The sequence below is a fragment of the Schistocerca americana genome, chromosome 5 (genome assembly GCF_021461395.2).
Source record: "Schistocerca americana isolate TAMUIC-IGC-003095 chromosome 5, iqSchAmer2.1, whole genome shotgun sequence".
Taxonomy (NCBI): Eukaryota; Metazoa; Arthropoda; class Insecta; order Orthoptera; family Acrididae; genus Schistocerca; species Schistocerca americana.
Window position 1 is genome coordinate 282,053,506 of NC_060123.1, and position 144,179 is coordinate 282,197,684.

The 144,179-nt window shown below is 38.5% G+C and overlaps 1 protein-coding gene across 1 annotated transcript; it reads left to right on the top strand.

Moving 5' to 3' along the window:
- The first annotated feature begins 23,099 nt into the window (after positions 1–23,099).
- LOC124615672 lies at positions 23,100–92,998 on the top strand. The gene is made up of 20 exons (XM_047143699.1): positions 23,100–23,233; positions 23,705–23,893; positions 29,662–29,906; positions 35,104–35,209; positions 40,061–40,227; positions 46,156–46,336; positions 49,112–49,444; positions 61,302–61,984; positions 72,659–72,860; positions 74,928–75,009; positions 80,212–80,369; positions 85,388–85,597; positions 85,738–86,026; positions 86,564–86,721; positions 89,076–89,472; positions 89,584–90,440; positions 90,536–90,825; positions 90,923–91,233; positions 91,876–92,118; positions 92,643–92,998. Exons 1-20 carry the CDS (start codon positions 23,231–23,233, stop codon positions 92,660–92,662), a joined length of 5,124 nt encoding a protein of 1,707 aa, XP_046999655.1. The 5' UTR covers positions 23,100–23,230; the 3' UTR covers positions 92,663–92,998.
- The last annotated feature ends 51,181 nt before the right edge of the window (positions 92,999–144,179 follow it).

The following is a 144,179-nucleotide window of genomic DNA, read 5'->3' on the forward strand; positions in this document are numbered from 1 at the left end:
AGTATGAGAGGGTGGAGATCTCTTCTGAACAGCACGTTGCAAGGGGTCCCAGATATGCTCCATAATGTTCATGTCTGGGGAGTTTGGTGGCCAGTGGAAGTATTTAAACTCAGAAGAGTGTTCCTGGAGCCACTCCATAGCAATTCTGGATGTATGGGATGTCTCACTATCCTGCTGGAGTTGCCCAAGTCTGTCAGAATGTGCAATTGACATGAATTGATGCAGGTAATCACATAGGATGCTTATGTACGTGTCATCTGTCAGGGTCATATCTTGACATATCAAGGGTCCCATAGCACTCCAATTGCACACGTTGTAACAATCTTTTAAATGTTACTACTTAACTTGTGTTGGCCTGTGGTTCATCGATGTTGTGGATGCTGTGAATAATGAGAACATCATGAAAATTTCAAGCTTGACAAATTATTTACTGACATCAGCTGATCGACAGAACTGACGTAAGTGCGAAACAACTGACAAAACTGAGTTACTTTACAACCTCACTGTGTTGCTTTAAATACCATTTTAACAATTGCTACCATTGTTTATTTATTACAAAACATAACTTACAATTAAAAACTATTTCATCTAAAGTAACTGCTGTTACTTTTGTACAGGTTATAAAATATAATGTCAAATAACTTGATATTTTTTATCATCATCTTGGTTTCATGTGTGAGAATTAATGTACAGTCTGATTTCAACAATTATTTTGATTTTACTTTAATTTCGTAATTAGTGACTGTATGGATTTTATTGCTAAGGCTTGTTCGAAGTATACACATCATGCTTCACCAGATTACATAAATTAAATACACACATGATTTTCTCAAATACCAGAATTTTGTAAATTTGAGTGGTGCAACTAACAAGAAGTAAATATCTGCATAATTTACAAGCAACATTAATTACAATGGATTATGTAAAAATGAATAACGAATGAAATTACATCACTGGATAATGATTGTTATTTTCATTTGAATTGTTATGAGGTTTCTGTGTTAGCAAATTTACAAATTGCAATTGTGGTAATTAGAGGTGTTAGTTATTTATGCTAACATTTCCACAGCCTCTTAATATTTGTTGCTAAACATTTATTACTTCAGTTTCATGATATAAGATTTAATTTGGCATATATACATATTTTTTGTTAATGACAACAATCTATTAACAATCATGAGAATGTACATCATTCCAGAATATTCTGTATGTATTTACAAAGAAGAATACATTTTTTGGGCAAACTGAACTGAATGACACCTATAAAAATACACATAAAAGACCTTAGGAAGGGCTGAATCATACGATAAATACACGAATGCATATAAAAAGGTTGTATCAGACAGTTCATAACAATTTTGGGGAGGCTGTTTCATTATAATGTCCCACACCATTACAGAACCCCCACCAGCTTCAACAGTCCCTTGCGACATGGATTGATGAGGTTGTCTCCGTACCCATACACTTCCACCCGCCTGATACAATTTGAAACAAGACTCCGCCGACCAGGCATCTTGTGTCCAGTCATCAACAGTCCAATGTCAGTGCTGACAGACCAAGGAAAGGCATAAAGCTTTGTGTCATGCAGTCATCAAGGGTACATGAGTGGCCTTTGGCTCTGAAAGCCCATATCAGTGATGTTTGATTGATGGTTCACGGGGTGACGTGTTGATTTCCCAGCATTGAAATATGCAGCAATCTGTGGAAGGATTGCACTTCTGTCATGAATGATTCTCTTCAGTCGTTGTTGGTCCCATTCTTGCAGGATCTTGTCCTGGTTGCAGTGATGTTGGTGATTTGATATTTTACCAGATTCCTGATATTCATGATACACTCATGAAGTGGTCGTATGGGAAAATTCTCACTTTATCGCTACCTTGGAGATGTTGGGTCCCATTGTTCATGCACCAACTGTAACACCACAGTCAAACTCACTTAAATCATGATAATCTGCCACTGTAGCAGCAGTAAGCAATCTAACAACTGCACTGTCTTGTATAGGCGCTGCCGACCTCATCACTTTATTATGCCTCTTTAAGTACCTCTGTATTTGAAAATGCTTGCCTATACCAGTTACTTTGGCACTTCATTGTATGTTGCCACATATAAACTGTATGTGACTAATTAGATGTGCATCACTGTCAAAAACAGATTCACCACTAATCTTTGAATTTTTCAACCAGCTGTGTGTGTCACCTCTACCAAGTATTCAAGGACTACTAGTATTATCTGACAAAAGCACACAGGCTAGTTGCATGGCAGCTGACTCACCTGTCATAAACAGATGCCATGTCCAGAACAACTGATGAAATGTCTTCCACTGTAGTTGCTGCCTTTGGCAGGTCAAAATTCGGGGCACTGCCACCTTTGGCAAGTCAAATGTTGGGACATTTCAAACAAAAGGTAGCACTTAGTATATGAAATGTGCAATTCTTACTAACTGTCATCAGTTCTTATTCTCACACCAAAACTAAACTACAAAAACCCCACTCGAAATTTAACATATTTAAAACTTAACAGTATTTACCTTATACATTGTTGAAAAGCAATGGGCTGGGGCTGGAGCTTATAGATTCATAATTGTCATCACTACACTCACTTCCACTGCTATTCGCCATTCCACTTAATCTACTCAGCATTTTGGACTTTGGAAAACCCTCTAATAACCATAATACTGTTCTGATAATTTTTTGCTCTTACAGAACAGTGACAATATAAATGTCAGTAGTCCTTCAGTCAGTCACTCCATAAATACAACTAACTCTTCAACATTATTATGAAAATGGAGCAGCAAACAGTTGACTTTTAAACTCATTGTTTTGTTACTCTCTTGTGTATTTTACACATATTTTGTTTGGCTTCCAAGAGAAAGATCATAAACTGAAGAATATGAAATTCAAAAGTATGCTGTATGATACCAAAAAAAGGAAAGTAGGAACTTGAAGGTGTCCTGTCATACTTGTGTGGGGACGTGGGTCAATTATAGAAAAGTAGGGACAATCCCTACAATACTGGGACACGGGAACCCTGTTTCCTGCTTGGCTCCTTGCTTTTGGCTACATGGTTGGCAACTTTGTACAAAAGACTTTGTAGAAATTGTAGCTTGTTTAGATAAAATATTTTTCATAGCATTTCTTTCAACTTGTGGGAAAAATATTCCCATGATTCGTTTATCTATCATGATTCGACTACAAATTTCATTTAATTTTACTAGGAAGATTTTTCTGTAGCTGTAACTTTGAAACAAGTGGCACACAGTGGACTTTTTCATTTCCAGCAGTAGTACACATAAAATTGAATTTCAAGTAACTGTAATTCCTGCATTTTTTTTTCTATTTATGTCTTTACAACTGCAGCATACACTTGAAATGTCATGATTTATAACTGCAGCATACTCTTGAAATGTCATGATTTATACTTACACTGAAAAAATTGTCCATACTGACAGAGAAACAAATTTCATAGAAGGCAAACAACAATTGAAAAGACCTGCAGCTGATAAAACTAGCCTTCAACCTGATTGTTGCTGAATCGAAAGAAACAAGTTACTTAGAACGATTCAACTGCCATAGCCCACATGCTTTACTTTGCTTGGACACCAAATAAACCAAATCATTATTTTGAAGAATCTATCATGATGCCCCTCCTGTAAGGCTGCAATGCCCCAGGGAGCCACGACGCACAGTTTGAAAATCCCTGTTCTATCTGATAAGTGGTTTTCTCTCCTAATAGTATTTAATATCTGTGAGTATTTTCTTTTCCACTGTAGACTAAGAGCTTAATTTTACTACAGTGTGTGGTACACACAAAAAAATCTTATTAACTTTATGTTTATTCCCATCACAGGTCATGTTGTTCAACTCAGCCAGTGGTGCACATTTAGTAAATGAAGAGATTCTGCCTAACTTAATTGTTGCTTGTCCTGTGGATGAGAATGGTGAACAAGACTGCAGTATATGTTCTCAAATCAGACTTGACCGTGGAGACTCAGGGAGACACTACAGTGTTTATGCTCAAAATGTACACAAGGTGGAGGCAAGGAAACTTGTGACTCAGACGTATATGGAAGAGAAAGACTATACAATACTTCTCAAGTCACAGAATAATATGTATATTGCATTTGTACTTCCTGTTCATAATGGCACTGATGCTGATTCACTTATTCAATGCAGACAGGATGCACCAGTTGATACTGAGGCAGTGAGACAACTAGAAGCATTTCTGTGGGCACTACAAAAAGTTAATGGTAATTTGAAAAAGACTTTAGGCGGAAATATTGAAATAGGAGCCATTTTATTGGATACCTGCAGTTCACGGGTGAGAATGATGACATTAGCTGCAGGATTAGAAACTTTTTCAAATAAGATCACTGGTCAACATAGTCATAAAGTAATAGCAGCCATCAATGGATTAAGATCACCTGATGGAAAAGTGTTGGATGAAATTTTATCTTCACTTAATATAACATCCATATCCGTCAGTCAGTCATCTACTTTCAAAACTGTGGACACAAACAGAGGAGCTTTCATACTACAGGTAAGAAATAAATTTTATGGTGGTGGAAATTGTTTTGCCACAGCTGCTTTCTATTAAACTATTACTTTTTTTTGTTTGAAAAATATGTCATCTTTATACCAATGTTGAACAGAAGTAAAATTTTATTAATTGTTTATAGTGTGCTCCATACAAGTAGAACATCAAAAGTATTAAAACAAACAACTTGAAGTGATGTGGAATAAAATTACATTTGAATAATGTGCAAGCAACTACTCTGAAAAAAGGATATTGTTCTTCCTCTTATAGTACTTGGCTACTGTTTTACAAATTACTTCATACTAAACATTTACACAACTTCACTGATTTCAGAGAAAACTATCACCTGTCAATATACTGAAAAAACTAATAAACTGCTTGATATGAACATAGAAGTCAACTGAAATTTAGATCTCAAAGCCTGAATATTCTGATAAATTGTAGGAGTAGCTAATAAGTATTATTTTACTTTGTTTTTTAATATCCAGGGATTTCAAATTTCTCATCTATGTTACGTACTCCACAAGCCACCATCTGGTGCATGTTTGTGACGTTTGCCTGCTTTATTATCTCATTGCTATAATATTGGGCCCTTATATAATAATAGGCACTGAAAGTACACATTGTTCAATGGTTAATTTATGGAAATTGCAATTGAAACATACTTCATTCCATTAAGTTAATACATCAAAAAATTCATTCCTTTTAACAGCTTCTTCCACTACAAGGGTTAGGCGGAATTATTTGTTTAAATGATGAAATTAACAGCTATCGTTATGCAAACAGTACTTTTGGTAAAACTATTAATTTCTTTGGAATTAATTAAGGGCTGTCTTTGCTAACATGTTTTCAAATAGAGCCAGATAGATCCTTTAAGAATACTGTTAGTTGTTCCTCCAATGTTTATAATTAGTACAGAATTTATAATTGTTTATAAATCAACAATAGAATTTAAGTTACAAAACAATTACTGATTTCACCCTATAACAAAAGGAGTAGTCAAAGTAAATTAGAAAATCAATTACATACCAAAAACTAAGCACAGAATTAGATGTTGTGTTATATTTTTTAAAACTGAGGGCCAACCTTCCTCTTTTATGAAAATGCAAATTATACTCATGTGTGTTAATGGTAATTAGTTAAAAGTGAAAAAACCAATTTAAGGAGGCAGGTGGCAAAACAAGAGGGGAAATAAAAATATCCCAGCTTGCTTCATCACATCATCGCCACATTGGACTAGATAGAAATTGCAAATAGCTAAGTGGGCAATTAAGTGACTGCAAGTGATACCAGAAATTGGTTTTAACAATCTACATAAAAATATTATGTAAGAAATCTTATCAAAAACTATGGTACATATGTTTTTCAAATTCCAGTGTATATGAACTGGCCATATGAAAATTCCCATGCAAAATATTTACATATGGTATATTGTACAATGTCACAAAATATCCACAAGTTACACTTTCAATTAGAATTAACCATTGTCATCAAAAGTGATGTACTTTTTGGGTAAACACAGATTACATTCTAAGATTCATATCACTTTATGTCAGTCCTGTCTTGCTTAAAAAACAGATCCTCATGCGTTGCAAAAAAGTTAAACTACACTGGGCATTGCAGTTCACTTTTTAGACCGAAAATTTCACTTGCTCAATGTTAAGTAATTTTCACAAGCATTTTCACTTTTAGTGAGCTTTTACACACTTTCTCACCAAGTTGTCCATGCCTTCAACAGGTCCGAGTGGCAGTCAGTAAGGGAATGCACTGCTTTCAGTTCCCTTTGGAGGTGGTTCTCCTCCACCACAGTACATGAAAAAATAGACAAAATGCCTTACTTTAGTACACTTCCTTTTATTTCTAACTTAAGTATAAGGAAAAAATGTTTCACACGAAAAGTGATAGTCATTACTTCATAAATAAATACAGTACATAGTTCTCATAATCTCATAATAATTAGCACTAAAATTGGCTATAGTACAAAAAGTGGGGACTAGCAAATATTTAAAATCAAGTGCAAATTAGACTACAAAACATTACTGTAAGTCATAACTGTCTGAAACTGATTGATTTTGAAAGATTTGGGTCTCTTTCCCATTTGCAAAATAGTGAAAACTCAAGATATGCAGTAGCATAGATTTATCAATCATTACTTTAAGAAAAAAGAATAGAGTCATCATCACATAACTTAATTACTACTCAACTCAAAATTAAGGGGATGGAAATTGTACCAAATCATAGCCCCACTTCTCTACTCAAGTATGAGCACTATTCTCATTCAACCAGAAAATTAAATCCTCAGAAAATGCTACCAAATAGTTGATCTTTCAGAATATTCACATCAGCCTAGCACCACAGTTATCAGTTAATCAGCAAAATTATTTTTCATTATTCCAGTATCACCACTTTAAGCTCATAATTTCTCAGAACACAAACAGAAGTTTTCAGATAACCTATAAATCTGAAAATGCAGCATTATATGACTTGTACCTCACTAAAATATTACTCTTTCTGTTAAGCTCTCGTTCCCAGCTGCAGTGCCATGAATTGCACAATATGCATAGTAGACAATGGTGCCTAGTTCACAAGTAGATCATCGTTTGTTTGTATACAGTTATCTTTTGCATTAATCATGTCTGTCAGCTCCATTATTTTACTTACCTTTCCTACCTCGTTAGCTAGTGGAGTGCATTCTCAAAAAATATCTATACTATAGAGACAGGCTCCCTAACCATTAAGGTCCTAACATTATTCATTATTTTATTATTTCATTATTACTTCATTAACTGGTAAATAAACATCTGATCTGCTTCTCCAATGCAAAATTGATACTGAAAAACACTCCACAGTAACAGATCTGTATGCTAAGGAAAACTTAACTCTCATTACTAATCAGACAAAATTATTACTTAGAAAAAATATTATTTCACTGTATTCTATCAAATTTCTAGAGATTGTAGCCTGAGGAGCGATATGAATACAAATCTTGCTTACTCTTTCCACTCACATTACTCCAAGCAACTATGTTTAAAGTTGTAATTCCTTAATGCTAGAAAAGGCTGTACCATGACACACTTCTATGGGTAGATAGTTATCTCCATATACTGACTGCACTGAACACAAACACTTCTATTATACCACAATTAATATTAATACCTAGTATTCATCATGGCTTTTTACTCCATATTGCCTCTGCTGCTGCGCCAGATTATACTAATTTCACACATGAGCTGATTACTTCACATGTTAATTATCCTCCACATATGCTGACACCTTTCATTTTCTGTTTACCATACCTCTTTGACAAAAATTCCTTAACCGTGGTACCAGTTTACTTTCTTCCATCCTCTTATGATTCCATTACTTATAACTAACACAACATAATATACACATACTGACAGATAACACTAGAGAAACATTTTCTACAATATTTCTATACTAAGGTATCCTGCTGCACAAAATCACATGAAAGTAGAAGACAGAATAGTTATGATTCACTTATAAACTACAGATAGGATAGAAGAAGAGTTTGACCATCTCAAGAAACCCGAAAAATGAGACAGACAGATGGGGTAAGCATTATCACCACATAATGAATCCAACACAGAATGTTGAACCCCCTACTTGCTATTTGCACGAGAAATTAGTTCCAAATATTACATCAATGCTGAGATTGTGAATCACCAAGAAATTGCACTCCAACAGCTGTCCCATCAATTCCACAGTTAATAGTTACTCCTGTTTCACACTCTTTGATAGCTTACCAGTAGCACCAATAATTTTTATTCCAGAAATGTGCATCAGTACTATACTCTCTGTTCTTAAGGGATTCAAAAAATGCTGTGAAATGCAATTCAAATCACTACCACTGACCAGTAAACACTTAACATGTATCCCTTGTACACTTGTTGTTGTTATAGGATGCCACACTTCCTTTTTACTAACCATGTGATCTCCTTCATACAACAAATCCTCATTAATCCTTTCCCTGGAAAAACTATCATCCTGCTTACCAAACTAATTATCAGACACACTGTTACTTTCTCTATGCTTTAGATTTTGTACCTCTTCCACCTTTTTCTTTATTTCAGTCAATTTTGAATCTACATTTTTATTTACTTTTACCAGTTTTTCCTCTACCATTACTGCACATCTGGTTTCTACTTCTGTTTCTAAGTCATTTTTTAATCTGATTGATTTGGTTCTCAAGTTTAACCCTGTTTTCAGCACAAAATTTCCTGGGTGCTTTGGCTTAATCTTTACACTGTTTTTACGAAGCCTTTGCTCTCCTACTATAGTCATCACGAAACTTCTTTCTCTCTTTTACACATTTACTACTCATTAATGTTAATTTCTCGTTAGCATTCTGTACTTCTTTCTTTATCTTTTCATCACAATCTTTCCCTATTGCCTCAACCTTCTTATTTCATTCTGAAAGACTAGAACTAACTACCTTAATTTCCTTTGTAATTTCTTTCTTCAGTTCATCTTTTAAGCTAGTCATGTCAGTTTTAATACTACTAATATGTACTTTCATACTACCAATGTCTTCTATCATACACATACTGCTCATAATTTGCCTTAACATCACATCCACTTTTCCATCTGTCATGAACTTTTGCCCTTGCTGACTTTCTCTACTAGATTCATCTTCCTTAACCTTAATAATCTCATCCATTTCAGTACTGTTTTGATCCATTTCGCTCACATCACCATATAATATATATGGCGCTTTCATTATTCGATCTACAATAGGAGTTTCATCCCCATCATTCAAAGTTACATTCATCTCTGATTTATAACTGCTATCATCTACAGAACCAACCCCCATTAAATCTTTCTGCTCATTTAAAAACTTAATCTCCACATCTTCGTTATCAATTTTCACATCACTTCCCTGTTGTCCATTCTTGTCCATCACCCTGTCATGTTCATCAAGGCCATTCATTATGTATCACTTAATATAAAACAAATTTTTCAATGACATTACCTTATTCTTATTCACTCTTCTCCTGCTGCTCTGCTGCTGCAGTTGTCATCTCGATTTATCATCTGCACGGCTGCTGCAAGTTGTAATTCTCTCAGCAAGGCACCTTGTTTATCCCGGTCAGCTGTGTCCACCTGTGTGCTGATCGGCTGCTCCTATACTCAGTGGCTGCTTCCATACAGTCCTCACCCAGGGCACCACATGTGACATTGGCCTGCTTTATTATCTCATTGCTAGTCCTCGGTGTCAATGTACTGCGTTACTATAATGGCTGAAAAGTAGGGGAGTGGAAGTTTGACACTGACTGTGTAAATGATGTAGCCAAAAGTTGCACGGATGCAAATCATAGTTCTTTACTTTCACTGTTCACAACACCCCCCCCCCCCCCCCAAAAAAAAAAAAAAAAAAAAAAAAAAAAAAAAAAAAAAAAAAAAAAAAAAAAAAAAAAAAAACCCCTCGCCCATGGACTGGCTGTCTCGGGACCAAAATTTGGGCACTTATATAATAATAGGCACTGAAATTACACATTGTTCAATGTTTAATTTATGGAAAGTGCAATTGAAACATACTTCATTCCATTAGGTCAAGACATCAAAAAATTCGTTCCTTTTAATGGCTTCTCGCACTACAAGGGTTAGGCTGAATTATTTGTTTAAATGATGAAATTAACAGCTATTGTTATGCAAACAGTACTTTTGGCAAAGCTGTCAATTACTTTGGAATTAATCACCCTATAACAAAAGGAATAGTCAAAGTAAATTACATACCACCCCCCCCCCCCCCCCCCCCATGAACCATGGACCTTGCCGTTGGTGGGGAGGCTTGCGTGCCTCAATGATACAGATAGCTGTACCGTAGATGCAACCACAACGGAGGGGTATCTGTTGAGAGGCCAGACAAACGTGTGGTTCCTGAAGAGGGGCAGCAGCCTTTTCAGTAGTTGCAAGGGCACCAGTCTGGATGATTGACTGATCTGGCTTTGTAACACTAACCAAAACGGCCTTGCTGTGCTGGTATTGCGAACGGCTGAAAGCAAGGGGAAACTACAGCCGTAATTTTTCCCAAGGGCATGCAGCTTTTCTGTATAGTTAAATGATGATGGCGTCCTCTTGGGTAAAATATTCCGGAGGTAAAATTGTCCCCCATTCGTATCTCTGGGCGGGGACTACTCAAGAGGACGTCGTTATCAGGAGAAAGAAAACTGGCATTCCGCGGATCGGAGCGTGGAATGGCAGATCCCTTAATCGGGCAGGTAGGTTAGAAAATTTAAAAAGAGAAATGGATAGGTTAAAGTTAGATATAGTGGGAATTAGTGAAGTTTGGTGGCAGGAGGAACAAGACTTCTGGTCAGGTGACTACAGGGTTATAAACACAAAATCAAATAGGGTAATGCAGGAGTAAGTTTAATAATGAATAGGAAAATAGGAATGCGGTTAAGCTACTACAAACAGCACAGTGAATGCATTATTGTGGCCAAGATAGATATGAAGCCCATGCCCACTACAGTAGTACAAGTTTATATGCCAACTAGCTCTGCAGATGACGAAGAAATTGAAGAAATGTATGATGAAATAAAAGAAATTATTCAGATAGTGAAGGGTGACAAAAATTTAATAGTCATGGGTGACTGGAATTCGGTAGTAGGAAAAGGGAGAGAAGGAAACATAGTAAGTGAATATGGATTGGGGCTAAGAAATGAAAGAGGGAGCCGCCTGGTAGAATTTTGCACAGAGCACAACTTAATCATAGTTAACACTTGGTTCAAGAATCATAAAAGAAGGCTGTATACATGGAAGAAGCCTGGAGATACTAGGTTTCAGATAGATTATCTAATGGTAAGACAGAGATTTAGGAACCAGGTTTTAAATTGTAAGACATTTCCAGGGGCAGATGTGGACTCTGACCACAATCTATTGGTTATGATCTGTAGATTAAAGCTTTCGACAATGTTGACTGGAATACTCTCTTTCAAATTCTAAAGATGGCAGGGGTAAAATACAGGGAGCGAAAGGCTATTTACAATTTGTACAGAAACCAGATGGCAGTTATAAGAGTCGAGGGGCATGAAAGGGAAGCAGTGGTTGGGAAGGGAGTGAGACAGGGTTGTAGCCTATCCCCGATGTTATTCAATCTGTATATTGAGGAAGCAGTGAAGGAAACAAGAGAAAAATTTGGAGTAGGTATTAAAATCCATGGAGAAGAAATAAAAACTTTGAGGTTCGCCGATGACATTGTAATTGTATCAGAGACAGCAAAGGACTTGGAAGAGCAGTTGAACGGAATGGGTAGTGTATTGAAAGGAGGATATAAGATGAACAGCAACAAAAGCAAAACGAGGATAATGGAATGTAGTTGAATTAAGTCCGGTGGTGCTGAAGGTATTAGATTAGGAAATGAGACACTTAAAGTAGTAAAGGAGCTTTGCTATTTGGGGAGCAAAATAACTGTTGATGGTCGAAGTAGAGAGGATATAAAATGTAGACTGGCAATGGCAAGGAAAGTGTTTCTGAAGAAGAGAAATTTGTTAACATTGAGTATAGATTTAAGTGTCAGGAAGTCATTTCTGAAAGTATTTGTATCGAGTGTAGTATGGAAGTGAAACATGGACGATAAATAGTTTGGACAAGAAGAGAATAGAAGCTTTTGAAATGTGGTGCTACAGAAGAATGCTGAAGATTAGGTGGGTAGATCACATAACTAATCAGGAAGTATTGAATAGGATTGGGGAGAAGAGAAGTTTGTGGCACAACTTGACTAGAAGAAGGGATTGGTCGGTAGGACATGTTCTGAGGCATCAAGGAATCACCAATTTAGTATTGGAGGGCAGCGTGGAGGGTAAAAATCGTAGAGGGAGACCAAGAGATGAATACACTAAGCAGATTCAGAAGGATGTAGGTTGCGGTAGGTACTGGGAGATGAAGAGGCTTGTACAGGATAGAGTAGCATGGAGAGCTGCATCAAACCAGTCTCAGGACTGAAGACCACAACAACAACAACAACAACACCAAAAACCCAGCACAAAATTAGATGTTGTGTTATATTCTTTTAAACTGAGGGCCAACCTTTCTCTTTTATGAAAATGCATATTATACTCATGTATGTTAATGGTAATTAGTTAAAAGTGTAAAACGAATTTAAGGAGGTAGATGGCAAACCTGAGGGGAAGTAAAAATATCCCAGCTTGCTTCATCACATGTTGAAAAGTACCTTTTACTACTGCCAGTCATTCCCTTTCCTGTTACCCTCATAACAGAGTGATGAAAAAACAACTGTCTATATGCCTCTGTGTGATCCTAGATTTCTCTTATTTTGGTTTTGCAGTGTATCTAAGAGATGTACATTTGTGGCTATAAGTCATCCTGCAGTCAGTTACAAACAGCAGTCCTCTAAACTTCATCAGTAAGTTTTCGCAGAAAGACCAGGGATTCCTATTTGAGTTCACAGAGCATTTCGGAAATACACATTAATCAGACCCACCAGTAACAAATATAGCAACCTACCTTTGAATTGTTTCGATATCCTCCTCTAATCCAACCTGTTGGGGATCCCAAGCACAAATAGAGTATTCATGAATAGGTTGTACAAGTCTTCTATACATGGTCTACATTATGGATGAGCTACATTGCCCTACAATTCTCCCAATGAATCATACTTGACTGTTCACCTTCTCTACAATCAATTTTATGTACTATTTCCATTTCACATCACCTTGCAATGATGTACTTAGATATTTAATCAATGTGACTGTGCCAAGCAGCACACCACTTATACTATAACTCATCTACATTTAGCTTCCATTTTCTACATTTAGAGCAAGCTCCCATTCACCACACCAAATAGAAATTCTGACTAAATCATCCTGTATTCTCCTATAGTAACTCAAAGTTGACTCTATCCCAGACACTACAGCTTCACCAGCAAATAGTCGCCGATTGCTGCTCACCATATCTGTTAGACTGATTATATATACAGACAGCACCAATGGTCCCATAACACTTCTGTGATTACTTAAAAAAGTATTTGAGCCACTCACATATCTGGGAACACATTCTGTATGCTTGGACCTCATCAACAGTCTGCTGTGGGGCACTGTGTAAAACATTTTCTGGGAATCTAGGAGTATGGATTCTGCGTGGTGTCCTTCAGTCATGGTTTACAGGATATCAAGAATCAAGAATTTTATTCACCATAGATCATTTTACAATGATATTGGCTTTGTCATACAGGATGTACTAGTACAGACAGAATAATAAAAGAAACAAGTGTCAGTACATTACAGAATACATATCAACCTTGGCCCTGCAGCCAGGCGACTAGCGCGAGTTATGGTGTTCTCGTAAAGATAAGTCATTTTAGATTATAAAACATATAGATTAGTACTGATTACGTGGTAAATAAGTGTATTAGTGTGCTGTTTAAGTGTACCATTAAAGGTTTCATTTTTCTTTACGTAATAAAGCAGAAAACGCAAAAAGACCATACAGTCGTATTTTCTGTTTACGTTCTGCTGCAGCAAATCTATAGAATTTCGTTTAGTTGTTCCTTGCTCTCTCCAGCAATTTAACTTAGCGTACCTCTTCATTATTTAACTAGCATTTCCGGAAAGTAGCGTAAAGTTTAAGTTGTTGTTTCAGGAACTTTGCACGTTTGTTTTTGTTTACACACAGTTGCGTATAGGCCAAATTTGTGTAACCATATTTTCGTGTTTATCTGTAATTTAACTGACTTATTCTTAATAAACTATTACGTTTATCATGAGTGAAAAGTGCTTGACTTGCCGTAGAATTGTTAGGTCGGGGCTTTGGTGTGATGGGTGCTGTAGTTTTTTCCATGTGGGTAACTGTAGTGGCGTGGGAATAGGGGAAGTAAATGAGACTCATCAGTGGTTTTGTAGGATTTGTAGTAGAGATAGGAAGATACTAGAACAGGAGGGGAAAATTGCCACCCTTCAGGCTGAGTTAGACAAGGCCAGGGGAGATCTTGACAGGTTAAGGAGGGAGAAAGATAAAGAGAGGTGGGAAGTGGCAACAGGCAACAGGAGGAACAGGCCTACAGGCCTAGAACTTTGTCTGACAGCTTTATGGTGAATGTGGAAAATAAATTTGACCTGTTGCTTCAGTTAGAAGCTGGTGGGCCTCAAGCAGTTGCAGGTGTAGACAGGGCACAACAAACTTTCAGCAGCAGATTGAAAAGTAAGAATGTAGGGAAATCAGTAAAGAGAAAGAAAGTGTTGTTGTTAGGTAGTTCCCATGGAAGAGGTGTTGGCCAACTTTTGCAGGATGAACTAGGAACAGAATACCAGGTCACCAATTTTTTTAAACCTAGTGCTGGTCTGGAGCAGGTGACAGAGGATTTAGGATCACTTTGCAAAGATTTCACTAAGGAAGACACTGTGGTTATAGTGGGTGGGGCAGGTAACAGTATTGACAGAGATCCTGGGTACAGTATAGAGTGTGACCTGGCGAAGATTGCATCAGCATCGAAGCATATTAGTGTTGAGTTTGTATCTGTTCTTGGGCGCCATGACTGACCTCATTTGAACTCTTCTGTCAAGAGAGTTAATTTGGAGCTGGAACAGCTGCTCATGTCGGGTGCGGGGTCACACATTGGTATGGTTCATGTTGATTCTCTCAGTAGGTGGGATTATACTAGGCATGGCCTTCACCTCAACAGGAAGGGGAAGGGTAAATTGGCTGGGGAAATAGCAGGAAAGTTAAAGGGGGGAGGCACTGCCATGAGTGGTAAAATACCAGTGGTTATAGGATTCAGAAAAGACCCTTTTTTAGGGTAGGGAGGACAGAAAGAAAGCAAATTTTAAGAGAGGTTAGAACTGAGACAAACCTTCAGTTTGAGAAGGAAATCAAAAAACATGACTACAGCTTATTACATCAGCATAAACAGCTATTGGTTAAGAATTTTCAACTGTTAGCAGATATTTTAACTCCACCCAATTTTAACTCAGTCAATGTGAAATTTCAGCTATCTTTATTGCATCAAAATATTCGAGGACTGAGAAATAAAATTAATGAATTAACTATTTGCATAGATGAATTAGAGTCTTCAAACCCAGCTGACATAATCTGCCTCTCTGAACATCATGTGACCACTGGTATAGAACTTTTAAGTGTTACAGGGTTTTGTAGATCAGAAATGGAGAAAGGAGGAGTTGCCACATTCATCAGGAACTGTCATAAATTTAAGAACATAGACATTCATAAATTTTGCCTAGAACAGCATATGGAAGCATGTGCAACAGAATTAGAATTTCACAAAAAATCCTTCATAATATTAAGTGTATATCAAGCACCTGCAGGTAACTTTAATCTGTTTGTAAACCACCTTGAAGCTGTACTGGCCCATTTAACAACCAAAAACAAAGAAGTAGTGGTTGCTGGTGATTTCAATGTAGATTTCCTTAAAGACTCTCCCAATAAGAGCTTATTTGAGTTAGTAACACTATCATTCAACTTAATTCCCACTGTAAAGTTCCCCACTAGGATAGCCACTTGCTCACAAACAGCCATTGATAATATCTTTATAGAAAAGTCCAATGAACAAAATTATATTACAAAACCAATAGTCAATGGCCTCTCAGACCATGACATGCAGTTCCTTCTGTTAAATGTTAATACTGAACAGGATATAAAATCTGTTAAATCTGAGCTCAAGAGGGTAATTAGTAAGCCAAAAATTGATTATTTTAGGACACTCCTCAGAGACATTCACTGGACTGATGTTTACAGTGCTCATGGTATGAATGAAAACTATAACATTTTAGCTAATAAAGTGCTTACCTTGTTCGAACACTGCTTTCCCCCAAAACTTACCAAGGTTAGAGGAAAATCTACAAAGAAGCCATGGATTACTCGAGGAATAAGGGTATCTTGTAAAACAAAAAGAAAACTGTATCTGTCAATCCGAAACATTTCCAATGTTGATGCTATAGCACATTATAAGAAATACTGCAAAATATTAAAGACTGTAATACGGATGTCAAAGCAAATATATTACAAGGAAAAGATAGTCATATCAGATAACAAAATAAAGACAATACGGGATATAGTGAAGGAGGAGACCAGTAGAACCAGACATGAAGAGGAACAAATAGCATTAAGAGCAAATGATACATTGGTGACAGATGTGTGTAGTGTCGCAGAACTTTTTAACAAACATTTTATGACTGTTACTGAAAAGATGGGGTTGTCAGGTTCGGTAGATGCTGCTATGGATTACCTTATACCAGACATTTCAAGTAACTTCCATAATATGAATTTGACCCTCACTACCCCAACAGAAATAATGTCCATCATAAAATCTTTAAAATCAAAAACATCTAGTGGGTATGATGAAATATCAACAAAGTTAATTAAAGAATGTGATTCTGAGCTAAGTAACATATTAAGCTATCTGTGTAACCAGTCGTTTATCAGTGGAATATTTCCTGAATGGCTGAAATATGCTGAAGTTAAACCACTGTTTAAGAAGGGAGATAAAGAAATAGCATCAAATTTCCATCCAATTTCACTGTTGCCAGCATTCTCAAAAATTTTCGAAAAAGTAATGTACAGTCATCTTTATAACCATCTTATCTCAAATAACATACTGTCAAAGTCACAGTTTGGATTTCTAAAAGGTTCTGATATTGAAAAGGCTATCTACACTTACAGTGAAAATGTGCTTAATTCATTAGACAAAAAATTGCAGGCAACTGGTATATTTTGTGATCTGTCAAAGGCATTTGACTGTGTAAATCACAATATCCTTTTAAGTAAACTAGAATATTATAGTGTAACAGGAAATGCTGCAAAATGGTTCAAATCTTATATCTCTGGCAGGAAACAAAGGGTGTTATTAGGAAAGAGACATGTATCAAGCTATCAGGCATCATCCAACTGGGAACTAATTACAAGTGGGGTCCCACAAGGTTCCATTTTGGGGCCCTTACTTTTTCTTGTGTATATCAATGACCTTTCATAAGTAACATTGCCAGATGCCAAGTTTGTTTTGTTTGCCGGTGATACAAACATTACAATAAATAGCAAATCAAGTATAGTCTTAGAAAGATCAGCCAATAAAATATTTGTGGACATTAATCACTGGTTCCTAGCCAATTCTTTGTCACTAAACGTTGAAAAAACACACTACATGCAGTTCAGAACTTGTAACGAGTGTCCCAAGAGTATATGTCTAACATACGATGACAAGAAGATAGAAGAAGTGGACAGTGTTAAATTCTTGGGATTACAGCTTGATAATAAATTCAACTGGGAGGAGCACACCACAGAACTGCTGAAGTGTCTAACAAATCTCTGTTTGCAATGCGAATTTTGTCAGACATAGGGGATATAAAAATGAAAAAGCTGGCATACTATGCTTACTTTCATTCCATAATGTCATATGGGATTATTTTTTGGGGTAATTCATCAAGCCAAGCTAAAGTTTTCTGGGCACAAAAATGTGCAGTAAGAGTTATATGTGGTGTGAACTCAAGAACATCCTGCAGAAGCCTGTTTAGGGAACTAGGGACACTAACTGCTGCTTCCCAATATACGAGGGACGTTCAGAAAGTAACCTCCGGTTGATTTAAAAAAATACACCAAGTTAAATAAAAATATTTTAATATATACATCTTACAACTACATCTTTGCACTATTTTTCTACATAGTCTCCATAGCGATTGAGGCACTTATCGTATCTCTTCACAAGCTTTGAAATTCCTTCTGCATAAAAATCACCCGCTTGTGCCTGGAGCCAGCCTGTGACCGCATCTTTGAGCTCTTCGTCGTCATCAAACCGCTGTGACCCGAGCCATTTCTTGAAATCCATGAACAGGTGATAATCACTTGGCGCCAGGTCTGGGCTGTAAGGTGGATGGTTGATAACGTCCCACTTGAAGGACTCAAGAAGGTCCATTGTTCTGCGAGCAGAGTGAGGACGGGCATTATCGTGCAAAAAAATGATACCGGAAGTCAGCATACCACGGCATTTGTTCTGTATAGCCCATCGTAACTTTTTTATTGTTTCACAGTACACGTCTTGATTAATGGTCATACCACGTTCCATGAATTCAACCAACAACACCCCTTTGGCATCCCAAAACACCGTTGCCATCAGTTTTCTGGCAGAAAAATCTTGCGAGGCTTTTCTTGGTTTGGTAGGCGAATTTGAATGTGCCCACATCTTTGATTGTTCTTTTCTCTCAGGGTTCACGTACTTAATCCAGGTTTCGTCACCGGTCACGATTCTGTTTAACAATGGTTCTCCTTCGTCCTCATAACGTGACAGAAAGTCTAATGCAGAGGCCATTCTTTGAGTTTTGTGGTGGTCGGTAAGAATTTTGGGCACCCATCGTGCACAGAACTTATGGTAACCCAATCTTGCTGTCACTATCTCGTACAAGAGAGTCTTAGAAATCTGTGGAAAACCAGTAGACAACTCCGACATTGAGAAACGTCGATTTTCACGAACTTTTGCATCAACTGTCTGAACGAGTTCGTCAGTCACCAATGATGGTCTACCACTCCTCTCTTCATCATGAACGTTTTCTCGTCCACTTTTAAATAAACGTACCCATTCACGGACAACTCCTTCACTCATAACTCTTGGTCCGTACACGGCACAAAGCTCATGATGAATAGCTGCTGCAGAATATCCTTTGGCTGTAAAAAACCTTATGACAGCACGCACTTCACATTTGGCGGGGTTTTCTATTGCAGTACACATTTCAAACTGCCACAAAAACTAAACTAGCGCAGGTACGACGTTCACTCGACCACGGCTTGATGCCGACTGACCTGTTGAGTGCGTGAACGCACAGATGGCGTCGCTACTCCCCCCACAACCCGCACTGTGACCAATCGGAGGTTACTTTCTGAACCGCCCTCGTATTTATTCCTTAATGAAATTTGTCATTAAAAATATATCACTTTTTCAAACCAACAGCTCAATTCACGGAAGCAATACTAGAAATAAGAATAATTTTCAAAAGGATTTAAAGTCACTTAGTCTTGTACAAAAAGGTGTGCATTATTCAGGAACACACATTTTCAATAACTTGCCAGCAGCCATAAAAAGCTTAACAACCAATGAAATTCAGTTTAAGAGAAGCCTAAAGGATTTATTGGTGGCCAACTCCTTCTACTCCATTGATGAATTTCTTAGTAAAACCAATTGATTTGTATATAAGTACAACATAACTTCTGCACAATTTCAGTGCAGTAATGTGTTCATTGAAAATTTGTGTGTGTGTGTGTGTGTGTGTGTGTGTGTAAGTATAATCTAACTTCTGCACCATTTCAGTGCGGTAATGTGTTCATTGTAAATAAGTATTACAGTAGTTGTATTACATGTTTATTACCTTATAAATAAATAAAAAACTTTTTTATTTTAAATTCAGTGCATTAGTATTTGTAAAATGACTCTTAGTGTTCATTAAAAAATGACGATCATTCCACTTGGGACCTGTGGAATGGTACATTAGCTTATTTGGTTTAGTTGTAAATATTTGTCATGTATTGTTGTTTTTCTGACATGTTCCACATCCTGGAGGACCTCCTCACTACGGATCAATTGGAATGAAAGTAAATTTAATCTAATATAATATAATCTTGGCAGTGTACCAAATTTCACCAGGATAGCTTCTAGAAGTTAATGCAATAAGCTATACTATAATCTAATATAATATACTATTGTATTGGTTATTGTATACTCTATGTAGTTACACACAATTAACCACAGCACACAATAATATGTTTAACTACAGACAACTTTTAAATGCTAATATCCTCCTCAGGCATCTCAAAGAATTCTTTAATGTCATAGAATGAATGATCTGACAGCTAGCTGTACCACTTAATTTAAAAAAAATATATCCATAGACTGAACATGAATTGGCAGTTTATTGAACATTTTGAGTTGGTTAACTTTGTGGGAATTTCCTGTTCTGTGGCATGGTATGTCTGAATTGCCCTTAACTCTGGCGTTGTGTTCATGTATTTCCCCTCTGGCAATAAATTCTGTAATATTGTTTTGTTATAGAGTACAGACACATAGATGTATAAATTTATAATTGTGAATATTCTTAGTCTCAAAAAAAGAGGACGACAGTTCTCCCTATGACCTCTTTTTCATATTATGTGTAAGACTTTTTTTTGTAATTTCAAGATGTTCTTGATGTGAGGGGAGTGCCCCCATATAATCAGACCACATGAAATATGTGACTGGAATAGCTCAAAGTATGTCACCCTAAGGTACTCTAAGCACACTACCCCCCTTAGTTTCAAGATAAGGTATGCCACCCGAGATATTTTTTCACATACATGATTGACATGTTCCTCTCAATAGAGTTTAGAGTCAATGTGAATACCTAAGAGCTTTACCAACTTATTGCTTACTTCATTTGATGTTCCAATTTAAAGTTGTTGGGCTTTATCAAGGTTGCATAGGAGCTTATTGGCTGCAGACCAGTCCAGGGCCTTATCAGTTGTTTCTTTTGTTAGTTTATTCAGATCTGAAATATTCTGATGTGAGGTAAGTAGTGTTGTATCGTCAGCATAACACACGACGGGGTGGGCTATATTTTTAGGTAAATCATTAAATAGCTACAATGAAGATGAAGGGTCCAAGGATAGACCCTTGTGGTACATCTGTGCCGATTTCCATTACGCAAGAGTTTATATTTCTGACTGAAACGAATTGTTTTCAGTTACTTAAATAAGAATTTATCACAGCTAAAGTGCTCCCTCTCACCCTATAAAATTCTAGTTTCCCCAGTAGTATGTCAACAGGAATGCAATTGAAAGCTTTGCTTGGGTCACATAATACCAGTGATACCATGTTATTGTTTTCAAAACTGTTTAAGGTTTGGTCAGTGATTTCCAAGATGGCCCCTGTTGTGTTTTTCCCTTTACAAAAACCAAACTGATTGCTACATAGGATATTGTGTTTTTCAAAGAAGCTGCTTATTTGTGCGTGTATCAGTGCCTCAAATATCTTTGAGAATATTGGAACAATGGAGACTGGTCTGTAGTTTCGGGGAAGATGTTTGTCCTCTTTTTTAAAAACTGGGTCAACTTTTGATACCATAAGTACACCTGGAAAAACTCCAAATTCTACACATTTATTAAAAATGAGGGAAGGGTAAACTGACTTTTGCACAAGTGACACTTTCTAAATCCATGCTGATGTATAGACAGAAGCATCTCTGTTTAAAGGAAATTCAGTATATTTGAGTGTAGAATGTGCTCAAGAATTTCTAACTTCTATCTGCTGGTAACCTGTTAAAGACCTATGTACTGGAATATAAAACTCCACCTTGGTTCCTTGACAAGACTGTTAGACTATATGGAGAGTAATTTTACTTCTAGCATTGTTGTTGTGAATTCCAGAGTTCATCCTAAATCCACTTTTGTTGTTGACCATAAATAGCTTTAGGGAGTAAATGTACTGGCATATGAATGTAAGAATTTCAAACTTCCTGAGATTCTTCTGCATGATATTCAGTTACCAACTTTACACAATATTCTTACCACATTTTTCTGTAGAATGAATACTTTTCTGATGTTAGCTGTACTGCCCCAGAAGATTATTCATACTTGCCACATTACTAGTGAAGGGCAGTAGTGACCATTTTTCCTTTAAAAATAATTATTTATTGAAGTTGCATACTCGCATAAATTGTTCCACTGGCTAAATCATTTTCAACATATCAGTCATTTTCAATAGCCTGTGAGTAATTCTTGGCCTGAGGTTATGTCAAACATGTCAAGAGTGACCTTTTGTCTGAGGCTCTTACCAGTGGACTGACTAACATGAGTGTATTGGTGTGAGACCCATACAAATTGAGACTCTCAACATATTTTGATACAGCCTTAGGTCAGGAATTCTAATTGGGCTATTGAAAATTACTGACAAGTTGAAGACAGTGTAGTCATAAAATATTTTATACAAATATTTGACTTCAATACATCTTATTGATCGGAAACTGTACCATGTGATATTTTGAGCAAACATGTGCAAATTGTGACAGCAATTCTAGCCATGCAATGAGATTTCTAAGTGCAAAGATGTAGAAATGAGGTATTTGGGCAATTTACCCACACTTTCATTATCTAAGTAATTTTAATAGTTTTGAATTTCATAAAATTAGTGTATGTAGGGTTAAGGATTTATGCTCCTTGCTGTTTTTGGGCACTATATCAGTGTAATTACATCATTAGAAAATATCACAATTTTTTGTGTCTTCAATAGTTCTAGATAAATCATTTATGAAAATCATGAACAGGAGCAGGTAGGATACCATATTTAATGTTTCCCAACTCTCTGTTTAATTTTATCTCTATAGGATGTGTGAGTCTATCTACATAAGAGAAATTCCTTTATTGCCATAGCATTTGAGTTTCTCCAACAGAACTATATGATCTACATAACCAAAGATTATGAAGGAACAGTTTGTTAGTGGCACAAATGTATGAGTTTCTTGCCAAAGTTTCTGATTGCTGATGTGTCAAAAATAAATGATGAAACATGAATGGTATAAATAAACATTGGCAGTCTGGCCTCAGTGGCCAGAGACAGTGGTCATGATTGTATGAGTTGTGCTGGTGAGAACATGTGTTTGTTACTTACTTTAGAAGAAGTCCATTTAGCTGAAAGCTCAGTTGTAGAACTGTCTTTTCGTTATGCCTGTCTGAAACTCAGTGTTTCCTCTACATGGTGAGTAGCAAGCAGTCCATCCTTTCCATAATATTGTCATCACCATTTTTGTGTGCATGACAGAAAAATGCCTAAGTCTAAACATATTGTAGATGAACTGGATTGAAACAAGTGTAGTTTGTTTGACAGTTACTGTTTAGAGAAGACAGAAATATCTACTACTTTCTGTTTCCACATGAAGCTTTCTTTTATGAATGTTCCAGCTGTTAAAAGTGTATGATAAATGAGAGTTATTCTCAACTCCATACAGTGGCAGCTCTTTAGCATGTACAGTTATTCACCAAATAACCAACCATGTGTTTATATTGACTTGAAAACAATGGCATCTGAAACTGGATAGTAGAGTAAAACTTTTAAATTGTTTATTTTGAGCTTTAAATTGTTTTCCTCCTTTCACAGATGTACAAATAATTATAGTTACTCATTTTTTAGTATCTTCTCTTGTACTTCGTCAGTTCTTTATATTTGTAGGTTGCTCCTGAATTAACAGCACTAACAACAGCAGTTATGAAAATGCTTGAACATTTTGGATGGACATATATAAGTGTTGTGTATTCTGCAGCAAAAGAAGAGTATGAATTTATGTTTCAACACCTTCAGAAAACTGCAGCTCAGTCTGGAGTGTGTTTTGCTCTTGAAGAAGGCTTAAAAACTACAGAGGTATGTCTCAACTACTGTGTAAGGTGCATCTCACCTATTCTATTTAAGCAATTCCCTACTTCATATACAGCTTCAATTATTGCTTTCAGCGCAGGCATCTACTTAATGCTGATTGATTTGCCAAACATCTTGTCATTATCAGGTGAACAGATTAAGTCTGGATGTAGCTGTGTTCTGAATCTTTGCTGCCAAGTAGTTAATGTATCCAGCTATTGTAGCATATTGTAAAACTGTAACAGTATTATGAAAGTGTGGCTTCAGCTGCCAGAATTGCAGTCACGTGTGTGTATGAGTTGCATTTGCATCACTGTGTGTGTGTGTGTGTGTGTGTGTGTGTGTGTGTGTGTGTGTGTGTGTGTGTGTGTATGTGTGTGGTCTATTTTTGACAAAGGCCTTGTTCGCCAAAAGCTTATTTTGTGGCAGTCTTTTTGTTGTGCCTATCTATGACTCAGCATCTCCACTAATGGTGAGTTGCAACTATCGTTTTCCTAATATTGTTACATTCCATCCTGGATTTTCTGTCCAAATGGTTCAAATGGCTCTCAGCACTATGGGAATTAACTTCTGAGGTCATCAGTCCCCTAGAACTTAGAACTACTTAAACCTAACTAACCTAAGGACAGCACACACATCCATGCCCAAGGCAGGATTCGAACCTGCAACCGTAGCGGTCGCGCGGTTCCAGACTGTAGCGTCTAGAACCGCTCGGCCACCCTGGCCGGCGATTTTCTGTTATTTGATAATGTAAGACTGTCAGCTTCTGCATTTAAAATGATAAATAATACAGTGAAACAAAAAATCGAAATTTCGGAAGATGTTATTTCCATTGTAGCTATTAATATGAAAAGTGAAGCTATATGAAGTGAAATACAAGCCATTAATTCATCAGGCTACTGAAAAGTATAAGAGATATAGGAAAAAACACAATTTTCTTTCATCTGGTTACAGTTTTACAATAGTGTCTTCTGTTTTTAGTTTGCATGTTCTTCTATCTTATCTGAGATTTGTTCTTTGTGACCTGTGGTCTCTAGACTTCACTTTTTCTTTTCTTCTCACATGCTGTTCTGATTCCTTTCTTCTGATTGCCACCTCTCAGTGTTTTGGCCAATGTTTTCTCCCACAATATCCTTGTCCTTCACAATCAGAGTGTCACTCATTACCGTAGATTTTCTATCTTCACAATACTTTTCATATTTACACGCAACCATTATTTGCTCTGATCAACATGCATTTTTCTTTATTTTGAATAGTATTGGAAATTGCTCAGCTGCACATACAAACTGGAATCAGTATTTAGTGTCACTTCTTACAGTGCTGTATCCTACACTGTTCTAACAAATGCATAATTCTTTTTGTGATAAATCCCACATCATCCTTTTTGAACTACTCTTGTAGTTAAAAAGTAATTATTAACTGTACTTTCACACTATTATCTAATTGCTGTTTGTGCTATGAACACTTTTTCTTCTGTCCCTGGCTCAATTCTCTCAGGAAGTTTTCAGCATATGAGACAGTTTCAGCTCAATGTACTAAGGTCCTCAGAACTGACTGTTTCTGTGCTGGGTGATGGAAGCTGGTGGCATGCAGATACCGATCCGTGTGGTTGGGCTTGCAGTAAGTACTATGACGTAGAGACCCATTGGGTTTACGGTGGACAAGCACGTCCAAGAATGGCAGGCAACCCTCCTTCTCTACTTCCATTGTGAAGTTGATGTGGTCGTGGATGCTGTTCAGGTGTTCCAGGAACTCGTCTAACTTTTCTTGTCCATGTGGCGAAATGATGAAGGTATCGTCGACGTAGCGATAAAAACAGCTCAGCTTTGCAGGAGCCATGTGCAAGGTGATGTCTTCATTGAAACTCTGTGAGCAAGACTGTTATTCACAACCTTCTCTGCTAATCATTGGAATGAACCAAATAGGACCTGAGAGCACAGGCAACAGGAACTGTTTGTTCTAGCATGTGCCACAATCTATAGTGGTTGCCAAAATAGCCTCTTCAAAATGTTGAATGAGGCCCCAAGGTATACGCACTGAGTGCACCTGATGTTCCTTCTCAGCCCTAGATACCATTTCCATTAGGGACACCATATTTCACTGTATGTTCAAACCACTGATGATAATAGACATTTGCATTTATCGCCTTTTGACACAGGACACAGCAGATTTCCCAACCGGCCAAGTTAGTATCATTGGCTGAGTTTTAGTTTCAGTAGAAGGTAGCACCTCAGACTTGTCAGTAAAGGGGTTGGATGTAACATCTTGAGCTCCCTGGTCCCTGTCTCCCTTGTACATCCTTAATGCACCATTGACATGGCATTCACAGTCAAGTGGACAAGTATTGATGGATCCTTTATTTCCTGCAGAATAGTACCTTTGATATCACTGGTACATAACACTCAGAGCCTTCATAACACATCCATTGGTGACAGCTTGTAATTGCTTGACAGTGGTTAGAGCAATTTCCAGCTGCTTACAAATAGTAACCAACTCATCCCCTGCCAAAGAACACCAGACACAGAGGGTTGCATTATGCTTGATGTAGTATTTCACTGAACAGTAAACAAAAAACTTATGCCTGATACAATATGTTACAGTACAGTAAACAAATAGCTTTAAACTAAACTTGCTGATTCTCTTTTAATCTAAGTGTCTCATATGCTACAATTACATCACCAATAGCCTTTTAGAACTAAAGGGATTTACAGCCAAAATGGGATATCTGTTATGACAACAGAAAACTTGGTAATAGTTTTACTGTTTCTCTGAAATGTCTTTCAGGTTGTAGTCACTAACAAATTTCACAACAGTGTTAATTTATGATAATGCAAACAATATGTCCTTTTGTTTACAGAGAAAACTAATGTGACATGATTTTACTTATTTACTGTAACTGCAAATCACAAACGCTGATTTACTATGAAACAGATCATGCAAAATGCTTGTATCTTATGAAAATCTTTGCAAACATCTGAAAATTCTGAAAAATATACCTTTTTTTGCTCTGTAAACCTCTTAACTGGGATTGTGTGTATATTCTTCACTGAAATTGCTTATTTCATTGTGCCCTGCAGACCACTTGACCTTTGATAACATAGATATAGCCACATAGATATAGCCACAGGGGATGGAAAACTGGTTAGTAATTGGTAAAATGATGCTGCAGTTGGTAAATTAGAACACAGTATAGAAATTGAATAAATATGAAGGAAACGATTTTATTATGATCTATTCCTACCAGGAATGATACTATCATCCACCAAGTTTTGCTTGTAGATTACTACAGTTAATATTCTCCAGTCTATTTAATGAATCTAATGTGAAAATAATGATTTTATGTAGAAAGAAATAATCACCCCAACAACACATATTTATTTAGTTAGCACCTCATTATTCTTTCAGCTGTGTTGTGTGCTGATTGTGATATTGGGCAGGTCCATTGTTTGGATTAGATTTGAGATATACTACATAAAAGCATCATCCATCAAACATAAATCCTAGCTCATTCTGCTTAAAATCACATGTGTAAATGTGAAATGTACGTAAAGGCATATTTTCAAAAGTTACCCATAAAAAATAATTACTAAAATGAGTATGTAGCAGCTGGAGACAGTTCACTGCCAGTAACTTAAACAGTGTCAGTATGCTCACATAAAATGTCTACTTAATAGTGTCAACAGTAATACAAAAAGGATAGATGGATACTCACCATATACAGGAGACATTGAGTCACAGACAAACACAACAGAAAGACTGCTAAGTATTTTAGTTTTTGGCCAAAAAGGCTTCTTCTGAAGTAGAACACACACACATCCACATGAGTACAACCAACATACACATGATGACACTCAGTTTGGTGTGTGTGTGTGTGTGTGTGTGTGTGTTCTACTTTAGAAGAAGGCCTTTTGTTCAAAAGCTAAAATATATAGTAGCCTTTTTGCTGTGCCTGTCTGTAACTCAGTGTCTCCTTTTTGTGGCTCCTTTATAAAGTGAGTAACAATCTATACTTTTCATAATATTGTTGTTATTTCATCCTGGGCTTTCCATTGTTTTTTTAGTTTTACTTAATAATGTAGAAAGAGACATTATTTATGAAGAAAACTTGCTGAGCAGACTTAATGATTTATTAACTACTTTTTTCACAAGAGCTTGAAAGAGGGACATGACTAACCTAAAATTTAGGTTGCAATTACTTGAAAGGGACCAGACTGATGTTAGCAAAATTATTTTGTGATAAACTTTCTGCTGACTACTTATACTGTATGTCAATTATTAACATTTAAAATAATTACAGTAATGGAAAATTCAGCATGATATGATGAAATGTAAATATTTATATGGGGATGTATCATTATTCAGCAAACAGAGAATTCAGTGAGCAGCAGACAGGCACGTTTACAAGGATTATCTTTTGAATGATATAATTCTTCAGATAACTGACAACTCTCTCTTCAGTATTTCCATGCTATAGCCTGAGTAAGGCCACAGTGGCAGGAAATTGTGTGTGTGTGTGTGTGTGTGTGTGTGTGTGTGTGTGTGATGAGAGAGAGAGAGAGGAGGGGGGGGGGGGGGGGGGGGAGCAGCAGAGGGGGAAGAATAGTGGGCTGTAAGTGTGTTAGATCTCTCTGAGAGATTCAACTCATAACTATCTATTAGATAGGAAACACTTCCAAATATTCTAAAAAATTGTATTTATTTGATCACAGACCACCTTTTGGTTTCTTAGCCCATCATCACACAGAATGTGATGTTGGCCTAAGAGGCAGAAAGCTGGTCCATGGTGAAATAAATATAATTTTGCAGAATTTTGTTCATGTTATAATTACATTGTTGTATGTGGTAATCTGCTGTTTCCTGTATTCTTTGATAAGTTAACAACATCCCAGATATTGCTTCCTGTTGCAGTTCCTTTACATTTTTCTCTAATTCCGTTGTGTGCCTCTACGCTCATCCTTTTGCCTGTTTGTTTGTGTTTCCATCCCGAAGGACTCACTAATCTTTCATTGCCATCTACTTTCATTAGACCAACAGTTGTGTTCCAACTTCATTAATAATCGTTCATCTTCTGCCAGTGGACTGTTTCAGTCTACTTTCTGTTGGTGTCATTTATTTTTTCACTGCATGCCTAACCTGACATCTTTTTCCTTCTATACCTGATTTTGTACACAAACCTCTATTTTAACAGTGTAAGACAGGGACTCATTTACGTACAGCAAAAATATAAGTGCTTCCAAAGTTGAACCCTGTGGAATATCAGTTGAAATTTGTCTCAGTCAAACGATACATGATGAAAGCTGTGTGTACTATCTGACATAATCATTTGCTTTCTGTTAACTGAATAGGAAGTAAACCACTTACTCATTGTACCTTGAAGGCCATGAACCTTAAGTTTATCTAAAAGACTGTTGTGATTTGCAGTGTCAAATGCCTTAAACAGATCAAAAAATTCCCAGTAGGTATTACCATAGCATGGAAACTAATCCTTGGATCTGAAGACTACTCAAATCCTTATACGTACAGTGCCTGCTATGTGTTATAGCAATTGGTAAGGAAGTTTAAAAATATCCTCAATAGCCAGCAGTTTAATTTACATATAGTTACATTTATCAACAAGTACATTTTGTCAACATGACACTTGTGCGAGACAATTATTTATATTATGATATTATATTAGTTCATTATCATAATACTGAAATTTACCTGCAGTGCTCCAAATTAAAAATTGAACATTCAAAAAACAACATTTCATATATTTTATTATTATTTCACAGAACATGACTGAAGTGTCCAACTTGGTGAGGCTCCTTGTGGAATCACGTGCATCTGGTGCCAGAGGTGTCCTACTGCTCCTCTCTCCAAATGACCTGCAATTATTAATGCAAAGTGTTGGACAAGCCCTGGGACATGGAACACTTAGACGAGAAGACCTTTTTTGGCTTGTTGTTAATGTTGACGGAGAAGCACAACACATTCTAGAACAATACAGAAATTTTCTTAGTGGAGTCCTGACATTTGGGTAGATTCCTTTCCATATTCTTTAAATTATTTTATTTAGTAAATTTTATACACTACTATAGTATTACGTAATAAGCATATGAAGGAATATGTACTATGACCTTTTTTTTCTACCTACCTGTTAATTTAATGACATCAGTAATGGAGCCCTTTAAATTTAATGCAACTACGTGCCTGCTAAACATGAGAAGGCATGAATCATTTCATTTTTTCTGATAATATCTGGTAAAAAAAAGAAAAGAATGTTTTGCACTACAATTCCTGTCACAACAAAATTTGATGAGATTATCAGCCAACATTATGTGCACAGATTCTTTCCACATGTAACTCATATGTATGATAATAATGGTTTATATATAAAAACAAAGATGAGGTGACTTACCGAACAAAAGCGCTGGCAGGTCGATAGACACACAAACAAACACAAACACACACACAAAATTCAAGCTTTCGCAACAAACTGTTGCCTCATCAGGAAAGAGGGAAGGAGAGGGGAAGACGAAAGGAAGTGGGTTTTAAGGGAGAGGGTAAGGAGTCATTCCAATCCCGGGAGCGGAAAGACTTACCTTAGGGGGAAAAAAGGACAGGTATACACTCGCACACACGCACATATCCATCCACACATACAGACACAAGCAGACATATTTAAAGACAAAGAGTTTGGGCAGAGATGTCAGTCGAGGCAGAAGTGTAGAGGCAAAGAAGTTGTTGAAAGACAGGTGAGGTATGAGTGGCGGCAACTTGAAATTAGCGGAGATTGAGGCCTGGCGGATGACGAGAAGAGAGGATATACTGAAGGGCAAGTTCCCATCTCCGGAGTTCGGATAGGTTGGTGTTGGTGGGAAGTATCCAGATAACCCGGACGGTGTAACACTGTGCCAAGATGTGCTGGCTGTGCACCAAGGCATGTTTAGCCACAGGGTGATCCTCATTACCAACAAACACTGTCTGCCTGTGTCCATTCATGCGAATGGACAGTTTGTTGCTGGTCATTCCCACATAGAATGCATCACAGTGTAGGCAGGTCAGTTGGTAAATCACGTGGGTGCTTTCACACGTGGCTCTGCCTCTGATCGTGTACACCTTCCGGGTTACAGGACTGGAGTAGGTGGTGGTGGGAGGGTGCATGGGACAGGTTTTGCATCGGGGGCGGTTACAAGGATAGGAGCCAGAGGGTAGGGAAGGTGGTTTGGGGATTTCATAGGGATGAACTAACAGGTTACGAAGGTTAGGTGGACGGCGGAAAGACACTCTTGGCGGAGTGGGGAGGATTTCATGAAGGATGGATCTCATTTCAGGGCAGGATTTGAGGAAGTCGTATCCCTGCTGGAGAGCCACATTCAGAGTCTGGTCCAGTCCCGGAAAGTATCCTGTCACAAGTGGGGCACTTTTGTGGTTCTTCTGTGGGGGATTCTGGGTTTGAGGGGACGAGGAAGTGGCTCTGGTTATTTGCTTCTGTACCAGGTCGGGAGGGTAGTTGCGGGATGCGAAAGCTGTTTTCAGGTTGTTGGTGTAATGATTCAGGGATTCCGGACTGGAGCAGATTCGTTTGCCACGAAGACCTAGGCTGTAGGGAAGGGACCGTTTGATGTGGAATGGGTGGCAGCTGTCATAATGGAGGTACTGTTGCTTGTTGGTGGGTTTGATGTGGACGGACGTGTGAAGTTGGCCATTGGACAGGTGGAGGTCAACGTCAAGGAAAGTGGCATGGGATTTGGAGTAGGACCAGGTGAAACTGATGGAACCAAAGGAGTTGAGGTTGGAGAGGAAGTTCTGGAGTTCTTCTTCACTGTGAGTCCAGATCATGAAGATGTCATCAATAAATCTGTACCAAACTTTGGGTTGGCAGACTTGGGTAACCAAGAAGGCTTCCTCTAAGCGACCCATGAATAGGTTGGCGTACGAGGGGGCCATCCTGGTGCCCATGGCTGTTCCCTTTAATTGTTGGTATGTCTGGCCCTCAAAAGTGAAGAAGTTGTGGGTCAGGATGAAGCTGGCTAAGGTGATGAGGAAAGAGGTTTTAGGTAGGGTGGCAGGTGATCGGCGTGAAAGGAAATGCTCCATCGCAGCGAGGCCCTGGACGTGCGGAATATTTGTGTATAAGGACGTGGCATCAATGGTTACAAGGATGGTTTCCGGGGGTAACAGATTGGGTAAGGATTCCAGGCGTTCAAGGAAGTGGTTGGTGTCCTTGATGAAGGATGGGAGACTGCATGTAATGGGTTGAAGGTGTTGATCTACGTAGGCAGAGATGCGTTCTGTGGGGGCTTGGTAACCAGCTACAATGGGGCGGCCGGGATGATTGGGTTTGTGGATTTTAGGAAGAAGGTAGAAGGTAGGGGTGCGGGGTGTCGGTGGGGTCAGGAGGTTGATGGAGTCAGGTGAAAGGTTTTGCAGGGGGCCTAAGGTTCTGAGGATTCCTTGAAGCTCCGCCTGGACATCGGGAATGGGGTTACCTTGGCAAACTTTGTATGTGGTGTTGTCTGAAAGCTGACGCAGTCCCTCAGCCACATACTCCCGACGATCAAGTACCACGGTCGTGGAACCCTTGTCCGCCAGAAGAATGACGATGGATCGGTCAGCCTTCAGATCACGGATAGCCTGGGCTTCAGCAGTGGTGATGTTGGGTGTAGGATTAAGGTTTTTTAAGAAGGATTGAGATGCAAGGCTGGAAGTCAGAAATTCCTGGAAGGTTTGGAGAGGGTGATTTTGAGGAAGAGGAGGTGGGTCCCGCTGTGACGGAGGACGGAACTGTTCCAGGCAGGATTCAATTTGGATGGTGTCTTGAGGAGTCGGATCATTAGGAGTAGGATTAGGATCATTTTTCTTCGTGGCAAAGTGATACTTCCAGCAGAGAGTACGGGTGTAGGACAGTAAATCTTTGACGAGGGCTGTTTGGTTGAATCTGGGAGTGGGGCTGTAGGTGAGGCCTTTGGATAGGACAGAGGTTTCGGATTGGGAGAGAGGTTTGGAGGAAAGGTTAACTACTGAATTAGGGTGTTGTGGTTCCCCCGGAAACCATCCTTGTAACCATTGATGCCACGTCCTTATACACAAATATTCCGCACGTCCAGGGCCTCGCTGCGATGGAGCATTTCCTTTCACGCCGATCACCTGCCACCCTACCTAAAACCTCTTTCCTCATCACCTTAGCCAGCTTCATCCTGACCCACAACTTCTTCACTTTTGAGGGCCAGACATACCAACAATTAAAGGGAACAGCCATGGGCACCAGGATGGCCCCCTCGTACGCCAACCTATTCATGGGTCGCTTAGAGGAAGCCTTCTTGGTTACCCAAGTCTGCCAACCCAAAGTTTGGTACAGATTTATTGATGACATCTTCATGATCTGGACTCACAGTGAAGAAGAACTCCAGAACTTCCTCTCCAACCTCAACTCCTTTGGTTCCATCAGTTTCACCTGGTCCTACTCCAAATCCCATGCCACTTTCCTTGACGTTGACCTCCACCTGTCCAATGGCCAACTTCACACGTCCGTCCACATCAAACCCACCAACAAGCAACAGTACCTCCATTATGACAGCTGCCACCCATTCCACATCAAACGGTCCCTTCCCTACAGCCTAGGTCTTCGTGGCAAACGAATCTGCTCCAGTCCGGAATCCCTGAATCATTACACCAACAACCTGAAAACAGCTTTCGCATCCCGCAACTACCCTCCCAACCTGGTACAGAAGCAAATAACCAGAGCCACTTCCTCGTCCCCTCAAACCCAGAATCCCCCACAGAAGAACCACAAAAGTGCCCCACTTGTGACAGGATACTTTCCGGGACTGGACCAGACTCTGAATGTGGCTCTCCAGCAGGGATACGACTTCCTCAAATCCTGCCCTGAAATGAGATCCATCCTTCATGAAATCCTCCCCACTCCGCCAAGAGTGTCTTTCCGCCGTCCACCTAACCTTCGTAACCTGTTAGTTCATCCCTATGAAATCCCCAAACCACCTTCCCTACCCTCTGGCTCCTATCCTTGTAACCGCCCCCGATGCAAAACCTGTCCCATGCACCCTCCCACCACCACCTACTCCAGTCCTGTAACCCGGAAGGTGTACACGATCAGAGGCAGAGCCACGTGTGAAAGCACCCACGTGATTTACCAACTGACCTGCCTACACTGTGATGCATTCTATGTGGGAATGACCAGCAACAAACTGTCCATTCGCATGAATGGACACAGGCAGACAGTGTTTGTTGGTAATGAGGATCACCCTGTGGCTAAACATGCCTTGGTGCACAGCCAGCACATCTTGGCACAGTGTTACACCGTCCGGGTTATCTGGATACTTCCCACCAACACCAACCTATCCGAACTCCGGAGATGGGAACTTGCCCTTCAGTATATCCTCTCTTCTCGTCATCCGCCAGGCCTCAATCTCCGCTAATTTCAAGTTGCCGCCACTCATACCTCACCTGTCTTTCAACAACTTCTTTGCCTCTACACTTCTGCCTCGACTGACATCTCTGCCCAAACTCTTTGTCTTTAAATATGTCTGCTTGTGTCTGTATGTGTGGATGGATATGTGCGTGTGTGCGAGTGTATACCTGTCCTTTTTTCCCCCTAAGGTAAGTCTTTCCGCTCCCGGGATTGGAATGACTCCTTACCCTCTCCCTTAAAACCCACTTCCTTTCGTCTTCCCCTCTCCTTCCCTCTTTCCTGATGAGGCAACAGTTTGTTGCGAAAGCTTGAATTTTGTGTGTGTGTTTGTGTTTGTTTGTGTGTCTATCGACCTGCCAGCGCTTTTGTTCGGTAAGTCACCTCATCTTTGTTTTTATATATAATTTTTCCCATGTGGAATGTTTCCTTCCATTATATTGATATCATTAATTTGAATCCAACAATTACGTTTATAATAATGGTTTATTTGGATAATATAAAGAGTACTTGACATACATGTAGTAGACAGGAGTGTTGTTCCCACATTAACATATCATCCTTAATGGATCTAAGGAGAGTCAAAGTCTTGCCAGTATGTTGTCATAAGCATGTTAAATAACACCTCAGTGTTCTAATAGAAAACATCAACCTATACACATGGAATAATGAATATTTCACTGTGCTATTGCCATTTTGTGTGATGACTCATGTTGGACTCTCCTTTTCTATTTCCCAAAATTGAATGGGATTCATGTGCTAAAATGTTACCCACTTCTATTCTGATTTTTCTTCTTCTTTTCAGTCCACAGAAGAGACCAGTAAGAGAATTTCTGCAACATTTGTGGCAACTGCAACTAGGAAGCAGAAGATCTGAAAAGAATCCATGGCTCCATAAATATTATCAGAAGGTAATTTTTGGTAGCCTGCACTAGCAGCTATTACTGAAAGTCATACATGGGGTTATTAAAATAATGGAAATGCCTGTGTGTAAGAGCACAGCATTTTTGTGAGCTAGAAACAATGATAATTGAGTTTCTCAAAAGTTTGTTCTTTTCTGCAGTGGAGGAGGGCAATGGAGTGAAATCTACACAACTTGAATGGCATTTTTTTATTATTATTATGCAGATCATTTTCACAAGAACTCACTACAATTTAAACATACCATAGATTTACAAATAAGATATATTTTCTTTACAAAAATGTAGTCACACCATGACTAAATGATTTTTTTTTATCTTAACCTACAACAAACTTTGATAAATATATCCCAACCACGTACTGGTACATACTCATAAATTAATCTAAGGAGTAGAAGGAGTGTCAAGTAGCAATTATTTATATTTATTTTTAAAACTTTATTTATCTTTTAGCACTTTTACTTTACAAGGTAAGTGATTAAATAAATTTTTAGGCACATTCTTTGTTCCTTTCTGTCCAAGAGTAAGGTTAACTTGTTGCTGTTATAGTCTTCAGATCAGAGACTGGTTTGATGCAGCTCTTGCTATTCTGTGCTGTGCAAACCTCTTCATCCTCGAATATCAATAACTGCTACAAACTACATCCATTTGAACCTACATACTATATTCATCCCTTCATCTCCCTCTTCTGTTTTTACTCCCCACACTTCCCTCCTCTTCCAAACTGACTATCCCTTCATACCTCAGGATGTGTCCAGTCAACAGTCCCTTCATTTAGTCAATCTGTACCATCAATTTCCTTATTTCCTAATTCGATTCAGTACCTCCACATTAGTTACTTAATATACCCATCTAATCTTTAGCATTCTTCTATAGCACCACATTTCAAAAGCTTCTATTCACTTTGTATGTGAACTGCTTATCAGCCTCATTTCACTTGTGTAGAAGGCTACACTCCAGACAAATATCTTCATAAAAAACTTCCTGGCATTTAAATATTAAAAGCTAACAAATTCCCCCTTTTCAGTCATGTTTTTTGTCTTATTGTCTGTCTGCATTTTATGCTCTCTCTACTTCAGCTCTTATCAGTTATTCTGCTGCCTAGATAGCAAAACTCATCTGCTAATTTTAGTGTTTCATTTCTTGATCTAATTCTTTCACCACCTGGTTTAATTTGGCTACATTCCATAACCCTTGTTTCACTTTTATTGATCTCACATATCGAAACCCATTGTTCCTAACGGACTTATCACTGATGTCAGCCAGGTAGAAGTGGGCATGACCTTACAGCAAAAAATACACAGATCTTTGGAACTCCTGTAATTTTGTCTAGGCAGCTTAGAGACGTGCGCACTAGATGCAGTGCTGTAGGTATGGAGCTGTTTGCTATGTACCAAGCTGTCAAACATTTCCATCACAATTTGGAGACCACCGATCATTTGCTTCTATTTTAAAGTGAACAACTGAACTTGTTTTTTATTTTTATTTATTTATTTATTTTTTTCAATGTCAATGCTTCCATGCTGAATTTATGGCCTAGTTTACTACAGATGTGCACTACATTGAGGGCCACTACAACACTGTGGCAGACTGCCTTTCCAGGAATATAATCAGTGTAGTCATGGTGAACTGGCCTAAAATTTCAGGGGACCAGCTGGTGGATGCATTTATACATCAGTTTCTCCGTGATGGCGCATCTTCATTATTTCAGTTGACCCATCTGCCAGTGGATGGATCTGGAAGTGATATGTGGTGTAACTGCAGTAGCAGCTGTCTAAGGCCTTTAATCCTATAGAAATATTGCCATGAGTCTTTAATGCCATTCACGACTTGTCTCACCCTGGCATCAGAACCACAGCAAAACTTGTGTCAAATAAGTTGGTCTGGCTTGATGTTAATAAAGACAGCTGCATGTGAGCACATTTCTGTGTTTGTGACAGAAAAACAAAGTTTCACAGAATGTGCACACAACTATTCAGGATTTTCCTCTCCCTGACAACATGTTTTACACACATCTATTTGGATCTCATTGGCCCGTTACCCTGTATGATGGTCACAGTTACCTACTTACTATCGTTGATTGTTATACCAGATGGCCAGAGGCTGTACCACCTGCAGATATCACGGCTGAATCCATTGCGAAGGCGTTTGTGGCCACCTATTTTTCTTCTCATAGAATTTCTCTTACAATCCCCAAGGACCACAGCCATCAGTTTCAGGGTTGTCTGTTCAGGGGTCTACTTAACCTTTGCGAAATTCAAGCCAATAATGGCATGGTGTAGTGCATGCACTGCTCTGTGAAATCTATTTCTATGTGCCACAAAGAAGGTCATTTAATTCATTGACAAGGGCTTTCCTAAGCATACGGATGACCATAAAGTACGATTTGTATTGATTGCCAGTGCAGTTGGTATTCAGTGAACAGCTGCTTGTGCCTAGAAACTTTATCACACCAACACTGCCTATAGCTCAGCTGTCCTACGATCAAGCAGGTTCTCTACAAAAACTTGAGTTGCTCATACAAGAACTTCAGCCACATAACCCACAGCACCAACAACAGTGTCAGCCTTTCAGTTTCAAATATTTGAAAATCACAATGTATGTTTGGCAGTATGAAGACACTGTATGTCAGCCTCTTACTCCTCCAAATTCCACCCCTTTGCAGTAATATCAAGATGAATTAATACCATCATCATCCACAAAGATGGCACATATGAAATTGTGTCCATTGAGGGACTTAAACCTCCTTTTCTTGACATTTTGGCAAACTAGTGTGAGAGCAGTTCTCTGGCATTGGCATCAACACAACAACAACTTGCAGCAGCCACACCTCCCTCTGCTCTATACCTCGCATCACCCATGAAGGGACAGTCATACTTACCTAATCCCCACCCTCTCCCCCTGCCCCTCGTACTTCTCCTGTGATAATTTGTGCAGGCAGACTGATCACACGCCTATCATGTGGACTGACAGCAGTGGGGAAATGTCACACAACTAACCAAGATTTCTGCTAGTATTTCTGCACTGTCTACCCTTCACTCATTCTAAAATAGCCCAGCCATGTCCCCACTCCAGCCGTGTGCCACAGGCACGTGTTGGTCACCTCCCTCAAAAGTCCAAGTGGATTTTTCTGGAAACTTTTTTACAGAAGGGAAAAAGCTGCCATATTCCTCCCTCAGGTAAGACTGACCCAAGAATAACTTTTTAACTATACATCCAATTTTAACTGTAAATGCTAGTAGGGAGTAAATGGACTGGCATTATAAATGAAAGAATCCTAAGGTTTCTGAAGGTAATAGCCAAGGATTGTATGGACATGTTTGGTGGGCTCTTGTCTTTTACAACTTACATGATCCTTAACAAGGATTACAAATTCCTTGATGATTGTGCCACAATTCACACCACTTCAAGCGTAGCCTTATGAACTTATTGATGAATTTCAGAAACTCCTCTGATGTGCACACTAATGAAACTTGAACATTTTCCATTATCTGTGTCCAGTTTTAGAATGGATAATCTGGCAAAAATTTCTTCACTTGTCACTGCTGATGAAACTGAATATTGCACTACATTATGAATGGTAAAACATATGTATTTGAGTTGCACACATCCATTCTGTGAGATACAGTAGCTGCAGTGCTAGTATAAAGTAGTTGACGAGAACAATTTAGCTGTGTTTGTGGATGCTTTCTGTACTAGTTTTTTTCGAGAAAAAGGCATTGTCTCAAAGATTAACAGTGTTTTCAGTCTTGTTTGTACGCATTGACAATTCATCCCTAGCCTGGAGATTGAATTGTTAACTTTACTGCATCCATGATTTACATTCCACAAAGTACTTTCCAGTACTGTATTTAAATAAACCGTTTACAGTGTGTTTAATTCAGATGTTAACCATTGTTTCTCATCACTTTTGTTTGAATTTATCCTCACCTATCTTGACTGATAACTACATTTAGGGGGCTATTCAAGAATTTCTTGTGTGAGATATCTGCCTGGTCAACTTCTTCCAAGAACTCTTCCTATATATCTTCTCTAAATTGTTTGACTAGAGTTATTGTTTATTATTATGTTCAAAATTTATGCCATTTATAATTGATTTAAGGTATAGTTTATTTTTATCTACAAACAATTTTTTTGGCAATTTTGCTTGAATAGTTGAGAATGTTACTGTTGAGATTAAGTTAAGGTGAATGAAAGCAACTTATGCACACTTAATAGGTCCTGGCTTACATGAAATAAACATACAGTTACTTATCCATCTGTTAAACAAAATATTTTGATACCCTCTACAATTGCCTTATAATCCTCAATATGTTTCTTATTGATGGACTGCACATACTTAGGAAAGCTAGGTTGCGTGTTTACAGTTCATTTTTCTACAGACTACATATATGTTATGGTGACCATCAATAAAAGTGAAACAAGGGTAATGGAATGTAGTGAAATTAAACCAGGTGGTGAAAGAATTAGATTATGAAACGAGACACTAAAATTATTAGATGAGTTTTGCTATTTAGGCAGCAGAATAACTGATAAGGGCTGAAGTAGTTTTTGTATCTGTTTTTTCTTTGTATAGTGACTTGAACTTTCTCTATGCTTGGATATTAGGTATTGTTTCATTCTGCATTGAACTTGTGATCTATTTTTTAACTACAAAAAAACTAACTAAAATTTAATTGTTTTTGTATTATTCAAATTGTATCAGTAATAAAATCATTTTAAGTGATAGGTGTCTTCCTAGCAATAATAAATATGTCAAAAGTTACTTATTATTTACTAATAGCATTCACTATGAAGTAAAAATGTATTTAATAAATCCAGTAATGAAAATATATTTTTTAGGTATCTCACTGTAATGATGCAAAATGTAAACATTTGGTTGAAGTAGGCAGCTACACTGACTTCAATGTGATACAAGCTGTGTATGCAATTGGGAAAGCATTTCAAAATATGGCAAATGACATGTGTTTTGTCATGTTTAATTCTACATGCATGGAAAATATAGAGAGGTAATATAAAAAAAACTACTTTAATTCATTCTTAGTAGTAGTTCCATTATTTTCTAAATGTGTCTTGCAGGAAGTAATCTTCAGTATGAAACAGCAGTCTGTAGTGATAAAAAGTTGCTTACTAGATGGAGACAAAAAAGCTGCACAAATACTAACTTTCAAAATGAGAGATTCCCTCTTCCAGAAAGAAGGGGAAACAGCTGAAGGAAAGGAAACAGTCCACTGACATATTAATTGTTCACTTTTAAGAAGACTCTCAGTGTTGTTGCTGATGAGAGTAGCTGCTTTGATAGAAGTTAAAAGACAATATGTGACTTCAGACCAATATTCACTTGTTTCTGGCCACTACAAATGTTAGCTTTCAATACTGTGTGTTAGTACATTGACACTGTTGTAGCCATATTGTTTCACATATCAACATTAGCCTGTGATTATGATCAAGTATAGATACCTGAAACTAATAACATAGCTTGCTACTTACTGTAAAGAAGACACGTCAAGTTGCAAGCAGGCACAATTAAAAGACACTCACATATAGCTTTTGGCCACAGTGAGTGAGAGACTACCAACAGATGCAGCATTAGGAGGTTGTGGGATGGGAAGGTGGGGGAACAAGGAACAAAAAAGAAAAAAAAGGAGAGGAATGGGGAAAGAAGGGAGGATGCTTTGGCATAGGACTGTAAATTGTGGGAGATGAGAATGGGGAGGAGATTAATTGTTTCTTTTTCTCCCACTTTCCTGTTCCACAACCTCCTTATGCTGTGCCTGTTGGCTGCACATTCCACCACACAGCTTCCTTCTCTCTCCCTACCCATACACACTATCTCTTCCCTGTCCCCTCCAGATTGCTACTTGCATCTCACATGATGTTGCATTCTGGCACAAGGTGCTGGAGTCGACAGTCGTGTGTGCGAGGTGTGCTTGCTTGTGTGTGTGTGTGTGTGTGTGTGTGTGTGTGTGTGTGTGTGTGTGTGTATGTGTGTGTGTGTGTGTGTGGGTGGTTGGGTGGGTTGGGGGGGGGGGGGGGGGGAGGAGACGGGGAGCGGAAGTTGTGCGACTGTCCTTTCTATTGACAAAGGCTGTGGCTGATAGCTGTATGTGAGTGTCTTTTAATGATGACTGTCTGCAACTTGACATGTCTTCTTTAAGGTAAGTAGCATTCTACCTTTTCCTACACTGTTGATATTCCTACCTGGAGTTTCCACTGTTTGACTAATAACATAGCTTCATTTATGAGTATGTAGAACTACTGGGTACAGTGTCATCTGCTGGCTATGGCTGACTAGGTTGGCTGCACTGAGAAATTTGTCAGTAGTGCAGGATGCCATTTTACTTCTATTGAAATAGCTGCTCCTGTCACCCACTGCACCAAGAGTCTTCTTAGGGTGAGCAATTATTGGTCTTCGTCACCCCTTGTCTTCACATGTGCATTCTTCTCAACCTCAGATCTGACCTGCTTTTGGTTCCAACCTCCACCAAACTACTCTTCTTCCCTGTGTACAGAAAGAATTAATACTTCTGGAAGCTAGAGTGATTTTTTCTGGTTTTATATATTTATATCACAGTACATAGAATTTTGTCTCCTTATGGAAAGCACTGGCCAGACATTCTACTGGTGGACAAAAAATGAAACTGGCCCAGAAAATATTTGTAAGATTCACATGGTGTTGACTTATGTTAATGAACAAGAGAACTGCCCGTCACAAAAAAGTGATGGAAACTAAGATTTTGTTGCCCAGTTGCCTGCTGTCACATGTCTGTGAATTCACATCTCATGCATACTCTATGCTGGATACTTTGCTGTGTCATTACATCTGAGTGAACGAGAGGAGCAGATGTGTTTAGTGACCAGTTGAATGCAACACAAAATGATGCTCACTTAGTGACAAAATGGGCTCTGTAGTGAATAAAAACTGTAACTACCCAAAAAGAGTTTGATTACCTGAAAACATTGCTGGAGTTAAGAAAGTGCCGGGAACAAAGTCCAACAAAATCTCAATGCTGTTTGTCTGTTCAACTAGGTATTAAAATATCATCATGTCAAAATATTGTCAAAAATGACCTGCATCTGTCCTCTTACAAATTCATTGTTGTGCATGAGCCTCTGGATGAACATTTGTATGTCCTGCCAGCAGTTTCTGAGTGTAGTGGAGTCAGGATTTTCAAATCATCAGTTTTTCATTTCTTCAGATGAGGTCTGGTCCAGACTGTAAGGATACGTGAACTCACGGAATGTGTACCATTATGCATTGAATTCGTCGAATATGTACCATTATGCATCAATAATTTGAAGACCACTCCATACTTTCAAGACTGGAGTTTGGTGCACAACGTTTGGTATTCACATCATAACACAATTCTTTCACCAAGCTATTAATGCTAAATGGTATGTCCAGAAACTATTTATTCCATACATGGATCAGCCCAAGGAAGATGAATGGCTGTAAGGATATTTTCAGCAAGACAGAGCAACAAAACACACTGCCTTGACAGCCTGGTCATGTGTGCATGAGGTGTGGTGTTCATTGAGGTGAGGACAGGCAAGAGAGCCAGTGAAGTCTCCTGGCCATCTTGATCACTTGATTTTTCTACCTGTAATTTTTACCTGTGGGGCAAATTGAAGGGTCATAACCTCCACAAAATGGAAGAACTACAGCAGAACATTGAAAGTGATATTGGTGCTGTCCCTAAGACATAGCTGCTACACATGTCTCACAGTCTGATTAATTGAATACAGTGAAGATTCAATATTAATGGTAGTCATCTCCGGCATCTTCTGTGATGTTCAGTTACAAGGATCAATCTTGCCTCAGTCTTATACTAAAAACTTTTCAGACCAGTTTTACTTTGCCCATCCTGAATCACCTTGTAAATTTACAGTTTTCTCTCAAGTTAATTTTCCTTTTCATACAGTGCTGCAGTCATAAAATCCCCCAAGGCCTAACATTAAGTAAAAGGCAGTAAGACAAACTGAAAAGATAAAAGAACAAAAAATGCTAGCAAAATTGCCTGATGCTAGTATATCATATTGATTTCTTTCACATTCTGTTACAGTGTTTCCTGTAGACCAACTGTCTGAAGCAACTTTGCCACTTAATTGTTAAATCTTTTTCCAAACCTTTCCTCTATTACACTGTATGAAAGATGATCTGCTTTTGTAAGTAAGCATTTGCATCATATTCACTTGGTGCCTATGTTGATGCTCATCTTGCATTCACTGTTGATACTTTTTCTTTTTGAGCAATATTTCTGAAACCAACTACAAGGAGGATTTTATATTTACTTTTGGTGTTTAATTTTAAATACCTTGTTATTTGTTGATTTGTGGTAAAATGCCAAACTAATGCAGAGATCTTGGATCAATCTCTCATCAATCCTATAATTTTTATCTGATACTTCTCGCTTCTTTCACCCCTGCCAATGTTTGTTAGCATAAAAAATGCTGAGTTGCACCATGGTTCAGAATCCATGTTAAACTGTCAGTCCCACTATTGCTGACTGGATACATCAGTTCAAAGGTCATCCTACCACCTCTAATAAGATCACGTCTAGTAAAGCACTGTGGTGTTCAAACCAACCTTCCAGTCATGATAGCACTACAGAATTGACATGGAAACCAGAAGTAGCACGTTTTTCTAAGGATAAGCACATATCTGACCAGTAGCAAAATTCCACTAAAAGATAAAACAATGAGAACCAATCATGAGTTCGTGACTATCCTAAAAGCAAATTCACTGTAGTTGTCTACGAAAGAACAGTTACAAACCTGGATAATGACTAATCTTCCTGCACTCTGTCTACGTCTATAGCTGTGATATGTGTACTGCTTTGAAATGCGTGGCTATGATACTTCTCATTGTACCACACATGAAGGTTTTTTCCTGTTCCATTTATGTATCGAGTGCAGCAAGTGTGATTGATTAAATACCTATGTGCACAATTATTTATTCTAAATTTGTCTTTGTGGTCTCTACAGGAGTGACACACAAAGGATTGCTGTATTTTCCTTCTTTCTTTATCTGTCATTGTTCTAAGTCTTTATAAGTCATGCCCTGTCCTCCTACAGTCAAAAGACTATCCTTTTCAACAGTGTCTTTTGAATGCAAGTAATTTGTCTTTCTGGAATGTCATGGTAACCACATATAATGCGCAAAGTAGCTGCAGAAATTTAGAATGTTGGGTTGATTATCATGTGGTTCCTTTTATTTTTCATGAAGAATTTTTGTAGAAGACATACTAAGTTTAAAAGTTATTCTGAAAACAGAAATGTTTAGTAAAACTGTAATAGAAGTTGTTTTTCACAATTGCTAACACTGTCTTTTTCCTTATTGTCTGCATAATCTACCACAGTTTATCAGACGTCATCTGCTGCACTGTCATATCCTGAAAATACATTCAAATCATCCTGTTAATTCAAAATCCTATGAAATACTAAATCTTCACCATGATTCAAATCCTGGTTACAAAATGAGAAATATCTGCTAATATTCATTAACTGATTCTTGTTCATGATGTGAATGTTATGAATAAACATAAAATTGTCACGAATGATTACAGGATAGCAGTGACATTAGTGGTGAAACAAAGATTGGAGGGTGATCAGTAGCAACATACAAAAGTATCCAGGGAACTGTTGAAGTTACCCAACCCACCAGGTCATAAACCATCAGAAGACTTATGAATCAACATAATATATATGCTTTGTGAACTGTTCTTTATAAAATGCTTGTTGACAGAAGGGATACTGGAAACTTTCCACATTCTATGTGGTAAAAATGGTGACTGAAGGCTACAGTTGAAAGGGACTTGTCATAGTAAATGTCAGTGTATCCAAATACAGTCCATCTATCATATCAAATAACTTCCTGTCATCTCCAAAATTGAAGAAAAATGTAGGTGGTGGGCTTTTGCAGACAATGATGTAGTTCAATAGGCAATGATATAATTGTAAAGAGAGCAGGTACAACACTTCTGTGGCACGGGGATATGGCACAGAAAATGTAATGACTTCAGTAGTGATTATGTGCAAGAACACCTGATTGTATGTTCTACATATACCCCAAGTTAATAAGCATATTGGGCATAAGATGACCATATATCTACAAGTTTCTTCAGGTGTCCTGTATCAAGCTCAAGCCACTCATTTATGATTAGATCTCTTGTAGTTACCAAACTGCACAAATGTTCGTTGCTACATTTGACTCATTGTTTCAAAGTCCATGGCATGTCCAAAATATGTCCTTATTCCTAGACCTCTCCAGTCCTTTTCCTTTACCCCTCTCCTTCCCTTTCAATCTTTCTGCTTGAAGAAGGAACCACCGACTCCAAAAGCTTAATTATAACCTTCTTTTATGTGTGTGTTCTGCCACTGCTTGATGAGTACACTTTTTCTCTATCTAACAGTTTAAAAATGTTTTATGTCCTTGACATCTTCACTTTTTGGAAAATTAAATAATGAAAAGTCCATGAGGGAATAACAATGATATTAGTCTGCAGATAGGCCACAGCGGCCAATAATAATGGCCGTGCAGGTGTTAGTTGTGCTTGTGTGAATGTGGATATGTTCTCTTTTTCCAAAGAAGGCCTTCTGGGTGAAGTTTAAATGCTTAGAGTCTTTTCAAGGTGCTTGTATACAACTCAGGCCTCTTCTTTTCGGAAAATAATTTATGTCAGCATGTTTATCATATTATGTCTCACAAAGGACACAGGTTTTCAAACTTTAAATTGTGGTGTTGTGCATAATGTACTAGAAGGTACATGGATGCATTTGCATTGTTAAAAAACAGAGTTAAATTCGTTGATCAACTAAAAACAGGTGAAAAATGTGTAATATCCAAGTCTAATATATATAAGGAAATACTTGTTTTCATTGATAACTATGGATCAAGACAGGTATTCTCATTAAAATTTTACGTCAATGTATTTCAGGTCACCATTGACTTTAAACCAATATCTCAGATCAACAACTTCTGAAAGAGCAGATGGTATTCATAGCAGCTTGTTTCAGTTCAATGAAAATGGAGGAGGAAATGTTCCTATTGAAATATTTAATCTTAAAAGAAGTATCCATGAATGGAGTCATACAGCTGCTGATGTTCACTATGAAAGGGTGAGTAAACATTGAGTTTCACCTGGTGCACATGCAGTAACTTTTTAAATTGCATTTCTTTATTTTTGTGCAATCCTGGATACTTTTATTTGATCATAAATCTGTAGAATTAATTACAAAGTGATACCAACACTGTCTACAAAATAAATTAATGGAGATGAAAAAGCCTTATTCTACAACATAGAATGTTTATTGGTCCTCTCTTCCCTACAAAAGAAAGAACTATATGCCAGATAAGTAATGGTAATGTGCACCTCCCCTCTCCCTCCCCCCTCCCCCCTGGTCCTCACACACACACACACACACTCACACAAGCACAACTTGCACACACATCTGTACTCTCAGAGCGCTGAAACTACACTGTGAACGGCAGCACCAGTGCAAGATGGGAGTGGCGACTGGGTGGGGGTAAGGAGGAGGCTGGGGCAGGGAGGAGGAGGGATAGTACGATGGGAGTGACGGACAGTGAAATGTTGCAGTTTAGACGGAGGGTTGAAGAGAAAGTGCGGAGGGGGGAGGGGGCAAGTAGCAACTTTCCTTCTCTCGTATTGTTACAGTATCAGAAATGCTTTTGCAAACTTTTCAAGCAGATTTGGCACACAGGAAGAATTAAAAATGTCCATAAAAATATGACCTCAGTTTTAAGGTAGTAATGAAATGTCATTACACAAATTTCTCAAGACAGATACTGATAACAAATGTTCAAAATGACCTCCACTTGATTCCAACCATGCATTCACACCCCGTCACACAGAATTTGTAAGTGGATTTAAATCATAATGGTACAGTAAAGGAATGTGTGTGCTGGAATTATAGGTATTATACGGTAAATTCATTCATCTTCATTTTGCTGAGGCTCTATGTCCTCTATTTTGGATGGCATACACTAGTTACAACAATTATGCACACCTATAAATGGCATTCATCAGAATATACAGAGCTTATGCTACTGAAAACTAATTCCAATTACAAAGACACTTCACGTTCACTGAAATAGCTACTCACATATAAAATTACCATAAACACTGCTGCTCTACCATGCAGGACATAAAAACAAAACACTAGAATAGTTTCAGGTCTGTTAACAATAAGTCACTTGATATTCTCAGAGACACTGAATAATGTAACTCCACAGTCATGACCAGAAGGTCACCTGCAATGATCTATTAACAACACTGAGATTGTATACAGCTAGATAATCAACAGCGTCCAACTTACATATTACATGACATTTGCTTTGTTCATTATATTAACTTCAATTAAGGCTGTAAATATTGTCACCATCAAAATGTAGATTAACTCCACCAATAAGAGCACTGCCTACATGACCGTATGTATTCAGACTTTGTTGACATAAAATGAACAAACAGAAAGCTGTTTATGCAACTGAGGTGAAACTGAAATTTGACACAGGCCTCACCTCATCCAACACCTAACGTGTTGTCTTTCACATTATAGTCTGTAGCTCCTACTAATAATATTTAGACTAGGCCCTACTGTGAAGCCACAAAAGCCATTTTACTAATATTTTCCCTTTTTATAATGTGGTGTTCTAATCACTTCATGCTAAATCTTAGAAAACATAATTTTTTGATGGTCAGTTTTTTCTTTCCCAGGCATCAAGGCCTGGGACAGGTCCACCTGCTTGTTGCTAAGAGGTGTCTCTCCCACAAACTGCATCTAACATTTAGTTCTTGTCAGATACCTTCAGACATTATGCTGCAAACCCCTTCCATGATATCTTGCTGTTCTTTGCCACTCATCCTACCCACTGCATAATGCTGATGCTTTCAGCCATCATGTACAATAGCAGTTTGATTCCAGCTCATAATCAAAATTGAAATATGTCATAATCCATAACGCAGTACACAATGTGTTTAGCATCAGTTGATCTGAAATAAAAGATCATACATCTACATGTTAAGTTCCAACCTTCTTTCTTATCTTAATCAACTATTGTGATTCCATAATGTCAGAACTTGGAAATGAGTAAAGTCAGTGAGATTACATATCACTACCACATCTCAGTGACAAGCTCATTGATTTGTACTGTGACAAATGGACAGGTAGGGGAGGACCAGTTACTAGCCATCATACTAATTCAACCTTAGTACTTTGAATTACTAGTGATCTTGTCATTTAAAAAAATTGGCTTGCACAGAAAAAAAACTCTATTGCAGAGACACTTCACCAATGTGTCGTGGAAGTTTGTGAAAACATTCAGCATCCAGCAGTCTTTGAATAGATGAGGCAGACCATGACCTGATAAGGGTATGCACGTGTTGAAACAAGCAGAGAAACGTGTTATGAGTCTCTGTCTTACGAAATTTGTAAATCATTTCTCACTGCTAATTTAAACATGAAAGATTTTCAGGCATTTCTTCTTATAATCTTGTTTTAGAGGGTTTTATGTATAAAAACTGTCCATAGCTTTCAGAAATACAACTTCTTCCTCAGGGAGGAATGAGAGTTTGGGAATGTTAGAGAGAAGGGCAGATCACTCAGACTCAGAGGTAGCCCATATATTGTGGGACAAATGGGAAGAAAGCTGAAGGGATAGACATCAGAGAGAGTATGAATAACTTTTTTTTTTCACTTTTGAATGAACAGTATTTATCAACACTACTGGAATTTCCTGCCATTCTGTCTCTTTGTAATTTTATAGGTTTCACAAGTAAATTTTCCTTTTGAAAAAAAAGAGAAATTTCTGTGTTCATACATGAATTTAGCATTAAATGGTGTGTTAAGAGTAAATTGTTCTTGTTATTTGTCCAGGTAGCATTATTCTCGAACAGTTCACTTAACCTGTTGGATGACGTATACACATACAGAGATATGGGAAGCGAGGTTGTAGTTTCGTCACTGACATCACAGTGTGCAACAAGAACTAGCTGTTCACAGTGCAGAGGTCATCATCGCAAACTGGAAACAGCAGAATGGGTGAGAACGATAGCACTGAGGCAACAGGAAAAGACAAAAAACACAAAATTTTATGTTGCTGCAGCATTTGATATACATGAAGCATCAATAAACCCCATGGAATGTGGATCAGAATTACATGAGAAAGGCATTGAACAGTTAGAGGCCTTCTTATGGGCCATTGAACAAGTAAGTGCAGAAATGATTTGTAGCACAATATTAATAAACTATAGTTTGTGATTTTTTACTCATAACAGCAAGTATTTTATAAAGAAATTTTTTAAAATGAATACTTTTAAAACATTATTTAATCCAAAGCACTGTAAGGTCTCCTTGGAAGACATAGATAATGATACATTTTTGTGTTGTGTAAACCAACATTTATAATACAGACCTATACATAGTTTGCAGCTGAAAATTTATGAAATTTTTGTTCTGTAGCAGCTACACAAGGCTATAAGCATGAAAAATTTAGAACTTCATATTATCATCATGCGGAAGTACTTATCTTGAAATGAATTTTAAAAATGACAGATTGGAAGTGGTGTATCTCTGTATAAAAGATGTTCTCTTTGATATTTCATAAAGGCTGAAAATACTGGAATTAAGTTTTACACAAATGATCATGTGCTAGGTACTGAGTAGTTTATTATTCATAAAAAATTTACATATTGAGACAACTTTAGTTTTTAGGGTTGTGTATCTCAGTTGTCAAAAATGGAATCCTTATACAATCATTTTGTTGTCAATCTGTCTGTCTGTCTGTATGTCAAGACACCTTTTCGTAGGAATGGGTAGAGGTATCAAGTTGAAATGTGAGTCAAATACTGAGGTCTACACTCCCTTGGCACAGTAAAAGCATTAAGCTTATATGTCAGTGCAATCAAAAGATATGGCCATTATTTCACATATTTTGATATATGCAAATTCACTCATCAAAACCTATAGATGAACTGTCTATATACATAATTAAGTTTGTATGGATCTCTCAGTGTGAGAGTCCTACACACACTTATTGAGTCTTGGAGATACAGTATTTTCTCCAGTTGCACTCAGAAGCTCTCAAGAACTGGAATAAAATTATTAAATGCTTGTTAATGTTTCCAGTAAAATTCATCACAAGAATAGCTGTTGACTTTATGAAACATCACAGTAGAAGCTGCTGATGCAGAATCTTTAGTGTTACTATTATGTAGACATTTCTTAACCCTATAACTGCTACAAATGTATATATTTATGCATTGACATCATGCCTCAAATGCTACTGATGTATATATGTGACAGGGGCTAAGCATGCCAGGAGTGCTAATGTCAGATATATAAGTTTTGAGTTTTCAAACAATGGAAACTCCAGGATGGAGTATCAACAATACTAAAGAAAGGGTAGATTGCTACTCACCATAAAGATGACCTGTTGAGTTGCAGATGGGCTCAATGAAAAGACCGTTACACATTTTGCTTCAAGCACACCTCAAGCACACGACTGTTACCACCAACAGCTCTGACCAAAATACACACACACATTAATACAAGCAACAACAATCCATGCACACGTGACCGCTACCAGTGGCAGCTCTGACCAGTCAGAGCTGCTAGTGATAGCGGTCATTTTTGTGTGAGGTGTGTTTGCTTGTGTAAATGTGTGTTTTCTTTGCTGATGAAGTGCTTGGCCAAAAGCTATAATTTGTAACCGTCTTTTCATTGAGCCTGTCTGCAACTCAATAGGTCATCCATAATATGAGTAGCAGTCTGTCTTTTTCCTAGTAGTGTAATTTTGAGGTTATCTTAATAAACACTTGCAATGAGGTAATACACCATCACTTGTAGAGAACCCAGAAATCTGCAGCATTAATAATGGTTCCTTGATGTGACTTTGATGGCAGAAGCAGCAGTTTGTTGGACTTGTGCCTTGCTTCGTACTGTCACATATTTGAAAATGTGTAAGCATGTGCTTTGTGACAAGTAAATAGAATGTATTTTCATGGATGATGGTAATGGAAGTGAGTTTCTTTTTTTTTTTTCTTTTTTTTCCATCTGAAATCTCAGAGGTACAGGAAGCAGATGAAACCAGGTGTTCACGATTTTGACACAGTATATTCTGGTGTGACTATTGCGCTTCTGAAAACCTAGTGCACTACAAGTTTTTCAGACATTGTGCAGAATTAGGCTCAATTATTGTAGACGAGACTGATAGTTACTAAACTGTACGATTCAGCAAGATGGCACTGGTTAATGTTATTAATGAAAACTGTCACAGCAAAAATGCAATTAAAAGTGATAATAAGATGATAAAAAGGAGTTCAGTGCACAATGTGTCGATGCTGGTTCCATGAGAAATGCTTGAAAGTGAGTGTAGAATTTGCAACGAACGACTTTACTTGGACATGCCACACCTGTGTCATGGAAATACATGAATGAGAAATCATAAACGCCATCAGGGACAAAGACAAAATAATAAAAGTGCTTCAGAGTAATACTGATGCTTTAAACAACAGGTATATTGCTCTCAGTGAAAAATAAAGTGACTTAGAAAAGACTATGTGGAAAAGAATCTCATCTGAATGACTTCTACACTTCAAGTACGGATACATGGCACAGAGCAAAAAACATCATCTGTGCAGGTATTGTGCAGGAGAAAATCAAAAGGGTAAGCAGATTAACTGTGACCAATTTTGAAGAATGTTACGACTTACCGTGTGAAAAAAAAACTGTTCAGCACTCAATTGCTAATGAATACAAGACGTCTTATGTGAAAGTGCAGCATGTCCACAGAAAGACGAGGTGAAATTATTTAGGGACAGCCATACATGAAACATCTCAAATATAATGTCAATGCAGGCTGGGAACAGTATAAGTATTTACAGTGAAGTAAAACCACAGCCAAATTTTGAGACAGTTACTGCTGGTATAAACAATGAATGCTCCAAACTCACAGAAAAAGGACTGTGTAGTGCTGATTGGAGGTGTAAATGACGTAAACAAAAACAATACCAATAGATTCATCAAGAAAGTGATCTCAATAATACAATACTTATCCTTCACCAATGTTATTGTAGCCACTCTACCACTCGGGTATGACCTGCCTGATTGGTCATGTGTCAATACAGAAATTAGGCAAACTAATGATAAACTGAGATATTTTTGTGCTAAATTTACAAACGTAAGATAATTAGATATTAGTGACTATGAAAGGAACAGTTTCAATGGACATGGACCTGATTCGGCATGGCAAGAGGGAACTTACCACAAATATAAACCAACCTACAGAAGAAATATTTTGCAAAAAACAAAAAAAAAAAAAAAAAAAAAAAAAAAAAAAAAAAAAAAAAAAAAAAAAAAAACAAGGTCAACATTTGCTGCATTAGGAGCAAGCTGTTCGAGTTGGAACATTTTTGTAAAATAAAAAAAATTAATGTACTGTGTGTTTCAGAACATTGGCTTACAGAATATCAAATATAATTGTTCATACCTAATGAGTACATTCTGGCAGCTATAATGTGTAGAAATGAGAGAAAAAATGGAGAGGCCGCAATATTTATCAGACAATGTATACAATTCTCTAAAATAGATGTAAGTTCATCTTCCACAGAATTAAATAGTGAATTTACTTGTATAAGACTAATAGATCAAAATATTGTAATAGTTAGCTTGTATAGATCTCCAAACAATGATGTTAACTCATTTTTCGAGAAATTTGAACAGATGATGAGAAAAATCATAAAACTCAAAACAAATGTAGCAATATGTGGTGTTTTGAACATTTACTTGCTAGACACAGAGGAATTCAACACAAAAATATTCATAAACCTACTCATATCACTAAATATATATTATACTAACAATAGCCTGACACATGGAAATGCCTGTTTGGACAATATTATAGTTAATTTTTCAAGAGACCTATATAGTGTAAGTAGTGCAGATGAATGTTTTGCTGATAATGATCCTCTACTCCTAACATACCAGGATACACAGTCTGATAAGAATTATAAGGCTGCAAATAAGAAGGCAAGCATGACATGAGGTCAGAAAGAGGAATATCTTAAGTTATTCACAGATTCCCTCAGAAAGGTAAACTGGGACTTTGCTTATAAATATGACACAGATCAATCAACTGTTGAAACTCTATTTAATAATTTCCTTAAGACATATACTGACTTATGGTACTTTTGCTCACCAATGAAAAGAAACAGTACTAAACCAAATAGAAAAGGTAAAAAGTTTAAATGGTACACTGATGACTTTGCTAGTTTCTGGGAAAAGATACTTTCACTGTACAAAACATATAAAAATGGCAAATTGCAACAGAACAAAATGATACTTATTATAAAGACTACCTGAAATGTAAAAAAACATTATAAAGCCAACCTTAAACTTGCCAAACAAGCTGCCTCTCAAAATTACTTAGGATGAGCCCCAAACAAAAGCAAGACTGCTTGAGACATTATAAAACAAGAACATACTTCTACCCAAACACAAGATGTTCTACATGAACCATAAGAGCTCAATAAATATTTTACTACTACAGTAAAAGAATTGAAATAAAAAATTAAATAGTCATACGTACCAGTTACCTAAAGGGTATGAATTTCATGGGATCCTGTCACACCCACAGATATAACAGAAAATCTTCAAACTTGAAAAGCACAGACTACTATTGGCTATCTAACTACACAATAAAAAGAACAATACACCTCATTTGCAATTCACTTGTTTTTATTATGAATAAATGCCTAGAAGCCGGCCGCTGTGGCCGAGTGGTTCTAGACACTTCAATCTGGAACCGCGCAACCGCTACAGTCGCAGGTTCGAATCCTGCCTCGGGCATGGATGTGTTTGATGTCCTTGTATTAGTTAGGTTTAAGTAGTTCTAAGTTCTAGGGGACTGATGACCTCAGATGTTAAGTCCCATAGTACTCAGAGCCATTTTGAAATGCCTAGAAATTGGAGTTTTCCCTGATCAGCTCAAAATTTCCAAAGTTATACCTGTACACAAAAAGGGAAGAAAACACCTCCCTGAAAACTATAGACCAGTGTCTATTGTTCCAATCTTTTCCAAAATATTTGAAGTAATTTTCCGCAAACAGCTAATCAACTATTTTGAAAAGTATGACCTTCTCTGTAATAGACAGCACAGTTTTCAACAAGGGAAAACCACCACCTCTGCAGTCCTTGAAATAGTTAGTCAGACATCAACTGCATTTGAAAATAAACAGTCTCACTTGAACCTTTGATCTGAGTAAGGCATTTGATTGTATCCCCTTTGACATCCTACTAGCCAGACTAAAGTATTATGGTATAAATAATACAGTGACAGAAATAATCAATTATTATCTAAATAACAGGAGGCAATTTGTGTCAGTTCAAAATAGACACTCTTCTATGAATGGTCACATCTACTGTACCTCAGGGCTCTGCCCTTGGTCCTTTCTTCTTCAGTGTTGCAATTAATGATTTGCCATCATATGCTGGGTCTGAGTGGATGATACAACCTTAATCAGCACAGATCGAGATTTATAAAAGCTACACCAGAAATCACAGGACACTCTGACCTTAACACTAAACTGGTTCTTGCCTAGAAAACTTTTATGCAATCCAGAGAAAACCCAGCATCTGCACTTTGGACTGACTAAAGATGCAGAACCAAAATCTGTAAAACTGCTTGGAATACACATTGATTCCAAACTTATCTGGCAACCCCACATCAACCAGGTCTGCAAAAAGTTATTAAGTGTGTCCTATCTCATCTGGAAATTGTCTGATATAGTAAGTAACAAATATCTCAGAACAGCTTACTTTGGACTTTTTCAGTCTCATGTGTCTTATGACCTGCTACTATGTGGCCACTCCCGTCATGTTACTGATGTACTACTGATGCAGAAAAAGGTGCTACGAATAATGTACAAGGTTGGTCCAAGGGAACTCTGCCGTCCCTTATTCATCAAAATGAAAATAATGACAGTGATAAATCTTTATATTTATGCATCATTAATATATGCTAAAAAGAACAGAACAAAATTTAACACGGGAAAGAACATACACTTTCATGATACCAGAAACAAAGAGAGTATTGACATTCCTAGACATAGGCTGACAAAAACAGGCAACTCTTACAAAGTGAACTGTTTGAAATTATATAACAAATTACCACATACTGCATTCAATACACCTTTCAATAATTTTAAAAGTAAACTGCACAAATGGTTAACAGACAATCCATACTACAGTCTTACAGAATTCTTGGATACTTGTAATATAGAAATTGAGTTTGAAGTCTATGATTGAAATACTGTACAACTGATTAATGTACCATAAATAGTTTGTACTTGTAATGTAAACACTAACTAATATAGTAACTTCCTATGTATCTTGACATGATTATAAAGCCTATTTCACTACATGTGATCAACGGCAAATAAAGAATCGGAATCAGAATCAGTACTCTTCGTGGAAAGAAGCTGTTCAAAGGTCTACAAAAGAAATGTGTATAGCAGAAAAGTACTGTTTCTTGGCAGTAACTCTTCTCATAAGTGTATTAGTGTGCCGTTTAAGTGTACCATTAAAGGTTTCACTTTTCTTTACGTAATATAGCAGAAAACGCGAAAAGACCGTACAGTCGTATTTTTTGTTTACGTTCTGCTGCAGCAAATCTATAGAATTTCGCTTAGTTGTTCCTTGCTCTCTCCAGCAATTTAACTTAGCTTACCTCTTCATTATTTAACTAGCATTTCCGGAAAGTAGCGTAAAGTTTAACTTGTTGTTTCAGAAACTTTGCACTTTTGTTTTTGTTTACACACAGTTGAGTATAGGCCAAATTTGTGTAACCATATTTTCGTGTTTATCTGTAATTTAACTGACTTATTCTTAATCAACTATTACGTTTATCATGAGTGAAAAGTGCTTGACTTGCCGTAGAATTGTTAGGTCGGGGCTTTGGTGTGATGGGTCCTGTAGTTTTTTCCATGTGGGTGACTGTAGTGGCGTGGGAATAGGGGAAGTAAATGAGACTCATCAGTGGTTTTGTAGGATTTGTAGCAGAGATAGGAAGATACTGGAACAGGAGGGGAAAATTGCTGCCCTTCAGGCTGAATTAGACAAGGCCAGGGGAGATCTTGACAGGTTAAGGAGGGAGAAGGGTAAAGAGAGGTGGGAAGTGGCAACAGGCAACAGGAGGAACAGGCCTAGAACTTTGTCTGACAGCTTTATGGTGAATGTGGAAAATAGATTTGACCTGTTGCTTCAGTTAGAAGCTGGTGAGCCTCAAGCAGTTGCAGGTGTAGACAGGGCACAACAAACTTTCAGCAGCAGATTGAAAAGTAAGAATGTAGGGAAATCAGAAAAGAGAAAGAAAGTGTTGTTGTTAGGTAGTTCCCATGGAAGAGGTGTTGGCCAACTCTTGCAGGATGAACTAGGATCAGAATACCAGGTCACCAATTTTTTTAAACCTAGTGCTGGTCTGGAGCAGGTGACAGAGGATTTAGGATCACTTTGCAAAGATTTCACTAAGGAAGACACCGTGGTTATAGTGGGTGGGGCAGGTAACAGTATTGACAGAAATCCTGGGTACAGTATAGAGTGTGACCTGGCGAAGATTGCATCAGCATCGAAGCATACTAGTGTTGAGTTTGTATCTGTTCTTGGGCGCCATGACCGACCTCATTTGAACTCTTCTGTCAAGAGAGTTAATTTGGAGCTGGAACGGCTGCTCATGTCGGGTGCGGGGTCACACATTGGTGTGGTTCATGTTGATTCTCTCAGTAGGTGGGATTATACTAGGCATGGCCTTCACCTCAACAGGAAGGGGAAGGGTAAATTGGCTGGGGAAATAGCAGGAAAGTTAAAGGGGGGAGCCACTGTCATGAGTGGTAAAATACCAGTGGTTATAGGATTCAGAAAAGACCCTTTTTTAGGGTAGGGAGGACAGAAAGAAAGCAAATTTTAAGAGAGGTTAGAACTGAGACAAACCTTCAGTTTGAAAAAGAAATCAAAAAACATAATTCCAGCTTATTACATCAGCATAAACAGCCATTGGTTAAGAATTTTCAACTGTCAGCAGATATTTTAACTCCACCCAATTTTAACTCAGACAATGTGAAATGTCAGCTATCTTTATTGCATCAAAATATTCGAGGACTGAGAAATAAAATTAATGAATTAACTATATGCATAGATGAATTAGAGTCTTCAAACCCAGCTGACATAATCTGCCTCTCTGAACATCATGTGACCACTGGTATAGAACTTTTAAGTGTTACAGGGTTTAGGTTAGCATCTCACTTTTGTAGATCAGAAATGGAGAAAGGAGGAGTTGCCACATTCATCAGGAACTGTCATAAATTTAAGAACATAGACATTCATAAATTTTGCCTAGAACAGCATATGGAAGCATGTGCAACAGAATTAGATTTTCACAAAAAATCTTTCATAATATTAAGTGTATATCGAGCACCTGCAGGTAACTTTAATCTGTTTGTAAACCACCTTGAAGCTGTACTGGCCCATTTAATAACCAAAAACAAAGAAATAGTGGTTGCTGGTGATTTCAATGTAGATTTCCTTAAAGACTCTCCGAATAAGAACTTATTTGAGTTAGTAACACTATCATTCAACTTAATTCCCACAGTAAAGTTCCCCACTAGGATAGCCACTTGCTCACAAACAGCCATTGATAATATCTTTATAGAAAAGTCCAATGAACAAAATTATATTACAAAACCAATAGCCAATGGCCTCTCAGACCATGACATGCAGTTCCTTCTGTTAAATGTTAATACTGAACAGGATATAAAATCTGTTAAATCTGAGCTCAAGAGGGTAATCAGTAAGCCAAAAATTGATTATTTTAGGACACTCCTCAGAGACATTCACTGGACTGATGTTTACAGTGCTCATGGCATGAATGAAAAATATAACATTTTTGCTAATAAAGTGCTTACCTTATTTGAACACTGCTTTCCCCCAAAACTTACCAAGGTTAGAGGAAAATCTACAAAGAAGCCATGGATTACTCGAGGAATAAGGGTATCTTGTAAAACAAAAAGAAAACTGTATCTGTCAATCCGAAACATTTCCAATGTTGATGCTATAGCACATTATAAGAAATACTGCAAAATATTAAAGACTGTAATATGGATGTCAAAGCAAATATATTACAAGGAAAAGATAGTCATATCAGATAACAAAATAAAGACAATATGGGATATAGTGAAGGAGGAGACCGGTAGGACCAGACATGAAGAGGAACAAATAGCATTAAGAGTAAATGATACATTGGTGACAGATGTGTATAGTGTTGCAGAAGTTTTTAACAAACATTTTATAACTGTTACTGAAAAGATGGGGTTGTCAGGTTCGGTAGATGCTGCTATGGATTACCTTAGACCAGACATTTCAAGTAATTTCCATAATATGAATTTGACCCTCACTACCCCAACAGAAATAATGTCCATCATAAAATCTTTAAAATCAAAAACATCTAGTGGGTATGATGAAATATCAACAAAGTTAATTAAAGAATGTGATTCTGAGCTAAGTAACATATTAAGCTATCTGTGTAACCAGTCGTTTATCAGTGGAATATTTCCTGAATGGCTGAAATATGCTGAAGTTAAACCACTGTTTAAGAAGGGAGATAAAGAAATAGCATCAAATTTCCATCCAATTTCACTGTTGCCAGCATTCTCAAAAATTTTCGAAAAAGTAATGTACAGTCATCTTTATAACCATCTTATCTCAAATAACATACTGTCAAAGTCACAGTTTGGATTTCTAAAAGGTTCTGATATTGAGAAGGCTATCTTCACTTACAGTGAAAATGTGCTTAATTCATTAGACAAAAAATTGCAGGCAACTGGTATATTTTGTGATCTGTCAAAGGCATTTGACTGTGTAAATCACAATATCCTTTTAAGTAAACTAGAATATTATAGTGTAACAGGAAATGCTGCAAAATGGTTCAAATCTTATATCTCTGGCAGGAAACAAAGGGTGTTATTAGGAAAGAGCTTGATACATGTTTATCAGGCATCATCCAACTGGGAACTAATTACATGTGGGGTCCCACAAGGTTCCATTTTGGGGCCCTTACTTTTTCTTGTGTATATCAATGACCTTTCATCAGTAACATTACCAGATGCCAAGTTTGTTTTGTTTGCCGATGATACAAACATTGCAATAAATAGCAAATCAAGTGTAGTCTTAGAAAGATCAGCCAATAAAATATTTGTGGACATTAATCACTGGTTCCTAGCCAATTCTTTGTCACTAAACTTTGAAAAAACACACTACATGCAGTTCAGAACTTGTAAGGGGTGTCCCAAGAGTATATGTCAAACATATGATGACAAGAAGATAGAAGAAGTGGACAGTGTTAAATTCTTGGGATTACAGCTTGATAATAAATTCAATTGGGAGGAGCACACCACAGAACTGCTGAAGCGTCTTAACAAATCTCTGTTTGCTATGCGAATTTTGTCAGACGTAGGGGATATAAAAATGAAAAAGCTGGCTTACTATGCTTACTTTCATTCCATAATGTCATATGGGATTATTTTTTGGGGTAATTCATCAAGCCAAGCTAAAGTTTTCCGGGCACAAAAACGTGCAGTAAGAATTATATGTGGTGTGAACTCAAGAACATCCTGCAGAAGCCTGTTTAGGGAACTAGGGATACTAACTACAGCTTCCCAGTATATTTATTCCTTAATGAAATTTGTCATTAAAAATATATCACTTTTTCAATCCAACAGCTCAATTCATGGAATCAATACTAGAAATAAGAATAATCTTCACAAGAATTTAAAGTCACTTAGTCTTGTACAAAAAGGTGTGCATTATTCAGGAACACACATTTTCAATAACTTGCCAGCAGCCATAAAAAGCTTAACAACCAATGAAATTCAGTTTAAGAGAAGCCTAAAGGATTTATTGGTGGCCAACTCCTTCTACTCCATTGATGAATTTCTTAGTAAAACCAACTGATTTGTATATAAGTACAACATAACTTCTGCACAATTTCAGTGCAGTAATGTGTTTACTGAAAATTTGTGTGTGTGTGTGTATGTGTGTGTGTGTGTGTGTGTGTGTGTGTGTGTGTGTGTGTAAGTATAATCTAACTTCTGCACCATTTCAGTGCAGTAATGTGTTCATTGTAAATAAGTATTACAGTAGTTGTATTACATGTTTATTACCTTATAAATAAATAAAAAACGTTTTTTATTTTAAATTCAGTGCATTAGTATTTGTAAAATGACTCTTAGTGTTCATTAAAAATGACGATCATTCCACTTGGGACCTGTGGAATGGTACATTAGTTTATTTGTTTTAGTTGTAAATATTTGTCATGTATTGTTGTTTTTCTGACATGTTCCACATCCAGGAGGACCTCCTCACTACGGATCAATTGGAATGAAAGTAAATCTATGCTCTATCTATGCTCATGGCAAGAACTAAAAAACTGAAATATTCTGAGTAGTGGTCAAATGATACTCTCTTCAAAACTTCAATTATTGGTGAAATAATACTTCATGACAGATATTTATTGATACTACAAATGCTGCATTTTTGCAGTAACAACATTCATGTTCAGAATGGAAGGGTGAGCAAACTAATACCAGATGTTTCGTAACTGAAAGGGAAGTTCAGAACACCAATCACTCCATTTCAGAAAAGATGTATTGACAAAAGTCACCTTTTGTTCAAGGGTACCCTTGGATTTCAAATGTATATATATCAACTTTTTGAAATGGGATTCTGTGTGATGTTATCTAGTTTTAGGAACTTCAAGAATAAAGAATATTCAAAGTATGCTTACTATTTAACATCCCTATCCATTGGGCAAATCACTATCAACAGTATCACACACCCTCACTCCATGAGATGTTGCAGAGAGGTTTGGAATTTAATCTATGAGAATATGGACTGACTTCACAAAATTTGGTTACCAGCAACCATAATGTGTGAATGTAGTATGAAGTAACTGGTAATGTGCAGATTAAGAGTCTTTTGTAATACACTTTTCATATTATGTTATTCTTGTTTATTTCAGGTGAATAAGAACAGCACATATATAAATCTTGCTGCTGTTTCATTGGATTCATGTGGAAGCCCTGTGAAGGCTGCTCAAGATATAGCAGATCTCTTAACCCTTCACACGTCTCTGAACAGAAATGGAGCTTCCCAGAACAGTGCAGTTGCTTTTATTGTTGGCGGAGGGACAAATTTAGTATCAGCTGTAATGGATTCAGTAAATTACTTGAAGATTCCAGTGTTTGCTTCAGAGGCCAGGGGCCCACTGCCTCACAGAAAGAAATATGCTCCATATCCACTCCAGCTGGCACCAACCAGCAAAGCTTATGCAGCAGCTGTGCTAGCACTTCTTCAAAATTTGGGTTGGAGTTGCTTTTCTGTTATATACCTACAGGATGGAATAGAATATGAAGACAGTTACAGGCTATTTGTAGACTATGCATCAGTTTATGAAAATGGATTGAATATGACCATCAGTCTTCCAGTTCCACTTCAGTACACTGCTGGAATAATTAGAGAATACCTTAAGGAAATTGCAACAGTCCATACAAGTGGAAACAAGATAGTTGTGCTGCTGCTCCCCAATGAAGTGGTGGAGCTACTTTTACGAGTTTTGCAGGCAATGGAAGATGAGAGTCAGATAGCTGTTGGAGCTCTCACATTCATAGTGCTGGGAGCAGAGAAAGCATTGAACACTTACAGGTAGAACTATATCTTAAAATATTCTGTTATGAAGTGTTTTTACCTTTTAATGCTGCTCTTTTCCTTATGTTCTAGCTTTCAGAAATAGTTAGTCCCTGTCTCCTTATGTCTCCATTAAAGAGATAGTAGATTGAATCCCCATAGATTCGTCTAATTTCTGTAACTTCCAAATGATGTATGAAAAAGTCCAAATGTAACAACTTTTATTGTATCTAATTTTTTACTTAAATGTTTTATGTTTCAAAGTGAACTATACTGATATTAATAATGTATCTCTGGGTAGGATTTTCAGGACTTAATTCATACATGTACAATGACTGTCATACCATGATTCAGCTTTAAATTGTGTGGTTTAATTATGAAAACTGAAGAAAGAAATACTGTGGGAATACCAGACTCACAGTATTCAACCTAACTGAATGTTGTCATAATATCTACAGTTTTTGCCATACAGGTTTATAGTGTCCACTTTGTTGGAATAGATCAATATTCATACTCTGAAAACCACTATAAAGTGCATGCCAGAATGTTTTTCCCATTGCATCATATCATGGTTAAGGTTTCGTCAGAACAACTGCCTAAATGCCTCTTTACATACTGTAAGTAATGTAATTTTCACAATCCTTATGAGAAGAATACACAGTGGGCTGTACATCCAATATCCTATGTCAGTCTTATACGATATAGGTCTCACATGTTTAAGTAGCATTGTAGCTAATTCACAGGATAAAATTAAAACCATATGGTCAGTTATGAAGAAAGTGTCTGGTCAGCAGCACAATGCCGATGATATTAAGTCAGTTCACAGTAAAAATATTTATGTTACTGATAAAACAAATGTAGGTACAGTATTTAACAGTTATTTTCTGAGCATTTCTGGTGAATTAAATAAAAATTTAGTTTCTACAGAGAATTATATAACTTTCTTGGCAAAAGCCTTGCTGAGATCGATGTTTGAAATACTACTGTGTGATACAGACAAGAGGGAGATGGAGTCAATGATTAAATCACTGAAGACTAAGGACTCTCATCAATATGGTGAAGTGCCTAGCAGAATATTAAAGTACTGTGCTGCACATGTTAACCCTGTATTTAGCCTTATTTGTAATTTTTCCTTTAGGAATGGTTAGTTTCCTGAATAATTGAAGTAGTCAGTGGTACAGTTGCTTTATAAAAAGGGAGAAAGGGATAATGTAGACAATTTTAGATCTAGTTATATGCCATCAGTGTTTGCTAAAGTTATTGAAAAGTCTGTGTATGTAAGGATAATTGATCATTTCATATCACGTAATTTGCTATCAAATGTACAGTTCGGCTTCAGAAGACGTTTAACAACTGAAAATTCTATATTCTCTTTTCTCTGTGAGGTACTGGATGGGTTAATCAAAAGGTTTCAAATGCTAGGCATATTTTTTTATTTAACTAAGGTGTTTGATTGTGTTGATCACAAAATATTGCTCCAGAAGTTGGACCATTACGGAATACGGGGAGCAGCTCACAGTCTACTTTGCTTATGTTGTATAGTATTATATTTTTAGGTAACTCTTCCCATTCTAAAAGGATATTTTTGCCCCAGAAAACGGGCAGTTCAGGCAATAAGTGATGTAAGTTCATGAACCTGATGTTGACCTCTGTTCACAAGTCTGGCTATTTTGACATTGGCCCCTCAGTATATATATTCCTTACTGTCATTTCTTGTTAACAATGTTAGCTTATTCCCAAGAATAAGCAGCTTTCATCAGTTAATACTGAGCAGAAATCAAGCCTACTTTTGGATTGGACGTCCTTAACTCTGTGTAGAAAGGTGTGCAGTATACTGCTGCATCCATTTTCAATAAGCTGCCACTCAAATTCAAAAATCTTAGCAGTAATCCACACACTTTCAAATTGAAAATGAAGAGTTTCCTCATGGATCACTCCTTTTATTCTGTTGAGGAGTTCCTTGAAAAATTAAGCTGATTCTTGTTGTATTGTTGATTGTGTTTACTTAAATTTATGTCCTGACTTTTGTCAGATTCATAAACATTTTATTTTTATCTGTTATTAATTTTATTTGCAATTTCATGTATTGACATGTTCCATGAACTTGGAGATTTGCTCCTCACTTTGGTGCTATGGAACTTAACTTGCAAATAAAAAAATAAAATCATACAAGTGTATTGTAAGAAAGCGACAGCGTAGGCTGATAGCGTTTTTCCAGTATGTTACCAATGAACAGAAGTCCGCCATCTGCATTAGTTATGATTGGACCTGTGTGTCCATTCCATTTCATATCCTACACATCATTACTCCTGAGCATTTGTATGACTTTAGTGATACCAGTTGAGACTCCCTGATATTGTAGTCATAGAATACTATATTCTTGTGTTTTGTTACGTGCAAAATTCTACATTTATGAAGATTTAAAGCAAGTTCTGAATCATCACATCACTTTGCAATCTAATTGAGATCTGACTGGATATTTTTGCAGCATACTTCAGATATTATTTCATTATATGTACTGTATCATCAGGAAAAAGTCTGAGGTTACTATTCATATTGCCTGCCAGATCATTAATATACAACATGAACAACAAGGATTCCAATATTCTTCCCTTGCGCATACCTAAAACTGCGTCTACTTTTCTAAATAACTCTCCATCACTATCAGCTAACCCTGAATCATGTCATACATTTTGTCTGATGCCCCATATGATCATACTTTCATTTATAAATGTTGGTGTGGTATTTAGTCAAGTATGTTATGGAAGTCAATAAGTACTATATCTACCTGCTTGTCTTGATCCATAGTATTCAGGATGTCTTATGAGAAAAGCACAAGTTGTATTTAGCATCACTGATGTTTTCAGAATCTGTGCTGGTTAGCATGGAGAGATCATTCTGCTTGAGTTACCTCATTATGTTTGAGCTCAGAATGTATATGAAGATCCTGTAACAGAAGGATGTTAATAGTGATGGGTCACTTCTGCTATGCTTCTTACAGATGCTGTGTTTTCTTACAACCACTCGATATAGTTATTTGTTCCAGGGGACTACAGTATCATATTTAAAAGAGGGCATAACACTATTGCAGATTCTGTATAGAATCTAATGGAGAACCTATAAAGCCCAGAAGTCTTGTCATTTTTGTGATCTCAGCTGTTTCTCAAAAGCACTGACATGAATTAAACTGGGTCAGTCAGTACTCCTGGACATTTATTAGAATTGGAAAAATTGAAAATGGAATTTGCCATTTCTGCTTTTGTTTGCTAACATCAATTTGAGTTCCTGCCTCATCCATGAGTGTTGGACACTATCTTTGATGCCACTAATAGCCTTTATATTTGACCAAAATGTCTTTGGATTTTATGAGATGACTTTTGATAAGATTCTATTCTGGTATTCTTTGAGGGCTTTGTGCATTGCCCTTCACACAGCCAAAAGTGTTTCTTCTGGCATGTCTCTCTCTATAGACCTAGGCCTTGTTTCACACTTTGTAGTAGTTGGTGTTTCTGTGAAAGTTTCTTCAGAGGGACTGTATGCCATACAGGGTAAACTTGAACTACAGTTCCTTGCTCATGTCCAGAGCTAAAGGTTTCAAGATCATTCTTGAGATATGACGCTACCACCCTCAATCTACTTTGCTGAAGGTATAAACATTTATACTTGTTTTGAGTGCCCTTTGGTGTTTATTGTTGCTACAGCTGCCTCTTGGTCACCAATACCAGTTTCAGAGTAGGTGCGTATCCCATTGTTGGTTGTTATATGTCTCTTCCAATGATAACAGCATGATTGGCAACATATGTATTGGCAAGTTTTTGGTTACATCTGGAGGTGAGTCTGTTGATCAGTTGAAGAATCCTATTAAAATTCAGTGCCTCTCCTTGAGACAGTCTTTCCCACATGGTCACACACACATCTTCAGTTTCTGTCACAGCGGACTTGAGTTTTTTTGTCCTCTGTGCCAAATACCCCATCTTCATTTCTCATAAGCTTACCCTTTCAATATCCATTCACGTTTACCCTAAAATGCTCACTGCTGTCAATTTAGGGTTTTAGCCAGCTTTCTGTACCTAGTACCATGCGAGTTCCACTGTTTTTTAAAGAGTGCTTCAAATTCTGGGACCTTGTTGAGAATGCCTCAGCAACTGATCCTTAGGACTTTAATATCATCATCTGTGGGCAGCATTTCTTTGAACCTTACACTAATATTTTGGAGTCTCCTAAAGCCCTCATTATCTGAACTAGATGGAGAAACACGTAACCTAAGAAACCCTTGTGTACATCCTACACACTGATAGCTACCTTGATAGCGACATCAGATGTGCTGTGCACTCCTGAGCCATTCAGGGATACCCACATACATAGAGAGGAATGAACATAGTAAGAAAATTAGAGAAATCAAAGATGACATGGAAATTTTTAGCTGTTCATTATTCGCAGGTGCTTTACAGGTGTGAACCAGTAGAAAAATAGCATAAAAGTTTTTCTATGAACTAACTCTCTGCCAAACATAAGATGTGAACTGCAAAGCACTCAGGGGGATGTCGCTGGAGATGTAGGTGTTGAATGGAGACACCATGCATATACAATGAAGCACCAAATTAACTAATATAGGCATGTGTATTCAAATACAGAGATATGTAATCGGGCAGAATACAGCACTGAGGTTTGTAACACCTATGTAAGACAACAAGAGTCTGGGGCAGTTGTTAGATTGGTTACTGCTGCTACAATGGCAGGTTATTAACCCTTTGACTGCCATGTGTAACACTGGTGATTGCACCTTGTGTGCTACATTGTTGTGGTGCTTGCTGTGCGCTGGGTGCTGAATGCTTCTGGCGTGCTTGCCATGCGCAGTGCTTCCAACACACTCATTGTTTTTTGGCTTTCTGTTTTGTTCTCTTCTTTGGACTGGCTTTGGAAAAACTTGTGGTATTTATTTACAATATTTACACTTCATTTTCATGTGAGGTGTGTTTTTATTATGATGCATTTTTACAATAGTGACATACTTCTATGTTCTTTCAAAACAAGGTTTAACAGTTTTTTATTGCTGAAATGTTTGTGAGAAGTTTTGAAGCACAGATAAGCATAAAGAGTTACATTGCATTCCTTACAGCACAACTTAGTTTTTTTTTCCTAATGCCATTTCAAGCACAGACTATTCGTGTCTTGCACTTTTCACTCTGATCTGGTAACTGTGTTGACATGTTTAGTCTTGTAGGGTACACTCTACATTTGGCACCACCTGCTCTCTTGTGATCAACATAAAAAGTTGCAAAACTGTCTCTAATCACTTTGAGATGAAAGTTTTAGTACTTCATATTTGTCCCATATTTACAGTATAAGCAAAAGGCACTGAACATTGGCGTGTCCAAAGTATGGAAAAACAATTTCCTGTACCACAGACAACTTTTTTTTACTTTCCATTGTTTTTATGTGCATGTCGCTTCAGTTGAATAGTCCCATTGGTTTATTGTAATCTATTACCACATTCAGTTTCATTTTCAGATCACCATTCTTCTGATCTCTTTTTTGAAGTCAGATGCATTTCAGCTTTGTGGTATGTTGATGGCATCCAAACTTCCTTCTTGTCCTGCCACTTCAGAGTGATTAGCTTTCCTGGTTCTGAAGATCTGAAAGTTATTTCTCCTTTCTTCAGTTTCTCCTCCATTACTGGCATTTCCTTCCGTGTTTGCCTAACTGTACCACATGCATTTGTCGCTCTATCACACAACCAGCAAAGTAGATCTGGGCTGGTATACCAGTTGTCGACAAACAGCATATATTCTTTCTCCATGTGGAGTAATGTGGCTACTGTTCAAAAATGGTTCAAATGGCTCTGAGCACTATGGGACTCAACTGCTGTGGTCATCAGTCCCCTAAAACTTAGAACTACTTAAACCTAACTAACCTAAGGACATCACACACATCCATGCCCGAGGCAGAATTCGAACCTGCGACCAGAGCAGCAGCGCGACTCCGGACTGGAGCGCCTAGAACCGCAAGGCCACTGCGGCTGGCAGGCTACTGTATTTTCAGACACTCCCATACCATGATTATCAATGTCTGTCTGTGCGCCATCAGAAACAATAAAATCCAATATATACTTTGTCTCACAATTGCAGCTCATAAAAATTTTAATTCCATACCTACTTCTCTTTGCTGGAATATATGCTTTACTTTCAGACGGCCTTTGAACAGCATCAGAGATTCATCTATACAGAGTTTCTCATAAGGATAGAAAGTTTCCTTGAACACTTTCTGAAAATGTTCTACAATAGGCTGATGTTTGGATAAGTAATCCCCATTTGGGGCAAAGTATTGTTGTGGAAATGCAGTAAATTCAACAGCAAAAAACATTGGTCTCTGGAGATTACATTTGAAAAAAGGTGTGTTTTCAGCAAAGGATCTGTCGACCAATATTCACTCAGTTTTAACTTTTTCACTCTAGCCATCAGAAAGAAAGATGATATAAAAAACATACATTTCTGACACATTGGTGTCACTCCACTTGTGTAGCCTAGAATTTGTCTCTGGTTTGCAGTTGGCTGATCGATACATATAATAGTTATTTGTTTCCTGGCAAATCGTTTCAACTATGTCTGTGTTTACAGAAAGTCCAAAGAAACATAGGCAGCTCTCATTTTCATTTATGTGAGCTTTCATTCCTGAGGATTTGTCTAACTGATGCTTCTTTGGATTTATGTTTTCAAACTCCATTTGTTTTCTGTCATCCTCATGGGGCACTGTGCATCTTTGTTTGAAGATGATGAACATTGAATAGAAGTACCCAGCTGTGGACTTCCTTTTGATATTGTAGGCTTTGCACTGGTAATTACAGATGGAGGTGAATGAGAATCAACAGTGTCTGTAGATTGTAACAATTCATAAGAGAATCTCCTTCATCTGATTCACTGTCTACTGATGAGCACAGCAACTCTTCAGAGTCACTCTCCATCAACATTTGTATTAGCACTTTGGAAGTGAGTAGCTTTTTACATGCCATCACAATATGTAAATTCACTATGCAAACACAAGCAAATGATGGCGACTGATGTCTGTACCAGCAGATATCACAGTAGCATCATGTTTAGCAAACTCAAGTGGCAGACTCTGCAAGAGAGGCACTCTGCATCACGGTGTAGCTTGCTGTCCAGGTTCGAGAGGGTGCATTTCTGGATGAGGTATCGAATATATTGCTTCCCCGTACTTATATCTCCTGAGGAGCTCACAAATGTAAAATTAGATTTGAGCACGCACGGAGGCTTTCTGACAGTCGTTCTTCCCATGAACCATACGCGACTGGAACAGGAAAGGGAGGTAACGACAGTGGCACGTAAAGTGCCTTCCGCCACACGCCATTAGGTGGCTTGCAGAGTATAAATGTAGATGTAGATGTAGATGTAGATGTAGATCTGTTGTGTCTAAAGCAAATTACACATACAAGTGCTGTGAGGGTCCACCAAAATTGCTAACATCGACTTCAAATGTAGTTGTGTTCTACATATTGAAATACCATCTGTTGTGTTTAGAGTAAATGATAAAGCACGGCGATAGTCCACCAGTAGTGTTGCAAACAAACAGATGTCTTATTCAAGTGCAGCTAAACAATAGGTGAGTGAATGCCTCAGAACTTCTACAGATGTCAGCAGCAACTGCCGCAGTAGTTAGCTGCACCCACAGCATGGTGCACTCGGACGGCTGTAGCAGTCAGCCGTAGTCAAAGTGTTAAGATTTACATGAGTTTGAACATGGTGTTACAGTCAGCACATGAGCGAAGATAGCAAAGAAGTGGGGATTTTCACATATGACCATTTCACAAGTGTACTGCAAATATCAGTAATCCAGCAAAATATCAACTCTCAAACACTGCTGCAGCCGGAAAAAGATCCTGCAAGAATGGGACCAACGATGACTGAAGAGAATTATTCAGTGTGACAGAAGTGCAACCTTTCTGTAAATTGCTGCGGATTTCAATGCTGCACCATCAACAAGTGTCAGCTTGTGAACCTTTGAACAAAACATCATTGTTATGGGCTTTCAGAGCTGAAGGCCCACTTCTGTACCTTTGATGACTGCTTGACATAAAGTTTTATGCCTTGCCTTGGACTGTCAACACTGGCATTGGAGTGTTGATGACAGGGAACATGTTACCTGGTCAGACGAATCTCATTTCAAATTGTATAGAGCAGATGGACGTGTACGGGTATGGAGACAACCTCATGAATCCATGAACGGGACTTTCCAAGCTGATGGAGGCTCTGTAATGGTGTGGAGCATGTGCAGTTGGAGTGATATGGGACCCCCGATAAGTCTAGATGCAACTCTGACAGGTGACATGTACATAAGCATCCAGTCTGATCACCTGCATCCATTCATGTCCATTGTGCATTCCAACAGACTTGGTCAATTCCAGCAGGACAATGCGACACCCCATACATCCAGAATTGCTACAGAGTGGCTCCAGTAACACTCTTCTGAGTTTAAACACTTCTGTTTCCACCAAACTCCCCAGAGATGAACATTATTGAGCATATCTGGGATGCCTTGCAATGTACTGTTCAGAAGAGGTCTGTATCCTCTCACAGTCTTATGGATTTATGGACAGCCCTGGGGGATTCATGCTGTAAATTCCATCCAGCACAACTGCAGACATTAGTCGAGTCTATGCTATGTTGTGTTGTGGCAGTTCTGCATGCTCACACGGGCCCTACACAATATTAGGCAGGTGTACCAGTTTATTTGGCTGTTCCATGCACAATGAGAACAGACGGTAATCCTTCCTATTACTTGCCACAATGTCTCTCATTGTTCATTACATGTCTGACTGCCAGTAACAGTTAACAGACTCTAACATACTCTCCCCATTTTTTGTTTGTCTCCCTTGATAAGAGACACAGTATGCTTCCAACAGGTGAAGTGTGTTGCACTGCCTCAGTTTCAGTTTTAAAAAGAACTTCAGACTATTGGTTAGGGTGATGAGTCCTCCCTAGTCCCTGCCTCAGTTGCACACGGCCTTCAGAGCTGCGACTGACATTCTGTATTCATTGGAGAGGTGACACATCCACAGGAGAGGAATCTGGTAAGTAACTTTCTGTAGTTTCCGAATAAACCCATTCAAAGCAAATTCTAGTCACTTAACAGCAGTCAGGATGATGTCCAACTGCTTATGAACAGCAATGAACTCAAACTGTCCCCAATAACAGTGTTCACAGTAGGAATGCACTGAGACTGGTCCAATACTGTTTTGAACAGTAAACAGGTAACTTTAAATTAATCTAGCTAGTTCTCTTTCCATTTCAGTATCTGTTACACTAGGTGGATTTAAAGTTCTCTTTAAGAACTAAAGCGGTAATAGCAAAGAAAGTGGTTTGTCTTCCTACAACGGAAAAACCTGGGATAAACATTCACCAGCTGCATGAAGCTTAATTCAACTCTGTGTTATGCACTTTTGTTTTGTCAATATTATACTCACTATCACAACCATAAAACAAACCCAAAGAATCAGAAATTTACAACAAATATATGAAATGTACACTACTGTTGGAGAATGTAATTGGAACATGGTATGATACTTTTAAAATTATCAGGACAAAATATTTTGCTATGGCAGTTGCTTTTGTATGAGCTATTTAACCAGAACTTTTTAATAGAGCTTTTCATGTAAAAAGATCTTGCAACTATTAAGTTTCTTCTGCTGATCTACCTTGTTCTTACTACTAACAAGTGCAGCACTCTGCTTCCAACTGGGACCACATTTACATTTGCAATTTTGGCAGACACATAAATAACTATGAAACACTAAAATACCTTGTTATATACATAACAATTTAAATATGTTGAATATAACATAGCATTATAAACTGTGCCACATTTTTGAGGGTAGAATTTTAATTTTAGTTGAAGTTACAAGTGCTATTTTTTTCCAAGCTTCAGTATGTTCAGAAAACACATGCGAATTTATGAATGTTTTTATTGACAGATATTTCATACAGATATTGACCCCTGTTCAACAAATCATCATTGCAGCTGAGACATCAAAACTATAAAGTTAGAGTGTGAAGTGTGGTCTGTTCACTGTTGCATGGCTTAAATAATACACTTTCTTTAAGCAGTTTTCTTTATACTTCATTCAGCTCTCCAATTTAAAGTGTATCTTGCATGAGTTACATAAAAGTCAATCCCAAAATTTCCTTAATTCATGTTTATCTAAACCAATTGCACCACTTACTTCATGAAAAACAGAGAGATAAAACAATGTGATTAACTGGACATAGGAAGTGTCTGAAAGCATTCAAAGTTTTGAATGCTAACTCTCATGAATGAGGAAATTCGTATATTAATTAGGTTTATGTTAAGTAAGGATTGTTATGAGCTGATTGATGGCTAAACTTACCATAATTTGAGCATGTGCTATCCACATTGTAATTCATTACATGATTATGTAACCAGCACTGTAAGACAGTTGAGTTTTAAATGTGGAAACAACAGAGATTAAGCACAGAAAGGTGGTAGATAATATTTACTTCTGGTAACTGATAACTGTCCCTTATTGAACAAGATATTTACTGTTAATATCAGGTATAAAAGAATATATAAGAAAGATAACATTGATTTATATTATAATCATATTTGTAGTCCCAATTTCAGGGGCATTTATTTTACTATTTCAAATACTTTCTGTTGCAGTGAACAGGCTCTCGGAACTCTTGTCATAAGACCTGCAGCATCACATGTCTTGGAATTTGAAACTTACTTCAGACATCATAATCTTAGCACAAATACACATAACCCCTGGTTTGCTCAATTCTGGTCAACAGTATTTCACTGTAGGGGTGCAAACTGCCACAATAAACTATATAAAGACCTTCAGAGTTATCATTTTAAAGCGGTGAGTTGTTTTATTGTTTTATGGTTAAAATATTTTTTTAATATACAAGCCTGATTTTTTAAAGTATGACATTCTTTTTTCAATAATTTGGGAGTAAAGGGCACCACTTACATAGCTTTTGGTGAATTTTCTCCCATCTGCTTCACCTGGTCCTTCTCAGCCCAACGGGTCACCTTCCTGGATGTTAGTTCCATATCTCTGATGGGCCCACCCACACCTCTGTCTATATCAAGTCCACTAACCATGAAGAGTAGCTGCATCTTGACTGCTGTCACCACTTCTACACAAAATAACTGCTCCAGTTTAGCCTCAACAACCATGGTTGGCATATCTGCAGTGAGTATAATTCCCTTGGCCAGTATGCTAAAGGTCTCACAAAGGCTTTCATATACGGGCACTTTCCCTCAAACCTTCTGCAAAAACAGACTATCCATACCACAACCCCAAACACCCCCAATCATCCCACCAAACCTAAGAAGCAGCTGCAGAGAAGTGGCCCCCTCATCACTCAATATCATCCCAGACTGGACCACCTAAAATATGTCCTTCACCAAGGCTATGACTATCTATCAACATGCCTGGAAATATAAGGAACATCCTACTCATGATCCTTCTCACCCCAAGGTGATACTCCACTACCCAATCAACCTACACAGCATCCTGGCCCATCGCTATGCCACTCACACTCCTAACATGTTGCCACAGTGGTGATATCCCTGTGGAAGACCCAGATCCATGAAGTGTCTGATTCACACACCAGCACATCTTGCTGTAGTTCTGTAACAAGTTCACACTATCCGTTCAGAGACAGGGTGACCTGTGAAAGTAACCATGTCATATTCCAGCTCTTCTGCAATTTCTGCATAGCGGTTTAGAGTTGACCATCCTGCAGTGTAATGTGCTACCAAGCAGAACATGCTGAAGTTCACTGGCTGCTTTACAACTTGTGTGATCTGGACATCTCCCCCTCCCCACATTGATTTCTGTGGTTATTTCATGCAGTGTTGCTTGTCTGTTACCAATGACAACTCTACGCAAATGCTGCATTAAGTGAAGGCCATCACCCACTGCATGTCTGTGGTGAGATAATGCCTGAAATTTGGTGTTTTTGGCTCACTCCTGACACAGTGGATCTTGGAATATTGAATTGCCTAACAATTACCAAAATGGAATTTCTCGTGCATCTAGCTCCAAATAGCATTTGCATCGTGTGGCTATGTTCAGCTAGGAAACCTCTCACATGAAGCACCTGAGTAAAAATGACATATCTGCCAATGCACTGCCCTTTTGTACCTTATGTGCATGTTATTACTGCCGTCTGCATATAAGCATTTCACTATCTCATGACTTTTGTCAACTCACTGTACATCCCCAGATGTCTCAAATTGAAAAGCACTGCTAGCAGAAGAAAGATATCTGACTTTGTAATGTTCATCAGCATGCAAACTTCCCTAGTCACAAATATGCAACATATTAATAGCACATAATGTACTGCAGAAAAATGAGGTTTTCAGTGGGCTTTACACATGGTAATGACAGCACAGCTGCTTCCATCTTGTATCTTATGGTTTTCAATTTTTTTCAAGGAAAATGGCATGGTATGGTAATCCACATTACTTCCCACAGTGTTTGAACATTTTGTCACCACAATAGTTAGTTCTTTCTTATTGTTCATGAAATATAACAACAGAATACTTACCAACACCAAAACATAATAAAATATAGTTTAATTAATTAATTCATGTATTGTAATATAAATTAGGGGGAATTTGTTGTCAGATGACATTAAACTTTGAGCAGTTATATGCAAGTGTAAATGTACTGAACATGTTCTGGTATGTACATGCTCTGCTCGCTTTTGTTGAGTATATTCTTCATGTCAGTCAGAAATATCACCTTGTATAAACACAATAAAAATAAAATAGGAAATAACACCATAGTCAAAACGCAAATTATTATAAGTAAATAACACTCTACTAACAATGCAAATTAAATTTAGCTAGTATTGGTCTTTAAAAATCACTTCAGTGACAGATAAAAATTTCAATAAACTGATTTTTATTACAGAGCACTTCAGTAGCCAATACCATCAACTCTGTCCTTTCCATTGCTCATGCCCTTGGAGCAGTGGCAAGAGAGCTGTGTCCAGGTATGTAATCTGCTGTTCCTCCACCTTAAATTTTTTTAAAGTTAAAGACATAAGTCTATCACTTACATAAACCAAATAAATTAATAGAAAATGAGAAATCTCACACTTAAGTCAGCACAAACATTACTGAAAGGAGGAAAAATAGAAAATCTCAATTACCATAGCTCAGTTTTGCTATGATGTCTTCAGTTTTGCAATTACAGTTCACTTTCTCGGTGACATATATGACAGCATACTGACAATTTACATGATACAGTATCTTAAGCTGCCTTATTATTGACATTATTATTACAATGATGTATATTTAACTGTGTTCACTCTCTCTCTGCCAAACACACACATACACATTTTAAAGGTGGGTTGTAAAATGGTTAACAAGCAATCCATTCTACAGTTTAAGAAAATTCGTGGGTACTAATAGTGTAGAAATTGAGTTTTAGGAATAGCATTACAATTCTGTACAACAGGTTAATACAGGATAAATTATTTGTACATGCAATGTGAACAGTAATTAATATAGTGATTGCTGTTGTATACCAATACAAAGTCCATTCCATACATGTGGTCAATGGCTGATAAAGAATCTGAACCTAAAGAACACAGAATTTAAATAAAGAAACATTGCAAAGTGCCACTTTTGGCACCTTATCAAAAACATTTGTGCTAGAGAAGCTCAAATATCATGGTTTCAGAGATCACATTGGTAAATGGTTTTCATCCTACCAAATTAAAAGGATCCAGGGGAGAAACCAGCATGGAATAATGACAATATTATGAAAAGGATAGATTGCTATGCACCACATAGTGGAGATGCTGAGTCACAGATAGGTACAACAAAAAGACTACTGAATAAGTAAGCTTTTGGCCAAAAGGCCTTCTTCTAAAATAGCCAACACATCCACACACTCACACATACACACACACACACACACACACACACACACACACACACACACACACATTCATGCAAACACAATTCATACACACATGACCATTGTGACTCACTTCCAGAGCCAGATAGCGAGCAATTGTGCACAATGGGAGAAGCAATGTGAGTGGTGGAGGTAAGGAATAGGCAAAGGTGGGGAAGGGGAGGGATACCAGGGTAGGGGTGGCGAGCGTACAGGAACATGGTGGGGAAATGGTAGGGCAGCTAGATGCAGTCAGGTGGTTAGATGATGAGGGGAGGGGGAGGTGAGAAGGAGGTGGAAAAGGAGGGAAATAAAGAGATTGTGGGTGGTTTACTGGAATAGAAGGCTGTGTAGTGCTGGATATGGAGCAGGGATGGTTATAGGTGGGTGAGGAACAGTGACTAACTAAGGTTGAGGCCATGGGAGTTACAGGAATTTAGGATAGGCTGCTGGGAGAGTTCCCAACTGACAATTGAGAAAAGCTGGTGTTGTTAGGAAGGATTCAGCTGGCACAGGCTGTGAAGCAGTCATTGAAGTGAAAAACATACTGTTAGCAGTGGGAAGGTGGTTCAGTTGTCTCTTGGCCATAGTTTGTTGTGGTTATTCATGCAGGCAGACAGCTTGTTGGTTGTCATGCCCATGTAGAAAACAGCACAGTGATTGCAGCTTAGCTTGTAGATCACACGACTGCTTTCACAGGTAGTCCACCTTTGATGGGATAGGTGATTCTTGTGACTGGAGTGGAGTAGGTGGTAATGGGAGTATGTATCACACAGGTCTTGCATCTAGGTCTGTTGCAGGGGTATGAGCCAGGGGCAAGGGGTTGGGAACAGGGGTGGAATAGAGATGGACAAAGATACCGTGTAGGTTCAGTGGGTGGAGGGATACCACTGTGGAAGGGGTGGAAGGGATAGTTGGTTGGATGTTCCTCATTTCAGGGATGACAAGAGATAGTCAAAACCCTGGCAATGAATGTGATACTGAGGGGAATGTTCCTCTGTAGCTGGTTGTTTGTACTTTGTGAGGTGGTGGATGACTGGAGAGATAAGGCATGGGAGATCTGTTTCTGTAGAAGGTTGGGAAGGTAATTTCGGTCTGTGAAGGCCTCAGTGAGACCTTCGATATTTGCAGAGGCACTGTTAATCACTACAGATGCAACAGCCAAGGCTCACTAGGCTGTTTGATAGGAGCTTCTAGGTATGGAATGGGTGGCAGCTGTCAGAGTGGAAGCACTGCTGGTGATTGGCAGGTTTGATATGGATGGTTGTACTGCTGTAGCCATCTTTGAAATGGAGGTCAGTATCAGGGAAGGTGGCTTGTTGGGTTGAGTAGGATGAGATGAAGTGAATGGGGGAGAAGGTGTTGAGGTTATGGAGGAATATGGATAGGATCTCCTCACACCCAGGTCACATCACCAAGATGTCACTAGTCAATCTGAACTAAGTGAAGGGTTAGGGATTCTGGGTGGTTAGAAAGGATTCATCTACATGGCCCATGAATAGGTTGGCATAGGATGGTTCCACGTGGGTGCCCACTGCCATAGGGCTGATGCCTTCAAAGGTGAAATAATTGTGGGTGAGGATATAGTTGGTCATTGTGACCAGGAAGAAGGTTGTAGGTTTGTAATCTGCCAGGATTTGGGAAATATAATGTTAAGTAGCGAAAGCCCATGAGCATTAGGGATGTTAGTGTAAAGAGAGGTGTTGTTCCCCTTCTTCATAGATATCCACTTGACATACATATCCACTCTACCTGCTTCCCATATTATTGAATTTTTGTTTATTTTTATCTTTGATCTCATTGCATTTTCACATTGATTTCAGTTCACTTTCACCTTTCACTATCAGCATGCTCCCTCAGGTTTCACCTTGTTTCCCCATACTTTGTCTGTTCCACCATTTTTGTGATTTTTCACACATATTTTTGTGAATACATATATAAATATTTTTATCCTCCATTATGGATGCTTGCTCCTTCCATTTGTGCCAGTACAGAAAAGTATCCTTTATCCTTAGCCAGAACCCAGTCCCACATACTTTACCTGCATTGTTGCCTGGCTCATAGAATTCCCCCGAATGGCCTTACTAGTAAATTACCCATCTCTGCCTGTAACTCCTCCTTCCACAGTGAACTAGAGCTGTTCACATTTTGCCATTTTTTAGTTCTCACAGAGCTATACCTAAAAAAACCATGTACATCAGGGCCAAATCTCTTTACAATACTTCCTCTCTATATGTAAAATTCTCCTGCTCTGCAATGCAAAATTCCTGGATCTCATCTCTTATTACGTAATTGTTGCCTCCAGGAACTAGAGTAGCAAGCACAACACCACATCAAAAAACTCTCCAATCTGTTCACCTCCTACTCCCACCTTGGAATACCACTATCTGACTCCTCTACAACAGCCTCCAAACCTCCCCCACATCCCCTCATAGCTGACATACCCTCTCTTGCAGACCTTCTACATTTACCACTCCCTCAGAAACTCCTTCCCACCATCACACAGAATCCAGAAACTAAAGAGACTCAAAACACAGTCATGAATCGTTTCTCCAAGAGCCTTAATCCCACACAAGTATCAGCCCTTTCAAAGGCATTACCTTTTTCCCCACTCCCAAATTCATTCATGCTGGACTTGTTAAAGACCTTCTCTCCATCTCCCAGTCCCTAGAGTGAAATCTCTTTTTTTTTTCACCAACACTACCAATCAGAAACCCAAAACTAATGTTAAACTCTGCCTGACTCAGTTCTGTGTTACACCCAACTGAGTTCCACACTCACTGCCCCTAGATCATCCTTTGTTAATATTCCAGAATTTCTTAACCTCAAGCCCTGCCTCTCCCCCACTCCCCAGATCCCTCAACATGCTGTCAGATTCATCTATCAACAAACCCTGCCACAGTGATCCCATTCCAGAAATTCAACAGCCGCTCCTCATATTCTTAGGCACATCCCAGAACCTCTACACTGAGTCTGTTTTTCTCCTCACCTCTACCGCTCCCTATGCTCCTGCCTTCAACATGCTTCCTAAAGTCCATAAACCTAACCACCCAGGATGCCCCACTGTGGCCAGTTACTGTGCACTCACAGAAAGAATCTCTGCTCTCGTAGATCAACACCTTCAGCCTGTTACCATCACCCTCCCCCCCCCCCCCCCCCACCCCCTCCTATACAGAAGACACTAACAATTTCCTCTACTGAATCTCCACAGTTCCAGTTCCTTTACCACATGGTGCCCTGCTTGTTGCTATTGATGCCAACTCTGTTTACAACCTAACTGCCATGACCTTGCCAATTTTGAACACTACCTTTCCCAATATCCCACTGATTACAAACTAACAGTCTCCTTCCTGGTCATCATGATGAACTATATCCTCACTCACAATCACTTCACATTTGAAGACATCATTGTATGGCAATGGGTTCCCGAGAGCATCACCGAAGTTAAGTGCTGTCAGGCATGGTCGGCACTTGGATGGGTGACCATCCAGGCCACCATGCGCTGTCGCCATTTTTCGGATTGCACTCAGCCTCGTGATGCCAATTGAGGAGCTACTCAACTGAATAGCAGCGGCTTTGGTGAAGAATACCATCATAATGGCCGGGAGAGCGGAGTGCTGACCCCACGCCCCTCGTGGCACTCGTGGCCTGGAGACGGAGTGTTTATTTTTCTATTTTTTTAATAAAAAAAAAGATTACAAATGTCCTGGTGTAAACAAAATGAACACTTAACATTTCTTCAAAAAATCTGCTGGTAGTCAAGTTGCATTGAGATCTACCAGAATTCTGAACACTAATACAGTGATTGTAAACACAAGCAGCACTGTATTTCACTGAGGCACAACCTGCGTGTCATATTCATTCAATGAACCACTAGTTAGATGCATGTAGTACTTAATATTTATTAGGATTTTGCACTACATTCAGTATCACATTAACTTTATTAGAAGTGCATATTTCTATTGCAGCTTAATTCAAAATCTGTATTCAAACATACTAGATAGAATTCAGATCTACGTACTTTGCTGACTGTTTTATTATTCAAATACTGGGATCCTTCAAGTGTTACCCTATTAGATATGCTCCATTAGAAGCAGCATTATCATATTAGAGAGTGGTTTTCTGAATTTCTATGTGTTCTCCCTATAGTTTTGACTGGGTGTGGTCCATTGCAGCATCCCACCTTCTAACATACTACTTTCTTCACTTTCAGCAGCTGTTGAACCTGACACCAGTTGAACCACTTTTAATTTTTCAAGGAATGGAACATAAGACTGCTTTTTCATTGCAGAAACAATACTCTCCGGACAGCACTGCTCAGCAATGCAGGATATTGACAGAGTGCGACATCGCCTATTTGAAGTTGCTCCACATATGGCCTTTGTTGGAGCTGGGCTAAATACAGTAGCATTTTCAAAGATGGGTGAAAATACACATGCTGAAACTGAGGTAAAATGCAAATTCAAGATTTGAGTAAGATATTTTACAAACAAACAACTAATGGAAATTCCATTATAAATGGTAACCAATGGTAACCATGTATATTACATTACACTTGGATGACATCTTTTCATTTTTGATTTGCTAACTAGGAAATATTTTCAGTTTCACTTTTATGATTTATAAGTTGATTCTGTAAATGAAATTACTTTTTATTTGGTGAATCAAATACAAATTACAGAAATAAATATGCCCAAATGGTGCTTCATGAGATATCAGTTATCAGTGGAAAATGTATCTACTCTCATAACAAATAAATCTTGTTGTTGTCATTGTTGTTGTTGTTGTGGTCTTCAGTCCAGAGACTGGTTTGATGCAGCTCTCCTTACTGCTCTATCCTGTGCAAGCTGCTTCATTTTCCAGCACCTAGTACAACCTACATCCTTCTGAATCTGTTTAGTGTATTCATCTCTTGGTCTCCCTCTATGATTTTTACCCTCCATGCTGTTCTCCAATACTAAATTAGTGATTCCCTGATGCCTCAGAACATGTCCTACAAACTGATCCCTTCTTCTAGTCAAGTTGTGCCACAAATTTCTCTTCTACCCAATTCTATTCAATACCTCCTCATTAGATATGTGGTCTACCCATCTAACCTTCAGCATTCTTCTGTAACACCACATTTCGAAAGCTTCTATTCTCTTCTTGTCTAAACTATTTATTGTCCATGTTTCACTTCCATACATGGCTACAATCCACACAAATACTTTCAGAAATGACTTCCTGACATTTAAATCTATACTCGATGTTAACAAATTTCTCTTCTTCTCTCTCTACTTTGACCATCATTAGTTATTTTGCTCCCCAAATAGCAAAACTCATTTACTACTTTAAGCGTCTCATTTCCTAATCTAATTCCCTTATCATCACTTGATTTAATTCAACTACATTCCTTTATCCTTGTTTTGCTTTTGTTGATGTACACCTTATATCCTCCTTTCAAGATAAATTTTTTACACTGAAATTGCGTGTTGCCAACTGATAGTATAGCCTTATATTCAGCTGGATCAAACAATGGAAAATCCAGGATGGACTGAATTCCACCAGTGCACACAGTCTTTTTACTTTTTTCTTCACACCTTTTCCACTACCCTTTCCCCCTCTCCACCTCATCCCTTTACCATTCCACAAGCAGCACTTACTGTCCACCACCCCTACCCTGCTATTCCTCCCCCTCCCTGCCCCAGCTTTCTCCTTAGCCCCACCACCTGGTTGCTTCTCCCAATATGCGCTGCTGCTCTCAGTCTGGCCTCAGCAGCCAGAGTGTGTGTGTGTGTGTGTGTGTGTGTGTGTGTGTGTGTGTGTGTGTATGCGCACTTTGTTGGAGTCTTTTTGTTGTACCTATCTGTGATTCAGCATCTCTTCTATATGGCGAGTAGCAACTATCCTTTTCATTGTATTTAGCTGGAGAAAATTCACTGAAAATCACAGTTACCTAGGCAGAATAATCAGTATTTTCTGCAGCAACTGAGAAAGGATGGTTCATGAAGTGCTTGTGTACCATACCACACTGTCTTCAGATCTCCCTACTTAGCCACTTTGGGAATTTCCAACCTTCTGTTGTATTTTGCTGCCACTATTAATAATATTACCAACCATTCTAGAATGTGGAATATACACAATTTATCATGGATGTCATGCCTAAAATCATAAATGAGCTACAAAGTAATTCAATGGTGTGGTTTTATTGTGACAATAGTATACCATCCAGCTGCTGTGTAAGGAAAATTACAACCAATAAAGGGCATTTTTATGTTACTGTAATGTTTTAAGAAATGTTCCCTACATTCCATGACATAATATTTGACATGGCTCTATGTTTGTTATGAAATATTGGTACAGGATGGTTTTCTCTATTCCGAAAAAATTTATTGTACTGTAACAGTGTATGTAAGTAATATTACTTGTGCTGCTTTAAACAGATACAACCTTATTCTTTACTGTATGTTATTTATTTATTAAGCCATCCATTGATATTGTACAGATGTTGCCAGTAGCTGTACAATACTATTAAATAGTTGTTAACATATTTATATACATTTACAATTACACATAAATAGACCTCTTAATTTCTATGTAATTTACATAGGTGATTCATGAAGTTTCATAAATTTTTATTAAGATACTAATTTCTGGTATAATAACAGTGTTCCTGCAAGGACCATTTAACAGTTTTTCTGAAAGAATCCTTGTTATTTATTTCTTTGATTTATTTGACAATTTATTAACCAGTTTTAAACCATGATACCATACATTGTTTTGGGTCTTTTGCTTATTTTTCTTGTCTAGATGAAGACAATGGCTTGTTATTGTTACACAGTTACAAACAGCACTGTTTCTGCTACGACTTTTCATATTTTTCTTGGTGTACTTAGTGGTCTGTAATATGAACTCATAAAGAACAATCACAAAATACAACATTTTAAATAATTTTTGCAGTGAGCCCACTTACTGCATTTTGTTATGATTCTCACTGCTTTCTTTTGAATTTTGAAAAATGTTTGTAGATTCTGAACATTATTTCCTCACAAAATTATCCTGTAGCTCAGGACTGAATGCACATAGCTAAAGTATACAGTTGCAGACAGGCACAATTAAAAGACACTCAGAAAAAGCTTTCATCCACAGTCTTCATCAGTAAAAGACACACACACACACACACACACACACACACACACACACACACACACACACACACACACTGTAGGGGGAGAGATGAACATTGACTTGTGGAGTGTGCAGGGACTAGACTGAAAACAGGTGCAGCATCAGGATGTTGTGGAGCATGGAGGGGAAAAAAAGGAGCAAAAAAGGAGGGGAGCAAAGAAATACAGGTGGATGCATTGGCAGAGGGCTGGAAGATGAGAATGATGAGAAGATGACAGGACAGAGGGGGTGGAAATTGTTGGGTGGAGGGTGTGGGGACAGTATGTTATCGTAGGTTGAGGCTGGGATAATTACTAGAGCGGAGAATGTGTTGTAAGGATAACTCCCATATGCACAGTTCAGAAAAGCTGGTGGTCGAGGTAAGAATCCAGATGGCTCAGATAGTGTAGCAGCCATTGAAATGAATTGTGTTATGTTCAGCTGCATGTTGTGCCACAGGGTGGTTACTTTGCACTTGGCCACAGTTTGGAGGTAGCTGTTCATCCTGGTGGACAGCTGGTTGGTAGTCATTTTATATTGGTATGACTACAAACCAGCTGTCCACCAGAATGGACATCCACCACCAAATTGTGGCCAAGAGCAAAGTATGAAACTTCCTGGCAGATTAAAACTGTGTGCCAGACCAAGACTCGAACTTGGGGCCTTTGCCTTTTGCAGGCAAGTGCTCTCTGGTAGATCACTTGCCCATGAAAGGCAAAGATCCCAAGTCTTGGTCCAGCACACAGTTTTAATCTGCCAGGAAGTTCCATATCAGCACACACTCTGCTGCAGAGTGAAAATCTCATTCTAAGACCAAAGTAGATCACCCCATGGCACAACATGCAGCTGAACATAACACACTTGATTTCAATGGCTCCTTCACTAGCTGAGTCATCTGGATCCTTCCCTCCACCACCAGCTTTTCAGAACTGTGCGGATGGGAATTATCCTTACAACGCATTCTGCACTCCCATAATTATCCCAGCCTCAACCTACAGTAACATACTGTCCCCACATTCTCCACCCAGCAGTTTCCACACCCTCTGTCCTATCCCCTCTTCCAGAATTTCATCTCCCACCTTGTTTTTTTGCAGCCCTCTGCCAATTCACCTGCCCATCTTTTCCTGACTCCTCTCCTTTCTTGCTCCTTTTTTCCCCACCTCCCTGCTCCACAACCTCTTGATGCTGCATCTGTTGGCAGTCTAGTCCCTGCACGCTCTGCCAAGTGTTCATCTTTCTTCCCAACCATACATTACTATTCCTTCTTCTTCACCCGCCTCCTCCAAACTACTGCTTGCATTCCATGTGATGTTGCATTCTGGCCCGGGATGTTGGAGTTGGTGGTTGTGTGTGCATGAGGTGTGCTTTTGTGTGTGTGTGTGTGTGTGTGTGTGTGTGTGTATGTGTGTGTGTGTGTGTGTTTTACTGACGAAAACTGTGACCAAAAGCTTTACATGAGTGTCTTTTAATGTGCCTGTCTGCAACTTGATGTGTCTTCTTTATGGTAAGTAGTAATATGTCTTTTCATACATTGCTGACATTCCTATCTGGAGTTTCCATTGTTTTATTTATAGAATACTGTTCTTAGACATGCTGCATTGCATACTGATGCAAGGACTCAAAGTGCATAGCATGTTGTAGATATGTTTTTTGACAATGTGACCAATGAGCATTCATAAGAATTTTTTGTTGGGTACAACATCTATGAAAGTGTAGTGTAGTTTTAAATTTGAAGAATTGTGTTTCCTGTTTGCTCTAGAGCACATACTGTTTGCTTTCATTTTGAGGACTACTTTTGTCCTTGATGGGCATATGTAAATATCTGTCAGTACTTCAGTTGCATTTTCCATTAGTGCAGGCATATTATCAGTGATTAGTATATTACAATCAGCAGCAAACAGTACTTTCTCTTAATGTCTGGTATTATATGGAAAATCAGTAATGTGTATTAAAAGCATCTTGGAACCAGTACACTTTCTTGATGGACACCAATACTAACATATTGCAGACCTGATAGGTGTTTTTTTTTATGAACTTGCACCTACTGCAGACATGTGAGATGTCTAGTCACTGTACGCTGTTTTCTAAATATCAACAAGTCTGTTTATTAGCTACTCCCTTTGCACCTAGAACCTCTAACATGTGCAGCAGATAAAGGTGGTCATACAGTATTGCCTGCAGAAACTAAGTTTCCAGTGCACAGCTTTCACTTCTCTTCCCATCATAGGCCCATAAAATTATTTACCGCTTTCAAGATACTTTATGAACAGTCTAAATTAATGGAAGTTCTGGCTTGAATAACATAAACTATAATTTTTTAGGTTTTAAGCTTTCAGCGAAATAATAATGGACACTACATCTTGGTACCAGTTGGCCGCATTGATGCCAAAGGAAATGTGAAAGTTAATGAAACGAGTATAAAGTTATATTCCATGAAAAGACGTGATGAAGTCAGTGTATACAAAATACAAAGTCCTTGTGAAATAGTGCATGATGGAATTAACACTGTTTATAAACCCATTCTCAAAAAGGTAGGTGCAAATGTTTCTCTTTCATTCACTGACTATACTTGTGAGACTGATAGGATTTATTCACTTTATTTTGCTTCCATTTAGCTAATTTGTATTAGAAGAAAATGCTGCAGCTGTTAAACCTTAATTTGGTTTTCAAGGTTCCGGCAAATAAAAACCTATCTATCTTAGGAATCATCCCTCTACATGAGAAAGGAGAAGGCCAGTTTAACTGTGGGAAGCTCCAGTTAAATGCAGCACTTCATGCAGGTGCTATATTGTATAAGCTGGAACAAATCAACAACAATGCATCACTTCTTCCTGGAAATGTTTTGGGAGTGACTATAGTTGATAGCTGCTTCCAACCTTCATATGTCTATGGAACAGCTTTTAATACTGTGACTAAATCAGTTGGTGATTTTTGGACAGACAACAAACTTGGCACTGCATGTAAGTATACCTGATTTATGAAGGGGCATCCACTTATCAGTCACCAAAATGGGAACAAATGAAATGTGGCCAACAGACATAGAATATTGAAATAATGGTGCCTTTTTCTTCATGCCTTTCATTATCTTTCATTTTAATTTCGCCTCTATGTCACTTTTAGCTCTTGTCTCAGACATCTTGACTGTCTGCAGCTAATTTTTTACACTCTTTTTTTGTGTTTCTGTCTCTTCTCATCTAGGCAACTGTTTCTGGCAACTGAGTAGTTCTGCCTCCTTCCTGCATTGTCTTTTTCTCTCTCCCAATGAAAAATTTATTTTAAAGATTTGATGAATGTTACAATTTGTATGTTTGTTGGCCATGACAATATTATGCCCTTTTTTAGTAACTGGAAAGTGGGAACTCTAATACAGTGAAAAAGCTGTTAATATTTACTTTTGACTTTCAGTCTGCATTAAATCTGTTTTACAAATGATGATATAAATTATTACATATATCAATATAGAGTATACTCATGAAAATCAACCAACTGTTTACCAGCCAATAGAGGATCAGACATCATTGCAGCTATTACAAATGATGTCCAGTCTTCTGAAAACATACAATCTCTTTTGAAATCAAATGGGATTACTCACATTACTGTCCCCATGGACAAGTATACTTTGGAGGGCATAGACCTCCACAATGCAAAGTTCTGGGTAAGTCATTTAGAGTTATTTAAATATAATATTTTATAACAAGTATATCACTTGTAAAAACCTTTAAATTGAATCAGTATATATAAGTGTCCCTCTGCATGATGGGAAACCTAACAATGTGTAACAAGTTAATGACTATAGTGGTTTAGTCAATTCCCTTCCTCTGTTGTATAAATCACCTACAGTCAAGTCAGTGTAAGAAGATCCGTGACAGCTAACAGCTCTGTTGCCAGCTTTCAGCAGCAAAGTGCAAATGGCTGCAGGTGAAAACAGCAGTGATCCATAGAGCTATGACAACACTAAGGTGTTGCTGGAGAGATGTTTACAAAATTTCATTTTATTGATTAAGGTAGGTGCACAAAGCCTGCTCACTGCATCTGTCAAGGATCTTCTTATGCAGACTCAACTATAGAGCTGAAACTGAGTCACAAACAAATACTTTTATCACAGAAAACACAAGCAACCTTCTTACAGGAAAAACCCAAAATCAACCAAATTAGGTGTAAATAAAGCTACAGCCCAATTAAATGGACATTTGAGGGAAGTAAATTATTGGTAAACACCAAAAAATAACATTTCTATACTTCTTCTAAAAAGGTGATGCATGGAAACCAATGTGACAACAAACTCCAGCATCTAGCTTCAGAATAACTTCAAATGGCATAAACATATAAGCAAAATAAGTGCAACAGTAAATAAAAATATGTTACAGTCTTAAGTTTACTTTCTGTTGAAACAAGTTTTCACCCTGCCAGAATTGCCTACTTTGCTCAACTCCATGCCATCTTTCAGTAGGAAATTATGTTCTTGGATAATATGCAATGTAATTATATCATCTTAACAGACCTATCCAGATAACAGTGCATGTTCAAGCTCTTCTTCTGGGATGGAGAGATGGACTGATCCTGGATCAAATCCACCCAGCAGATTAAGCACAGGGGTCGGTGTGCTGGCCAGCCTGGATGTGGTTTTTAGGTGATTTTCCACATCTCACTTGCTGAATATCAGGCTGGTTCCACCTCAGTTTTATGATGCACAAACATTTAGAAAACTTTCATTCACTTTTGCATGAATAACACTAGATCTACACAGTTGGGGTACACATATTCTGTCCTGGAGAAGGGGGGAGGGAGGGGGGGGATGTTCACAGGTGCTGACACAGGAAAGGCATGCAGCCACCCCTTAAATGAACCATGCCAAATCTGTTCATAACCATACCCATCTGGTGAATGCAGGACAAAGTCACAAGAAAAAGAATAAGGACAAGTTGAATCATCTCAACTACAATTCAATGGCTGTTGTATGTTAGTTGTTTGACAAACATATGATTTCAAGAAAATGTGTCATTGTGGCCTTCAGATCCCATGACATGTCAGCATGCAATTTCATCTTGCAGTGGGATAGAGGGGGGGGGAGTCACCTTAAAAGCAAAGCTTATTATAATCATCCTGCTACAATAGAAGAATTGAAAGCTAAAATCTAAGAAGCAGTTGCTGAAATTTCTATTGAAATGTTACTTTGAACCATAAACAATTTATCTAAGAGACTGTAAGAACATTTGCACAAAACTGGAGCTCATGTGCAACAAGCAATCTTCAAGAAATAAATTTACTTTGTGAATTAAATTAATTTGCTTTTTGTATTCTTAAATTACATGTTTTTTATTATAAGGCATGCCCAGAAAGTAAGTATCATTTTGGAAAAAACTCATTAAAACATTTTTTCGAATCTAAGGTTGTTTCTACAAGAAAGAGCATTTCCTAAACCATTTTTCTCCATAGTTGCCACCATTGTGCATTCATTGACATAGTGGGAAAACAACTTTTCTATGCCCTATTCATACAAAGATGTTTCCAGTGAAGACAGCCAATGCTGAACACCATTTTTTGCATTATCATCGCTGTCAAAGTGCCTTCCTCCAAAATTACACTTCAAGTTCAAGTGGTAGTCAGAAGGAGTGAGATCTTAGTTGTTTAGAATTGCCCTATTCTTGAACCTTCTGACTACCACTTGTTCTTGAACTTGAAGCATGATTTTGGAGGAAGGCACTTTGACAGCAATGAAAATGCAAGGTGGCAACTATGTAGAAAAATAGTTGAAGAAATGCTCTTTCTTGTAAAAATAAATTTTGGTTTGAAAAAATTATGGTTTTTTCCCAAAACAGTACTTACTTACTGGACACTCCTTCTATTAAATGACAGATAAATTTATATAAAAGCATTTTTATAACAATAGTTAATTTTTTCAGTTTCTCATTTCTCTGAATCTGCCTGCATGTAGATGTGATTAATGATTACATAACAATACAAGGTGTAATATTAGTTCTAAAAGTTGTTTCTGTTGTGCACCTACAGGAAGAAGTTTTGCAGCACAAAGATGCAGCCGAAGCTATGCTTTCTGCAGCCATGGCTATGCGTTCTCATTCTGTTGTCATTGTTAGAGAGGCTGAAGAATGGGCAGAGACTGCATCAGAGCACATTCAGAACCATGATTGGATAAAAGAGGGCGTTCTGTGCCTTTCAGGAGTATATTCACTTTACAACAGAAACACAGAGGGCTTAGTTGGTGCAATAAGCTCCTCAAATATGATGGTAACAGAAGAAATAACAAAAAAACTGAGACCAGGAACAACAATAATATTGTTGTTGCAAGACCCGAGAGAGGTTCAGTCATTCTTAAATGTATGCCACACAATTGATGGACTGATATTTATGACAGTTATACAGAATAATCAGAAACAAATACAAGCAGGTGGTTAAAAGAACTACTACTATGTAAATAATTAATACTATATATTTTCTACATTGTTTCAAAATACTATGTTATTCATTTGATACTCATTGAAACTTTCTTTAACTGCAGGTTTCCACAACATTGTTACACTTAAACCTCTACTTCACCAAACTGTAGAGGAAAGTGAGATTCAGAATTTCAAGGAGTGGCTAAAACAAAGATTTATTGGATATGGCCCAAATGCAATGTACTCAATGCCCAAACCATGGGTAGATGAGCTTAAAGAATCATATGGATCTCTCATCATAGGAGATCAGCTGAACATCTCTTCTCCCAGCATATGGGATACAATGGAAAGTGTATCAATTATTGCAACTGCAATGAATAATGTATTGGAAAACCACTGCAGTAACATCTCTGGCACAGTATCTTTGGAGAAGTGCGGGATTGACTACAATGATATATTTAGATTATTAGAAGAAGAAGTTTTAAGTGCCATTCACAACAACTGTGAACTCAGAGGTTTCAGTCTATGGAATGGCCATCACTACATTGGAACATGGAACAATAATTCTGGTTTTAAATTAATCAGCCCTGTAAACTTTTCTACTTTGTTATCAGATTGTACATCTGTTCAATGCTCAGTATGCATGGAAGAGACAGAATTGGAAAAGTCTTTCCATGAACAGCCTACAGTTTACCATAATTTTCAATACACATGGCCAATAGCCATAGGAGGTATGACACTACTAGGCATTATAGCAACAGTTTTGATTTCATTGTATTTTCTTGGATTCTCATCTCCATTCAGTGCTACTGTGGCATGTCATACATCAGCCTTAGATTACTTTATGCTTTTGGGCATACTGCTGCTGTTTACATCTAACTTTACATTCATACTTTCCCCCACATCAGCTGTTTGTGGATTAAGAAGAATTTTCCCAGGATTTTCCTACACAATAATTTTCTCTGCGATGCTCCTCAAGGTACAGTACATCATGTTCAACTAATTTACTACAGTTTCAGATGCGCATTCTCAAATTTATAGCTTATAAATTAATAATTGTGTATTGTGTAACAGGCATCATCAATATGGAGAGAAAACACTAGGAAGAAGTTCACAGAAGACTGGCTCTTCTGTTCGTCAGGACTTATAATTATGGCAGTTATTTTAACAGTAATACAGGTCATATTGTCTGGAGTCTGGTTGCTGCTTATTCCACCTCAACCATACCTGACTACAGAGACAGGCATCAACTTTTGGAAATGTTATCCAAGTGGCAACTTTCATGCACACCTGTTAATATCATTGATATATGTTATACTACTCCTCATAATGGCAGCTGTTGTGTCCTTAATTAGTTGCTTCAGGTAATGGGTAATTAATTGTTCTGCTATCTACATATTTGTTACTAAACACTTAAAAATGAAAAACTAATGCAATAACATGTTATCTCTTTGTTGCCAGTTTCAGAAAAGAAAGCTGCAGTGAAGATGAGAGATCTAAGGAAGCAAGAGGTATACTAGCAGCTTCAATTTTAACAGCTGCTGTATTTACCTTCTGGGGCATAAGTACAATAACAGCAGTTTCTCCACAAAATTCTGATCTTGCAACAGCAACTGCTCATTTGATTTCAGCTTATCTTCTGCTTCTAAGCCTTGAATTATCTAAATTTTTACCATATATGCATGATGACTCCATATCATCAGGACCTTCAAACATCAGGACTGTTTATGATATTTCAGATTTTCATCCCACTTCTATAAAAGGTCTGCCAGGTAAGCCCTTACCAACAAAACCACATATGCCTATTATATGACTACTTTAAAAATATGTTACATTGTGAAACTGTCAAAGTGATCACAGTAAAGTTATATCAGTTCTCCCACCGTAAATGTTCCATTCTTCTTAAGCTGCTGGTGAGAAAAACTTCCCATGGTATGTGGATGTAAAAACATGTATTTGTGTTTTCGTTTCTACTATGGCGTAAGTGGCATCAAGAGGAAATGACAGTAACAAAACTGATATCTATCACTCGCAGAGTTTACTTGTAAAAACAGTGTTTGATTGACACAGTTGTCATCGACATGGTTCACTCTTAAAAAAACTTAAGTGTTTCGGCTAACTATAGCTGAAATTCTTTTTTTAATTGGACACATGACTATGACACATGAACAGCTGTGATGTGTGTAATAGTCCCTACAAAAAAGCAAAATTAAAAAGAGAAAGGTCCAACAATGAAGCTGTGACTGCCATCTGAGGACTACATGTCAACTCACTAGTGGGAGAAACACATTGAAGTAGCGAATAGATTACTTCCTAGCTGCCCCTATAGTTGCCACTTTCACTACTATACAAGTAAATTAAATTAATTTTGATATGTTTTGAAAGAGCTGTTATTGTTTCTTTCTACCTTGCAGGCTTCTGTTCTGCTGCTCCAACTGTTCAGTTAGATTCTACACAACAAGATGATGATATACTGGATGACCCTTCACAGATTATACCCAGTTCACTATATTCACTTGATATGTTCAGCACAACAGAGAACAGACAATTGGAAGATGATGATGAAGAACAAGGTGAACACTGTGAACCAGGAACAAATGAATTTATGCCACCAGCCAGTGCCATTCGAGGAGTTGAAGACAGGCTGTCTATCCAAGGTTAATTCTACTTTAGTACTATATGCATCATTCAGCAGTTTTGTAACAAACCTTTGCGCATTCTGAAAGTTGCTGAATAAGTGACCATTTTATTGACAGTTGCTGGAAACTGCCAATAGGGATTACATTGAGAAAAGTGCACACTTTTGTTTAAAAATGTTTTTTGTTTTTCTGAACAGTTCAAAACACACACACACACACACACACACACACACACACACACACACACACACACAAAAGCTACAGATCAGAAATGAAAGTGTTCATTCGTTATGTATGTTTTCCATGGCCTTCCATAGGGGTTGACTTATTGATGATTCATCATACTTCCCATTCCCACCTCTCCTACTTAGCTTCAAAATAATTATGATCTAGTCTACGGCAATTTCAGTTATGTGAACTCCTCATAGTGCTGACACATGTTATTTCAGTGAAAGTTATTTTGTTGTCTAAAAATAAACAAATTTATTTTGTAAGTTACTTAATTCATACACTCACAGTTTGTTTCATTCCTCTTTTTGCAGAAACATTGTCCTACATGTGATTAATACTATCTGCAAGCAGCTAACAACAAAGAGAAAGCAATGTTTTTGAGATATTGGCAAGATCCATAAAAAAGGTTATGGTTCATCTGCAGTCTTCTATGAATGACAAATAAAGTCATAAGATCAAAAACCATAAACAAAACTGTTAGTTTGTTATAGACAAGGAGTCAAAGTGATTCTGTTGTTGTCATTTCCTTGTAGGAGGATGTATATGGCTATAGTGACCTGCATTCCACAAATATACAAAATAGAATAAAAATTCACTATCATCTTTTGTAGTACAACAGTTCAGAAATGAACAGAGACAGAAGTTGTAATATAATGGAATTATTGTATAAAAGTGTAAATAAATTATTTTATATAATTGCTGTGATTTCTGCAATCTTCCACGAAGAACATTTCTGTGTTGACGATATATTCTTCATTAGAAGTTCTGCGATTGTTTTTGAAATTTTAATTTATCCTTTATTTAACTGCCTCAGTGAATAAAATAAATAAGTAAATGTGAAACTGAAAATAAAGGATAAACTCAGCGAAGTACCATTGATTCCCCAACCTGACCAGATGTTGGATAGAGGAGAAATGAAGACGACGTGTGTTTAAACCTCATAAAAATACATGAAGATTGTACATACTATAGAAATGTTCTTAATGTGTCGCATATCATATGAATTTCCATTCACATTTGTTAGATTCATACAGGATATACATGTATAAAATAATCAAGTTTTATATTTTTCAAGGAATAGCACAAAAACTTTTAATATTTTGACTTCCATACATTAGAGGCCAAGCTCTATGCATCATAATAGTACATTCTTCCAATTTAAGTAAACATGGAAACATCATGCAGATGAAAGGTGAAACAGTGTCAGATATAAAGATAAACATTCCAGATGCAGCATCTAAGTAATTATGTACTGAATTTGGAGTAATGTAAGGGTTGTCATTCTGAGAGAATTTACAGAGTGAACATTGGGAAGAAATTTATCTGTACAGCAGATGAGAAATTTAATTCTTTTCTAACAAACGTAAACACTCATAAGTTAATCGTTCTGAGTGTGTACTGCTAACCTATTGGAAATCTAGACACCTTCTTCAACAAGTTAACTGAAGGCCTGGAAGGAGCCATAGCCGCCTAAACTAACATAATAATATATGGTAAAAATGGTATCAAAAAGTTCAGCATCACTCTCAGACCATGTACTAATGGATATTGACATGAATAACTCCAAAGTATTTATAAAAGATTTTGGCATCAGTGATCATTATCGTTAGATAATGAAGCTAATGTCAGGATGGTAAAACCACAGGTCAAGAAAAGGAACTTCTTGGAATGTAAACTATGTACTTTTTCTACTGCACTGGTAAATCAAACTTGGGATGAAGTGTATATGGAAAACTATGTAGATGCTAAGTTCTCTGAATTCTGCATCTTGTTTAGATTAATTTTTGAGGATACATTAAAAAAGTACCAATTCAACAGCAGTAGCTAAGAAAAACTTGCTTCAGATGATGAAAGTCAGGAGATAGTGATATGCATATATGAAGATGCTGATAGTATCACATACACAAGGTATAAAAGGGCAGTGCATTGGCAGAACTGTCATCTGTACTCAAGTGATTCACATGAAAAGGCATCCGCCATGATTATGGCTGGACAATGGGAGTTAACAGACTTTGAAAGCAGGATGTTAGTTGGAGCTAGACACATGGGACTTTTCCATTTCAAAAATTGTTGAGGAATTCAATAATCTAAGATCCATAGTCCCAAGAGTGTGCTGAGAATTTCAGGCATAACCTCTCACTGTGGTCAACGCAGTAGCCGTTGGCCTTCACTCAATGACTGACAGCTGCATTTGCATAGAGTTATCAGTGCTAACAGTCAAGCAACATTGCGTGAAATAACTGCAGAAATCAAGGGTGACATATGATGAATATATCCATTAGGACAATGCAGTGAAATTCAGCATTAATGGGCTATGGCAGCAGATGACAGATGTGAGTGCCTTTGCTAATGGTATCCAGTGCCTCTTCTGGGCTTGTGAACATAGCGGTTGGGATCTAGATGACTTAAAAATCATTGCCTGCACAGGTGAGTCCCGATTTCAGTTGGTAAGAGCTGATGGTAGTTTTCGAGTGTGACACAGACCTCACAAAACTGTGGACCTAAGATGTCAACAAGTTGTTGTGCGAGCTGGGGGCAGCTCCATAATGGTGTGGACTGTGTTTACATGAAATTTACTGGATCCTCTGGTCCAACTGAACTGACCATTGACTGGAAATGGCTATGTTCAGATACTTGGGAACTATTTGTACCCATTTATGGACTTTGTGTTCCAAAAAATGTCACCAGGCCACAGTTGTTCACGGGTGGTTTGAAGAACATTCTGGACAACACTAATGACTAATTTGGCCACCCAGATTGCCCAATATGAATCCCAAATCGAGAGTTGGTTTGTGCACAAAATCCTGCACCAGCAACACTTTCACAATTGTGGACAGCTCTACAGGCAATATTTCTGCAGAGAACTTCCAACACTTTGTTGAGCCCATGCCATGTCGAGTAGCTGAATGCAACACCAGGCAAAAGGAGGACTGACACAATATGAGGAGGTGTCCCATGGCTTTTGTCACTTCTGTGCCAATGGATAACTATGGGTATTAGGAAGTTAATTTCTCATTTCTTTGCAAAAGCACTACACTAATCCACAGTTCCTATATTAATGTACAAGAGGTTACAACTTTCTGTAAAAAATCATTCAATGGCAAAATGATGGAGAAAATAAAAGTATAGTAGTATGGGATATCACAAAATATGAAAGTGGAAAACACAGACACAAGTATAATAACACACAAATCAAAGATGTGTGTAGAATCAAAAGAAATACTTTTGTAAATGACTAAATCCATGATATTGCAGAGAAGTTGCAACAAAATCACCCTAAAACACATGAGGGCCCACAATGACTTACATACCAAGCACAATAGCAAGGAAATCAGGAGGAAAGTACAGAAATTAAAAAATAAGAAGTCAGTGGGCTTAGATAAGGTACTGATCTCAGCTCTGAAGTTGTGCATAGACAGCACACAAATCCCATAAACAAATATAATAAATGTTTCCTTTTGTTCATACTTTAGGAGTAAAGAAGACCACACACCAAAAAGCAGATTGGTTGAGTTTGTCAACAGGCATAAACAACAAAGAAAAAAAAAACAGCTAGCTTTCAGAACATAGTCTTTCTCGAGCTAGAATATAAAACACACACACGTGTGGGTGTGGTTGTGAGTTCTCTATGAAGGATCCATTTCGAAAGCTAGCAGTTTTCTTTCTTCTTTGTGTGTGCCTGTCAACTACTCAATGCTTCTTTTCAGTTCATGGTATCCTTTACTCATAAAATATTTAAATTCTACCAGAACTTTCCTTCTAAAATTCTCCTTTGGTTCCAGTCTTTTTTCAGGGTACCTAAAGCATGCACACGTTATGCCATTACTAAAGAAAGGGAAAAAAATAGAGTACAGAGAACTACAAGCCAATTTTATGGCTGTCTGCATTCTCAAAAGAAATTTAATCAGTCATGAATGATAGACCAATGAGTTACATGGAAAAATACGACCTTTTAATAAGGGCAATTTGATTTTCAAAACGTGGGAAAAGTGCAATATCAGACATTACAGAGTTCACAGAAGCAATTCTTGCAACTCTTGACAAAGATGACTGCATTACAGGCATATTCTTAGGCTTTTAAGGCTTCCAGTACTGTTGACCAAAACAATACTAAAGAAACTGGAAGTACTAGGAGTAAGAGGAACAGCAAATGAATGGTTCCACTTTTACATGGAAAATAAGGTGCAACAGGTAGAGGCTGTTCACACAGTAAAATGACTGTCAGACAAGAAACTTATGAATATATAAGGGGGACCAAAGAGTTTCAGTTTGAAGACTGGTCAGTTCAGAATTGGAATGCTGATCAAGCAAAATTACTGTGAGCACTGAGGCAATCAACTCACTGATGTATCAGGTTGAAGATACCCATTCGGTAAAACACCATGTCCTGCTCCATGACAGAATGCTGCACATCCTCGCCAAACAGACTTATTGACTCTTGAAGGTCTTTTTTAAGGGACTGAAGGCATGAAATGACATGGGGAGAGATCAGCACTGTAAGGTAGGTGTTCAAGTGTATCCCACTTGAGTTTGTGTAACTTCTGCTGGCCTCCCAGACTGACTGGAATCTTTTTCCAATTTGCAACCAGCATGGAGCTTCACACACTAATCCACAACACTGATTTTCAACAGACATGCTGTCCCACATACATTCTTCATTCTCCAGTGGATATCTACCAGTGTTTGTCCTTCAGCAGTCAAGAAAAGAATAACAGCATGTTGATCCTATTAGGATGCATTTGCTAATAAAGTCTCATAGTTCACATTTACTGCACCCACAATGAAAAGACACAAATGTCACACTAATCTCTTGCATGCATAGCAGTTCATTTACGAAATCTGTTCAAAAAATTCTGGAAATTTGTCCACAACATTTTTCTACACTTACCTTTTACTTATTGTGGATGGTCTCCTTCAAAATACTCCCCTCCACAATTATACACTGCTCTCAGTGCTGTTTCCATTTCCAAAAGCAGTCACGGTACACTTCGTGCTAGATCATGCAAAGCACTGTCTGTGAATTTTATTTTATCTTGTCTATCACTGCAAATCTTCATTCTTTCAATGGGGTTTTCAACTTTGGAAATTAAAAAGAGTCTGCAGGAACCATGTCTGGAGAGTACAGATGATGAGGCAGCACAGTGGTTACTTTTTTGTGCAATAGTCATGCATCAAAAGGGTGAATGTGTGTGGGACCACGTCTGGAGAGTACAGATGATGAGGCAGCACAGTGATTACTTTTTTGTGCAATAGTCATGCATCAAAAGGGTGAATGTGTGTGCATTATTGTGATGTAAGAGCCATGAATTGTCTCGCCACATTTCAGGCCATTTCCTTCTCACATTTTCTTGCAGGTGTCTCAATGCATCCTCGTACAATCATCAATTTACATTTGTCCCTGTGGCACAAATTCATGACGAACTAATCCTTCAAAGTCAAAGAGAACTATCACCACGGCTTGGACATTTGACCTGTCATGGAGAGTCTTTCCTGACCCATTGTGAAGACTGAACTTTGGTCTCAACATCATAGCTGTAGACCCACATCTCATCCCCAGTTATGATTCTCTTAAGGTACATCTGATTCTCATTTGTGTGATCCAAAATCTCTTCACAGATTGTGAGGTAAAGGTCTTTCTGGTCTTGACTAATGAGCCATGGGATGAATGTGGTGGCAACACAATGCATTCCAAGATGCTGTGTCAGGATTTCATGACATGATCCAATTGAAATGTTACATTCTTCTGCAATCTCTTGGACAGTCACCCCTTGATTGACATGCACAATTTTGTTGACATTCTGACATGAGTGTTGTCAGTAGATGTTGAAGGGTGTCCTGGACAAGGATTATCTTTAACTTGACAGACCATTTTTAAAACATGTGAACCATTCGTAACACCGAGTATGGCTTAAGCACTCATCACTTTAGGCTTCATGCACCATTTGGTGTGCTCTGTAATGGTTTTCTTGAGTTTCAAGCAAAATTTAATGCAAACACACTGCTCCTCTTATCTCCGCCATCTTGAAATTTGCATACTGTGTGACACAACATTCTGCTCAATAAGCACTGAACAATAACTAAAAGACATACAACAATAAAACTTCCAGGCATGTGCAGGAATGCCAACGCCACACCATTGGTGCAATATTACAAATGTTCTGGAATTTTTTAAACAGACCTCTTATATCCATATCTTTATCACACAATGCTGCATATATGCTGCTGAAATGCCCTGAAACAAAAATTTTTTGATTGCTTCTTGTAGATTTTCCTAAGAGTAATGTATTAGGTCCAATTCTATTCTTAATATACATCAATGACTTTCCACTTTTTGCTGATGACAGCAACATTATAGTCTCTTATAAAACATTAGACCTCCTATTAGAGAAAGTAAATGAAACCCTCAAAGATGTTTACATATGGGCAGCACATTATAAATTAACACTGAACATAAAGAAAACAAACAGCATGCAGTTTGGCATAAAGAGGGAAAATGACTCTGTCACATTAGACAAAGATGATAAGGCTGTATTGAAGTAAATGAAACCCTCAAGGATGTTTACATATGGGCAGCACATTATAAATTAACACTGAACATAAAGAAAACAAACAGCATGCAGTTCGGCATAAAGAGGGAAAATGACGGTCACATTAGGCAAAGATGATAAGGCTGTAGATTGTGTAACAAGCACAAAGTTTTTAGGGATCAATATTCATTGTCGATTAACATGGATTGAAACAGAAAGGTAACCGGAAACAAAAAATCAGCAATATGTTATGCTCTTAGGGTTAAATCATCAAATAATAAAAGCCAGTGTCTTGTGTTGAATACTATTCCTGAATAAATTCAACTCGTACTGCTATGATTCTTGGGATTCTTTTCTGAGAGCTGAAGTCACAGTTTGGAACTGGAGAAAAGGGCTGTAAATAGTAGTCTGGTTAATTGTAAAGAATTATTTATAAAACTTTGTATCCTTACTGCACTAAGCAAGTACACCTACCAATCTGTTGGGCAAATCAGGAAAAACATTTCTAAACATTTCACTAACAGTTCTATACAAAATCATGGAACAAAAGCCGGTCTTGACCTATATTTAATAATGAAAAACAAACAAAAAACTCAAAACAGCATTTTCTATCAGGAAATCAAATTGTATAACAAATTGTCCAAGGGAATGAAAAAGACTACTACAAACATCGAGATTATTTAGAGGACTAGATCTCTGGTCCAGAATGCACAATGATGGGGAGTGGGGTCATCTTACTACTTGGAGCACTTGTGGAGTGCATGCAAGGATTTTTAGGGTAGACAGTAGTTTGAGACCCTCTATGCTCTATGCTCAGCTGTCGATGATGCAGAGCAAAATCAGATCAAATACAAAGTAGAGACACTTCAACTGTAAAAATTTTAACAGCAAATTGTTGAAGTATTTGTAACATAGTTCCTGAATGTACTGTGCTCCAGAAAATTTCTTGCACTCAAATTATTCTCGGAACCAAGAGCTGGCGGAAACCCAAAGTAGAAAGCTCTGAGATATTTAACAATTCATGGAACATATAATGTAAAGACCAATTAGATACTATGTGAGGGGGAGTGTTAATTGCAGTTGACAAAAATATTGTCTCCATTGAGGTCAAATTTGAATGTGACAGTGACGTTATCTGGATTCATATAAAAGGCCTAGGTGAAATCAAGTTAATTGGTGGATGTTTCTACCAGCCACCCAATTCCACAGTGAAAGTTTTAGAACCATTCAAAGACAATCTATGGTTAGTATCATGAAAATATCCAGATCATGCAATATTAGTTGGAGGTGACTTTAACCTTTGAGTATAGACTGGAACTTGTATAGCATCACTGAAGGTAATATATATGCAGATGCTCTTGTGAAGTACTTCTGAACAGGTTTTCTGATAACTGCCTCAAATAACTTGTCAGACAGCCCACATTTAAGGAAATATTCTGTACCTTGTTGCTACAGACAGGCCTGACTGATCAACAGTTTCAGTATAGAAACAGGGACTAGTGATCATGATGTCATCATTACAACAATGGTTGCTGAAGTTAATAAATCCATCAACAATGTCAGGAGAGTGTTTATGCTAGAAAAAGCAGATGAGCAGTTGTTAGCATTCCACTTAAACAATGATTCAATACCATTTAACTTAACTCTAGTACGACAGACATACAGGAATTATGGGCAAAATTTAAACTGACTGTAAATCACACTCTGGAGATTTATTTATTTTTTTATTTAGATCCTATAAATCCAATACAGCAAGACATTTACATGGATGTGGGACATGTCAAATTATTACAAATTATACATAAAGAACACATAAAAAAACCTCTTGCAAGAGGAGATATAGGTATAAGATAAAATAAACATTAATAGGTATAGACAAAATTACACAACATAGATCTTACACAACATAGATCTTACACAACATAGATCTCAATAGCTACATAAAAGACATAGTAATGTTAACAATGATTCCAACTACCTTAATGGGTAAGAGTAAATCAGATTCGATTAAAAGGAAAAATCAATTAGATTTAACACAATTGAAATATTCTTCAACCAAATAAAAGGAATTATATATTAGATGGTGTTTGAGCTGTTGTTTAAATTTGGGAAGCTCATGGTCAAGTGATTTCAGTGATGGTGGGAGAGCATTGAACGCCTTACAGCTCATGTAATGGAATCCTTTTTGTACAACACTAAGGTTTTTTAATTCATACAGGAGGTCTCTCTCCCTCCTGGTATGGCGAGTATAGTATGAATCATTGGTTTTGTATAGTTGCTCATTTTTACCAATGAAACATAATAGAGAGTAAATATGTTGACATGCAGGTGTCGGTATCCCTAATTTTCTAACAAGGTTTCTACGAGAATGTCTAGGCTGCACTCTGCTCATTATCATAATTATCATAACAACTCTCATTTGGATACTGAATATTTGTTTGGAAAGTGGCTGATTACCCCAGAAAACTATCCCATACAACAATAGTGCATGGAAGTAACTAAAATAAGCAGTTTTTTATGTGTCTCGGTCACAGACTGTGGAAATACAAGGGGGGATCGAATAAAATGGGATTTTTGTTCCTGAACATCAACAGTTGGTAGAACTGGCCCTGTGCTTCTGCTATGGTTAGGCGGGACCGTTAGAAGAGAGGAGAGAGTGCTGTTAGATAGTTTCTGCTGTTTTGTCAGTAATGCTCACAATGTCTGAGCAACAGGTGCACCCATAATGATAATTAGTTAAAAGTAACAAAACGAATTTAAGGAGGCAGATGGCAAAACAAGAGTGGAAATAAAATAATCCCGGCTTGCTTCATCATATACCCCCACATTGGATTGACTAGATAGATATTGCTAATAGCTAACTGGACAATTCAATGACCACTAGCGATGCCAAAAATTGGGTTAAAATCTACACACAAACAAATTATTACATGCAAAATCTTATCAAAAACTACAGGAAATATGTTTTTCAAATTCTAACTTATTAGAACTGGCCATATGAAAATTCCCATACAAAACATTTACATACAGATCACAAAATATCTACAAGTTACACTTTTAACAAAATTTATCATCATAAGAGAAGTCCTTTTTGTGTTAAACAAGGATTACATTTTAAAACACGTACCACTTTGTACAACTCCTATCTTGCCAAACAAAATTAATCCTCATGGCTTGAAAAAAGTTAAATTACACTGCACTTTGCAGTTCATGTTCAGACAAAATATTTCACTTGCTCAATGTTTAATTATTTTCGCAATCACTTTCACTTTTTCAATGAGCTTTAACACACTTTCTCATCAAGCTGTCCATCCCTTCAACAGGTCCAAGTGGCAGTTAGCAAGGAAATGCACAGTGATTAGTTTCCTTGGAGATGCTTCTCCTTCACCACCGTTCATGAAAAAAATGACACAAAATGTCCTACTTTAGTACACCTATACTTCCAACTTAAGTCTAAGGAAAAATATGTTTAACACTAATGGCAAATGATAGTCATTACATCATAAATAAAGACATGGTACCCATAACATTACAATAATTAGCACTAAATCTGACTACAGAATGAAAGATGTGGACTAGAAAATTTTTTAAATCAAGTGCACATTAGTCTAAAAAACGTTGCTTTAAGTCATAACTGTCTAAAAATGGTTAAACTTGAAAGATTAGGGTTTCTTTTCCATTTGCAAAATAGCAAAATCTCAAGATGTGCTTACCTCTAGTACAAACTCAAGATGTGCATTACCTCTAGTACAAACTCAATATGTGTATTACCTCAAGAAAAAGTCAAGTTGTGCAGTAGCATAGATTTACTTCTCATTATGTTATGAAAAAAGAATAGAGTTACCATCACATAACTTAATTACTAATAAAATCAAAATTAAGGGGATGGAAGTTGTACCAAATCATTGCTCTCTCTCTCCTCTCAACTCTGGGTGCTACTCTCATTAAATCACAAAATGTTACCAAATGCTTGACCTGTGAGAATATCAACATCAGTCTAGCATCACAGTTATCAGTAAAATTGCTTTTCTTCATCCCAGTATTACCACTTCAAGCTCATAATTCCTCATAACACAAATAGAAGTTTTCAGATAACATACAGGCCCAATGATGCAGCATTATATTATTTGTACCTCACAAAAACATTGCTCTTTATGTAAAGCTCTCATTCCCAACAGCAGTGTCATGAATTGTTCCATATAAATAATATCCAATGTTGCCTAGATCACAAATAAATCATAATTACAGTTACACCACATTCGTTTGTATACAGTTACCTTTTTCATTAATCATGTCTGTCAGCTCCATTATTTCACTTTCATTTCTTACCTTGTTAGTTTGTGGAGTGCATTCTCAAAAAAATATCCCTATTGCAGAGACAGGATCCCTAACCATTAAGACCTTAACATTATTCCTTGTTTGATTATTTCATTGTTGTTTCATTATCTAATAAATAAACACCTGCTCTGCTTAACTAATGCAAAATTGACTCTACTGAAAAGCACTCCACAGTAACAGATCCTTATGCTAAGGCAAACTTAACTCTCATTACCAATCAGACAAAATCACCATTTAGACAAACTATTATTTCACTGTATTCTAGCCTGAAGGGGCAATATACATACAAGTCTTGCTAATACATGTAACACTCATTACTCCAGGCAACTATGTTTAAAAGTTGTAATTCCTTAATGTCAGAGAAGGATGTAGCATGACATATTTCTATAGATAGATAGTTATCTCAGTATCCTGACTGCACTGAACACAAACACTTCTATTATACCAATGTAATATTAAGAACTTAGTATTCAAGATTATTTTTTCATCATATTGTCTCTGTTGCTGCACCATTCAGCTGATAATTTCAGATGTTAATTATGTTCCACATATGCTGACATCTTTTATTTTCAGTTTACTTTACCTCCTTATTTGACATAAATTCTTCAACCATGGTACCACTTTATTTTCTTCCATCCTCTCTTGATTCTATTACTTATAACTAACACAACATAGTCTATACATACACATGGATAACACTAGAGGAACATTTTATACCATATTTATATACTAAAGTATCCTACTGTACAAAATTACATGAAAGTCGAAGATGGTGTTTCTGATTTACTTATAACCTACAAATAGGATAAGAGAAGAGTTTGACTGCCTCAGGAAACATGAAAAATGAGACAGACAGCTAGGGTAAGCATTATCGCCACATAATGAATCCAACACAGAATGTTGAACCCCCTAATTGCTAATTGCACAAGAATTTAGTCCCAAATATTAAACATCGAAGCTGAGATTTTGAATTACCAAGAAATTGTATTTCAACATCTGTCCTACCAATTCCACAGTTAGTAGTATTTCTTGTTTTGCACTCTTTGATAGCTTAACAGTACCACAAATTATTCCAGAAACATGCATTACTATACCCTCTGTGTACTTAATAGGTTCAAAAATTGCTTGGGACATGCCATTCAAATCACTACCACTGTCCAGTAAACATGTAACCTGTATACCTTGTACACTTGCTGTTATTACAGGTTGACACACTTCCTTTTTACTTTCCATGTGATCATGTTCATACAAGTCCTCAATCTTTCCCATGGACAAACTAACATCCTGCTTACCAAAATGATTGTTAGACACACTTTAATGACAGATAGTGTGGTACACTTCCTCAGTACCACTCTCAAAATCTAACTCTTTGTTAGATTGAACATTATCCTCCTTTATTCTTTCTTTACTTAACACATTGCCATCATTATTAATTATAGATTCAAATACTACATTCTCAACATGACTGGACTCGTCATTGCTATCATCATTACAACTACAGTCAGATTCAGACACACTTTCACTTACACTATGCTTTATATTTGGTACCTCTTCCATTTTTTTCTCCATTTCAGACAATTTTAAATCTACATTTTCATTTACTTTTACCGGTTCTTCCTTTACCACCACTGCACACTTGATTTCTACCTCAGTTTGTGAATCATTTTTAATGTGATCTATTTGGTTCTCAAGTTTAATCCCGTTTTCAGCACAAAATTTCCTGGCAGCTCTGACTTCATCTTTACATTGCTTTTCAGAAGCCTCCACCTTCCTACTATTGTCATCACAAAGTTTCTCTCTCTCTTCTACACATTTACTACTCGATGTTAATTTCTCATTTGTATTAGGTACTTTCTTTTATTAGAATAGGTTTCACATTTAAATTTGGCAATCCTTTTAGGAAAGACTGATTTGAATAGGCAGATAAATTCATTTAGAAAAGTGTTGTAATTGTCATTAACATTGTCAAAGATCTTAAACTGGTTCCAATCAACTTCTTGTAGGGAATTACAGAAGGTATGGGTAGATTGTGTGTTAATTACTCCGAAAGTTTTAGTGCAGGAATTGTTCTTACTAAGAGGGATAACACCATTGGAAGTAGCTGACCATCACGCTCTGAGAGCCCATACACATTTTACAGTAGTGCGTAGATTTCTGCTTCTGTCTAAGAAAATGTTGTCAATTCTGACTCATGGAATTCAACTCAAGTGCTGTTATATTAAAAGAGTTCATTAACTGTGATAAGTCATTTCTTCCTATGTTATCAGTAAGAAAGTCAACATTAAAATCATCTAGATTATAAAACCTTTTGTTTTTGCAAAAAAAAAAAAAAAAAAAAAAAAAAAAAAAAAAAAAAAAAAAAAAAAAGAGTTAACAGATTCTAACTGTTTTAGGAAAATACAAATTTTGCCTGTAGAAGCCCTGTAAAATGAGAGGATGGTAATTTCATTAAAGACAGTACAACACCAGATCTCACAATGTTGATCAATACAGTATTCACTCAAGTCTAAAGATCTATAAGCTATTTTGTTCTTAACATAGATCACCACTCCTCCTTTATCTAAAGGATGTCTACAATAAAGAACTGCTAGGTTATAGTTTTTCAGTTGCAGCATGTCAGAACCAAATTTCATTAAGTGTTCACTAAGTGCCTGTCTAAAATGTTAATGGATAGCTCATCTAGTTTACTTAATAAGCCTTGAATGTTCTGATGGAAAACAGTGAATTTTGTCAGCACTGACTGGAGATTTGAGGTGGTTGATTGGGATTGTCTCTCTTAAAGTACATTAATATCAGGCTTACTTGAAGGTGTAGTAATGACAATATTTTACTTTCCTTGGGATGATACCATAAGAAATTCTCACAGTGTACTGTGGATTTTTTGGGTCTCTGGCTCCTCCTTCCTGCAAGTGGTGCTTCTCCTGGGGATGATGAAGAATTCTTGTCTGTTAGCTGTCTGATGGTACTGCTACAGCTGCCTCTGATACTCTGGATGCTAATGATGCTTCACTTTTTGGCTCTGGAACTATTCTTGATGCCAATATATCTTCCTGGAGTGATGCTAGGGAAGCCTCTTCTGCTTGTGGGAGTGACAATATCCCCTGTTCTGAAATTCTTGGTAGATCCATTCTGCATACTGAAGTAATTTCTTGAATGTACCGACTAACTGGATTATAGATAGAAAGGATCCTCTATGATTTAATAATTAGATTCTCAAAATACTTAGGGAACAGAGATTGTTGTACTCTCAGTTCAAAAAAGAGTACATAAATGTTGACAGGCAAAAGTTAGTAAATATTCATATGTCTGTAAGAGCAGCAATGTACGAAGTTTTCAAAAGATCTTGCTGAGACCCGAAGAAAATTCCATCATACATAAAGTCACTAAGCGGTTTGAAGACATCTACCCAGTCACTTGTTGACCAGTCTTGGGTGGCAATACATGGAAACAAAAAGAAAGCTGAAGTTTTAAGTTTCATGCTTAAAAAAATCATTCATGCGCAAAGACCATACAAACATGACATTGTCTAGCTGTCATACACACTCCTACATTGAGGCATAGAAATTGGCCCCCATGACATAGAGACACTCAAAATGGCTCTAGGCACTATGGGACTTAACATCTGAGGTCATCAGTCCCCTAGACTTAGAACTACTTAAAACTAACTTACCTAAGGACAGCACACACATCCATGCCTGAGGCAGGATTCAAACCTGCGACCATAGCAGCAACGCGGCTCCAGACTGAACCACAGTGGCCGGCCATAGATATGCAACTGAAAGAGTTGAAAACAAATAAGTACTGTTGGAATTCTAGTTTGGTTTTACTGAGAGTACTCTGCAGCAGTGGCCCCTCACTGAGCCTGCATTTATCACAAATCCCTCATCCAGTGAAAAGTCCCAAATTAATGGAAAAAGTGCAGCTGTCTCTTGTATACAAGAATGGTAAGCAGGTATCTATTGTGTATAAGAATACTCAAAGAGCTGCCCTGTGTAATTACAGACAAATATCCTTAAAATTGGTTAGCTCCAGAATTCTTGAACACATTCTGCATAAGAAGATGATGAATTTCCTTGAGATAGGGAAGCTTCTGCACGCAAATCAGCTCAGCCTTAGAAAATATCACTCATGCAAAACTCAGTTTGCCCTTTTCTCACAAAAATCCTTCAAACAATGGATAATTGGCAACAGGTAGACTCCATATTCCTAGATTTCTGGAAAGCACTTGAGATCTACATCTACATCTACGTTTATACTCCGCAAGTCACCCAATGGTGTGTGGTGGAGGGCACTTTACGTGCCACTGTCATTACCTCCCTTTTCTGTTCCAGCTGCGTATGGTTCGCGGGAAGAACGACTGTTTGAAAGCCTCCGTGCATGCTCGAATCTCTCTAATTTTACATTCGTGATCTCCTTGGGAGGTATAAGTAGGGGGAAGCAATATATTCGATACCTCATCCAGAAACGCACCCTCTCGAAACCTGGCGAGCAAGCTACACCGTGATGCAGAGTGCCTCTCTTGCAGAGTCTGCCACTTGAGTTTGCTAAACATCTCCGTAACGCTATCACTGTTACCAAATAACCTTGTGACGAAATGTGCTGTTCTTCTTTGGATCTTCTCTATCTCCTCCGTCAACCCGACCTGTTACGAATCCCACACTGATGAGCAATACTCAAGTATAGGTTGAACGAATGTTTTGTAAGCCACCTCCTTTGTTGATGGACTACATTTTCTAAGGACTCTCCCAATGAATCTCAACCTGGTACCCGCCTTACCAACAATTAATTTTATATGATCATTCCACTTCAAATCGTTCCGCACGCACACTCCCAGATATTTTATAGGAGTAACTGCTACCAGTGTTTGTTCCGCTATCATATAATCATACAGTAAATGATCCTTCTTTCTATGTATTTGCAATACATTACATTTGTCTATGTTAAGAGTCAGTTGCCATCCCCTGCACCAAGGACCTATCTGCTGCAGATCTTTATGCATTTCGCTACAATTTTCTAATGCTGCAACTTCTCTGTATACTACAGCATCATCCGCGAAAAGCTGCATGGAACTTCCAACACTATCTACTAGGTCATTTATATATATTGTGAAAAGCAATGGTCCCATAACACTCCCCTGTGGCAAGCCAGAGGTTACTTTAATGTCTGTAGACGTCTCTCCATTGATAACAACATGCTGTGTTCTGTTTGCTAAAAACTCTTCAATCCAGCCACACAGCTGGTCTGATATTCCATAGGCTCTTACTTTGTTTATCAGGTGACAGTGTGGAACTGTATCAAACGCCTTCCAGAAGTCGAGGAAAGTAGGAGCCTGTATCTAATATTTTCTGGGTCTCATGAACAAATAAAGCGAGTTGAGTCTCACACGATCGCTGTTTTCGGAATCCATGTTGATTCCTACAGAGTAGATTCTGGGTTTCCAAAAATGACAAGATACCTGAGCAAAAAACATGTTCTAAAATTCTACAACAGATCGAGATTAGAGATATAGGTCTATAGTTTTGCGCATCTGCTCGACGACCCTTCTTGAAGACTGGGACTACCTGTGCTCTTTTCCAATCATTTGGAACCTTCCGTTCCTCTAGAGACTTGCGGTACACGGCTGTTAGAAGAGGGGCAAGTTCTTTCGCGTACTCTGTGTAGAATCAAATTGGTATCCCGTCAGGTCCAGTGGGCTTTCCTCTGTTGAGTGATTTCAGTTGCTTTTGTATTCCTTGGACACTTATTTCGATGTCAGCCATTTTTTCGTTTGTGCGAGGATTTAGAGAAGGAACTGCAGTGCGGTCTTCCTCTGTGAAACAGCTTTGGAAAAAGGTGTTTAGTATTTCAGCTTTACGTGTGTCATCCTGTGTTTCAATGCTATCATCATCCCGGATATGCTGTTTCGAGCCACTTACTGATTTAACGTAAGACCAGAACTTCCTAGGATTTTCTGTCAAGTCAGTACATAGAATTTTACTTTCGAATTCACTGAACACTTCATGCATAGCCCTCCTTATGCTAACTTTGACATCGTTTAGCTTCTGTTTGTCTGAGAGGTTTTGGCTGTGTTTAAACTTGGAGTGAAGCTCTCTTTGCTTTTGCAGTAGTTTCCTAACTTTGTTGTTGTACCACAATGGGTTTTTCCCACCCCTCACAGTTTTACTTGTCACGTACCTGTCTAAAACGCATTTTACTATTGCCTTGAACTTTTTCCATAAACACTCAACATTGTCAGTGTTGGAACAGAAATTTTCATTTTGATCTGTTAGGTAGTCTGAAATCTGCCTTCTATTACTCTTGCTAAACAGATAAACCTTCCTCCCTTTTTTTATATTCCTATTAACTTCCATATTCAGGGATGCTGCAATGGCCTTATGATCACTGATTCCCTGTTCTGGACTTACAGAGTCAAAAAGTTCGGGTCTGTTTGTTATCAGTAGGTCCAAGATGTTATCTCCAAGAGTTGGTTCTCTGTTTAATTGCTCGAAGTAATTTTCGGATAGTGCACTCAGTATAATGTCGCTCGATGATCTGTCCCTACCACACGTCCTAAACATCTGAGTGTCCCAGTCTATATCTGGTAAATTGATATCTCCACCTAAGACTATAACATGCTGAGAAAATTTACCTGAAATGTATTCCAAATTTTCTCTCAGTTGTTCTGCCACTAATGCTGCTGAGTCGGGAGGTCGGTAAAATGAGCCAACTATTAACCTAGCTTGATTGTTGAGTGTAACCTCCACCCATAATAATTCACAGGAACTATCCACTTCTGCTTCACTACAGGATAAACTACTATTAACAGCGACAAACACGCCACCACCGGTTGCATGCAATCAATCCTTTCTAAACACCGTCTGTGCCTTTATAAAAATTTCAGCAGAATTTATCTCTGGCTTCAGCCAGCTTTCTGTACCTATAATGATTTCAGCTTCGGTGCTTTCTATCAGCGCTTGAAGTTCCGGTACTTTACCAATGCAGCTTCGTCAGTTTACAATTACAATACTGATTGCTGCTTGGTCCCCGCATGTCCTGACTTTGCCCCGCACCCTTTGAGGCTGTTGCCCTTTCTGTACTTGCCCAAGGCCATCTAACCTAAAAAACCGCCTAGTCCACGCCACACAACCCCTGCTACCCGTGTAGCTGATTGCTGCATGTAGTGGACTCCTGACCTATCCAGCGGAACCTGAAACCCCACCACCATATGGCGCAAGTCGAGGAATCTGCAGCCCACACGGTCGCAGAACTGTCTCAGCCTCTGATTCAGACCCTCCACTCGGCTCTGTACCAAAGGTCCACAGTCACTCCTGTCAACGATGCTGCAGATGGTGAGCTCTGCTTTCATCTCCCTAACGAGACTGGCAGTCTTCACCAAATCAGATAGCCGCCGGAAACCAGAGAGGATTTCCTCTGATCTATAGCGACACACATCATTGGTGCCGACATGAGCGACCACCTGCAGATGGGTGCACCCTGTACCCTTCATGGCAACTGGAAGGACCCTTTCCACATCTGGAATGACTCCCCCCCCCCCCCCCCCCCCCCCCCCCCCGGAATGCACACAAAGTGCACTTCGGTTTTCTTCCCCTCTCTTGCTGCCGTTTCCCTAAGGGGCCCCATTACGTGCCTGACGTTGGAGCTCCCAACTACCAGTAAGCCCACCCTCTGCGGCCGCCCGGATCTTGCAGACTGAGGGGCAACCTCTGGAACAGGACAAGCAGCCATGTCCGGCCGAAGATCAGTATCAGCCTGAAACGGGTTCAACAGACAAACTGGAGAGGCCTTCCGTTCAGCCCTCTGGAATGTCTTTTGGCCCCTGCCACACCTCGAGGTGACCTCCCACTCTACCACAGGTGAGGGATCAGCCTCAATGTGGGCAGTATCCTGGGCAGCCACAGTCGTAGTCCGATCGGGGGATGCATGGGACGAGCTGGCCATCCCCGACAAACCCCCATCTGGACCCCCACATTGACGCCCATAGGCAACAGCCTCAATCTGTGTGACTGAAGCTAACACTGTCTGAAGCTGGGAGCGAAGGGATGCCAACTCAGCCTGCATCCGAACACAGCAGTTGCAGTCCGTATCCATGCTAAAAACTGTTGTGCAAAGAACGTCTGAACTAATCTACAGAGAGCACAAACAATTTGACACAAAATTTAAACTGTTATTAAAATACAAGATTGCCTAGTAAATGCAGTAATGCTGCTACTTGCGCACTGCTGACAGACTGCTCGGCAGCAGAAGGAGACTACGTGATTTCACACTATTCAGGTACTAAAATGCGATGCTACAACTCTCAAATACTATAATATGCCCCAAATTTATGAATTAAACAATGCAAGTACCAAAAACATGGAAAGAAATTAAGAATTAAACTATGTAACAAATAAGTGAGCTAAGAGTATACGACTTGCTGCTGGCAGCTGCTTATCCAACGGTGGCAGGGAGCACATGGTGCCTCACTGCCAACTGCTGATGAAGGTCTGAGCATACAGTTTAGATTCCCAGATATGCAAGTGGCTCAATGACTTTTTAAATAATAAAACCCAGTATGTGGTCTCGGCAATGAGTGTTCATCAGAGACAAGGGTATTATCATAAGTGTCCCAGAGAAGTGTGACAGGGTTGCTTTTATTCTCTATATAAATAAATGACCTGATGGACACGGTGAGTAGCAATTTATAGCTGTTTGCTGATGATGCTGTGGTGTACAGGAAAATGTCATCATTGAGAGGCTACAGGAATGTATAAGATGATTTAGACAATACTTCTAGGTAGTGTGATGAATGGGAGCTTGCTCTAAATGAATAAAAATGTAAGTTAAAGTGAATTAGTAGGAAAAATAGTTCTGTAACACTTGAATAAAGCATTAGTTCGGTGCAGTCGACACCGTAACTTGATTAAATATCTAGGCATAATGTTGCAAAGTGATACGAAATGGAATGACCATATTAGGTAGGAAGTAGACAAGGAAAATGCTTGAATTCATGTAATTTGGAGGATCTTGGGAAAGTGTAGCTTATCGGTATGGGAGACAGCATATAGAATGCTAATGTGAGTCATTCTTGCATGCTGTTCAACTGTTTGGGATCCCCACCAGGTCAGGTTAAAGGAAGATATTGAAGCAATTCAGATTCAGCCTGCTAGATTTGTTATCAGCAGGTTCGATCAGCATGCAGTATTACACAGATGCTTCATGAAATCAAATGCGAATCCTTGGAGGGGATATGATGTACTTTCTGCAACAAACTGTTGCACAAATTCAGAGAACTAGCATTTGAGGCTGACTGCAGAATGATTTACTGCAACCAAAGAACATTTCATGTAAGGATCATGAAGATGAGATGCGAAAATTAGGGCTCATACAAAGGCTTTTAGACAATTGTTTTTCCCTCCCCCTCTTTGCAAGTGGAACGGGAGAGGAAATGGCCAGTAGAGGTACAAGAAATCCTCCGCCATGCACTGTATGCCAGTTTGTGGAGTATTTATGTAGGTAGATGTAAATCAGGGTGAGCAAGTGATCTGCACTCATAGCCATAGTTCAGTTACTTTGACATAACATTATTCATAACATGTTACATACATACCATTCTAGCAGTCAGTGCCCCGGTGGCCTCACAATGCGAATGCAATACAGGTGAGCTGCAACTGATGACAAAATGACACCCATGTAGCAGAAAGATCCCCATTTTATTCTGCATGTCCATCTGTGTTCGCAGCAAATGACCCATGCATACCAATTCAGTGGACACTATAATATGCATACATCACTGAAAAGGAGAGTTCGTGTGCTCTATTTCTGCACTCCTACACCACCTTCCCCAATAAAGATGAGTGTAATGGTCCATGAAAGAAAATACAATGTTAATGTTCAACTCAGCTGTCAGTTTGTTGCTTAAAAGGGATGAACACACTTTTCACTTTTGCACATTGTAATGTTACCCTCCCACACAAAAAAGTTTAGAAAGCTTTGAGAGGTGTAAGAGGTACAAAAGAAGAACATTTTACTTATCTTCATTATCTTGTTGTTGCTGTCAGCTCAAAGTCTTGTTGTGTCTAGGGTAAATTTTTGAGGCTGTAATTATGATTTAACAGGTTCCAGAAGACAAAATAACTCATGAAGATTTGCCTGTTGCTATGAATATCTTTCTATTTTATCCCATTCTTCTATACCACACTGACTTCTCAATTTTCACTTCTTTCACACCAAAAATTACATTGTTGTTGACAATTCTAGCAAAATACATGCGTTTCCATCTGAGCCATAACCACTACTAGCTACATTCTGCAGTACTCCCAATATTCCAAAGACTTTACAAAGCAAAAGAGTTTACAAAGCAAAAGATGAATCATCACTAAAATATATCATTATTTTATAAATTAATCCAGAAATAAATTTAATATTTTCCATTGGATTGAGCAATTAATAATATGAATTTTAAGTATGCCAGAAATCTCGTAATTTCAATTATTTTTAAAAGAAGAGTAATTTTAACTATATGTACAAAGTACTAACAAATTAATTTCTACTTACATATTTTAGCCTGAAACATAACTCATCGCATGCAAAATCATATGAAGTTCATTTAGTTAAACAGCTGAAAATGTTCACGTATGTCAGATTCGAGAGTATATATGGTATCGGTTATTTCTATTTAAAAGGGTGACTCATTATAATTTCCCCCTCACAAAATTTGAAAATAGAATGTTTACAATATTTTGTGACAGACTATGAGGTTTGCCAAATGGTGTACAAAATGATGTCCAGGATAGCAGGAGGATGTACAGAAGTTTCTGATACATAACATATTCTAGAGAACATAAGAAAAATATCTACCATAAAAATTATAATCTGTACGTACATCAGGATATGGTATTCAGTTTTTGAAATCTGTGGAACATACTGTCACAAGAAAATACTACAAAATCAAAACTACAACATTACATCACTAAACTATAGAAATAATTACAGAGACAATGCAAATTACTGGAATTATAAATTATACAATCAAACCTTTAAAATCATTAAAAGAGAAGAGAAAAAATTTCAGAGTCTAAGTGTATGATGAGTGAGCCAACTCGAAAAACTCACGAAGATGGTTACAGACTGGAAGAATCATGAGTAGGAATCAATCAGCCATATAAACCATAGTATTTAAGGATATTTTGACTCCTGAAAGAACAAAATAATGGAAAAATATTAGGGCATAAGTTTACAATGTGAGGATCAACCCATGAATCCAAACCACACCGGGTACAAACCAGCAAAAAATGTTTCGACACAACAAAATGAATAAAGCTCAATATCATATCAATGAGTTCAATCATATGCAAAAAGTAATTGTGAGAAGCATCTAGCTTCAATCAATGGCTATACATTCTCCTTGAGTACACACATACACACAGTCACGATGACCAGGGTTACCCAAAACAGAGCTAAGCATGAGTCTGTCCACAACTCAAGATCCAATCAAATACAATATTGCAAACCTCAGGATAAATTCAGGTCAACATAGCCATAAATTAGCTTTGAATGATGACACAATCCAGTAGCTTGAGAACCAAAATCAGAATATGAAAGCAGACATGTATACATCTTGTTATATTGTCTACACACTGTTTGTTAATTGTCCATACAACTAATCTACATACACAAAGACCTCAAAGATTCATTTACAAATTATAAAAAAAATACATACTGATTTAAAGTTACATAATGTATTGCAAGTTAATCCCCCAGTTCTAAGCAAAGAAGGGAAAGCAGAAAGGTGGAAGGGGTATATAGAGGGTCTATACAAGGGCGATGTACTTGAGGACAATATTATGGAAATGGAAGAGGATGTAGATGAAGATGAAATGGGAGATACGATACTGTGTGAAGAGTTTGACAGAGCACTGAAAGACCTGAGTCGAAACAAGGCCCCCCGGAGTAGTCAATATTCCATTGGAACTACTGACGGCCGTGGGAGAGCCAGTCCTGACAAAACTCTACCATCTGGTGACTAAGATGTATGAAACAGGCGAAATACCCTCAGACTTCAAGAAGAATATAATAATTCCAATCCCAAAGAAAGCAGGTGTTGACAGATGTGAAAATTACCGAACTATCAGTTTAATAAGTCACAGCTGCAAAATACTGACACGAATTCTTTACAGACGAATGGAAAAACTAGTAGAAGCCAACCTCGGGGAAGATCAGTTTTGATTCCATAGAAACACTGGAACACGTGAGGCAATACTGACCTTACGACTTATCTTAGAAGAAAGATTAAGGAAAGGCAAACCTACGTTTCTAGCATTTGTAGACTTAGAGAAAGCTTTTGACAATGTTGACTGGAATACTCTCTTTCAAATTCTAAAGGTGGCAGGGGTAAAATACAGGGAGCGAAAGGCTATTTACAATTTGTACAGAAACCAGATGGCAGTTATAAGAGTCGAGGGACATGAAAGGGAAGCAGTGGTTGCGAAGGGAGTAACACAGGGTTGTAGCCTCTCCCCGATGTTGTTCAATCTGTATATTGAGCAAGCAGTAAAGGAAACAAAAGAAAAATTCGGAGTAGGTATTAAAATTCATGGAGAAGAAATAAAAACTTTGAGGTTCGCTGATGACATTGTAATTCTGTCAGAGACTGCAAAGGACTTGGAAGAGCAGTTTAATGGAATGGACAGTGTCTTGAAAGGAGGATATAAGATGAACATCAACAAAAGCAAAACAAGGATAATGGAATGTAGTCAAATTAAATCGGGTGATACTGAGGGAATTAGATTAGGAAATGAGGCACTTAAAGTAGTAAAGGAGTTTTGCTATTTGGAGAGCAAAATAACTGATGATGGTCAAAGTAGAGAGGATATAAAATGCAGGCTGGCAATGGCAAGGAAAGTGTTTCTGAAGAAGAGAAATTTGTTAACATCCAGTATTGATTTAAGTGTCAGGAAGTCACTTCTGAAAGTATTCGTATGGAGTGCAGCCATGTATGGAAGTGAAACATGGACGATAAATAGTTTGGACAAGAAGAGAATAGAAGCTTTCGAAATGTGGTGCTACAGAAGAATGCTGAAGATTAGATGGGTAGATCACATAACTAATGAGGAAGTATTGAATAGGATTGGGGAGAAGAGAAGTTTGTGGCACAACTTGACCAGAAGAAGGGATCGGTTGGTAGGACATGTTCTGAGGCATCAAGGGATCACCAATTTAGTCTTGGAGGGCAGCGTGGAGGGTAAAAATCGTAGAGGGAGACCAAGAGATGAATATACTAAGCAGATTCAGAAGGATGTAGGTTGCAGTAGGTACTGGGAGATGAAAAAGCTTGCACAGGATAGAGTAGCATGGAGAGCTGCATCAAACCAGTCTCAGGACTGAAGACCACAACAACAACAACATGCATTTATGCTGAATAACACTGTCTTTAGCAGTTTTGGCTATCAAAATGGTTCAAATGGCTCTGAGCACTATGGGACTCAACTGCTGTGGTCATAAGTCCCCTAGAACTTAGAACTACTTAAACCTAACTAACCTAAGGACAGCACACAACACCCAGCCATCACGAGGCAGAGAAAATCCCTGACCCCGCCGGGAATCGAACCCGGGAACCCGGGCGTGGGAAGCGAGAACGCTACCGCACGGCCACGAGATGCGGGCTTTTGGCTATCAGTTCACAAATATCAAACACAACACAGGAGTAGTTGACAGACACTTGAGTACATTACCCAGCACCCACGATCTCTTACATGTTGACTGGTCCAGCAGAGTACAGCCATGCAGCAGTGCGGGGAGTGGATCTGCCCACATCTTTCAGCTTCCTCCCTAGAGTTGTCATCACACACTCCAATCGATAGGTAACTTCCTGACTAGCATTCACATCAAATCCTGAAACATTGTTTTGTGTACTAAATATGCTGTTCAGTACCTCCTTCACATCACAAGATATATGTTCTCCTTAGCAACTTTTTAAAGGCAGTTATATGGGATTTATGTCACATGCGATTAAAAGTGTCCACATACGAAACATTAATAAACAGAGTTAAATGTAATTTTGAACATGGCTGATGTTTGCAGCAACCGTATACACAAATTTGAAAAATATGTAAAAATCAGCCAACCAGTTGCATAGGTTTTCTATATACCTTGACCAGGTTTCGTCACCTCTAAGGGTGAATTTATCAGATAAGAATTTAATCTGGCATATTCATTTTAGGTAATTACCTTACCTTCTGATGAAGTCACTGTTAGAGGTGATGAAACCTGGTCAAGATATATAGGAAACCTATGCAACCGGTTGGCTGATTTTTACATATTTTTCAAAAAAGAGTTAAATGCAATAAAAAGAATGCACTAATGAGGTAACACCCAGATATGCTCAGATACTATTCCTAACCTTTGCAGTACAAATTATGAATATTGTCCCATTTTAAAACTGCAAAAATATCTACTCATTTAGCCTCATAGCATATATATTAAATTCTAAAGCACAAATCTATTACAAAACATTATTACACACATCAAAAAAAGTTTTTTATCACCCCGGTTCCCAGAACTCCTGAAGATAGGCATTGGCTGTGGATATTGTATCACAGACACAGTCTCTTTGAGTGTTCAGAGATGTCACTAAACTTGTCCAAAGATGTAAACAACCACGCATGAACAGTGCCTATTAGACAGAGGGGGTCTGACAGCCGATCAGTTCCAGTCATTCCACTGGGAAGGAGGTACATGGCTCATGTTGTCTGTAGTTCAACCATGCCTAGACAGTGAATACTGCAGTTCAGTCATGTCCACATTGTCACTTTGTGCCAGGAAGGGCTCTCAACATGGGAAGTGTCCAGGCATCTTGGAGTGAACCAAAGTGATGTTGTTTGGACATGGAGGAGAAACAGAGGGACAGGAACTGTCGATGACATGCCTCACTCAGGCCGCCCAAGGGCTACTACTGCAGTGGATGACTGGTACCTATGGGTTATGGCTTGGAGGAACCCTGACAGAACACCACCAAGTTGAATAAAGCTTTTCGTGCAGCCACAGGATGTCGTGTTACGACTCAAACTGTGCACAATGGGCTGCATGACATGCAACTTCACTCCCGACGTCCATGGCGAGGTCCATCTTTGCAACCATGACACAATGCAGGGCAGTACAGTTGGGCCCAACAACATGCCAAATGGACCACTCAGTATTGGCATCACGTTCTCTTCACCGATGAGTGTCGTACATGCCTTCAACCAGACAATTGTCATAGATGTGTTTGGAGGCAACCCGTTCATCTACATCTACATATATACTATGCTAGTCACCAAGCGGTGTGTGGCAGAGGGCACAATTCATGCCAAAGTCATATTCCCCCCCTGTTCCACTAATGCCTCAATACGAGCTCTAATTTCCCTTATCTCTGAATGGTGATAATTGCGCAATTTGAAAGTTGGTGGTAATAATATATGCTCTGCATCCTCAGCAAAGATTGAATTTTGAAGTTTCATGAGCAGCCCCTTCCTTTTAGTGCATATCTATCTGCAAGTGTGTCCCACTTCAAACTTTCAATGAGATTTATAATGCTCTCATGATGGCTAAATGTACCAGTCATGAATCTTGCCACTGTGGATACCATCAACCAGATCATTTATGTAAATTGTAAAAAGCAGCAGACCTATTATGCTGCCCTGGGGCACACCTGAAGTTACACTTGTTTCTGTTGAAGTCATCCCCTTCAGGACGACATACTACTCTCTGTCTGTTAGAAAACTTCTATCCAGTCGCATATGTCATCAGATAGACCATAAATGTGCACTTTTTGGAGCAAGCAACAGTGTGTAACTGAGTCGAATGCCTTTCGAAAGTCGAGAAATATGGCATCAATCTGGGAGCTGGTATCTAGAGCCTGTTGTATATCATGCACAAAGTGGGCCAACTGTGTCTCTCATGACCGCTGTTTCCTGAAACCGTGCTGGTTTCTCCAGATGAGCTTCTCAGAGACTAGAAAGGTCATTATGTCTGAACACAATATATGTTTCATGATTCTACAACAAATTGATGTCAGTGAAATTGGTCAGCAATTATGTGTATCCGATTTTCTACCCTTTTCATAGATTGCTATAACATGGGCCTTCTTCCAGTCTCGTGGAACTTTCCACTTTCCAATGATCTCTGATAGATGATGAATAAGAATGAAGCTATATTTGTAGCATAGTCAACATATAGTGTTATAGGAATACCTTCTGAGCCAGATGCCTTCCTGGCGTCTAAGGATCTTAACTGTTTTACAATCCCAGATACACTAACCACTAGTCAGCCATCCTTGTGTTTGTTCGATAATTGAAAGGGGGAATGGTGCTGCAGTCCTCTACTGTAAACTAGTCTTTGAAAGCTAGGTTTAGAATTTCAGCCTTCTGTTTATTATCATCCGTTACATTACCCGTACTGTCAGCAAGAGAAGGTATTGTATTATTTGTAGCGTTCATAGATTTTAAGTGCGACCAAATTTTTTTTGGGTTATTTTTAGAATCTGCAGATAAAATATTGCTTTCAAATTTGTTAAAAGAATCTCTCATTGACCTTTTGACAGCTGCTTTCATTTTGCATAGTTTCTGTTTGTCAGCGGGTCAGTGACTATGTTTAAAATGACTGTGCAAAATTCTCTGCTTTCTCAGCAACTTGCCCTGATGAATTTGTGGATAGTATGCCACAATGAATACAGGCATTCATCAATGCAAGAGGACTTGCTGCTGGGTATTAGAGGTACTGGTGTGTACAACAATCTGGACCACCACCTCTGAGCCTAACCCCTTAGACACACTGTCCAGCAAGTGCAGCAAGGTGAAGGTTCCCTGCTGTTTTGGGGTGGCATTTGTGGGGCCAATGTATGCTGTTAGTGGTCATGGAAGGCTCCGTAATGACTGTATGATACATGAACGCCGTCCTCTGAGTGATAGTGCAACCATGTTGGCAGCATATTGGTGAGGCATTCGTCTTCATGGACAACAATTTGCGCCCCCATCTTGCACATCTTGTGAATGACTTCCTTCAGGATAACAACATTGCTCGACTAGAGTGACCACCATGTTCTCCAGACATGAACCCTATTGAACATGCCTGGGATGGATTGAAAAGGGCTGTTTATGGATGAGGTGACCCACCAATTACTCTGAGGGATCTACACCAATTTGCCTTTGAGAAGTGGGACAAACTGGACCAACATTGCCTTGATGAAATTGTGGATAGTATGCCACAATGAATACAGGCATGCATCAATGCAAGAGGACTTTCTACTGGGTATTAGAGGTACTGGTGTGTACAACAATCTGGACCACCACCTCTGAAGGTCTCGCTGTATGTTGGTACAACATGCAATGTGTGATTTTCATGAGCAATAAAAGAAAGCAGAAATGATGTTTATGTTGATTTCTATTCCAATTTTCTGTACAGGTTCCGAAACTCTGGGAACCAAGGTGAAACAAAACTTTTTTTGATGTGTGTATGTAGTGTACCATAAGTTTTAACTCAGTCAACAGATAAGGCAGAACTTTAAAAATCACCTCATATTACATACTAAATTCCAGACAAACAAAATACAGTTACATAATCTTATGTATAACAAACAAAACACAATTACATAGTCTTTAAAATCTACAAACATAGTGAATATTTTCTTCTAGACTAGGTATCATTAAGCATCCATGTTCATATATCTTGTCCTCTGTACTAAATGTTAACAGTACTTGAGACTTTATATACTTGCTTTGCTTACCAGTCGCTATTCTTATCTTTACAAGTGTAATGGTCATTCCCACAAAATTCTTACCATACTGGTTTTTATCTCTAAATTGTTCAGATATACCAAAAATTGGGCTACCTGTATCAATCAAACAGTCCTCTTCCCATTGATCAATCTTTATCTTAATGTAAGGTCATCCAAAATCTGAATCATCATCTCTGTTATTAGACACTTCATGTAAGAGACCACTTTCAATTTCATCAAATACTACATCTGTGCTGTTTTTGCAGGGTCTTATCAACTTTAGTGGTATCATAGCATTACTTTGGTTACACATGTTGTCATGTAAAGACTGAACACACTGAATGAGTTCCATAGCACAACTAACATCACTTATTATAGAAGGAATACATTATTGTCAAAATTAGATTTCCTACTTAGATCTTCTTTCACTTCATTCCACCAATTTGTATACTAATTTTGACTAACCACAGTTAACTTATTCCACAATGCACATTTGTCTACACTATCAACAATTTGATCTCAAACAAATTTCAAAAAACTTTCACCTTCATTCTCTAAGCTTACAGATAACTCACCTTTACTGTTTAGATCATTATTCTGCAGGACATGAATGGAAAACTGCTTTGACTGGACTGGTATTCCATGACTTTCACTTACACCATCACATAAATCACTTACCTTTACCTGTATTAACAAGTAACTTTAGAACTTCATTATTCTTAAACTCCACAAAAACCTGATACTCATCATCATCATATTCTTCCAAAATTATTTCATCAATAACATCGTTATCAACACAAGTCTCAACAGTATCAATGTCACACACCTCACCTACATTTATTTACAATTACCAGTCTCAGACGTACCAACCTCAGTCATTTCACAGCTCTCATTCACATCTACATCAGAAATACCACCTAATTCAGATTCGCCATTTGCTTTATGTACATCAGTAACACTGTTTTCTGACCAAGAGAAAAAAATCATTAGTACACATTACATCAAAAAAATTCTCATTACTCTCACATTCTGGTTTGTTATTGGTATTTACATCTTTATAATTCAACATAGTGTTCCAAAACTTTTAATCAAAACATAAATAAGGAAACTGATGTTCCTTCTATTCAACTTCAGGTACCTGTACCACATTATTAATACTGTTATTATTGTCTAATTTTAAGTGTGAATTGGGAGCCCTGTACTTGTTGTGTCTCCTCGTTCCAAAACAGTGGAACATTGTTGAGGTGGACTGCCGTTTCCCAAATATTTGCCTCTATGATTGTTTTTTCTATTAACCTGCCCATAGCTATCTCCATTATTCCTATTCTGCTTATATTCAAAATTTCTGTCTCTATTACAATTCTGAACCTGATAGAAATTACCATTATTTCTGTTTCTGTAGTTATTACCACTGTGATCTCTATCATTACGATTGTTATGGTACATGCTTCTTTCTACTGCCCTATCCAGCCTGTCAACATATCAAAAAAATTGTTCAAGGCAATCATCATGTCCGTGTACTAAATCCCAGTGCAACCTTTGTAGTAATCTCCTTTTTAGTGCATCAATCGAAGTCATTTAATGAAATGGCCTGTCAAGGTGCGCTAATTTCCTAAGTTGATTCTTGCAAAACTCTTTCAGTGTGCTGTCTCTATTCCTATAATTTAGACCATTCAGAAATTCACTTTTAATACTCCCTTGTTCAGCTTCTGACCAAGATTTATTCAAAAAACTTTTTTTTTTTTTCAAAACTTTGGTACGTTTCCCACTGACTTTAATTTAGGTTTACCCATGACAGAGCTTCGCTTTCAAGACATCTTTTAATAAATTTAATCTTATGGTTATCCCTCATGACCAACACAAAACTATCTCTACAGTGGTGTAGAAAATCCACTGGATGTAAATTGTCTGATGGAAAACTTTTGGTTGGAATGTTGGAACATCTAATACCATTGTTTGAATACAGATTGTTGCGAATGCAATTTTCCTGAGCTACTGAATTTTTTTGATCTAGGACATTTACATTATTTAGCATACTATTTTCAACATTTAAAATTTTTGATCTAAACTACTAAAGTTCTGTTCCGTTCTTTCTGCCTCAGCTTTCTGTTCAACCATGATGTCATCAACATTCTTCACTTTTTGTGCAGATTGGGAGACAAAATCATTTTCCAAAACAATAAGTTTATTTTCTAATACATCAGCTTTTTCATTCCCTCAGACAAGCCATTTTTTAGTTCCAGAACCTGATTACTAAGTTGGTCTATTTGGTATTGTACGCTGTCTATTTAGTCTGTGGCGGTTATCAACTGCAAGAGTCGACCGCCTCATCTTTGAGAACGAACTTCTTTGAAAACTGTAGATCTCAGTGTGTTCTGAACTCTGTATTCAAGTGGATGTGTTTGTACCGACATAATCAGAATAAAGTTAGTTCATTATAAACGAGCAAATACTTAATGTTGGGTTCAATATTACCGTACGTAAAATCTCAATCCCCACACTGGTGACCCTGACACTCACGATCGCCGCTTACGACACCAGAAATGTGTACTGGAACATCGCCATGGACAAACAATGCAGCAATCTTTTGTCGGATTTCTACGTCCATTAACTTCGCATCGCACTGCATCTGGATGCAGTGTGCAGGAAGTGTAATTATTGTGTAAATTCCCAATTCTTTTGTGAATCATGCTTTTTGGTAACTTTCGACACCTTCTCACACACCAACAATGCGACCGAGGCGCACACGTTGGACGTTGAAACCCGCTCAACGCGTCGGTAATTTCACTTCTGGACAGTACAGTGCTCCTTCGCTGATTAATTTGGACAATTTTGACTTGCTTTTGTGTAAAAACCTAACTTTTTGTAGTGCTTCGATACCTCATGCCAAACAATGGACTGCTACAAACGGGGACTATGTTGTAAATCCCAGTTTGCACGAACTCCGAACTACAGCTAAATTGCATGCCTGGTCGAATTCACAGGAACAATTTCATCGAGGACATCATACTGATCAACGACAATGCACCAATTACACTGACGACAGTGCCGGCTGTTTCTCAGTGCAACACTGGACATGCCATGCCTCCCTCTACACAGCACCCGAGCCGCACCGACTCTGCCCGACTGCTAACGACAGCGATGTCACGGCCGCCACCTGCTGGCTCACTGACCTCGACCCAGTCAAAACAAACAGCTGCATGACATGCGATCCCGCCATGACTACTGCACTCACATCTTGTCAACAACACGCCGACACTATGCATGCATACTGCCTGGCCGTTCACTACTCGATCGCATCCACAACTTGTTCACCCACCCCAGAAGACGATTTCAGCTGTATCAATGCTTCATACAGCAGTGAACGTGTTCTCACTCCGCCGCCGCCGAGTACTGAGTTTCACATTCGCGATCGCACACATGATCTCTTCTACTCGAACTGTTACGTCAATACTGTGCCGCCGATCTTGTCTTGTACGCCAGGTTACCCTTTGATAGAGACAGATTCTGATTTCGACTCCATCTTACTCAGAGATACACAGCAGACTGCTTCACAACATAGATTTTCGCCTGAACAACTGCAATAGCTGCGTGAGCAAGTGACACACAACTTGTTGGTACAAGATCAGTTACACATGCTGCAGCTGACACCAACCGAGCACGACATGCAACGAGATGCTTCTGTCATTGTCCCTCCTCCGACTACTGACTACCCTTCGCCGTTACATACATCTTTGCCTGAACAACTGCAACAGCTACGTGAGCATATTGCGACATACAACTTGTTGGTACGAGATTAGTTATACATGCTGCAGGCGACACCGACCGGGCATGACATGCTACAAGATGCTCCTGTCATTGTTCCGCCTCTGACTGCTGACGATCCGTTGCCGCTACTAGCAGCTACAACTAATACCCTGACGATCACGCTACATGGATCTATGTCCCAGATGTCACAACTGTCATCATCACGCCGCCTCAAGTGGAAATTCTACGTTACTGATGTGATACAAGCAACTTATTTACGCTGCTGCCACCTTTCCTTGGTAGTTCCAGACACTTTGTTTCCGTGTCACGGCATAACCAGCCGCATTCCAGTGCTGCTTGCTTTGCCGCCCTCTTCACTGCCTCCGCAATGTACAGCCAACACATCTGCTGTTTCTGCTTCGACGAGTGAGCATCTTTCCGCTCCGACACACGACCGTGCAGCAGTTTCGCGTGAGCAGCTTGCAGCCTTATGGCTCGATCACAGCGCTGACAGCGACAGCACACATGCAGCATCAGTTCCATCAAACTGTGTCGCCTCTCCGCCACGGATCAGTAGTTCATCTGCGGATTCGACGTCTTCACGTTCACATTACGTCTCATCGCCTTCCTGATCCGACCATGGTTTCGCCGACCACGTCCGCCTTCCACCACCTCTCGCCGGCACCATGCCTCATGCACAGGGCTCACGGCCACACCCCCGAACCTTCGATCATGGCTGTTTCGCACATCAAAACACCGACACTGTCAACTCTGCTGGGAACATCCCACCATCTACCGCTGTAACACACTCACCGTCCATGGACTCTGAGGTGACGCTTCCGTTTACACTGAAGTCATCTGCCGCCAAGGTCAGTCATGTGCAGCTTGCTGTTTTCTCCCTTGCTGCGACATCAAGCGCCTCTATAACTCCATCATTACTGCGAGTGTTGCTCATCCAGCACCTCTTACACAACCTGTTAAGCCACAGCATACTTGCTCCTTTATGTCATACAGTCAATAACAAACTGTTACCAGACACGCTGCACTTACCTTGGCGCTCGCCGGCAAATACTTTGGCAATACATCACATCACATCTTTGACGCACTCTGCGCGTTTGATCGGATCCAAACCCCGCTGCGCCGCATGGCCTCGGCACGACGATGTTCTCCCCACCGACAGGCCACCACCTTCTGCTCCCACCATGCCATCAGCAGGATGGCACGGTCAACCTGTGGACGCCTTCTGCGCCTCCTTCCCTCCGCTGGTCGTGCCTACCAAGACAGCGAGAAACGGTCCGATTGCGCCTCGCACTAACACCTGCCACGACACAATCGGTCATGCGCACCTGCACCATCAGCTGGCCGGGGCACACACGCCTTTCATCATCCTTACCATGCTCCAGACTATCGGTGGTGGCTCTGTGGCGGATATCGACTGCAAGAGTCGACCACCTCATCTTTGAGAACGAACTTCTTTGAAAACTGTTGATCTCAGTGTGTTCCGAAGTCTGTATTCGAGTGGATATGTTTGTACCAACATGATCAGAATAAAGTTAGTTCATTATAAACGAGCGAATACTTAATGTTGGGTTTGATATTACCATACGTAACATCTTGATCCCCACAAGTCATTGGTTTCAGTTTTCAGTTCATTTAATTGTCCTTGTAGTGAAGTAAATTTGTTGGTTAACTGATCACTAACTGCTCTAAATTTGCTGTTGTTATCAGCCTTAATTTCCTCTAATTTTACTAAAATCAACTGCAAAGTATCAACTTTCACTGTTTCTTTGTTGTCTACACTTCCACATCTACATCACTACAATTATCTCTATTCATTTTGCTAGCAATCACATGAGTCTATCAAGAAAAAAATTATTTCACAAATGATTTGTAATTATCTTTCCTGATGTCCTTCATAGTAGTTGTAAAGTCCTCTTTCAATTGATCCGGTCTGTCATTGTTGATATATGAAATTCTCATCACTTTACTGGGCAGTCCTCAGATCTTCTTTCTTCGATTGATTGGAGTTTCCAAATATAAATGTATATAAAAGCTAGAAATGACGCACATCACAGTTCTTTCTTCTTCTGCAACAGACAAACTTCTTTATCAGTCAACAGATGATGGCTGATGCCCATGCTTGTAATCTTACCATCCCACTCATCACCATTAAAGTTCTATGTCTTTGAAAAAAGTTTAGAAAGGCGTAAGATGTACAAAAGAAGAACTTTTTACTTATCTTCATTATCTCGTTGATGTTGTTGACTCAAAGTCTTGTTGTGTCTAGGGTACATTCTTGAGGCTGTGATTATGATTTAACGGGCTCCTGAGGATGAAATAACTGATGCAGATTTGCCTGTTGCTATGAATATCTTTTTATTTTATCCCATTCTTCTATACCACACTGACTTGCGGTCTCAGTTGAATGACATTCGACAATGAGTGAAGTATCGGAAATACACCCTGCTGTTGGCTGTGGCTTTGGAAATAGAAATATCTGTTTCATTACTTGACATACTCCTCCCTTTGCTATCACAGTATTCCACATCAAATCCATACTTTCCTTACAACTGGATATAGACATTTCCTTTGCACATGTCGGAACACGACACAAACTTTATAAGCCTGATGCTCAAGGCGAACCTATCATGCTAACTCGGGTCTATTGCAGGTCCTGGGAGCCTTCCATGAGGTGCGAATATACACAAACATATAGAAAACAGAGCAAACACTCTCCAAATGTGGAAGTGGCTGGATACAGTCGAGTACAGTACTATACTGCACCTCCCGGTCAGTGCATTTAGGCTAGGTGTTGACAGCTGTACTACATTTAGAGGCAATTTTATAACACAGAACGAGGTGTTATGTCATGATTGCATGGATAGATCTGACCTAAAATCGATAAAATTGCGCAAAATGACACGGGAATAGGTATAAATTGACAGAATGTACACCAAAATGCTGGGAAATTGAAAAGTACTTGCATATCTTCTAGTTCGCACCAAACAATATGTACATAGGAATGAGTATGCAGCAACAGGAGGAATCCGGGAAAACGTTGACATCGAAACGAAGGGAATCAGGGAGGTAGATAATTTTTTACCATCGAGGCAGCATTATACTGTGTGTCTGTTGAGGTACCAGTGATACACGCAAGTTGACTACTGTATTTGATGCTTTTTAGGGGGACATAGAACGATTCACCTCTAAAACTTACTTGCATCTGCATTAAAGGATAACAGAGAGTGGACAGGGTGATCGATTGAGATAGAGCTGTATTGAGGTTCAATTTAATTGATTTGATTTGATTTAATTAATACACTAGTTCCCTGGATCATGAATACGATATTTCGTAATGATGTGGAACGAGTCAAATTTTCCAATACATGACATAATTAAGTTAATTTAACAACATAATTAAGTTTATACAACAACTTTTTTTCAGATTTATTTTAATAATTTTTTTGTTTGTTTTTTTTTCTTTTTTTCTTAATTTATATCTAAAAATTCCTCTATGGAGTAGAAGGCGTTGTCATTCAGAAATTCTTTTAATTTCTTCTTAAATACTTGTTGGTTATCTGTCAGACTTTTGATACTATTTGGTAAGTGACCAAAGACTTTAGTGTCAGTATAATTCACCCCTTTGCCAAAGTTAGATTTAATCTTGAATAGTGAAGATCATCCTTTCTCCTAGTATTGTGGTTATGCACACTGCTATTACTTTTGAATTGGGTTTGGTTGTTAATAACAAATTTCATAAGAGAGTATATATACTGAGAAGCTACTGTGAATATCCCTAGATCCTTAAATAAATGTCTGCGGGATGATCTTGGGTGGACTCCAGCTATTATTCTGATTACACGCTTTTGTGCAATAAATACTTTATTCCTCAGTGATGAATTACCCCAAAATATGATGCCATATGCAAGCAATGAGTGAAAATAGGCGTAGTAACCTAATTTACTAAGACGTTTATCACCAAAATTTGCAATGACCCTTATTGCATAAGTAGCTGAACTCAAACGTTTCAGCAGATCATCAATGTGTTTCTTCTAATTTAATCTCTCATCAATGGACACACCTAAAAATTTTGAATATTCTACCTTAGCTATATGCTTCTGATTAAGGTCTATATTTATTAATGGCGTCATAACATTTACTGTACGGAACTGTATGTACTGTGTCTTATCAAAATTCAGTGACAGTCCATATACAAGGAACTACTTAGTAATTTTCTGAAAGACATTATTGACAATTTCATCAGTTAATTCTTGTTTGTCAGGTGTGATTACTATACTTGTATCATCAGCAAAGAGAACTAACTTTGCCTCTTCATGAATATAGAATGGCAAGTCATTAATATATATTAAGGACAACAAAGGACCCAAGACCGACCCTTGTGGAACCCCATTCTTGATAGTTCCCCAGTTTGAGGAATGTGCTGATCTTTGCATATTGTGAGAACTGCTTATTTCAACTTTATGCACTCTTCCAGTTAGGTACGAATTAAACCATTTGTGCACTGTCCCACTCATGCCACAATACTTGAGCTAGTCTAGCAGAATTTCATGATTTACACAATCAAAAGCCTTTGAGAGATCACAAAAAATTCCAATGGGTGGTGTTCGGTTATTCAGATCATTCAAAATTTGACTGGTGAAAGTATATATGGCATTTTCTGTTGAAAAACCTTTCTGGAAACCAAACTGACATTTTGTTAGTACTTCATTTTTACAGATATGTGGAGCTACTCTTGAATACATTACTTTCTCAAAATTTTTGGATAAAGCTGTTAGGAGGGAGATTGGACGGTAATTGTTGACATCAGATCTATCCCCTTTTTTATGCAAAGGCATAACAATAGCATATTTCAGTCTATCAGGGAAAATGCCCTGTGCCAGTGAGCTATTACACAGGTGGCTGAGAATCTTACTTATCTGCTGAGAACAAGCTTTTAGTATTTTGCTGGAAATGCCATCAATTCCATGTGAGTTTTTACTTTTAAGCAAGTTTATTATTTTCCTAATTTCAGAGGGAGAAGTGGGTGAGATTTCAATTGTATCAAATTGCATAGGTATGGCCTCTTCCATTAACTGCCTAGCATCTTCTAATGAACACCTGGATCCTACTATATCCACAACATTTAGAAAATGATTATTAAAAATATTTTCAACTTCTGACTTTTTGTTCGTAAAGTTTTCATTCAATTTGATGGTAATACTGTCTTTCTGTGCTCTTGGTTGACCTGTTTCTCTTTTAATAACATTCCAAATTGTTTTAATTTTATTACCAGAGTTGCTGATTTCAGACATGATTCACATACTTCTGGATTTTTTAATAACTTTTCTTAATATAGCACAGTAGTTTTTATAATGTTTGACAGTTTCTGGGTCAGATACATTTCCCTTTTCCGGTTACAAGATATTTTTGTACCCTTACTAAGCCATGGTTTGTTACATGGTTTCTTACAAGTATATTTAACTATTTTCTTGGGGAAGAAGTTTTCAAATGCATTTACAAATGTCTCATGAAATAAATTGTATTTTAAATTGGCATCAGGTTCACGGTACACCTCATCCCAGTCTAACTGCTGTAGGCTTTCCCTGAAATTTGCAATTGTTAAATCGTTGACTGAACCTACTACTTTGGAGGACTGTTTAGTACTGCTGAATGGAGCTATGTCATATATTGTAACTAGCTGTGCACCATGATCTGAAAGACCACTCCCCACAGGCTGACCATTTATCTGGTTAAACTTATCTTGGTCTATAAAGAAGTTATCTATCAGTGAGCTGCTATTCTTTACCACCCTAGTAGGAAAATCAATAACGGGTGTCAAATTGAAAGAACCGAGTAATACTTCAAGGTCATTTTTTCTATTACCCTCTTTCAGAGAATCTACATTGAAGTCCCCACAAGTAATAATTTCTGACAGATAGCACAACAAGGAGTCCAAATTTTTCAGATATAGATGAAAATTTCCCGATGGGGACCTATATACAGTTACAATTATAAATGTGACTTTATTTAATTTAAGCTCACAGGCACTTGCTTCTGTATGTTTCTCTACACAAAACTTTTTTGTTTCTATACTTTTTGCACAATGATAACTTTTGACATATATGGCAACTCCTCCTTTCTCCATATTTTCTCTAATTACATGTGCAGAGAGCTTATATCCACTTACATTTACCTTATCCATATCAGTAACAATGTGATGCTCAGACAGGCATAGTATCTCTATTTCATCCTCAGCTTCTAAATCTTCTAAACAAACCAGAAGCTCATTTATTTTATTCTTCAAACTCCCAATATTTTGATGAAATATACTTACATTATTTTTAATTATACTTTTATGAGAACCTTTCCTTATTCTAACATTTGCAGTGCTCTCCTGTCTGAGTTTCTCATTGTGCTTAGGCCTAGTTCCTATACCAGTGATCACATGGTGTTCAGAGAGGCAGATTATGTCAACTGGGTTGGGTGACTTTAATTCATCAATGCAATTACCTAGGACTGAGATACAACTTGTGGCGATTGGTGAAAATTTATAATTGACAGTTGTGATTGGTGATCCAATGTGCTACAATTGTGCTGTTTAATTTCTTTCCTAAACTGAAGATTTGTTTCAATCCTGACCTCTTGTAGAACTTGACATCTTTCTGTCTTACCTATCCTAAAAAAGGTGCTACTCCAACACCTGTAACCACTGATATTTTACCATTCATGGCAGTGCCTCCCCCCCTTAAATTTCCTGCTATTACCCCAGCCAGTTTACCCTTCCCTTTCCTGTTGAGATGTAGCCTGTGCCTGGTATAGTCCCACCTACTGAGAGAATCAACAGGAACCACACCAACATGAGCCCCTGCACCCGACCCAAGCAGCTGTTCCAACTCCAAATTAACTCTCCCAACAGAAGAGTTCAAATGAGGCCGGTCATGGCGTCTCAGGATAGATACAAATTCAACATTGGTGTGTCTCGATGCTGACACAATCTTTACCAGGTCATACTCTATACTGTACCCAGGATCCCTGTCGATACTGTTCCCTGGCCCTCCCACAATAACCATGGTTGACTGATTCATTCTAGAGAAGGAGAAGTTGCTGCAGGTCAATTTTTTTTCAGTGTTCTGTCTGGATGCATCAGTTGCATGACATAGCCTGGGTTCCAGTCATGTACTGCCACGTTTTCTGTATGCGGCTTAAAGCATTGTCTAATTGCGATCGTTAACGGTAAACATGTCGGTCATCTGATGACTTCCATCTCATGTGTGATGAAACTTACATTCCTCTAAATGAACTTTGATTTATGTGATGTATTCCATCTCCCTTATGGCATCTTGGGTGTAAAATCAAGACTTCAGCGTCATAACTATGTTAGCGATAGGAGCTTGTGAAGCAATGCGATACCAGTGTACACATTTGCCCGATGATGTGCTGTTTACAAAGTTAGTGATGGAATGACTTGTAATGTTCACATGTCGGATGCTGCTGCTATGCATTTATTTGTTTCCTTGTAGGATGTATCCCCCACTACTAATGATAATTTTATATAGATCTGATGTAGGCATTGTATAATTTCTGAACGGCGCTCAGATGTGAACAGTGGACACAATACATCTCCGGAAAGCTATATTGTGCTTGTATCACCTAGAGTCAGTGTTTTACTGTTTGATAACATAGTTTTTCGTAGTGAAACCGGGAAGGAGGATGTATGTCATGCGCTTGAAATATATCTCTCACAAAGGAATATTAACAACGCTACATTCCATACATCTAATAGGTCGGAAACGCAGGTGATCTAACATTTTAGGCTTGTTTTAAGTTCAGAACGTTGTAGCCTCAGGAGTGCATGTGTTTATGATCTATTTTACTAATACCTGCCAGGTACCGATTCTAGACTCTAGAACAGTACTTTAGAGTTGATAGCTTGGTTGGTTTACGTAAAAATGCGTCAAAGTCCGTCCTTCTGGAGCTCCATCGCCTATAAAAATCATTCCTTTCTCGTTCTTCTTAACTGTTTGCTATTACATCACTGCACTTTGAAATCTGTTACTATACATTGATAAGGAGTGCTAAGCTCCTCGACATGGACGCATCTCGAGATGGGTGAGGACTCAGAAAGCTCCATTCATTCACGAGAGGTGGAGTCTAGCGGTCTTCTTCTGGTCGGTTGCTGACTAATTCGCTAATGGTGTTGCATGGCGGGTAGGTCAATGACAATGTGAGGAATGTCCTTCACTCTCTAATTTTACCCTAAGACAGCGAGAATGCTCCGTGCACTGGTTACCACATAATGATTGTCTGATATTGCTTGTTTGAGTTGGGGAAAAAGTTTTGGTGGATGGGCAACAACTTCTGGGACGGATAGCACGAAACACTGATCATGTACATGAGTGCAGTATGAGGAATTAGCAGAAAGGGAACGCAGAGTCATCAGCAATTCCATCAATGTGAGAGATGAGTCTAAATGCAGAACTCGTGAATCACCTTTGGACTACAGTTTGGAGACCTACGCAAACGCGGCAAAACTCTTCCAGTTTGCTTATGTTGTAACTGTTTTTTATTTAAAATCAACCAATGTGATTTTCTGCCATAAGAATATGATTTACACCATGCAACGTCTAGTTTCCTGCGAAAGGCCGTGGATCAGAACTTCTTAATGTCAGTTTAGAACCTGACACTGGCCTCGAAGTCATGGCAGAAAAACGAAATGTTTGCATTGTACAAAAGCATGTTAGAAAACAGAGTATGGGATACGATCTTCGCCTAGAGTATAGGTGATCAAACTTCAGTGCGACCTCTGTGGTGCCTGAATATTTAATAGGTGGCAGTAGCAGCAGAAGTCTGAGGTGTAAATTCGGTAAGGGACGAGGTATACCATTAGGAATGCTTGTATGGCTGAACGCTAAGCTATTCTGGGTAGCATAGCGGAATCTCTATCTCCGCGCTGTTGGACCACTGCAGCTTTGCATCATGCGTTGGCAATGGTGCCTAGGTTACTTCTAAATCAGATGAGCTTTTATAGTTCGTAATTTTTCTATGTTGGAGCGGGATAGAGAATAACAATGATAGCATGTTGGGCTGATTGATTTGAATGGACACGGATCTGTAGTATTTGTATCTAGTTTGGGGACGGACCACATTGCGCGCATTTCCGCCGAATGGTCAAAACATGTTCCTGTTGCACTAACTCAGGTCGTTCTGTTTCTACACGGGTTGCAGAAGGTGGTGAATATGTCTTTCTACTACTTCTGTTCTGTTCCGACTTAAATTCGAACGATCACATCGGCGAAGCTGTAGAAATGGGAACAGTTGTAAGATGTATAGGGGGTGACTAAAAGCACGTTAGAATTTTAATGTTGTGGCTAGGTTCTTGAAAGTTGACTCGTTTCCGGATATGGGAGTGCCAGAAATATGATTCATTTGTGGGTGTGATCCGATACAAGTATCTGCTTGAATCTCCATTCAACCTGATTCCAAATTATTGACATCATTTCTAGCGAATAGCATTACACTAGAGATCTGATAAGCAAGTGTACATTTTTCTTCTTATGACCTCAAACGGCACATCATCTACTACTACTGTTTGTGTTCCTTCTCAGTCAGTCATCGCCTATAACTCAGTGGATATATCGCAGAACCTCTGATATGGTATCGAGACAGAATGCACTACAGATACCACAGAATTATCGGTTTGAGGGAGTGGCAAATACCTCTTACATACCACGTTCCTTAGCCGAATCACTTTCAAAATGCTGTAATTTTATCACGAGGTCTGATAATACGCATTCCTACAATCACTGTCATGGTATTTGTCCGGAATAAAACCATCTCATTCAGAGGTAATGTCCTACCTCGATTCATAAAGCGGATATAGCTTTTAACAGGGATACTTGTGTGCTCCCGTAGAACCAAGGCCGCTAGTGACAGTAACATGCGGTAGTTGTCGCAATCGGTTTTTTCTTTAAAATCTCAACGATTACATCTCTCTTTCTATGGAATGGTGGCAGGACTCGCAAGAAAAACCCAAGAGACGTGCACACCTATCGTTGATTTTCGGTCAGTATTATTTTGTATCGTAGACAATCAGTTATTGACGAAGTATTATACTTAGTAGTAGTAGGGAATGCGTAATATATTCGCAATTGAGCATCAGGCTTTATAAAGTATGTGTCTGTGGAAAGGAAAAGACCATGTCCAATCGTACGGAGGGTATGGATTGACTTGGAGTACTGTGATAGCAAAGGGAAGAGTATGTCAAGTCATAAGAAAGGTAGTCATATTTCTATTTCCAGAGCCACTGCCGACAGCAGAGTGTATTTCCGATACTTCGCTCATTCAATTGAGAATGCAATCGTAACATTTAATTGTAAGTATAATGATAATAGATATATGTGACCGGTTTTCTAGAATGATTCCGTGTATGCATGGCCTGTGGTGAGAATGATTCACGTTCCCCATTAACGGCAGCAGGCGTCCAAATGCAGAGACCTGTTGGAGAGTAGGAACGTATCTGAGTTAACTTTGACGTCCTCTAGACGACCAAATAGCGAACTAATACTTTGTATGTGTTTGGCGGCTTTCGTGATCAAGTGGAAATATGAGAAAATTGTGTATAGAAGTGCGTTTGCGCTGGACTGTTGTTCCCTCCCATGTAAATTGTTCAGTTGACTGCTTCTGCACATTTCGCGCTTTTATTTAGTTGAGGGAAGATCGATTGTGGTGTGTGCATATAGCATGTGGAAGACATATTTGCCTGTTCTCTAGACATGGGATAGACCTTAGTTGGCTTGTAAATTATAGGGATGATTTGAAATCTGTTACATCGCCAAGATCGGTATTCAAGATTGGGAATAACAGTTTCCTCTATTTGTTTGTAGTTACTCAGTGGTTTACAGCACGCTGCACGTCACTAAAGTTTGAGGTTTGTACAGAAATAGTCTCCAGTTTATATCTGGGGAATTATGTTGCGCTAGTGATCGGAAGAATGCTGCCTAGTGCTTGTTATCGAGAAGTACGGCGAAAATGGTATAATATTATGGGGAACGATGCAAAAATACGTGTGTTCTTGTAATCTCCAAGTCTGGAGATGTGTGCAGAAATGCAAACAAGCAAGGAAGCAGAAACAGCCGGCCGCGGTGGGTGAGCGGTTCTAGATGCTTGAGTCCGGAACCGCGCGACTGCTACAGTTGCAGGTTCGAGTCCTGCCTCGGGCATGTATGTGTGTGATGTCCTTCGGTTGGTTACGTTTAAGTAGTTATACGTTCTAGGGAACTAATGACCTCAGATGTTAAGTCCCATAGTGCTAAGAGCCATTTGAACTATTACTGAAACAGAAAGAGTAACGAATTTCTGCCAAGGGGAACTGAACTGAATTTGTAGAACAGTTCTGGGGTGTCATGGGTACCCGTCAGGTGTAGATGCCCTAGTTCTGCGAGTACATATACAGTACTGTCCGTCTTCGTGGTGTATGTACAAATGATGTAAAAGGGATGATTTTGTATGGCGGAGGATATGAATTGTATGTTTACTACATCGAAATGGTAGGTGCTGATATACTGGCAGGTTGGAGATCAGTTTCGCGGAGTAATATTCAAGCTCCTGTCCTTGGTGGGAGAGAAGAGTAAATGAGTAAGAGTGCTCCCATATTTGACGATATGTATGACACTTTGCGAAGTTTAGGTGTCGGTGCAATATGGTGATCAGTGTAAAATTCTTTATTGCCACTGAAAGTCTTGTCTGTAGAAAGAAAGAAAAGGCTGACGCTGCTTCCCTAGGACTGGGGAGCATCATGACATACCAGTGTGAGTTTAGGCATACGATAATTTTTTTGGGTGCTGTGAAGATATAAAACAAAACTGCACTGTTTGTGTAAAATGTGTGTATATTGTATTGCAAAGTTACTGTCGCTTACGTTATGCAAAATGTGTATATATTGCATTGTAAAGTTACCATGGGTAATGTTATGGCATGACCAGTGAGGATGACTGTGTGTCCTATCGTGAGGGATGTGTAGATTCAGCACATCGAAAACAGAGAGAGATTTTTAACGTGTAATATTTCATGCACTATAGACACTGAGATTCGTTCCAGAGGCACAGTGCTCGAGAGGAGACATTACCAGTACATCGATCGGTGTAAGAGTGTAGCAGCAATCGTAATATTTAATTGTAGTTTCACTGGTAAAAATGTTCCTGGCTTCCAATATTCTTGTGATTCTGGTTTGTATTTGATGATCTGTAGACAACTTTACATCAGTGTAAAATAACTTTACCACTCAAAGTCCCAGAAAGAAAAGGTGGGTTGTGCTTCGATACTGGCACAATCAGTAATTCGGCGGGTAACTTTGATAAGACCCAATCATAATGCTCCATTCATTCACATTGTTTGTGCTGGGATATAGGAGCCTCTACATAGTGGTGAGAACATTTGCGAATGTTGAGAGCAGGGAGGCTATCACGTTAGGTCTGCAAGGAAGACTGCATTCGGCGTTATTTTCGTAAACAGACTCTGTTAGGGTAAGAATTTACGCGCATACAAGCTGAGACATCAAGAAAACGAATGTTAACAATTTCTGGGACAATATACAACTTCCGAAAGGTCGACTCAGTTCTTATTTTTACATAGTCATGTGACATCAGTGAAACATTGAGAACATTATTAGATGCACTTGCGATGATCGCCCCCGTCTGTGCTTCGACAATGATCTATTTAAAAATAAAGAGAATGCTATTATGATTAAGGGTGTTTTGGCAAGCATGCACATGCGCGCTGGCCACCTTGGAGCATCTGCACTTTGAAAATAGATCTTTGTTCCCATACGACTGTGTCATCAAAGGCGCCTAGGTGATCACTTATTTGCAGAGGAATTTCTCAGGTGTGTTAAGTATGATGGGGATGCCACCAGCTCACGTGTGTGGGACCTGAACTGGCGTCTGTGGTTTGACAGCTGACGGCCATGTCAACTCACGGGGAGTGCCCAGATGGGGTGAGGTTGGGGCTGGGGCGCAGCAGCACCCATGTGTACTGTTTGAATCGCAGGCAGATTTCTATTGCAAGATCTGTAATGTCATTATGAGCGCACCGGCTTGATGCTGTGACGCCAATAGTGTGTGCCAAACGTGTCCCATTAGAATAGTGATAGAAAGAAAATGGTCGATCAGATGCCATCACGGAAAACAGTGCCCTCAGGTGGCAGTACTGTGCACTAGGTCAGTTGGAGTCTAGATCTCGTGGTGGAGACACTGTCTGCAAAATAAAAATTCATGTTCAGCACAGGCAGAGTCGTTTTCCTGCCATTTATCCCCAACATCATGGGTTACGTATTGTGCTGTGCACGTTATTACACATTAGTGCACGTTAGTGCATGTTAGTACACTTTAGTACATGTTAGTGCACATTAGTGTACGTAGCCCAACAACATGTGTTGGTAAGGAGACGTGGCGGTCAGTTAAGGATCATGGTGGAGATGTTAACTGTTTCATTCCAAGTACAGGTAGGCATGGCATTGGCTAAAATTCATTCCAAGTCCACAGTATCACACTCATTTGGTGTCAATATTTACTATGCCTCGCAGTAAACACAATGTATGCCGCCATCTTGAATAACGTTACTCGCCTCCTCAGATGACATCTCGGATGACAGTGCCATCTGGTGGTGGTAATGTGTACTAAGTCAGTTGGAGTCCAGACTTCCTTTTGAACATACTGGATTGTGGTGCTGTCTATAATTGTTTAAATAAAGACTGGTGCATGATTTGGATAGTTGATGATTAGCAAACATGTTTGCAGACTGTTTTAGATGGATTATTATTTTCACAATTTAGGAGTTGTTTGGCATTCTGGATGTAAATGTATTGCATTATTTAAGAGTGGTTTGCATGTCCGTAGGCTGTGCAGTGGGTTATTTTGACATTTTACAATTAGCGGGTGCATGTGTAGAGCATTATACATGAGTTATTTAGGAGTAGTTTGCTGGTCTGAATGCTGTGTGGCATGTCAGAGCGTGTGTTCTGTATCACTGTGTTAAATATACTCAATCCCTAAATAAATTGTTCGAAAATGAATAAAGTACACTCCTCTGTCTCTCCAGCTGCCCAGTGCAGACTGATTCCATTTTCCACGAATCCCTAGGAAGAGGTGGCGGTCGAGTGACTGAGGTTAGTACAAGTGTGTTTTCTTTGCATAAATTTTCTTAGGTTGGTAGCGAAAACGCAAGTGACCTTTCTTTACTGTCAAAATTCAAACTTGGCGCCAGATCCTAGGAATAGTTGGCGGTCGGGTGACAGGTTACTGGAGGTAGGCCAAGTGACCTATCTTCGCGCGATTTTCTTAGGTTGTTAGCGAAATCCCAAGTGACCTTTGTTTACCGCCAATATTCAACTTGATGCCAGTTCATAGGACGAAGTAGCTTCCGGTGGCTTAGATTAGTGTGGGTAGCCAAAGTGGCTTACCTTCTTGCGATTTTCTTTGGTTAATAGAGATAAGCATGGTTTGATGCATTATACTGTTGGAATTTGAATTTTCCGCCATTTTTCTCGGGGAGGGGGCGTAGCACTTTCCCACCAAAATTCAGACTTCCCGCCAAAATCCGCCATATTTAAAGACGTAATAGCCGCCATCTTTCATAACGTCATGCACTGCTGCCAAGTCTACGTGACGCCATCGTGGACGACATCATCGCCGCCATCTTGGATACATCTGGCAACATTGCAAAGTGTCCTTGAATCCCCTTGCTCCAATACTGTCATCATTGGAAACTCGCCCTTATATTATAAGATGTAAGGTACATATTGGCTTGTCACTTTCACAGTAGGTATTTGCTCTCACTCAATGAAAGTCTGGAAGCGAACATTCTGGCAGCCAATGTTCTCGAAAAAACTGAGCCACATATATAAGAGAAATAGTGTCTCTGCCAGGTAGTCAGTTTGAAAGCTACATTCATCGTGACAACTTGGAAGTGATAAAAGATGAACAACTGCGATTATTTGCTATTACCATGGACTTCAGTCAGTGTTGTGCTTAGTGATATTAGAAATATGCGGAGTGTGACCTTATGTGTTTTAGTGCTAAGTGGAGTAGTGCTGTATTTTTCAGTGCAAATAAAGTTTTTTTGTTCGAGAATAATCGGCATCTAATGTACCTATGTCGTAACAATATAATAAAATGGATCGTTACGTTATAAGAAAAAGAAAAGTAGGGACATCTGAAGATTCCAGTCACCATTCGGTCGCTAAAACACCACCAGGGGACAGGCAGAGGCAAGCACTTCGTCGAAACTTCCACAACAAAGTTCATCGAGTGATTCCTTTAATCCCATGGATATTGGCCATTATTTGGATATATTAGCGACAGGAAATATTAGTGACGATATAAAACATAAGCTTCTCACAGCTCCAAGGAAGCCTGAAAAAGGATATATATTTCCTACTTCCGAACACAACAAGAGGGGACAGGTTACACATGCGATTTGATGCTGCCCTTGATGTTTTCCTGGAAAAAAGAGAACCATCTACCACTAAACTGACTTGCATCTGTGTTCAAGAATGACAAAAAGTGGATGGAGTAATCAGTTGAGATAGACTTGTAATGTGGTATGATTCAACGGTAGACTGATAATGCGTTCTAGAGAGAGTGAGATGTTGTTGCAAGTGATTTAACCATTTTTTTCCATTGTTCTGTCAGTGTGAATCAGGTGTGTGGCATAACTTGCATTCGAGTCACATACAACTGCGTGTTTTGTGCATGACTTAGAGCACTATCCACCAGCAGTCGTTAACAGCAAACCTCTCAGTCATCAGAGGACTTCCAACTTGTGTGTGATGATGATGAAACATATCCATTCTGTTAGTAGTAGGGCTAGGGCTGCACAAGGACAATTTGTTACTGTGGGTTGCCTACATTGGGTGCAAGTATGGACTCCTGGGTACACTTATTGTTCTGATGATGATGGTGATGTTTGTTTTGTGGGGCACTCAACTGCACATTTATCAGTACCCATACAACTTCCCAAACTTTGTTCAGTGCAAACTCGCCACTTTCATGAATGATGATGAAATGATGAGGACAACACGAACACCCAGTCATCTCGAGGCAGGTAAAAATCCTTGACCCCACCAGGTATCGAACCCGGGTTATTGTTCTCTTTTGATTGACAGGTCTTTAACCAATTGCTCTGCCAACAGGATTATGATCGACCACCAGTAATTTGTCCTTCTGAGAAACCTCCCTCGACCCCTCCCCCCTCGTCTGCCCAACCACTCAGGAAACCTGCATCCCTCCACCTCCCCCTCACTGATACAGATACACTTTCAGGCCTGGGTTATTCGAAAAGCCCCCTCTCACTCTATCAATTTGATTGATTACTTAATGAAATTGATCAATTAATTAACCCCTCCAACCTCCCCCTCCCCACTCCCCCTCCCCTACCTGGATTTGGTGGATTTGTGCTGGAGTAGAAGGATCTCATACCAGGAAATTCAGTTACATAGCAGAGGGTATGTTGTTGATTTATAAAAGGAATTCAGTTTCCAGGGTTTGGATATCTCTTCATCATCATTCTCTGCTTTTTGAGAAGATACAGGTCATGTAAAGAAGTAACTAAACTGATCACTTTTTTTAAATTCCAATTGTGCAAGGAATACTGTCATGAAACACTCATCACAGCTAATTTTACTGTTAAAACTCCTTCAGTCGCAAAGAACGCATCATCTATCATCCTGTCTCGCCAACTGTGCATGCTGCCCCAGCCCCATATGCGAGGGCCTGCGTCGGCTGCCAGGCCGCGCCACAGCAGCGAGAGCCTGAGAAGCAGTGGCGAGCTTGGACCCTGCAACTGACAGACTGAATGTCATGCTAATGCCCGTACAAAAACACCTGAGAAATCCATGTCGAAATACATATCCCTGCCAAATCCTGATGCACATGAGAACCCTTTTGAAGGCAAATTCCTGACTGAGAATGGATTCTGCCATGGTCTCAAGGCTGCCATCTGAGTTGAAAGGAAGGAATCTTATGACAAGAAATTCAAATATGTAGCATAGGATAAACAGGTTATTTATAAAATTCATTTTGCAGGAGCTGGATCTCACTTTTATTTGGTGGGAAAAGCTCACATCCAGCAACTACATGTCCTAATTATGTAATTACACAGCTGCAGATTGAAGGTGTCAACTTATTGGCAAATGTTTTCTGTATGTGCTCACCTCGACATGCAGGAATGGACTGAGCTAGTGCTCAGCGCCACCACTGGAGGACATTCCATGCCATGCACCCCTCGCCCCCCCCCCACCCTTCCCAGAAAAAACTGGTAGGAAAACGACTCATTCTGTGCTGGAGAAAAAGGAGCTCATGACATTAAATTCAAATCGAAGTCAGTAATGTATTGATACATATTCTATATTCAATCAGTTTATAGGAGACAGGGTTCTCCCACTTGGGAAGACATATGACTGCAACTCTGCGCCCTTGCTCCCCACAACATAATAACTGTAATCACAAGGGAAGTTAATGAAGTGCAATACAGTAGCCAACATTTGGGGTCTCCCCTCCCGCATGTGTGTCTATAGCAGATTTATCCAGGAATTGTGCCCTGCAGGCATGACCGCGCTCCGTGGGCGCAAGGTGTGTGTCGCTAGTGTCGGCATAGGAGCGAGAGATAGCTGCGGAGCGAGTGAGACTGCACAGCACTGTTCTGAGCTGGACTGTCCCACGGTCAGATACAACATAAACAAAATAGCAGATTATACGCGGCTCTGTAAAAGTGGTCGATGAGCGGTAAAACAAGCAAACCATTTATTGTTTAGGTAACAATTAGCAATTAGTGTTCGTGTGGCAGAATTACTACGCAAAGCTTTGAAAAAAAATTTCCAAAACAAGGATCGAAGAACAACTTAGTTTGGAAGGTAGGAGACGAGATACTGGCAGAAGTAAAGCTGTGAGTACCGGGCGTGAGTCGTGCTTTGGTAGCTAAGATGGTAGAGCACTTGCCCGCGAAAGGCAAAGGTCCCGACTTCGAGTCTCGGTAAGGCACACAGTTTTAATCTGCCAGGAAGTTTCAACAACTTAGTAGTTTTATGACCCACAGGTTGATTCTATTAGTATTGCACATACACACCTGTCATGTGTACAGTAGCCGTCTTCTGAAAGATACATCAATTTCAGAGTCTCGTTCTTACTGTTACAAGTTACATGCAAATATTTTTGTTGTACTTCTTGCTATAGCGTTTTGTATCCCTTTTCAAAGTTTAGACATTGGATATTTAATTTGCTATTTTGTACGCAATAATTTTAATTAATCAAGCTTGACAACTTATTAAAAAAAAAGAATTAAGGTTACAAAAACCTTCAATAGTTACAGTCAACATTGTTAAAGAAGACAATTAACATTTTACACGTTTTTATTTTTCGAGGAAATGATTTGTCTAGGTATGGTACAATATTCCAGGAGACTGTTAACCTCAAAGAATAGATCAAATTTTTATCACTAAGTACTGAACGGTTCTTAGTTTTAGCAAGCTTTAAAAGGGAGGAAAAGCAGTCACAAATATACGTGGCACCAACAGTTGAGAGAAGTTTGGTCGCGTGCTTGTGCAAAAGAGGATACAGCTGTAAAAGCCATCCTAAGTTTTACATCTAAGAAAGAGGTTCTTCAGGCGGATATCCCACTGCAGGTCAATCAGCTCTAGCTGCAACACTTGTGAGACGTCCTCTGGCCGAAGGGAAAACGGGCGAACAAATAAATATATCTAAAGCCGGTTGAAGCTCACTTATCCCTAAAGTGTCCGCAACGTCAAGAGCGATAGAAAATGAAACGAAGTTTGCCGCTCTCTCCATTAATTGCTGCTCCTTATCTGAGGCCATATCTTCGACTCAGCGAGCAACAGTTTGAGGTGAAAGTGCTATTTTTTCAAATTTTTCCGCGAGGTCTGCTGGACAAATACAAGCCGCCGAGTCGACCAGGCAATCCTTCATGAGATTCCCAGCCGCAAAGGGTTTCCCTGCTTCCGCAATTCTCAGCGAGCATTTTTAACTTGCGCGCAAACACTGTCCACCTGTTTCCTGCTCCTACGACGGCAAAAAAGACCTTACAACTTAATTTTGTACAGCCCTGTTTTTTAAACATTTTTATCATTTTAACAATTAATCGTTTCCTTCATTGAAACCCAAATAAAAAACTAACAAAAATAGATTGGTTTTAGGTGAGTTTTCCCCCAGTTCCTCCGAAAAGCGATCGCAGTCGCTGGCAAGGACAGCGAAATGTGATCGCAAAATAAATTTTTATGTCTTGGGATATTTGCGTTTTAATTAATTGAAAACATAAATCAAACTACAACATATGTTTCCCCATCCATCAAAACACAAATACACAAAAACAAAGAATGACACTTAATTACACTTTGTGTCGGCTTTTCAGAAAGTGTTAAAAAATTGCACACCTTAACTTTTTCTTATATCTGTGTTACGCGACTTAAGGGGACCACACCCTGCCTATCTAACGCACGTTAA

Excerpts from the sequence above, each read along its gene's own strand:
- LOC124615672 (XM_047143699.1), top strand. Across the intron at positions 85,598-85,737 it reads ATAAACCCATTCTCAAAAAG|GTTCCGGCAAATAAAAACCT; the intron begins GTAGGTGCAAAT and ends TTGGTTTTCAAG. Across the intron at positions 89,473-89,583 it reads TCAGAAACAAATACAAGCAG|GTTTCCACAACATTGTTACA; the intron begins GTGGTTAAAAGA and ends CTTTAACTGCAG.